The sequence below is a fragment of the Onychomys torridus genome, chromosome 5 (genome assembly GCF_903995425.1).
Source record: "Onychomys torridus chromosome 5, mOncTor1.1, whole genome shotgun sequence".
Classification (NCBI taxonomy): Eukaryota; Metazoa; Chordata; class Mammalia; order Rodentia; family Cricetidae; genus Onychomys; species Onychomys torridus.
Window position 1 is genome coordinate 63898603 of NC_050447.1, and position 144179 is coordinate 64042781.

Here is a 144179-nt window from a genome sequence, read left to right on the forward strand (position 1 = left end):
GCAACATAGCAAGTTAGCGAAGCCTGCACTATGTCTCAAAACAAAACAAAAAATTATGGCCCTCGGGGCACACAATGATTTCACCAAAGGTGATAATTCTGCGGTGATAGACAAAGAAAAGGTGGAGGAAGTCTGGAGCCTGGCTGTGTCTCCTCGAGATCCCTGGCAATTAGGTTCGAGTTTTAAAACAGCGCTGTGATGAGCCAAGATCGCCCCAGGAGCAGTGCAGCCTTCTAATCGATACGCATTAGACAGGGCCTTTGAGCAGTTGTACAGCTGAAAGTTTAGTGAGTAATGATGAAATCACATTTTCTGACTCACATTATATTGTCAAGGCCCGAGGACATTGTCCCAAATAAAAATGGCTTCAAATCCATTCTCGGTGTCTGAAAATCCTCACAGGCTGTGTTCCATACCTCTCTGCTGCTTTCCTCCAGTACTGGCCATGCTAACTTTGTTCTTCAGCTCTGGATGGTTCAACAGACTCACCCCTCCTAGGCCCACCCCATCATTGGGAGTTTACCTTCCCTCCCTCCTTCCCTCCCTCTCTTTTTCTTTTCTCTCCTCCTTCCTTTCTCTGTCTCTTTCTAACTCTGTCTCACATAACTAGGTTGGCCTTGAACTCACTGTGTAGCCAAGAATGACCTTGACTATTGTCCTGTTTCTTTCTGCCTATGGAGTGCTGGGATTACAGGCATTGGACACCCTGCTTGGGTTTTGTTTTGTTGTTGTTGTTGTTGTTGTTGTTATCCTTTATTTGTTTGTTTTTAAAGATTTATTTTTATGTACTCAGTGTTCTGGCTGCATGTATGCCTGCAGGCCAGAAGAGGGCACCAGATCTCATTACAAGTGGTTGTGAGCCACCATGTGGTTGGCAGGAATTGAACCCAGGACCTCTGGAAGAACAGCCAGTGCTCTTAACCGCTGAGCCATCTCTCCAGCCACTGTTTGTTTGTTTTATATGTGCTAGGGATCTAACCCCAGGGTCTGTGTGTACAAGGCAAGCACTTTACCAAGAGAGCTCCATCCCCAGTCGTCACTGGGTGTTTCCCACCAGCCCCTCCCAGCAGGTGTCTTGATGCTTTCTTCAAGAACACTCCAGAAGCACTGAGTTATTTAACACTGCCAACCATCTTTATTGGCCTATTCCAGTTGGTAGCAAAAGAACAAATGTTCCCAGGATTGTTAAACAACTAAAATCAGGGGGTGCTGTCGTTACTTGAACATGGAATGGAACAAAGCCAGCTGTGGTGTTCTTTGTCTTCTGTTCCCAATTAAACAACAAAAGCGAGGTCAGAATATGTCAGTCTGACCTGTTTTCACTCATAACCCTTACCCTTTGCATACTAATTGTGGCGGGGTTCCCCTCCAACAACTCAGTCTCCTATTCTCCGGATGCCAGATGGTCATCCTACGATCCTGTCCCATTCCGACAGAAGCCACAGTTTGAAAGGCTCAGCATAAGACCCAAGAAAATATTACAGAAAGGGGTGGCTGGACAGATGGCTCAGGGGTTAAGAGTACTGGCTACTCTTCCAGAAGACCTGAGTTCAATTCCCAGAATCTACATGGCAGCTCACAACCATTTGCAACTTCAGTCCCAGGGTAACTGATGTCCCTCTTCTGGCCTATGTAGGCACTGTACAAAGATGGTGTACAGACATACATGCAGGCAAAACACCCACATGCATAAAATAATACAATTTAAAGAACTTTAAAGTGTTTGGGGCAGGGGGTAAAGGCACATACTATCTGGCCTGATGACTTACATTTGATGGGCCCAGTACGGTGAAAGGAGAGAGCCAACTCCCACAAGCTGTCCTCTGACCTCCGGATGTCTGTGGCATGTGTGTCCACACACACACACACAAACACAAGTAAAATAAATGTAAGAAGAAAAAAAAGAAGGGTGTTGCGTGCCTAGCCTATCCACACTTCTGTCCAAACTGGCTGTAAAATCAGGATGCCTTGCTCCTCTTAAGCTCCTGCCTTCATTTCCGGGTTCAGTTACTGACTAGAGTAACTCAGAACTGGAGATGGCCACTTACTCAGTATCACAACTCTTTCTTATGAAAGGTTCGAGTCAGGAGTGGCCACTGGGAGATGTATAAAGATAGCTAAGTGTGTGGGGAGGTAAGGAGCTTCACTGCCCTCTGGGCTTACCAACTGAGAAGCAATTGGAATTTCATCCTCAGGCATTTAAATGGAGGCTTTCTTGCACCTCGGTAGTTGACTAAATCATTCATCATGGGTGATCAATTCTGCTCTCCCCACTGGCCCCAGGACTTTGGCTGAGGGTACCAAACCCCTCGTCATATCTTAGGCTTCCCAGCCACCAGCTTCCAGCTTGGAGCCTCAGTTCCCAGCCATCTCATTGGCATAGAAATGACCCTCCTCCGTCTGAAGTTCCAGGATGAGAACTTAGATGAAAGACCAAATACTGTATGTATGCCTTACAGTGTACCCATCATCGACGTAGTCTGTGAATGAATGAGTTCACTGGGGTAGAGGTGCCAATGGGAAGGAATAGTGCATCTCAGCAGACACCTGCTCTGGCTCTACTACAGCAACTGGGGTGACACACCTGATGTATGCATTCTGTGTAACAGGCTGCAGACCTTAGCAAAACTGACTTCATGATGGAAGTACCATTCAGGCTGTAAAACACAGCACATAGACAGCACCACCTGTCAAAACAAAAACGAAGTCCTAATCCATCAAAGTCCATTCTTGAGAACGTCTCTAAATGTACTAGCCTTCCTTTTTTAACTTCTGTAATTCCACCTCTCACTAATTATTCTTGTTAACTGAAGTATGTCAACACAGGACATGTTTTTGTGCTTAAAAACTCACCCTGAGAAAGGCTTGGGGCTACATTAGGATCCTGAACACCCAGTGTTGTTGCTGGGAGGCTAATAAAGATTTTCTATTGGCTTAAACCCTTGTCCAAGTAGCCTTCTCTGGTGTATACCCCACAACAGTCTATCTGTCATACTCTTTTTAAAAACATTTGGTGTGTGTGTGTGTGTGTGCGCGTGCGCGCGTGTGTGCGTGTGTGTGTGTGTGTGTGTGTGTGTGTGTGTGTGTGTGTGTGTGTGTGTGTGTGTGTGTGTGTGTGTGTATAGAGGTCAGAAGAAAACTTGTGGAAGTCAGTTCTCTCTATCAAGTGGCAGAGATCTAACCTAGGTAGTCAGAGCTGGCAGCAGGTGCTTTTATCCCCTGGGCCATCTTTCTGGCTTTTGACATGCTCTTTATCTGGATCAATTGGCCTTAGACAAAGTCTTAAGTGACAACCAAGTGCATGAGGCTAAGTCCACATCCACTTCACATCATAATCACAGCAGGGAAAAGGTCAGAGGGAGTAGACCATCACCCATGGCCTGGAAACTGGATCTCTTCCCATAAACCTCAGCTCCCTACTCCTGAGACAGACTGGAATCCACGTTTCCAACAATAGTGGTCTGAGAGCTCATCACCTGTTCTCAGGCGAGATCCCTTTGCTGTTGGTTGAGAAAGTTCTACAACTGAATGCAATGGGTTAAAGCCAAGCAGGTAGGAACACAAAGGTGAGAGGAGAAAAAGAGTCCCTGCCTGCAGTCGTAAGGCAAGTGCAGGAGTTCTTCCCAGGCAACAGGCTCCTCGAGCAAAGCAAGTGTGGAGGTTTATCCAAGGGGCGCACATGTTCAAGAAAGGACTTCATGAGGGGCTCATTCCTGAGCATGCTCCCAAAGGCCATAGTTCAACCAGGGAAGATCGTGGACACGCATTTTTGGATATTCTTAGTCTAAGGTCTAGCACAGATATTTGAAAAATTATTCTGGCCATCATACTGTAAAGATGGTGGGCGGTGCCCCCACAGGCATGCGCAACTCAAACCAAGACATTCTAGATAGAAACAAGGAAAGGGCACTTTGAAGGTGTGTTTCTGCAAGACTGCCCTTAGAGGTGCCTGTCTCTTGCAGCTGCTAACAAACCTCCATTTGAGACTCGCTCTTGAGGGGTTCAGGATAGACGTCATTCTTCTAAAACTACTTAGTGGAAGGGAGGGCCTTGTACGTTCATAATGAATTGAGTGTAACGTGTTTTCTAAAGTTGCACATATTTATTTGTATATGTGTGGGCAAGTGTGCCAAGGCACATGTGTGGAAGTCAGAGGACAGCTTTTGGGAATTTGCTTTCCCCTTCTGGAATGTGGGTCCTGGGACTGAATTTGGGCCAGTAGGCTTGGCCGCAAGGCCTTGGCCCTGGAAGCCACCTCTGTCCTAAGTTAAGTATGCGCTATCGCTGGCTCGGTTCCCACGTCAGTATGTGCTTTAGAGTGTGTTCCCTGGGGAAGGACCTTCCATACAGCTTTTTAAAGGGCTCGAGCTTGAGTTTCTTTGGGAGCAGCTCTGCTGCGGACTAGAGCAGGAAATAGAAATGTCAATCAATTTTCATGAGCTTTTTGACACAGTTTGGCCATTGTAACCTTACATGTACACTTGGCTCTTTCAGCTTTGCTGGATGACTGAGGTCTCCATGTCGTATGTCACCCCTGTTTTACGCCTGGCACCTGGAAAACTAGTGCACAGTCTTTGAAATAAAAGTGGGTCCATTGTCTTTTAAAGTCCATTTTTAACTCCTCCTGTTTATTCCATATAAGTATCCACAAGGGCTGGGGAGGAAGCTCAGTTGGTAAAGCTTGGCTAGCATGTAGGAAGCCCTGGTCTTGACTCCCAGCACCACATAAACTAGGCATGGTAGAACATAATCCCTACACTTGGGAGGTGGAGGCAAGAAGGTCAGAAGTTCTCAATTATCCTCCATCACATAGGGAGTTGAAGGCTAGCCTGTGCTGGAGATCCTGTCTCAGAAAAGAAAAAGAAAAAAATCCATAAAATCGAAGGGATATTAAATTCTCCTGGGACAGATGGCAGGACTGTAAACACCATGTGTCAAGTTCTTTCCAGGCAGCATGCCTTTGACTTGCATTGTCTCTTCCAACGGGTACAGGTGGCTCACTGATGTGTTCTAGCTTTGCTCTATTCTTCTTTAAATGTGAAATCTTTATTACTCCAAGAAGCTGACTGTACAGGGTGTCTTTTCTGTATGAGTTGAACTATAAGCAGATTTAGCAATTGTTTAGGCCAACCTTTCTAGCTTATCTTCATCTTTTTGCCTTCATTCTGTTGTCTTCTATGTAGGAATGTAACAAACTTACAGAGAGGCTGAGGTGTACACAAAGGCAGCTGGAGGATTTCTCCAGTCCCAGCTGCATGCTTAGTGGCATGGTCTCTCATTATTTACACTTTTCTTTATTCTTGAACAACGACACATGACCATTTCTAGTGTCATTTCCAGCCTCCAACTCCCTTTTTATCCCTACTAGACATCCTCCCCCTCACCCACGCCTTTTCTTTTTTCTGATAACCCACTCAGTCCAGTCAGTGTTGCCGGTGTGTGCACAGGTGTGGTACTATCCCCTGGAGCCTAGGAATCCTACCAGTGACACTCCCCCAGACAGAAAGAGTCTCCCTTCCCAAGCAACGGTCAGCTGCCAGTAACTCCTCATTCAGGAGTGGGGCCTGAGTATGATTTCATCTCCCCAGCTGTGCTGGGATTTTGGCTGGTACTTGGGTTGGTCATATGCAGGTAACTATGAGTTTATGCATGTAACAGCCATGTTGTGTCCTGAAGGCAGTATTTCACAGTGCTCTTCCCCATCCTCTACTCTTACATTCTTTCCACCCCCTCTTCCTCAATGTCCTCCAGATGATGGTTGGGATGGGGGGTCTTCTCATATCGGTTTAAGTCTCTCCTCTGATGCCTTTGCCATGTCCAGCTGGTGTGTTCATGGTTCGTTAGTGCCTGGAGCAGTAAGGACCTCCTTTTCCTTATTCAGTTTCATTCTGATGGCACTAGGAAAATCTGCCTCTTTCCAGAATGAACAGGAACCACAAGAAAGTATATCTACGTCTTTCTATAGAGTTAATGCCCTCTCTTTTCTTAATTCTGGTGCCAAAGTCAGGTCTGTTACTCAGCTGAACAGAAATTCGGTCAGATCAATGTACTTGATATTTACCATTAGCTGTGGAATTGCACCTGTCAACACACCATGAAGGATCCTTTGGCTGGAGTGTGTCTAAGTTATTAGCTCCAAGCAGTCTTATGTTAGAAACTCCGTCATCTAACACATACAAGTTTGGACAATGATTAGGTTAAGTGTCTGGCAATGTGCTTAAAGTCAGATGGTACCTGTACCTGGTCTTGTAACATTTACCTATTAGATGGTTGTCTTTCTTCAGAAGATTGGGAACCTGGCTTGAGGTCTAGATGGTCAGTGACTGCCCTGTAGTACAAGTAGTAGATCCATTTCTTTTGTCCTGGATCTCGCTCTGTAGACCAGGCTGGCCTCGAACTCACAGAGATCCACCTGCCTCTGCCTCCCAAGTGCTGGGATTAAAGGCGTGTGCCACCACTGCTGGCTAGTAGATCCACTTCTAAAACGGGAATAAGATACTTACAATTTTGTTTGGTGTACTGTTGTGAGTTTGAGGCCAGTCTGATCTACAGAATGGGTTCCAGGATAGCCAGGGCTACACAGAGAAACCCTGTCTTGAAAAACAAAAACAAAAACAAAAAGTATTTGGCTCTAATATTCAGTAAAATTCAATATTTCTCTCTAGCTATAACAAAGGTAACCCAAGGCTCTTCAGAAATCTGGACTGTACTAAGGGGAGCCAGACAGGGTATGAAACCCTTTAGGCCACAACACAAATGCAAAAAAAAAAAACAAAAAAAGGCTAAGAAAAAACAAAACAGCCTGAGAGAGTAGAGAAAGACTTTTCTTTCTTTCTTTCTTTCTTTTTCTTTCTTTCTCTCTCTCTCTCCCTCCCTCCCTCCCTCCCCCCCCCTCCCTCCCTCCGTCCCTCCCTCTGTCCCTCCGTCCCTCCCTCCCTTCCTTCCTTCCTTCCTTCCTTTGTTTTGTGTTTTGCTTTTCGAGACAGGGTTTTTCTACGTAGCTCTGGCTGTCCTGGAACTTGACCTGTAGATCAGGCTGGCCTCCAACTCAGAGATCCACATGCCTCTGCTTCCTAAGTGCTGGAACTAAAGGCGTGTGGTGCTGCTGCCGCCACCGCCCCCACCACCCAGTGAGAAAGATTTCTTACTAGCAGCAGATAAAGAACACTTGGGAGTCATTTCCAAAGCAATGCCCTCCTTGAACAAAGGAAGCATGGGGACTTGAGATAGAGGTTCTGACCACCCTCCTTCCTCAACCTCCTCAGGGCCAGGACTGAGTAGTCTATATCCTCATACAGGAAGGCACTTTCAGGACAAGCACACTCCTGAGCATTCTCAGTTATAGGTTACGTCTTGAACATGCTCAGTTTAAGGTCATTGTTCAAGAAGTAAAGATGATGGACACATTTGGGGTGTATGCTTAACTCAAGGTAATGGAGCAGATGTTCAAAAGCATGAAATGACAGCAGGAACACTTTGGGGACATAAATGTGGCAGATGGTAAAGCCTTTGGGCGTGCACAGCTTTCACTGTAAAAGATTTAGTTGGAAAGAAATAGACAGGACACTTTGAAGGTATTTTAGTTTAAGAATTTGACCCTGATTCACTTACCTAGCAGGGCAGTGAGTTTCCACCTCAGGATGGTGACTTCCTTCTGTTGGCTTCTTTCTTCAAAATGAAGGGTGGAGTTTCAATGAGAACCTGTGAAACACTGCAGACTAAGACCCTGATTCTAATTAGAAGAAGAAAGGAAGAAAGGAAGGATACCCCACACTCACTCCACCCACCCACACACACTCAGCCTGTTGGAATTTTCAGCTCACCTGGACAGGTCTGATTATTGCTTGGAGAGTCGGCCTCTTGTCATTGGAATGGATGTTTTAAATACTAGGAGTTCAGGTGACTCTTGCTTTCTTCAGAGTGCGATATAAAATAACATTTTCCAGCAAGGCTTGGTGATGCATTCTGGGAATGCTCTTGGGATTATGAGACAGGAGAAGCTAGAGTTCAAGGCCAAGCCTGGTCTACTAGAGAGTTCAAAGCCAGCCTAGACTCTGGAGAACCTATCTCAAACAAACAACAACAGAAAGAGGGAGGGAGGGAGGAAGGAAGGAAGAGAAGGAAAAGAAAAGGAAAGTAAACCGCTTCTTCCTTTGACAGAAGTTATCTTTCTGAGGTGGAGTGTCTCACAGGCTGGTTTTGAACTACTGGACTCAAGCCAGAGCTTTCTATGTGCTTTGACTACAAACTGAGAATAATTTTTTTTTTAATCTCTTTTTTCCTTGTTTTTCGAGGTGTGTTTGTGTAGGCCAGGTTGGCCTAGAAGAGCCAGTGGTCCTACCTCTGGCCCTCAAGGAATAGGATTAATTACCAGCTTGAAGACACCATACCAGGCTTGATTAGTAATGGAAGCCTTAATTAACCAAAAACAGGATCCTGCTTTGGGACATTTGGATTGACCAACTATCAAGGCATTTGCCTTACTGTTGGCTGCCCAGAGGCAAAATGTACTGAATAAAGCTTCCTCCTCTTCCTGCCTCCTCCTCCCTCTTCTCGTTCCCTAAGCGACACTTTCTCAAGCGGTGGGTGAGAAACTGTTTCAGACTCTGGAGAAACAAACCATTCACCGCTGTGGACCTTAAAGATGAACACTTTCATCAGGTGTTCTGGGTGTAGGTGCTGGGGGCAGGACACTGGGGCAGGAAGGGTGCTAAACTAGCTTAGTACTAATACTGTTAAATCTGAGTTTGTCTGGGCTGCTCCTCTCAGCCTCTATTTAGTGTCTGCACAAATCACCAGCCCTTTGAACGCCTCGACTTTATTAAAGCAAAAAAAGATAAAATTCCTCCAAGTCCCTTCCTTCCTTACACAGCCCGAAGGAGCTGATGGATGAGCTAATTTTCAACCCCTTCCAGGTAGTTTTGCTCCCTGCTTGGCATCCGCACCGGCAGCCGGCACCTCCAGGGCTCTAGGCTCAGGGTGGGACTCGGTCGCCCACCCTGGCCTCCCTCCCGGCCGCCGCCCGCAGGCGCCCAGAGCGCACGGGTGACGCGACTCCCGCGCTTCCTGCTCCGCGGCGGGGCCTCCTCCGCACTGTGACGTGCCAGGCTGTGACCAAATATGTCCCTTTCCCCTCCCTCGCCGGCCCCATCGCCCGCAGGCCGCCTCGAGCCTCGGGGCTGCCACTTGGACGTCAGCCTGCTCAGGTGTCGCGGGCCAGCCCCCCCGCGCAGCGTCCTCGGCGCGATGCCCTTCAGGAAAGGTAGGGGTTCCCGGGTTCTCCCCAGGTGCGGAGACCCTTGTCCCCTCGGGGATTCCGCCTTGCCTCCTCCCATCCTGCACTGGCCATCCTGCCGCGCGTTACGCCCCTTCGCTCTGCGCGGTCCCCTCCAGCCCTGCGCTGTCCCCTTGAGCCTCGTAGTGTCCGCGGCTGCACCACGTGGATGCGGGAACCCCCCGCTGGGCTGGGAGCCGGAGAGCGCGGTGCTAGTGGAGGTACTTCTAGCGAACCCCAGGATCTACGGCGTCCCAGCCCCGGAAAGCAGGCAGAACAGCCAGCCGGGAATTTTAGCGTTCGTTTCTGGGAAACTTGGGTCATTCTGATGGCCGGAGCTCGGAAGCCTGGGGGCGGATCGGAGGGAGACTGCAGAGGGGAAGAGGCCGCGGCGCGTGCAAGGCAGATCCCAGGCTAGCTCTGCCTTCGCCTTGTCACCGTGGGGAAGTCATTTTTACCCCGCACTTTCAGTTTCCTCCGCGGCAAAATGGGCACAGGAAGAGAGCCGGCTGTGGGAGGACCGGCAGACAAGTATAAAGAAGCAAACCGGTGGCCCGCTGAGGTCGGTCTGGCAGCCACACGCAGTGCCCGTCTAGGCTTTGCAGGCTCTGCCCACTGCCACTGCCGCATCTGAGCTCATTCACCTTGGCATTCTGCCCCGGAGGCCGGGAAATTCCCATGGTTCACTGCCAGAGTCGCCAGAGTATTTGGTCCCATTTTACAGGCAGGGCTATGAAGGCCCAGTGACTCTCCAAGCCACTGCTTAGAGCTGAGCTGGATCCGGGGCCACGTTGCTCAAGTCAAGACTTGGAATGGAAGTGGGAGCTGAAGAAGTGTAGAGTGACTGGGAGTTTCAAACCGGGACTCTCTGACCTCTGCAGTTTTGTTTGTGTTGAGAGGAACGTCAGGAAAGGCTCAGCAGGGCTTGATGGCACGTGCCTGTAATCCCGGGGCTTGGGCTGATGGGGGAGGGATGGAGGCAGGAAGATCAGAAGTTTAAGGCCATCCTAAACTACGAAGCTAGTGGGAGGTCCCCTGGGCGACAGGAGACCTTACTGGAGACAAACAAAAACCGCCTAAGGCTCTCCCACTGGGCCTGAGGACTTGTGGGTAGAGACGGAAAGAAAGCCTGGCTCTCCAGGTGCTGGGGCTGTGTGGTGTGGCTCTCTGAACTGCCTCCACCCACCTTTCTCGCCAAGCTTTTCTTCTTTCATAATTCAGGTGAATGGGCAGGTTATTTCTGTGGTTGCTGGGAAGCTATGGTGGCCTTTGTCCCTCATAAGCACAGAGTGCTAAGGTACCATTTCCAGCTCGGGGCTGTGAAGGGGCTGGCTCACACTCCTATGCAAATAAAGAACTCGGTCAAAGAGCAGGAGTGATAAATTCTCTCTGGTCATCTGGTGATGTAAGCCCACAGCCACTGTCCTCAGGGTCTCTGTTGTCCCATGCATAATGTGACCACTTTGTCCCTGGACCGCCCGTCTTGAGGGTGTCAGAGTCCTTATCTCACCTCATTAACTGCAGTGCCGAAGAGTCATTGGTCGCCCACTTACTCACTTCTCATATTTATGACCTTGTGGTCTCCGGTGGGCAAATTAAAAGAAGTCAAAGGTGTCTGTTAGCCATCACAGTGCTTAGGGGATGGCCTTCTGAACTGAAGTAATTAGGCTCTTCAATTTTTTTTTTTTGTGGGGGTGGGGTGGGGGAGTGAGTGAGTAGAGATAGAGTCTCACTGTGTAGTCCTGGCTGGCCAGGAGCTCAGTATGTAGACCAGGCTGGCCTCCCAAGTGCTGGAATTAAAGGTATGAGCTACCACGCCTGGCTCTCAGTGACTTTAAAATAAGATTTTGTTTTATAGCTTGTTGTGATGATACATGCTCATTAGCCTAGCACTTGAGAGGCAGATGCAGGATGACCAGGAGTTCAGATTTTTTAAAGATAGGATAGCATGTAGCTCAGGCTGGCCTCACACTGGATACACATCGGAAGCTGCCCTTTAACTAATTCTTCCACCTCCCAGGTGCTGGGGTTTGCAGGCAATCAATGCCATTCCCAGCAAGCAGCTTTTTTTTTTTTTTTTTTTTTTTTTTTTTTTTTAAGAATTGGCTTATTTAGTTCATTATTAGATTGTAAAGGCAAACTTACTGTCAACTGCCAACCAAATTTGGCTCTACATTTGTTCCTAGTTTTAATCTGAAGAAACATTGCCAAACTGTGAGGAAAGTTAGTGCTTCCCCATTCCATGGTTACTTTCAGAAGGTCCCAGTGTGTGAGAAACTGCTTGGAGGCCATGCTGTCTGGATCTCCCAGATGCTTGGATTTGAGCCAAGGCATAGACTCTGGTGGGCTTTGAGTCTGAGGCAGAACTTCCTTGTATGTTAAATTGTGAGCTTAAAATGTTTAAATTTTACCTATTTATTTTGTGTATCTGAATATACAAATACACAAACACACATGTAGAAGTCATTTCAGGAACCAGTTCTCTGTCTACGATGTGGGTGCTGGGGGTTGAACTCAGGTTGTTAAGTTTGGCTGCAAGCATCGTTACCCACTGAGTAACTGAGTTATAAACCAGTTCTAAGTTATAAATTCTTAGCAATATCCAACATGTAGGAATCTCTGGGAGCTGGGGTGTGGTTTGTGTTGGCATCCAGATTATCCATGCTCTGTGACATGGTCATTTAGGAAAGGGACCACTGATTCCCATCCCAACCCTGGGCAGACATGGGAGAACATATGTGTACACACATACCTATATTTTTAAAATTTTGAGCCATCTGAACATATCAACTATTCAGAGTACAGTTAGAATTAAGATATAAAAAAGTCTGCTGTTTTCCACCCTAAGCCAAATGCAATCAAATAGAGGAGGCTTCTTCTGTGGGCCAGATGGAGGAGACTTCTCAGTGAGCCAGAGGCCAGGAAGCCTATCCTTTGATACAGTTCTGTCCTTAATATCTGTTTATTATTATTATTGTGTGTTTGTGTATGATGTACTTGCATAAGTGTGAATTGCACATGAAGGTCAGAGGACAACTTTGGGAGTCAGTTCTCCTTCTCCTGTGGGTTCCAGGGACTTAGCTCAGGTTTTCAAGCTTGTGTGGTAAAATGCTTTTACTTGCTGAGCTACATCCCTGGCCCTCTTTTTATGATTGACAGTCGTAAGGCCTGGGACCATCACTGTAGGCGGCTGGAGGAAGCATAAATCAGGTAAACTGAGGAGAGTTTGGTAAAAAGCTTTCTCTGAAAGATTGAGTAGGATATAGGAAACCCTCAGAAGTTATCAAGAAGGCTATGTATCCACCTCAGGCCCAAGAAGTTGGGGGCAGTGTGGCTAGCTGACTGAAGTCCTGGCCTCTTATGGAGGATGCAGGCATCTGGTGGGCTGCTGAGAGACCCTGGTTTTCTCTGTCTCTGTTCTCATGGCACTGACAGCTATGAGGCCCAGAGCCTGATGATGGTACTGTCCCTACAGGTCAATCTGCCTGGCTGGAGTGCAGGGTAGATGTGCCCAGTGGTGGATAGTAGATGTGTTGGAACCACACACATCAACCTTAGGTCCTGGTTTTATGCTTCCCCTGCAGGAAGCACACAGTAATATCTCCTGAATTCCATTAGGGCAAAGTTCAGCAGTCCCATGCCAAGTCATCCCTTTATCCTTGACACTGTGTGCCAGCATTTTCCAGGTAGTAAGTAAACAGAGAGACACAGGGCTCCCTCCCTGGAGCGCACCTCCTGTGATATCCAGCAAGTGCCAAGAGGAGAAGGTCAGAGGTTGGCACAGGGCTATGATGCTGACTCTGTCAGTAGAATTTGTGTAGAGCACACACACACACACACACACACACACACACACACACACACACACTAGGCCCCGAGTCCATTCTCCAACACTACAAAAACTGAGTGTGTTAGTACACACCTGTAATCCCAGCACTGGGGAGGTAGAGGATCATACAAGATCATCCTTGCCTAAATAGGAAGTTTAAGGCTAGCCTGAATTGTCTGAGACCCCACAAAAGGGAGAGAAGGAGGAGGAGAAATCCGAACACAGATTAAGGTGTGATGACAAATGTTTGTAATCTCAACACTGTAGCGGCTAAGGCTGACAAATCACTGTAAAATCAAGGCCAGCCTGCATTTCATAGCAAGACCCTGTCTCATAAAATCAAAACCGTGTGCGCGGTGGTGCACAATTCCAACTCTTGGGAAACAGAAGCAGGATTTTAGCAAGTTTGAGGCCAGCCTGGATTACATGAAGCCCTGTCTCTAAACCAACAAACAAATAAAGGAGCAACACTCTCCTGTCTTTCTCTACTCTCTTTAACACTACCTCTAATGTTAAAAAAAAAAAAAAAAAAAATCCAACAAACAAGTAAAATAAAAAGAAGCCCCAGCAGAGGCCAGTTGTGAGTTTCTGTTTTTGAAGGATAAAAGCCCCCCACCCCCACCCCACACCTCCTAAGGAAATGAGACTCTGGACAGAGAGGGCTGTGGCCTGGCCAGCTGCGGTAGATGAGGACATAGCCTCTCATTGGATTTGGTGTTGTGGGGGTAGTGAGGTACTTATACCTGTGCATCCCACCTTTCTGATGTGGACTCCAGTGTATGGCATTTTGTTGTTGTTGTTTTGGCACTTTGTAATACAGGTGGAGTGGTTGGTGAAGGGGAATACCCCCTCATACTCTCTACCGCTCAGGCAATAAATGACCGTCAGGATGCTGGCACCAGCTAGGCATTTTGTCTCTTGCATCATCTCCAGGGTGACTGCAGCTGTGGTGATGGGAGATTTTCAGTCCCAGGACTGACTGAAGGAGCAGGGCTGTAGAAACTGGCTGGAGATTGGCTTGAATAAAGAGAAGTTAGGAAATATGGGTGGGTGCTGCAAGCCACAATAATATGAAGATGAAGTAGGATTTCAGCTGATATGACATACCTGGAAGAAGCCAAGGACCTCCCAGAGGTCAAGCTGAGGCTCAAGGAGACTTGGTGATATTGGCTTTTGATTTTTAGCCATTTCTTGCTATGAATTTCTAGTGTGCTATTGTAGCTTTTCCATCATTTATTGGGCACCATTTCCCTTCTACTAAAAGAATATTTAGGTAACCTCCTGTGCAGTAATGCAGCCAGGATCCCTAATTTCAGGCCTTTCTGTAATTATCATCATTAGCAGCATCCGGCCAGGACCATCCCCGGAAGGAAGGACGAAAGTATCTTATCAGAGACACCTCTGCACTCTCTGAGAACAGACTTAAGCATCCAGACTGTTTGAGAAGGGCTCACAGATGTGCTAATTAAGCTTAACCTTTCCCTTTCCAAAGTCTTATCTCTAGTTTTAGATCTACCTTTAACTATTGACTCAGAACTAAAGGGTTTCACTTACAGGTACATCAAGCTGACTCAGGCTGCCCAGCCACGAGTACCACCCCCCCACCCCGCCCTGCCAGAAATCAGTAGCCAAGACAGCTCAGACAGATAAGGGGCCAAAGGAAAATAAGGCAGTTTGTTCTCACTGATAGACTCCTAACACTTTACCCAATCACTTCTAAGAATAGAGTTGAGCACATAAAATCCCCCTTGCTCAGATATTAACCAAGTTTAGCCCTCAGTTGATTCTATTCCCCATTAGTCACTTCCCTTTGGGGTTGCAGATCACGGCTGGCGATTACTGCTCTTTTGTGTGGCTCTTATTGCCCCTGCTTTTGACCCTGAGGGAATCCAAGCCTGGTGACCTTGCTGTAACCAGAGCATTGTTGTGGCATGAGTATATAATTGTAAACCTCAGAGGCTTGAGAGGATGAGCTGGTAAAGAGAAGAGAATGGATGACTAGATGGGGAAGAACTGGATAAAAAAGGAACCGAGATGGGGAAGAACTAGATTGAAGGGCTAGAAGAGAGTACCGGAGAAATGAGATGGAAGACGAGGAAGAGCCAGATGGGGAAGAACTAGGTGGGTAAGAACGAGATGAGTAAGACTGACTAAGATGGGGCAGAATTAGATAAAGGAATTAAGACAGTCTTAGAGGGAACAGCAGAAAGATGTAGAGAGACTCAGGCAAGAAAGGAGCTAAGTGTGAGAGCAGAGAAGAAACTGTGTAGAGAAGAGAACTGACTCAGAAGAATAAAGTATGTGGACTAAGGAGTTTCCTGTATGAGATTCATTTCTTGTCATCAAAGACTAGATTATCACCTGGTTGTAGATTCTTCCTGGACCCTGGGAGAGAGGACTGTCAAGGGGCTGGACCCCAATACTCCCCATTATGTGAGACTTGAGAAAACAAAAAGGGGGACAGGAAAGATGTCAGCTAGACACAGGGAGGAAGCCATGAAGTTGTGGTTAAGTCAGGGAGCCACTGTGGAGGGAGGGGAGGTGGCACTCACTTCTGCAAGAACTTGACACCTTCCAGGATGGGGAAGTTGGCTATACAGCTCAATAGGAGAGTGCATGTCTCACATGCAAAAATCTCTGGGTTCTGGGATTTCATCCTCAGCTCCACAGAGAAGGAGAAATGGGGCAGGGGAAGGGGAGGAAAGGGGAGAAATATCTGAATCTCATAGATGACGGGGTATGGCTTAGTCTAGAGCAATAGTTCTCAATCCGTGGGTCGAGACCACTTGAGCTTCATATCAGATATTTACATTATAATTCACAGCAGTAGCAAAATTACAGTTTTGAAGTAGCAATGAAATAATTTTATGGTTGGGGTTACCACAACATGAGGAACTGTGTTAAAAGTTTGCAGCATTAGAAAGGTTGAGAACCTGGCCTAGAGCCTGGGTTCTTGACTAAATTCCCTCTCAGGCCTAGTGTCTGTCAAACAAAAGTATTTCAAGTGTTCTTGCCTGGGCTCATCATCAGAAGGGACAACAAATAGCAGTAGTGATGGGCTGGGGACATGGCATGCTGGTAGGACACTTGCCTGTAAGCCTGAGGCTGGGGTTAGATCCACAGTCTCATGAAAACAAAACAGAATGCTAGGCACAGCAGCTCACACCTGGAATCTCCAACGCACAAGACACAGAGGCTGGCGGATTGCTGACAGGTAGTGAGGTTCAAGGTTAGCCTAGGCCACAGTGGGAGACTCTGCCAAAACATAAAAGAAACAACAGCCCTCCTAAATAAAAACATGGAGATGGCTCAGTGAGTAGGGGTCCTTGCCACGCAAGCCTGGTGGCCTGAATTTGATCTCCAGTAACCATGTCCATAAAGGTGGAAAGAGAAAACTGACTTCACAAAGTTGCCCTGTAATCTCCACACTTATGTCACACATATACATATCACACACACACACACACACACACACACACACACACACACACACACACAGAGAGAGAGAGAGAGAGAGAGAGAGAGAGAGAGAGAGAGAGATGTACACACGCACAACTAATTAGAGTTAAGGGCTGGGTCATTCAGAGCATTCACTCCTCTTGCAGGGGATTAGGTTCAGTTCTTAGCGCCCACATTGTAACTTGAGTTCCAGGGGGATCTGACAGCCTCTCCTGGCCACTATGGGCTCCTACACGTAAACTCACACAGACAAGCATGCTAAGTAAATCTTATAAATTAGAACTGTTCCAGACATGGTGGTGCATGCAGGGAGGCAAAGGCAGGCAAATCTCTGAGTTAGAGGCCAGCCTGGTCTACATAGTTCCTGGACAACCGTGGCCCTTGGACACCAGAGAGACCCTGTCTCAAAAGGAAAAGAAGAGAAGGAGGAGGAGGGGGAGGAGGGGGAGGAGGAGGAACAACTATGACCACCTCCCCCCAAACAAAATCAGAGGCTGGACATGTGATTCACACCTTCAGCCCAATGCTCCAGATCAGGACCCAATAAGAGATCAGGACTTCAAGATTGTCCCCAACTGCATATCCAGTTGTAGCCTGGGCCATATAAGACCCTATCTGACCAAGTTCAAAATCAAAACCAAACCAGAAAACAAAAAAAAGCAAATAAGTAGATTTTTAAAAACCACATCAAGTTCGAACTCCTCCAAAAACAAATAAAAACAAAGCAAACAAAAGAAAGGGGAAACAAACATGAACCCCCAAACTCTCCCAGCTTCTTCCCAAGTGCTGGGAACTTTGTGTGAGTCCATGATCCTCATCTCCACCCTCAGAGACCCTGATATTAGCATGACGTTCAAAAGACAAATAAGAAGAGTCTGAGAAGGGTTAGGTAAGTTGCTAAAAGCCTTGCAGCAAATTATGTGAGCAACAGAGCTGGGGCAGAGACCTCTGCATTCTGCCTTTCCACGTGGGCCAGAACTGTCACATGTTGTGTAGTGTGGCTCAGCATGGTCTGATCTGGTATGACATGGTATGGTGTAGTGTGCCATGGCGTGGTGTGATGTACTATGTCAGGCATACCCAAGTGGTGCACCAAGCCTCCATTAACAATCAAGTTCTTTTTTTCTTGTTTGTTTTTTTGTTTTTGGTTTTTCGAGACAGGGTTTCTCTGTGTGGTTTTGGTGCCTGTCCTGGATCTCGATCTGTAGACCAGGCTGGCCTCGAACTCACAGAGATCCACCTGACTTTGCCTTCTGAGTGCTGGGATTAAAGGTGTATGCCACCACCTCCTGGCTCAACAATCAAGTTCTTTATACAGAAAGAAGTAGAGAAACAGCATCAGACACTGGGTCCTTCTGCATCTGTGAGAGATGTGTGCCAGCCCATGAGAGGTGCTTATGGCTCTGCATCCCAATTCAGGACCCCTTCCTTTGTCTTCCCAATATGGTACAAAGAGCAAATCCCTAGACATCCTTAAGGAGGGAACTGTGTTAGCCGTTGAGTCTCTCATCCAATCCTGGACTCCAGTGAAGTGCCGTGTGCTGTCTTCCACTCAGGGCTCCTTAGGAAGATGCATTCAGGGAGCTATCTTCTTTGGTGCCTAAGAGCCTTCTGGGTATGAACTGAGCTCCCTAGATGTGCGTGCGTGCGTGCGTGTGTGAAAGCCAGAGTACATGCTCAGTGTCCTTCCTCAGGTGCTGACCATCTTCATTTTTGAGATGATTTCTCACCAGCCTGTAACTCTCCAAGTATGCTAGTCTGGTTGTCCAGTAAGCCCCACAGCTCTGCTTGTCTCTGCTCCCCCCATGCTGTGTAGCAGCCTTTTGTTGTTATTTAGAAAAAAAAAAGTGGTTTCTGGGGATCAAACTTAGGAATCCATGCTTGGAGCGATCCCCCTAGCCCTTCCTTGGCCATTTTCAGAGACTGTCTTTGACACCAGCTTTGACATGCTTCCCCCAGAGAAGGAGTCAGAGGAATGACATCAGCCATGGAGGAGATGACATGACAATGTCAGCTACAGAGTTCACATCTGAGAACCACATCGTCAAATTAGGAAAAGAAATAAGTGTCACAAGAAATCTCATGATGTTTTAAGTTAGTTTATGATCCTGTGTTCAGCTACATTCCTAGTTCTCCTTGGCTGCATGTGGAGCGTGGGCCATGGGTTGGAACACCTAGTTCTCGGAACTCATTCAGGTAGGTTTTCTTCTTGTAGCTAGTTAAAATACCAACTGCTCATAAATCCTGGGGGGGATTGTGGGCCTTTGAAATTTCCAAGGCACTACGAACTGAGTCTTCCTTGCACTGTCCCAAGCTCCTGAGAATATCCTTCGGGAGAGCCCTTTATTCTCTCCATCCCAGCACGCAGCACAGACACTCAGTCTTGCCGTTGCCTCAATATCTGTGGCAGATGCCCCTCACTCTGTGTCTTCCTCTCCTTATAGGGGGCTGGTGAGATGGCTCAGTGGGTAATAGTACTTGCCACCAAATCTGACAACTTGATTTTGATCCCTAGGGTCCACACAAAGAGAACTGGCTCCTGTAATTTGTCCTCTGACCCCCCACACATGCATGTATCATGGTACTTGGGGTGTAGTTCAGTTGATACAGTGCTCACCTAGCATGTATGAAGCCCTGGGTTTAATTCTAGCACTCAGGAAGGGAAAACAGGAGGATCAGAAGTTCAGTGTTATCCTTGACTACACATCAAGTTCAAGATGAGCCTGGAATAAATGAGACACTTCCCTTAAAATAACAGCAGAGAAAGAAATCACAAATAACCACAGATGTCATACAAGAAGAGCAGGAGCAGGCAGGTGGAGACTCTTCTCCTGCCTGACATTCTGCAGGAGCTGTGTGGTCGGAGGGAATGCAGTAGCTCCATGTCTGTTATACCGTCTACTAATCCAGCCCTCGAGTGACCACCTAGATTATTCCACAGGCCAATGGACATGTTCACAGACCAGTCAGTCTGTAAATATGCTTTCGTCATTTGTGCTCCTGTGAGATGGTTCTGACAGCTGCTTATGCAGGAAGGGGCAGTGGAGTGAGTGGGAGCTAGTAAACTAGACCGACAGGTCACCTCAATCAGGCACTGTTTGAGTGATCTCAGGAAAGCCTCTAAGATCACTGGACTCCACTGACCTAAATGTCAGAGAAGGAGATGTGCGAATGTGCTCCCAGCCCTGATTCTGAGGTCAGTGTTTTCCAGTTCCTTGGATGTTTATCACATACATACATACACCAAGGCCTCGGCCTTCAGAGCTTACTGGCTAAGCTGAACACAAGAAGAGAACGGAGGGACCCAGTGGGTAACGGAGTTCAGTTGGTCCAGTGCTTGTATAGCACGCACAGAGCCCTGGGTTTGCGCCACAGTGCCAAGTGTGTTGGTGCTTATCTGTAATACCGGCACTTGGGAGGCAAAGACAGGAGGATCAGGAGTTCAAGGTCATCCTTGGTTTCAAGAAGAGTTCAACATCTGGCTGAGCTACTTGAGACTGTCTTAAGGGTGGGGGGTGGGGCGATTCCATTTGCACTTTTGTCCTCCAAAGATTTTGTGCTGGATGTCTGCCAGCATCTGTAGGTGAGAAGCTAAGTTTTCAGGCAAATGTCATACGAAAGGTCCTGCTTCTGGTCTCTGGATTCCTTTGGCTTTGACTTGACAACTGAAATGTATGTCGTGAATATACCATCTCCCTTCACTGAGTTTGCCTGCAGCTCTCTGTCTCTCAGAGCAGGCTGCCCTCCCTACAACTCTGTTGTTACTTCAGGTGGCTTCAGGACAAAGCAGTCTTTGATAGGGTTCCCACAGTCTAAAGTCCCTCCTGCTGTCTAGGGAGAAAATGACTATGTTTTTACACTTGGCTAAAAGGATGGAAGCCCTCATGTTTTCTTTATATGCCCAATGGCAGACAACTTGAAATCTACAGAAAATAAGAAAGACGACAAAACTGCTCAGCATTTCTTGTCCTCGGAAGAAATCAGTTGCCAAAGATTTCCTGCTTGGGATTGGGGCTAAGGGTGGGAATGTAGCTCAGATGTTAGAGTGCTTTTTTAGGATGCACTAAATCCTGGGTTCAATCCTCAGCACCTCATAATCTGAGAGTGGTGGTGTATATTTATCCCAGTACTTCAGGGATGGAGGCAGAAGGGTCAGGAGTTCAAGGTCATCCTTGGTTACATACGAGGGTTACTATTATTATTATCATTATCATCATTATCATTATTATTTGAGATAGTCTTTCTGTGTAACCCATGCTGTCCAGAAACTCACTGTGTAGATCAGTCTGGCTTTGAATTCACAGAGATCTGCCTGCCTCTGTCTCCCAAATTCTGGGATTAAAGGGGTGCCACACCATGCCCCCAACCTACATAGAGAAATTGAGACTAGCCTGGGCTACATGAGATCCTTTCTCAAAACCCAAGCAGCTAACTAACACCCTCTTCCCTCCAAACTGGCCTGGGGAGGGGGTAACAGTGAGAAGAGGCAGGAGGGGAACAGCTCAGGTCTGCAGAGCACTGTCTCTCTTCTGTTGCTCTCTAACTGTGTATACAACCCCCGTGGGGGTGGGGTGGGGCCCTGTGTCTCCGCCTAAGCAAGGAGGCTTGGCTCCAGGGTGTCTCATGCCTGACAGTCAAGGTACTTCATAAGAGTAGACAGGCTTAGAGTTATCCTGCTGCCTCCTGGAACTCCTTCTCCAGGTTGCTTCAGAAGTCCTCCTCATGGGCCACTCAGCAGACAACCTCCATCTGTATTTTTGCAGGCACTCTGTCAGAAGGAGGGCTGTTTTGACCCCCTGTCCGGAGGAGGATTTTCCAGAGGCTCCAGTGGCTCTGATGCTCAGAGATGCTGAGATACCAAACGCTTTGAAGTTAGCTGCTCTTTCCCATGGTGGCGTTGGAGACTTTCTGTAACCTCTCTCCCTAAGGCCACTTTGGCCTTGCTAGGGGTTCATCCTGTTGCACTGCACGGATGAGAAAGGGCTAGGCAGTTAGTGGGAGGCAAAGGGGAAGTTGGGAAGATACCTCAAAGGAAGCGTGGACTTTGAAACCGCAAGAGAGAAAGTGAAAGGTCCGCTGTGGGCTTGAGAAAGATACAGACAGGCTCCAGGGAAAGGCTGCCCTTTGTCCTAAGATCTGCGTCTGCTGGGAGCCGGATGCCAACTTAGATCAATGCCCTGAAGCATTGGTAGCTGAAGGACAAAACTGCACCCCTGATGGTTTGTTATAGTTGCACTTTAGAACTAATTCAGGCTGTGTCTTATGTAACCCACGTTGATCACAAGCTTAATATATATTACGGCTGCCCTAAACTCCTACCTCCACCTCCACCTCCCTAGGTGCTGAAGTCACAGGGGTGTGTCACTTTTTGGTGCTGCTGGGGATGGAGCCCAGGCCCTCAAGCATGCTAAGAAAGCATTCTTCTACTGAACACACATCTCCAGTCCTCATTTTTACTCTTACAGTTTTTGAGACAGGGTCTCACTAAGTTGACCAAGCTGTACTTCCACTCACTCTATAGGCTGCACGGGCTTCATTCTCACAATCTTTCTGTTTCCGAAAGATTTTAATCCCATGTACTTGGGAGACAGAGGGAAGTGGATCTCTGTGAGTTACAGACCAGCCAAGGATACATGATGAGACCCTGTCTGAAGGGAAAAAAAGTTTTAAGATTCATTAATTTATATTAAGAAAAAAAATTTTTTGAGACAAGGTCTCTCTATATAGCCCTATCTGTTCTGGAACTCACTATGTAGACCAGGCTGGCATGGAACTAACTGATATCTACCTTCCTTTGCCTTCCAAGACTTTTGCCACCATGCCTGGCAATTTAATAAAAACAATTTGTTGAGATGTTGTTTCTTTTTCTTTTATGGGTGTTTTGTGTATATGTACACCTGTGCATTGTGTACAAGGAATGCCCAAAGAGATCAGAAGAGCATGTCAGATCCCCCTGGACCTGGAGTTACAAACAGGAGTTGCCATGTGAATTCTGGAAACCAAACCTGGGTCCTCTAAAAGAGCAGCCAGTATATTCTTACCCACTAAGCCACCTCTCTGGTCCCTGTAATTTAAATTTTAAAACATTTATCTGGGTGGTGGTGGTGCATGCCTTTAATCCCAGCACTCGGGAGGCAGAGGTAGGAGGATCTCTGAATTTGAGGCCAGCCTGGTCTACAGAGCGAGATCCAGGACAGGCACCAAAACTACACAGAGAAACCCTGTCTCGAAAAACAAAAACAAAAACAAAAAAACCACTTAAACATTTTGTTTTTATGTCTGTATACCACATGTGTGCATTGCCTGCAGAGGTCAGTAGAGGGCATTGGATCCTTTGGAACTGGAGTTACAGGTGGATATTAAGCCCTTGTGGGTAGCTGATGCTCTTCACCAATCAGCTGACTTTCCAGCCTTTAATTAATTAATTACTTATTTTTCGAGACAAGGTCTCACTTTGTCATCCTGGCTGGGCTGGAACTCATTTGCCATGTACACTGTGCTGGCCAGGAACTCAAAGAGCTCCTCCTTCATCCTTCCAAGCGCTGGGATTAAATGAATGTGCCACCATTTATTATGTTGTTCTGTGTGTGGGTATGTGCAGGAGATTGAAGGTATTACCAGGTCAGGAGAGGGCACCAGATCCCTGGAGCTGGAGTTACAGGCAGTGGTGAGCAGCTTGATGTGGGCGCTGGATATTGAACATAGGTCCTCTGGAAGAGCCGAACACACACTCTGTACTCCTGAATTATCTTTCCAGCCCACTGAAAAACTTTTAAAAAAGCATGATGCCCCAGAAATTCCAATGAATAGTTTTGTTTGCTAATTTGGAATGCTGCTTCCTGAAACAACTTATCCTTAGGCTGTAGGTACAGCACATTCTGTTATTTTCTAGTGTATTTGTTTCATTGCAAAAGTCTCCGGTTTTGCTTCAGTAAATTGACTCCAAGGCCAAAATCATCTATAATTCATCATTTTGAGGTTTGTCTTCCTTGTGCCCGATTATCTGCAGAGGTTGGAAGTGTTAGCTCCCCTCCCTAGCTAAAGTTCTGGGTATGGCTTAGATACTGTGGAGAGTTCTATGTAGCCCAAAGTAAATGGTCTCCTAATGCCTGTATTTTGAAGGCTTGGTCCCCACCTTGTGATGCTAGTGATGTGTAGCACAAAGCTATTATTATTATTATTATTATTATTATTATTATTATTATTATTATTTGCCTTAGTGTTTGGCCTGCATGTATGTCTGTGTGAGAGTATCATATCCCCTGGAACTGGAATTATAGACAGTTGTGAACTGTCATGAGGGTGCTGGGAATTGAAGGCAAGTCCTCTGGAAGAACAGCCAGTGCTCTTAACTGCTGAGCCATCTCTCCAGTCGCAAAAGTGTGGATCTTAAGGAAGTTAAGTCACTTAAGTCACTGGTATTGGAACCTTAGCTTCTTCCACCTCCTCTCTTTGCTTTCTGGTCACCATGAGATGAATCATGAGGCTTTGTACCTCACAAGCAAGAAAGCAACAGAAGCAACTAATTATAATCTGAAACCAAAATAAGCCTTTTTTTCCTTGTGGTGTATAATACAGGGGGTGGGGATGAGGCATGGACAGGTGTGTCTGTGGGGAGGTGGGCTAGATAAAAGGCTTATCTAGATAAAAAGGTGGTATTGTATTCCCCGAAATATTGTGTGTTCCCCGAAATTAACTTATCGGGGGTCAGAGAACAGGACAGCCACAATATTAAACATGAGGATAGGCAGTGGTAGCACACGCCTTTAATCCTAGCATTTCAGAGACAGAAATACCTCTGGATCTCTGAGTTCAAGGCCACATTAGAAACAGCCAGGTATGGTGACACTCACCTTTAATCCCAGAAATCCAGCCTTTAATCCCAGGGAGTGATGGCAGAAAGTAGAAAGATATATAAGGCGTAAAGACCAGAAACTAGAAGCATTTGGCTGGTTAAGCATTCAGGCTTTGGAGCAGCACAGTTCAGCTGAGATTCATTCTGGATGAGGACTCAGAAGCTTGCAGTCTGAGGAAACAAGACCAGCTGAAGAACAGGCAAGGTGAGGTAGCTGTGGCTTGTTCTGTGTCTCTGATCTTCCAGCAGTCACCCCAATAACTGGCCTTAGGTTTGTTCTTATTAATAAGATCTGTTAAGATTCATGCTATAGCTTAGTGGTTAAGATCACTTGTTGCGCCGGGCAGTGGTGGTGCACCCCTGTAATCCCAGCACTTGGGAGGCAGAGGCAGGCGAATCTCTGTGAGTTTGAGGCCAGCCTGGTCTCCAAAGCGAGTTCCAGGAAAGGCGCAAAGCTACACAGAGAAACCCTGTCTCAAAAAAACAAATTAATAATAATAATAATAATAATAATAATAAAAGATCACTTGTTGCTCTTCTATTCCCTGCTCCATTTCAGGCAGCTCAAAACTACCTCAAACTCCAGCTCCAAGAGATCCACCACCCTCTTCTGGCCTTCACAGGCGCGCACACACACACACACACACACACACACACACACACACACACACTTTAAAATAAATTATGACACCCTTATAAGTTGACTGGCCCATGCATTTTGTCCCAGAGATGAAATGTTGACCAGCACACTGAATGACTAGTAAACCAGTGTAAACTGAGTGTAAATGTTGAGGATGCAACAGTGACATGTAGCAGACTAAACTCATACCTGTGGAGCTGACATCATGACATTGCTGGAGTGGGAACAAGATCCACAAAAAACAGGTAAGAAAGTGAACACTGAGTGTGTCCAACAGGTATAAGTGCAAGAGAGAAAAACAAAGCAGGAAGAGGAAGGAATGTCAGGAGGGCCACTGGGTGACACATGGACAGAGAAAATGGAGGGAAAGAGAGGTCATGATAAAGTCCAGGGGGTGTTACACGTGGGGAAGCATCAGGCAAAGTCCTCGTGGCTGGAGTGGGCAGCTGAGCACCGAGGGGCTATGTTGCTGCAGAGTGGGTATGGGAGCAGAGCAGGGGTAGCCTCGGAAGGCAGTAGGCAGCTAACATAGGTTCTCCACGACCACAGTAAGCCTTCACCTTTTGGGTACAGGGAGATATGAAGGCCTGGGATGGTTTTAATGAAGGCAGGTGTGGTGGTTTAAATGAAGATGGCCCCCATAGGCTCACACACTTGCATGCTTATTCCCTAGTTGATAAACTGTTTGGGAAGGATTGGTAGGTGTGGCCTTATGTATGGGAAGAGGTGGGTTGCTGGGGGTAGGCTTTGAGGTCTCAAAACTCATCCCAGGCCCAGTGTCTCTCTCTTCTTCTCTCTGCCTATGGTCTGTGGATTAGGATGTAAAGCTCTTAGCTACTGCTCCAGTGCTAGGTCTTTATGCTTCCCACCGTGGTGATAATGGACTAGTCCTGGGCAATTGTAAGCAAGCCCCCAGTAAATGCTTTCTTTTATAAGAGTTGCCTTGGCCATGGTGTTTCTTCACAGCCATAGAAAAGTAACTAAGACGGGAGGACTCACTTGAAGTTGTAAATATACATTCGGTCAGGAACCACTTTCCTGAGTCATAGGGTGAAGCAGTTCAACCAGGTAGGAGTTTCAGGCACAATGCAGGCAAGCAGATGGTGGCTTAGGCTAGAGATGGCGGCACTCGTTGATGGCTCTGAGTGGGAGAGAGAGAGTGAATCACCGATCCCTCCCACAGTTGCCTCCTACCTGAACTTTCGAGGTGTTGGGGCCACTGTTTTCTTTTTAGCAGCTGCGCTGGAGTCGCGGTGGTGGACTGCAGTGTGCTGAGTGAAATCTTCACTACAAGACAGGCGCCTACTGTCCTCAGGCCCTCCCTGGGGGTGCCTTCAGCCACCTGTGTGAGGTCAGCATGACCTCTCTGAGCGGCTATGTCTGATAGATGTTTTGAACAGCCCACACGAGGTCACTATAACCTGCCTGAGCAGCTTCAGCTTGTGGTCCAAGAGGACGGAGACTCAGCAGATAGCCTTCCAGAGAGGACTGTTATGTTCTGAGTCAATTACCACATAGACTTCTTTTTGTTGGTATCGTTTTATTCTTGTCATGTATATATGTGTGGGGTAGGAGTACATGTGTGTTTACATATGTGTTGGTGCACACGAGTGCAGGCATGTGTGCTTGTCCGTCAGCATGCATGTGGGGGACCAAGGGTGATGTCAGGAATCTTCCTCGATCACTCCCCCTTACTCATTGAGGCGGGGTCTCACAGTGAGAGCTCTCTGGTAAGGCTGGTCTCAATAGCCAGTTTGCTTTGGGGATCCTCTGTCTAAGCCTCCCGAGACCGGAATTATAGTCACGCTGTATTTATGTGGGTGCTGCATATCTGGACGTTCATCCTCTTGTGTGTGCAGTAAGCGCTTTCACCACTGATTACCTCACTAAGTCCCTAGCCTTCTTTTAAAGAAGAAACCGGCTCGACATGGGGATGAATGCCTGTAAGCCTAGCACTTGGAAGACAGAGGCACACATAAATAGAAAAATAACAACAAAATCAAAACAAAATTTTTTTTTAGCAACTTGTTGCCTGATAATCGCCTTATAATAGCGGCTGGGTGGGCGTAGTGTCACATATCTTTAAAGACAGATCTCTAGGAGTTCAGGACCAGCCTGGTCTACACAGAGAGTTCCAGGTCTCTACACAGTGAGACTTTTCAAACAACAGTGACAAAATAACCCTCTTAAAGGAAAGTCAGGGGGTTGGGGATTTAGCTCAGTGGTAGAGCGATAAGGCCCTGGGTTCGGTCCTTAGCTCTGACCAAAAAAAAAAAAAGGAAAGTCAGTGTGCACTCACTCCTCCAGGCCTCCAGGAGTCTGAATTTCTGCCATGTCATCTCTGTAGCTTCGATGTCCCTGGAGAGGGCCAGAGGGAGCCTGTTTCTAGCAGAGATCACGATTCTTGTTAGATGCTGGTTTATATGAAAGCTTTCTTACTAACTCCTTAGACTGAGCAAAATGTCATAGTCAGCCAGGCGCTGGTGTCACACTCCTTTAATCCCAGCCCTCGGGAGGCAGAGCCAGGCGGATCTCTGTGAGTTCGAGGCCAGCCTGGGCTATAGCGTGAGATCCAGGACAGCCAGGGATACACAGAAACCTTGTCACAAACAAACAAACAAACAAACAAACAAACAAACCACAGTCACATGGCCTCTACTGCTTTATAGCAAACTGATTTATTCTCTAACCTTATAAAAACTCCCAAACTACCCATTTCAGAATGAATTCCTGTAAATAACAACACAGGCTCATGTCAGGAAACTGAGCAAGGAGACTGTCCTTTTTTTTTAAATTCTGTGGCTGTGTACTTCTTGGCTTCTGTCAGAAACAACTGAATGGCCGATAAGACCTTTAAAAAACCAGGCTGGCCGGGCGGTGGTGGTGGCGGCGGCGGCGCACGCCTGTAATCCCAGCACTTGGGAGGCAGAGGCAGGCAGATCTTTGTGAGTTCGAGGCTAGCATATTCTACAGTGCAAGATCCAGGAAAGGCGCAAAGCTACACAGAGAAACCCTGTCTTGAAAAACCAAAAAAAAAAAAAACCCAAAACCAAAAATCCAACCAACCAACCAACCAAACAAACAAAAAAAAACCAGGCTGTAGGCTGGTGAAGTAGCTCTGTGGGTCAAGGCATTTGCTGCTAAGTCTGATGACCTGAATTGAACCCCTGACACCCACATAGTAGAAGGAGAGAATGTTGTCCTCAGACCTCCTTGTGTCCTTTTGGGCACATTTCTCCTGACCCCAACATAAGTAACAGTTAAAAAACACAAACACTTGCCCAGTTTTGGTGGTGTGTACTGGTAGGCTATGCTGAGGAGGCAGAGGCAGGGCAAAAGTCACAAGTTCTATGCCAGGCTACACCTTTGGAGGAGCTGAGAGTGAATAGGATCAGAATGACCATTATATGAAATGCTCAAAAAATTAAAAATTATGCTGTGAGATCTGGGCAGGGTGGTCCATGCCTGTAATCTCAGCACTCAAGATGAAGCAGGAGGATGTCTGTAAGTTCAAAGCCTGCCTGGGCTACATAGCAAGTTGCAGGCTAATCTGACTTTTGTTCATCAGTGGCACTTATTTCTGTGGAATTGCTACCTTCAGGGTTAGCTGTAGGTTAGAGTCTATGAGATTGCATCAGGCCTCTGATACAGATGGAAGTGCTGTCTTCCAAACAACGATTTAGATGTGCAGTGGTTGAAAGAACATCAAATATTCATGGTGGTACTTCCTTCTAAACTTGCCTATCTCATGGTAGCTAGTACATGTAATCCCAGAATTTAAGGGTCTGAGGCAGGAGGATTACTTGTATGTTCAAGGCCAGCCCAGCCACCATGATCAGATTCTGGCTATTTTAATTAGGAAAATGAGATTCCTAATGATAACATCTGATGATCCCCACCAGCAATGGCATTTTGTAAAGGGCAATCAGTGAGGTCAAATACCAGAGTTCCTGGGGCCTCATAAAGTATCTACACAGGTAGGCAAGTTTAGAAGGAAATACCACCACAAATATTTGATGTTCTTTCAACCATTATCCAGTGAGCATGTACTCCTTTAAAAAACAGAGTAGTGTTTGTATCTGGGCATGGAGGTGCACATCTATAATCTAGCACCAAGTAAGTTAAAGCGGGAAAACCTTGGTTTGGAGACCAGCCTGGGCTATATAGCAAGATCCTGTCCCCCCATAAAGATAATAATAATAGCAAGGCACAATGACATATATTATGAAAATGTTACAATGAAGTCCATTATTTTGCATGTTCACTAAAAATTAAAAACCTCATTTTTTTTTAAATTGGGGGCTAGAGAGACGGCTTAGTGGCTAAGAGCACTGACTGCTCTTCTAGAGGTCCTAAGTTCAATTCCCAGCAACCACATGGTGGCTCACAACTACCCGTAATGAAATCTGGTGCCGTCTTCTGGCCTGCAAGGACCTATGTAGGCAGAACACTGTATACATAATACATAAATCTAAAAAAAAAATTAAATGTTTAAAAAAAATTGGTTTTTTGAGGAGTCTCATATAGCCCAGACTAACTAACTATAATATGGTCCTGAACTTTTGATCTTCCTGTCTCCACCTCCAAGTGCTGGGCTTATAGTTGGGGACCACCATCACATCTGGCTTCCAAAAATTAATTTATTTACTTATTCATTTATTTATTTAGAGACAGAGTCTCACCACCTGACTCTGGCTCATCTGGAGCTCCCTATGTAGACGAGGCTGGCTTCTAACTCCTAGAAACCCATCTACTTCTGCCTCTAGAGTGTTGGGATGAAAAGGGTGGTGTCTCGTTCAAAAGGTAACTCAGACGGCAAAAACAAAACAAATACATTTGTAGACTGAATGTCAGTCAACACATGGAACGTTTTTATTCTGCCTGTGTTCCGAGAGTAGGTATGGGGTGGGGGCAATGAAGAAGGTAGGTTTATGTCCTCAAGTGGTTACCAGGGAAGAGGACCTGGGAGAACCGGACGGACGACCCAGCCTGGGGCAGGTGAGGAACTCCGTCTCAGAGACCCCATACGGGGAGGCAGGGACTCTGTCCTCCACCGTATTCGGCTCCAGAAAAGTGCTGGGTACCACTGCTCAAGCCTAGGTAGAGAGCGTCGCTGGCCCCAGCATCCCAGAGGGGTCAGCCCGGGACTCCCAGAAGCTGGCGGAGAAGGGGCGTGGCCTACAGTCAGGACCGCGTGGATTGGCTGCGGCGCACGGCGCTCGGCCCACGAGCTGGTCAGCGCACGCCCCTCCCCTGCGGGGCCGAGCCGCACGCTGAGTTCACGTGCCCGTCGGTGCTCTCAGCTGTCCCACGCACGTGTCTGTACGCCGCCGGGACCGAGGGCTTGCAGCTCCCGGGCTTCCCGCCGCCGCTCGCAGGCTGGGTCGCTTTCCTAGCAAAGAGTTTTCCGAGAAGCCCAGGGAGCGGCAGTGCTTTGTAAATAACTGGAGGAATCCCGGAGCTGGGTGCGGCCGGGTTGGGCGTGCAAACCCCACAAGAGGAGAACAGTTACCCGGAGAGATCTTTTTTTTTTTTTTTTTTTAAATCAGTTTCCTTTTTGTTTTTTGTTTTTAAATCTTGAACTTGGGCGTTTGCCTAAGAGCACAAGGTGTTTTCAATCTTAGACAGTAGTACAATTGCTTGGCAGCTGGGTGTGCCAACCCCCCTGATCACGGACGCGATGTTCCGCAGAACATTTGTGTAAATAACTCACGGAAACGGCTGTAGGAAGACAGCCTCCGACCATCGATGTTCGTTTTGGACCGGAAACGACAAGGCCAAAGTATCTCTAGGGTAGGGCATCAGCTCTGGGAACCCTGAGAATGCCCCTTACCTTACCCTCTAGGTTCAGAGGACCTAGAATGCATTGTGACTGTGATTACACACAGCACTTAGCTCAGAGGACGGGAAGAGTTGCTGAGCTGGTGAGGGTGGAAATGCCATTTGAGGCTCCCTTATAAGAACTGAGGATGTTCTACTCAGGGCAGGATAGGGGAGGCACATGACTTCTACAGTTTTCATCTTCAATACTGCAAGCCTTTGTGTCTTGATAAAACATCTATCTTTATAGAATAGATGACCTTGCAAAAAGCAATATTGCCTGGAAGGTTTGTCCAGCCCTCTTGAGCTATGCTGCTGATTTTTTTTTTTTTTTTCCTGGACCTGAGGACTGAACCTAGGACCTTGCGTTTGCGTTCTACGGCTGAGCTAAATCCTCAACCCCACAGTCGATCTATTTACAGGTGGAAAAGTACTGCCCAGTGCTAAGAAAGGATACACATCTCCACTTCACCAGTGACAGCCTCTTCTGTGGTGGTTTCTCAGGTCATTGCCCTTACACTTACTGAAAGAATGATCCAGAGTGTGGGTTTAACTAATACAACAGGATCATGATATCCACGGCTGTTCACTGTTCCCACTTCACTGTTCCCACTACCCCCTAACTTTAATTTTCTGCCGCTTCCCTCCACACAGCTGATGAGATCTGGAAGAGCTGGGGCTGAAGGAGGAGCGACTTTGACCTGAGTATATGTTACCTGGAAGGCAACACCAAATCTAGTGCTCTAAAAAGTCAGGAGGGAGGTGCTGGTCTGATTCAGCTCTGTGGTCCCTAGGTTGTCATATTTTAGACTTGAAGGGATATCTAGGCGTGATGGTATGAGTGTATAATTCTGTCAGGTAGTCAGGAGGATCAGGGGTTCAAGGGCAGTCTTCGCGTCATAGCAAGTTAGAGACCAGCCTGGGATACATGAGACCTTGTCTTAAAAAGATGTACACATACATAAACACAAACAGGCCTGGTCCGGCTCCTGTTATCCATGGTCTCAAGAGGCAGAAACAGGAGGATTATGAGTTAAGGCCAGTATGGGCTACAAAGTGTGAATTCCAGGCCAGCCTGGGCTACAGAACGAAGCATGAACCTTTAGAGGTGCCAAATGTTTTAGATAAATTTTTCATTCTTTTTGTTTTTAAGACAGGGACTCATGTATCCTAGACTTTTAAACAATTAAGAACCCATACTGAGGGTTGGGGATTTAGCTCAGTGGTAGAGCATTTGCCTAGCAAGCACAAGGCCCTGGGTTCGATCCTCAGCTCAAAAAAAAAAAAGAACCCATACTGAAAAAACCAAAGGTATATTTAAATTTTTTTGTTTGTTTTGTTGTTGTTTTGTTTTGCTTAGAAGAATTTACCTGAGGCAACATTCACACTTGGTTGCTTCTCTGTACAGAGTACTGTTTTTGTTTTTGTTTTTTCAAGACACTGTATATCCTTGACTGTCCTGGAACTGTAGACCAGGCTGCCTGCCTCTGCTGGGATTAAAGGCCTGGGCCACCATGGCCTGGCTGAGTACTTTTTTTTTTTCTTAAGAGCCCTGGAACTAGTGTTGGCCTGTTGGGCACTAGATGGGCCTTGGGGAGAATATATTTTCCATTCTTACTCTTGGACCTGGAAAAGTTAATGGGTCTCCAGGGTTCCAAGTAGAGCAGGACCTTCGTGAGTGGAGGGGTATATATAGGCAGCTCAACACTAAGCCACCATGAGGTGTAGTTGGAGTTTTCCTGCCTGGCCCACAGTCAGGACAAATCTCTCTCACCCACCAGGCACATAGACACTCAGACCCAACCAAGTAAACACACAGAAACTTATATTGCTTACAAACTGTATGGCTGTGGCAGGCTTCTTGTTATCTACTTCTTCTATCTTAAATTAACCCATTTCTATTAATCTATACTTTGCCATGTGGCTCGTGGCTTACCATTACCTTACATCTTCCTTGTCATGGCGGTGGCTGGCAGTCTCTCCCCAGCCTTCCACCTCCCAGAATTCTCTTCTCTCTTGTCCCGCCTATCCTTCCTGCCTGGCCACTGGCCAATCAGAATTTTATTTACACAGAGCAATATCCACAGCAATGAGGTCATCGGGAATCTAGGAGACTGGTATCATCATTGAACATAGAGTAGACTTTTGCTTGAGAGACTTCACTGTATTGAGAGTGAATGTGTGAAACTTCTCACTGGTGGCTTGGAGTCATGGTGAAATGAGGAGGGAACTGTTGGGATCTGTAGAAAGGCTTACAGATACCATGGTCTCTCACTGGGGATGTAGCTCAGCTGCTAGAGTTCCCGCCTTCATGAAGCCCTGGGCTACATTCCCAGTACTACTACACCTGGGAGTGGTGACACATGTCTATAAAGCAGTACTCTGGAGGATCAGGTGTTCAAGTCACCCTCAACTATCGTGAGAGTTTGAAACCAGCAAGAGGAGAATGAGACCCTGTTTTAGAAACAAACAGCTGGGTGTGGTGACACACACCTTTAATTCTGGCACCAGGGAGGTAGACACATGTGGATCTTCCATGTAGCCGGGGCTGTTCTGGAACTTGCTCTAGAGACCAGGCTAGCCTCAAACTCAGGGATCTGCCTGCCTCTGTCTCCTGAGTGCTGAGATCAAATGTGTGTGCCACCACCCATATGTTTTTGTTGTTTTGTTTATTTTAGACAGGGTCTCATTATGTAGTCCTGGATGTCGTGGAATTAGATGTGTAGCCCAGGCTGTCCTGGGACTCACAATTAATCTGCTGCAGTCTCTGAGTTCTGACAGTATGGGAATGTGCCAGCATTATCCTTAGCTCATCTTTTAAAGTTTGCTCTTTTTAGGCTGTGAGGCTTGTCATGTATACAATCACTCAGTGCAGAAGCACACATCTTAGTGGAGGTAGCAGTTTGTTACCAGCAAAGATCAGATAGGCCTATTCAAAGCAGGGATGAGATAGCAGACAAGCTAGCACTTCCTGAGCCGGAATGTGTGGAAATCACTTGTCTGTCATTTCAACTGCAAGTGTTCCATAGATCTGGCTGGAGCCCAGACTTCCCAAAATTGGAAGGCTGACTCAGAAAGAGTTGGGTACCTTTGCCTCTTCTGCCATGTCTGAGTCATTGAGGGAAACCTAAAAACCACTGGGTGTCAGGGACAGATGCTGTGCTGTGAGCTGGAACACTGTGGTCCTGTATTTGAAGACTGCAAGGAAGTCCCTGCTTGCTCACTTTGTGAGGTCATCAGCACATTTGCTGGGACTGTTCCCATCAAGGATGCATCATGTATTTCCCACTGTTGCTTTGCATCATGGTCCAGATGGTTTCTGTAGCCCACTTCAGCAGAGGGGAAGAGGCTCATGCAGTCAAAGAGAATTGAACTTTGCTACAGGGAGAGGAAGGAGGTGGGCATGGGCTGTCTCTCCTTGGAGTAGAAGCAGAGAAGTCAGGAACAAAATGCTGTTCCCCTTACCAGTCTGTGTGGGGTCACTTGGATGCCTCGTTCTTCTTCTCTGCTGCAGAATCAGCAGTGTGAGAAGACAGTAGAATGCCCACTGCTTCCTATGGCACTGACATTGGGAGTGCATGCAAACACTGTTTCTTCGTTCCTGGTTTTCAGATGATACTGAGATACTGAAAAGCTTAAGTGACTTATCTAACCCCCAAGTGACACAACAGTGTGTGATGTGACTTTCCTGGGGACACAAAACACACTCATCGACTTACTCCAAAAAAGGATCTCATGGAGCCGGGCGGTGGTGGCGCACACCTATAATCCCAACACTTGGGAGGCAGAGGCAGGTGGATCTCTGTGAGTTCGAGGCCAGCCTGGTCTACAAAGTGAGTTCTAGGACAGCCTCCAAAGCTACAAAGAAACCCTGTCTCGAAAAACCAAAAAAAAAAAAAAAAAAAAAAAAAAGAAAAAGAGAAGGAACCCACAACAGACCAAAGTACTGGTACCACCATTGTCCAACTTGGTGAAACCAGAGTTTTAGTGGGGTTACTTACAGGAGTGTGGCTGAGGGGTGACTTACAAGAGCAGAAATGACTCAGGGACAGCTGCATCATCAGAGCCCACCTTCATGGGTCACAGGTCACTGAGGCAGAGACACCTGGAGCTCATTGCACACCCTGCAGGCCGCTCAACAGGTTGGACAGTGTCCTTCCCAGGCCTCCAGGTGCTCTAATGGCCAGGCTGGGCTGCTTTCTGAGGCTTCCAGGCAGCAGGTCTGGTGTGAGAGGCTCCTCTGCAGCTGGGCTCTGCTTACTCTGGCATGGTGGGGCCTAGTGAATCTGGTCAGTTTCAGAGAGTTTTGTAGCTGTTTACAACCTTGCTTAAGGAGTTAGATATTTCCATCTCAGAGGAAACTGTTGTATAACAAATAGGCACAAATCATTTGATCACTGCTTAATCTATTTTAATTGTGAGTGTGCGTGTGTGCGTGTGTGCGTGTGTGTGTGTGTGTGTGTGTGTGTGTGTGTGTGTAGGCATGTACACCAAGGTGCTCATGTGAAAATCAGAGGACAGCTTAGGGGAGCTGGTTCTTTTCTCCCACCCAGTGGAATCTTGAGATGGGATTCTGGTTGTCAGGAGCCCATACCCTCCAGCTCTGTTCCCCCTCCCCTTTTTCTTTTTAAAACAGGGTCTCACTCTTTAGCCATGGCTGATCTAGAACTCTGTATAGACCAGGCTGGACTTGAACTCACTCAGAGATCTGCCTGCCTTTGTCTCTGTGCCAGGTAGCACAAGCTACCACACTTAGCCTAGATGTAATAGGCATCTCTTTGGGAATTCTGTTACAAGGCTTGACGTTTAGAGATTTAAAGTCACAGTTCTCAGTTACATACAACATGCCCAGTACAGTACTGTCTTAAGAGTTCTGATTCAAGCATGGTGGAAGTAGAAGGAGGATTTTCATGAGTTCAAGGCTAGCTTAGGTTATAGGATGGGAACTTGATCCAAAAATAAAAACCCAAAAAGAAAAGAATCAAGGTAGAAGGCAAGGACCAACACTTGAGTGTTGACCTCAACATGTGCACCATGGACAGACAGACAGACAGACACACACACATACACACACACACACACACACACACATATACACACATTAAAAAAAACAAATAAAAATTTAAAATACAAATAAGGAAGAAGCGAATTTTGAGACAAGCATTGACACATTACTCAGAAGGCTGAGGCAAGAGGTTTAAGAATTCAAAGCCAACCTGGATTACATAAATATAAACCCCTGTCAGAAAAAGAAAAAATAATTCACTGATGAATATGACACAGACCTTGGCTGTAAGAAACTCACAATCTATGGAAGGGGAGAGATGAGTAAACTTACTAGACCATGGGGTGCTGTGGTGGGGTAAGCCCGGGGATTCTTAGGATTTCATCACCCTCGAGGGAAGTTTAAGAAGGTTAACTGGTGAGAGAGAGTGTCCATGCTGAGCCCTGTTAGGTGAAATGACAAAGATGGGGGGTGGGTAGGGGGATGCTACTAGTTTGAAGTCAACGTGTAAACATTAGAAATAATAAAAACCAAAGCAAGAATGATACTACATCTGAAATTGAGTAAAGATCATTTCAGTTACTTACACTAGTAAACTGTTAGGTCTTCAGATGACCCAGCCTGGAGTCATCTGAGAAAGAGGTCTCCATTGAGAGACTGATAGAATAGCTTGTGGGGATGTCTGTGGGGGGTTGTCCTGATTGTTATTTGGTAAAGGAGGGTCTAGTCACCATATCTTGTTGAGATTTTTGTGTTTTAATTAAAGTGTTTAGATCATTTATTGATGCATTTATTAACTACCTTTAAATACACAAAACCTCAAAGCTCTGACTGTCCTTATTCTTCTCAGAGTGAAATGTGTCCATCAGTCTGTTCTCAGCCAGTTTAGGCTGGGTTTAGCTATAGCTTGCTCCCTGAGGATTTCCTTGGTGGTAGGTCCCGGAGTGTGGAGCTTGTGAAGGGGAATCTTCAGATTTGGGACACTGGTCATCCCCCCAAAAAATCTGTACTTTTTTTTTCCCCTGAGCTGAGGACTGAACCCAGGGCCTTGCGCTTGCTAGGCAAGTGCTCTATCACTGAGCTGAATCCCCAGCCCCTAAATCTGTACTTTTTAAGGCCCTGGTGGGGCTGGGGAGATGGCTCAGAGGGAACAAGATGTGGACCTGGGTTCAAAGCCCTGGAGTCTGCAGAAGGAGCCGGGTGAGTCTCAAGTGCGCTGTAACTTCAGTGCTGTGGGGAGTGGAGACAGGGTTGTGAGGCCTGCTGGTTGCCAGTCTAGCCCCACTTTCAGCTACAGACCTAGTTCCTAGTAATAAGGTGTGGGGGGATAGAGCAGGACACCCACCGCTCTGGGGCTGGTACTCGAGGCGTGCACTCCCAGCACTTAGGTAGAGACCGGGGAAGTTCAATGACAGGCTTGGTTCCACACTGAAGCCAGTTTGGGCATGACTTTATTCCCAGTACTTGGGAGGTAGAGGCAGATGGAGCTCGGTAAGGCCAGCCTGGTCTACATAGCAAGTTCCAGCCCAACCAGAGCTACATAGTGAGGCCCCATTTCACAAACAAACAAAAATAAAAAAAACTCCAACAAAACCAGGGCTGGGGATGAAGCTCTGTTAGTATAATGTTTGCAAAGCTAGTGTGAAGCTCTGGGTTCCATTCCCAGCACATAAACTGGGCAAAGTGGCTGAGGGCTGTATCTTAGAGTCAGGATGTGGAGGTAGCAGATCAGAAGTTCAAGGTCATCTTCATCTACATAGTGAGTTTGAGGCCAGCCTGGCTATATGAGATACTGTTCACCCATTTAAAAAAAAAGGGGGGGGTGTAGGGAGGGGGTGCTGCTAGCAGTTGGAGTTAGCCTTGAGAAGACCTGCCCTGCATTCATACCCCTGACCTAAGACAGGGCCTCAGGCCTTTCTCCTCTACTCTCTTTCTGGCCTTGATGACCCCTGAAGATAATGAGAAGCTTGTGAAGTTCCAAGGGATTTACTGATAAACTATCTTATCTCAGTGTGGCTTCCGAATGAGGCTGGAAGAATGCTGGCAGACCTGACAAAGCACCAAGAAAATCTCAGCACATCACTTTTCATCCCTCACCCAGCTTATCCTGGATTTGGGAAATGTGGCTCTCCCCTTCTGTGTTTACATCATCCGGATGAAGGCATTCCCCGGGCAAACACCTGAATGCCCTGGTGACATGCCCTGCCACCAGGCAGATTTGACAGTTCCTCTACCAACAGGTTTCTCAGCTCCCTCACGAGACCTAGGAGTCAATGGGAATGGACTCCTTTGTGAACAAGCCCTGAGAAGTCCAATATCCAGCATACTGTATTGCAAACGCAGCAGAAGTACAGGGATCAGGGGCATTATTACGTCATGAGTCACCTGTTCAGATATTAAGCCATAAGCAGTGCTCTTAAAGTCTCCTTGTGGTCTGTTGGAAATGGAATGAGAACATTCATTCATCCAAAAAGCTGAGGTTGGGGCTGGAGATGTAACTCCCTTGATACCTGTCTAGCACATGGCCTTGAGTTCCATCCTCAGCATTGAATAGACTTGAGTATGATCTCAGCACTTGGAAAGTGGAGGCAGGGGGATCAAAGTTTAAGGTCATTGTCTTAGTCACTGTTCTGTTGTGGTGAAGAGACACCATGACCAAGGCAATTCTTTCTTTGTTTCTTCCTTTCTTCCTTCCTTCCTTCCTTCCTCCCTCCCTCCCTCCCTCCCTCCCTTCCTTCCTTTCTGTTTTAAAGCATTTCATCAGGGGCTTGCTTACAGTTTCAGAGGTTTAGTTCATTATTGTGCAGGGAGTGTGCTGATACACATGGAGCTGGAGCAGTGGCTGAAAGTAACATTGTGATCCATAAGCAGATAAAGAGAGAGATAGACAGATGGACAAGACAGACACAGATGACAGACATTGGGCCTGGCATGGGCTTTTGAAACTTTAAAGCCCACCCACAATGAAGCACTTCCTCCAATAGGGCCACACCTCCAGATCCTTCTCAGATAGTGCTGTTCCCTTGTGTCTAAGCATTCAAATATATAAGCCTATGGGGGGGGGGGCTATTCTTATTCAAACCACCACAGTCATCGTAATGAGTTTGAGCCCAGTCTGGGATAGTGAGGCCATGTTGCAGATACATAAACAAAGGTGTTGGGAACGGGAGCAACTGATTGATAGAAGCCCATGGTGTGACGGTGATGTTGGGACACATGTGTCAGGTCTCTCCCTGAAACAAACCTGTGTAACAAACTCCTGTACCTTCCCCACCTGTTCAGTCTCACTGAGACACTTAGCGGGCCACTAGTCACCATGCACTGCAGCTGTCCCCACGACCCTGACACTCCCTTTATGTTTTTGCCGGGAACATTCCCTCAATCCTATCCTTGCCAGGCTTCTGCTCGCTCCATCTTTCCCAACTCACCTCACAGTACATCCCCCAGGAAGCCTTCCTTGATTACTCAGGTAAAGAAGCAACATTGTCAGTTGGGACTACACAGGGAGGCTCTGTCTCAAACATGGAATAAGGAGTGGGGAGAGAGTGTAGGAAGACAGGCTTGAGCACCCCTTGTGGAGGCCATTTGATGAACACTGATTTTCACATTGATGCTGGAGGCAGTAGGCAGTCAGTGTTAGATTCCAGGGCATGAGAAGGAGAAGACAAGGCTTAGGAACTTAGACTGTGTGCACAGAGATGAACTGGAAAGGCCACAGAGAAGGTGATGGGAAACCTGGGGCGAGGGGAGGCTTTCAGAGTTTCAGAGGGAGCCTGAGGTGGAAATGATAGTTCAAGTCCAGCCTGGGCTTCAAAGTGAGACCTTATTTAAAAAGCCAGCAGTGTGCCAGGTGGTGGTAGCACACGCCTTTAATCTCAGCACTCGGGAGGCAGAGGTAGGCTGATCTCTGTGAGTTCAAGGCTAGCCTGGTCTACAGAGGTGATGCCAGGGCTACACAGTAAAACTCGAAACAAAACAAAACACTACAGCATGGAGACAGAGCTAAGATTTGGTGACTTTGAAAATGTTCCAGGGGCTGGAGAGATGGCTCAGAGGTTAAGAGCACCGACTGCTCTTCCAGAGGTCCTGAGTTCAATTCCCAGCACCCACATGGTGGTTTACAACCATCTGTAATGAGATCTGGCACCCTCTTCTGTATGCACAATAAAATAAACCTTTTTTAAAAAAAAAAAAGAAAGAAAGAAAAAGAAAAAAGAAAATGTTCCAGAAAAAGCCCCAGACTTAACCAGGTTGACTTCTCTCCAAAGCACCATTTTTTTCTGGTGATTCTTCTGATCCTAATATTCTTATTTCAAAAGTGAGGGTTGGTGCGGTTAATTCTGGCCTCACACATCTCTAGACAGACTGCTTTACTCTCCGAAGCCTGTTTACAAGAGGGAACTGACACTTGGCTGGCCCGCCCTGTCTCCCCTTAACTGGTTTCTTAATCCAGAATCAGGGTTCTTAAAAAAGCCATCGTCAGTAAACAATAAACAAGTTCCATTTCCCCCGGCCTCACAATGCTGGGTGCATTTGGCTGAGGACATCACACCGGGCGGGCGTCAGGGGACACGCGGCATCCAGCTCAAGTTCTGCCGGGTGAGGGATTCCACATCCTGGGCTCATCTCCCAGGCCCCTTGGCCTGGAGCTATCTGTGGCTTCCAGCCAAGGCCCTGGCCTTGTTGGGCTTGTTTTCCAACCTATGATCTTGGTTTCCCTACAGACATGGGTAAGAGCAGAAGCCTGATGCCGGCCAGATACGGTGGCGCAGGCAGGAGGATTGCTGTGATGTCAAGGCCGGTCTGTGCTACAACGTGAGATACTGTCACACATCCCTCCAAAATAAACAAGCAAGCAGACAAAAAGCAAACCAGTGATAACAGCAAACAACAACAAAGGAAAGAGCAGAAAGAACCCGAGCAGGGCATACATGGTGGTGTAGGCCGGTAATCCCGCACTCCAGAGGTGGAGGCAGAAGGATCAGGGATGTAAGGGTGACCTTGGCTCAGCTTCTCTGAGTGCTGTGCACACCCCAGCTGTGTCTCTGGTTCTCAGGCATAAGGTAAATGTGTCTTTCCAGAGAGTACAAATACAAGCTGCTCTTCCTTTGGTGGTAACTCCTAGGAAACCGAGACACTTCATTCCCCAACCCACCGGACTCTCTCCTTTCTTTCTAGTTGTATAGTAACTTTCTGTTTTCTCATTCTTTATTTGTTCTTTGAGAATTTAAAAAATCCAATGTATTTTGATCATATTCACCCTCTCCTACTCCTCTCAAATCCACCTTTACCTCTCTACTCATCCAACTTTGTATCTTCTTCTTTCTCTCTCTCTCTCTCTCTTGGTTTGTTTTTAAACACATGGAGTCCAGCTGGCACTGCCCATTTCCTCTTGAATGTATAGCCTTCCCCTGGAACATGGTCGATTACCAAGAGCCTTACCCTTAAGGAAAATGGACTTTCCCTCTCCTGGCAGCTACCATTGCCAACAGCTCTTTATGTAGGGTGAGATTTCATGCTCACATTCCTTCCCCATGCTGGGATTTGGTTGGCTTGAGCTTGTGAAGGTCTTGTACATGCCATCTCAACTGCTCTGGATTCCTATGTGCAGTTGCCCTGCTCTGTCCCAGAACACTGCTTCCTTGTAGTCCTCCACTGCCTCTGGCTCACAGAGTCTTTCTGATCCCTCTTTTGCAATGATTCCCAAACCTTGGGAGGAGGAAGGTGATATAGATGTCCTTTAGGGGTGAGCATTCTACAGTCTCTTATTCTCTGCACCTTGACACACTGCGGATCTGTGTTAATCACCGTCTATTACAGAAAGAGTCTTCCCTTATGAGAGTTGAGAAATACACTCATCTGTGAGGATAGGAGTCAGCTTAGTACTATGCCCATTTACCAAAATAATAGTAGGAGGTTCTCCCCCTGGGGCCTATGACCATCTAGCCACAGGTTCTTTGACCTGACAGCAGTGCCAGATATAAGTTTCATATTGTAGATCAGGGTCTTGTTCTATGGCTTTGAACTCATGGCAGACCTTCTGCCTCAGCCTCTCAAGTGCAGGATTACATTTTTGAGCCACCGTGCCTGACTTTATCTCTTGGTCACGCTGCATCTACATGCCGTGTTAACCCCTCTCCATCACAACAATCTCAGCCACTTCTATATGCTATGACAACATCCTGTGTGCCTCAGGGTGCCTGAAATTGTTGCAGTGGAGAAAGGACTAAGTATTTAATACAAGGACTCACTCAAGTATAGGGAATTACAGTGTTGTTGGCATCATCTTATTTTAAGATGTAAAAATACCTAATAATTTAGCAACTGGGAGGTGTTGGTAGCAGGATCTGTAGGAGGTAAAGGCCAGCCTGGTCCCTCCTCCCTTTTTTTTTTTTTTTTTGAAAGAAACAAAACCCACCTTTCTGATGTATATCAGATGTGTTCCCTTCTGTGCTGAAAGACTCATGTCTGTAAGAGAAGGAACAAAGGGCAAGAGAATGCTGGAAAATGCCCTAGTAAGTACCCAGGGAGCAAAGAGGAGCAATGTCACCCTCCACTGAGGACAATTAAGGGGCTGCAGCTAAGTGGCCACAAGAGGGAGAAGAGAAAACCCATGCCCGGACCGCCAGTGTGCACTCAGAAGAGGTCGATGAAAGAGCAAAGGCCACTGAGAGAGAGACAAGCACAGAGGTAGTGTGTCTGAGCACGTAGAAAGCAGGCCCAGCAGGGCTGGTAATGTAGCCCAGTTAGTAGAGGGCTTGCCTAGCACACACGAAGGCTCCAGTTAAATCTCAAGAACTGTGTTAACTGGGCATAATGACACACATTTGTCATTGTAGCCCTCAGGAGGTGTGTGTGGGGGAATCTCTCTTCTCTCTCTCTCTCTCTCTCTCACGCACGTGCGCTGCAGGCTACCCAAACAGGCTCAGAATCCTCTACATAGAAGTCCAAGGCCAATGAAAGGTGCCGGCTTCAAGGGGCAGAGTGCTCAAACCCAGTGTTTGTTCTAGATTTATAAGTCCTGAGATAAATGCTAAGTCACTGGAGTGACAGCTAGGCATGTGACTATCTCGAGAACAGGATATGTAATTCAGCTGTGAGGAATTTTGAAAAGTACCCTGGGTTCTGTGCCTAGAACTGGGGCCAGAACCAACCTCTTGGTGTTCAACCCGTTCTCCTTACTCAGCTTTTCAAAACAGTTGCATAGGCAAGGTGGTGGGTGAATGGTGTGTCTCTGACCATGACTCTTGGGAAGGAGACAGGAGGTCAGACTTGAATAAGTGGGCTTTACCAGCTGCTTTTCTCACTCCTGTGACAAATGACAAAGTGAAAACAAGCAGGGGAAGCTTTATTCAAGGCTTGAAGGCCATGGCTGAAGGTCATGAGATGGTCATGTTTCATCTGTAGTCAGAAAGCAGAGAGGGATGGATGCTGGCTATTGACTTAATTTCCTTTTTAAAACTCAGTTTAGGACCCCAGCCCATGGAGATGGAGCCACTCACACTCAGGATGGTTCTCCCACTCCCCTGCTAGACCTTTGGGGAAACATCCTCACAATGTCTCCATGGTGATTCAAAGCCAGTCAAATTGATAATGAGGCCTACCAATCACAGCAGGGCTGGAAGGGGCGGTGGGGGACGGGGGTTGGGGGGGAGGTAGGGGTGCAGAGTTGGATTGGGCACAGTGTGAGTTGGAAGGAAGAGTTCCAGGGATGGGTGGTGGAGGTGGTTGTTGCAGAAAAATGTGAATATACTCAATACCACTTGGCTGTGTGCTTAAAGATGGTTATAACAATAAATGTTATACCTGTATATTCACCCATAACAAGAATCAGCAAAATGAAGGTGATTTTGGAGTCCTCACTAAGCATGCTGGTGTGCCTATAATATCAGCACTAGGGAAGCAGGATTGCCACAAATTCTAGGCCATCCTGGTCTATATAGTTCATTCCCAGCCAGCCAGGGCTTGATAGAGAGACCCTGTCTTAAAAGAACAAACAAACAAACCAAGCAAATAAGCAAAAGCAGTCTTGGTCCCTAACATCTGGCTTCCTCACATCTTGCTTTTGGCTCTGTCTTCTTCCTTCAAGGGTGTTGTCTCCCTGGCCAGCGATCAGCCAGTCCTTACTCCTTTCTCCCTTGTCCCTGAATTTCTCCGTTCCCAGCACACATACATGTGTCCATGCATACCTCCCCGTATGTGCAGGCTGAGGCCGTGTATAGAAAGGCATAGGCTCCCAGGTCTGCAGCATAGCGCCAGGCAGGACAGGGGCTGAGGCTCGTGGTGAAGAAAGGAAGGGCAGCCATTGGTCAGAAGCAAGCTGCTTTGTATCCAATGCTGGACAGGAGTAGGGTGGATTGCGATGGTGTGGCTGGCAGCCTGCCTATCTTAGTACTACACAGAGATAACTAGGAGTCTCCTAAAGGATAGACCTTCATCTCCCCAGGTTCTCACAGGCTGGGACTCTATACCATGGCTCTGTGTTCCACTTGGAAGCACAGTGGGTAAGTAGGGCAGCAATTGCCAGTCTGGAGCCCAGAAACTCAGCCTTGGTTGTATGATGCAAGATGTAGCCCATCCGGGTCTTTGTTCCTCTTCTGTTTCTGCTTCCACAGGCCAAAAATAAGAGCCGTGGTTTCGGGGAGAGATATCAGTCTGGCTCAATTGGATCATGCCCAAATCGGGGTGAAGTTTGCCGCCAGGTCAGCAGTCTGGGGCCAGGGTAGGAGGACAGAGGGTAGATCTGGTGCCATGCACTCCCTAACTCTCCAGGGACCCCACTTGCTTTGTGGCAGGTGAGGCCAGTGCACTGTGGATTCTCATGGACCCACTCTGTGGTTTCAGGTTCTGAGTGTGGAATTGCAGAGACCCTGTGAGCACACACACATCTATACACCAGACATGCTCAGACAACCCCGTGCTTAGGAGATTATATCCTTCCCAGCCATACCTATTCATCCTCTTGGGGACTTCCAGTAGGTCAAGCAGCGGGGAATTTCTCTGGAAACTCCCAAGGAACTTAGTACCCTAAGAATGTGTCTAGTTTCCTCACAGGTCAACTCAGTTTTAGTTCCCAAAACCAACCAACCAAACAGCCATTTTTCTTTTTCAGACAGGGTCTCTTGTAGCCTAGGGTAGCCTGGAGCTGAGTATAGCTGAGGATGACTTGATTACAGGTCTGGACCACCATGCCTGATTTATTTGGTAGGGATTGAACTCAGGGCTTTGTGCATGCTAGGCAAGCACCCCCCCCACAAACTGATTTATATGCCCTGCCCATCTTGTTTGGATTTTTGAAACAGGGTTTTGTTATGTAGCCCAGGCTGGCCTTCAACTCACAGCAATCTTCCTGCCTCAGCGTACTGGTTACTTGGATAACAATGCCTGGATAGATCTCAACTTATTGAGACTAGAACAACCACAGAAAAATGTGATTAAATAGTCAGGAGGCCAAAGTCTTGCTTCCTAGAAGGTGTCTTGTGAGAACTCAGATGACTGGAGTATAGCCTGTGGCTTTCCTGCTGATCTGTGGACACATCGCTATCAGCAGCCCACAAGGCCTTTCCATTCTTCCTGCACTTCCCTTGAGTCTGCCAGTGTTTGGGCAAGGATTATGGAGACAAGTTCCACCCCCTCAGTAATCTGCTCCGGAAGCTTCCAGGTGGGCTGCTCCCATAGGCAGCTAGCATGTCTATTTTCTTAAGTGTTATGTGGGGCTTTCTCTCAAGATGTTTATCAATTGTAGATGATTTAACAGGAGCAGGGCTCAGATTGTTTTCTGAAAGCATACTTTGACCAAGATTGGAGAACAAAGATATGGCTCAGTGGTAAAGCTCTTTGCCTAGCAGGTATGAGGCCTTGGATTTGAACTCCAACATCGGAAAACTTATAAAATAAGACAACAACAATTAAAAATCCAAGCCAAAATATGTTAAAAATGACCATAATAAGCCAGGCAGTGGTGGCGCATGCCTTTAATCCCAGCACTTGGGAGGCAGAGGCAGGTGGATCTCTGTGAGTTCGAGGCCAGCCTGGTCTACAAAGCGAGTGCCAGGACAGCCTCCAAAAAAGAGAAACCCTGTCTCAAAAAACCAAAAACCAAGACAAAACAAAAAACAAAAACAAACAAAGACCATAATGACATTTAACATGAATCTTAAAAGGTCTTATTAATAAAAACAAACCTAGAGCCAGGTATTGGGGTGAACGATGAAAGATCAGAGAAACAGAACCAGCCACAGCTAATCTCACCTCACCAATTCCTCAGCTGATCTCGTTTCCTCAAACTGGAAGCCTCCGTGTCCTCATCTGAATGGGTCTCAACTGAACTGCTGCTCAGAAGCCTAAAAGCTTAACAGACTCTAATTCCTGGTCCTCATGCCATCACTTCCTGGGATTAAAGACATGTGTCACCATGCCTGGCTATTTCCAATGTGGCTTTGAACTCACAGCGACCCATATGGATCTCTGCCTTTGGAGTGTTAGGACTAAAGGTGTGTGTGCTACCATTTTCTGGCCTCTATATCTAGTGGCTGTTCTATTCTCTGATCCCAGAAAAGTTTATTAGGGTGCACGATATATTGGGGAACACAGTATCACCACAGACATACACTTGTAATTCATTGTGTGTGTGTGTGTGTGTGTGTGTGTGTGTGTGTGTGTATGTGTGTGTGGAGAGAGAGAGAGAGAGAGAGAGAGAGAGGTAGGTGCATGTGATATAGGTATGTGTGTTGTATGTGCAGGTGCACACCACTGTGCATGCATTTAGGGGCTCGAGCACTCAGACTGGCAGGTGGCAGGTCCTTATTTTGGCCACACCCTGCTTTTTATGTGGATGTGGGATTTGAACTCACATCCTCATGCTCACTCAGCAAGTGCTCTTATCCACTGCACCGTCTCCCTAGTCCCCACATTTATAATTTAAATTGAGAGGTTGAGGCAGAAAGAGCAATAGTTTGTGGCCAGCCTGCAGTTCTGATATGTATCACTATGCATCGGGATATGTAGTGAGCTCCAGACCAGCCAGGGACTACATAGCTAAAACCTGCCTGAAAGCAAATAAACAAATGTCAATTCGATAATAGTCTTTTAAATTTTAAAGTCATTTTACATTTTTAAAGTAAACAACATACAAAAATCCCCCACATGCACTCAAAACAACTCAAAGAACTGGGAAGAATGAAATACAGAAGTAGATACCATCCCAAGGGTGAGGTGGTGGCTATTATGCCTTCCGTGGTCTCCCTATTGTCTGTCTGTTGTTCAGAGCTCAGCTGAAAAACTGCATGGTGATGGGCGGTGGTGGTGCATGCCTTTAGTCCAGCACTCGGGAGGAAGAGGTACGCTGATCTCTAGAGTTCAAGGCTGGCCTGGTCTACAAAGCACAGAGAACCCCTGCCTTGAACAAACGAGAGAGAGAGAGAGAGAGAGAGAGAGAGAGAGAGAGAGAGAGAGAGAGAGAGGGAGAGGGAGAGGGAGAGGAGAGGAGAGGGAGAGGGAGAGGGAGAGGGAGAGGGAGAGGGAGGGAGAGGGAGGGAGGGAGGGAGGGAGGGAGGGAGAAAGAGAAAGAAAGAAAGAAAGAAAAGAAAGAAAGAAAGAAAGAAAAACGACAACAGCAAAACTGAAGCTGCATGGTGTGCATTGGTGGTGACCCATGTTTATTATCTCAGTACTTCAGAGGTGGATGGAAGAGGAGCAGGAGTTCAAGGCCAACCTTGGCTGCATAGTGAGTTTGAGGCCACCGTCTAAAAAAAGAAAAGTAACCCCTAAACCAACAAGGTGGGATGATCTGGTAAAGGCTTTTGCCCTCAAGCCTTACAACCCGAGCTCAGTCCCTGGAATCTATCTGGTGAAAGGACACAATGGTTCTAGAAAGTTTCCCTCTGACCTCTGCAATATGGACTGTGGTGGCCACTCCCCACCCCCACCCCCATCCTTCTCACTTCCTTGTACTACATCAACAGTGCCTTCCTTCTTTTCTCCAATTGTTAATTAATTTATTCATTCTTGAATCTCAACACTAGCTCAGGCTCATTCCAGAATCTAGTATGTAGTCAAGGCTAGCTTCAAGGTCACTATGTAGCTGAGGACGACCTTGAACTTCCTGACTCTGCCTCTCCAGTTCTGGGATGACAGGTGTAAACCATCACACCCAGTTTATGCAGTCCTGGAGAGCAAACTGCAGGCTTCAGACATTCTGGGCAAACATTCTACCAGCTGAGTCACATCCCCAACCCTGTCACCTTTGGTTTTTGTGCTGTTTTAATTTTTGAAAATGGTCTCACTCTGTAGCCCAGGCTGAACTAGAATTCATTATGCAGTCCAAGGTGGCCCTGGACTCTTGGCAATCCTCCTGCCTCAGCCTCCAGAGTGCAGAGATTTCAAGCATACGTCACCTGGTATCTGGCTAAAAGACTTTCTTTTTCTTTTCTTTCTTTCTTTCTTTAAATTTTTTTATTTTTTTAATTTTTTTTTTATTTAACCAGAGCTGAGGACCTAACCCAGGGCCTTATACTTGCTAGGCAAGCGCTCTACCACTGAGCTAAATCCCCAACCCTCTTTTCTTTTTTAAACACACACACACACACACACACACACACACACACACACACACACACACAAAATGAAAATAAAATAACAGATCAGTAAGACAAAATATGCCCAAATGAAGCAAAATGAGACAAAAAGTCTACAAACATACCACTGAGTTCATTTTTTTTTCCCTTAGTTTTTCAAGACAGGGTTTTACTTCGTAGTTCCTGGCTGTCCTGGGACTCTGATCTGTAGACCAGGTTGGCCTCAAACTCAGAAATCCACCTGCTTCTGCCTCCCTAGTGCTGGGATTAAAGACGTGCGCTGCCACCACCACCCAGCATCACTGAGTTCATTTTGTGCTGGCCAACTACTCCTAGGCCTGGGGCCTGTCCTGAAGTATGGCTAATATACCCAGCAAGAGTCCATAGGAAGAAACGGATTTTTCCTTTGCTAGTGGGTATCAATTGCATATAGTTTCTTGGTTAGGGGTGGGGATCCATGTCCACTTCCCCCTTTTAGTGCTGGGACCCCATCTGTCTTGAACCTGTGCAGACCTTGTGAAAGTTGCCAGAGTCTCTGGGAGTTCATATGTGCATCCATCCTGTTGTATCTGGGAGTTACTGCTTCTTTGGAGTGGAGTCATCCGTCACCTCTGGCTCCTACAATCTTTCCACATCCTCTTCTATGTAGATCCATGAGCCCTGAGGGGATGGCTCTGATGAAGACATCCCATTTAGGACTGAGTGTTCCAAAATCTCCCAGTCTCTTCACATTTTCCAGTCACTGGGCTCTGTGTTGGTTCCCATCTACTGCAAGAAGAAGCTTCTCTGGTGAGGGCAGAGTGAGGCAGTGATCTATGGGTATAACCATTTGTCATTAGGAGTCCTTATTGCTGTGTTTCTTTAGCAGAGTAATGGTATTAGGTTTCCCCCCTAAGCCCATGACCTATCTAGTCTTAGGTTCTTGGCCACTTTAGCAGGGTTAGGTGTGGGTTCCATTTCATGGCATGGACCTTTCTTTTGGTGTTTGTTAAACACTTTCTTATAGGAAAATGATACTGAAAGAGACTGCGAGCATTTACTCAGCATCCATTCTCCTCCTTTTCCGTAGTGGAAGAATTCTGGGCATTGGGCCAGCTAGGAGGCAACTTTTGTCCCCTGATTTGCAGCTAGGTGTGGGCTGTGACTCAGTCTGGCCTGGGAATTGAATGTGAAAGTGTTGCATGGATTTGGGGAGAACTGTCTTCAAATGAAGAAGCAAGCACCCCCTTGTCTTTTCCTGCTGCCTCTGACCGCCAGAAGCACTGTTATATGGTGCGGTATAATAGTCAGTGAATGGTGAGATGGGACCATGGTGAGAAGTTCCCTGCCACTGTGGTGGAAGTAGACACCACCGGTTTCACTCACTGAAGGTCTTTTATTTATTGCCGTCAGCAAAAGCCAAGTCCAATGAAATGTATTAATGATTATCTGTCACATTTTGTTTTAGTGTTAAGAATTTAATCCCAGGGTCTTGTACATGCCAACCAGCTGCTCCAACATAAAGCTACAGACTCAGTTGTTTTGATTTTTTTTCCTTTTCTTTTCCCCCGAGACAGGGTTTCTCTGTGTAGCTTTGCGCTTGATTAAAAAACAAAAAACAAAAAACAAAAAACAAAAACAAAAATAAAACAAGGTCTCATGTAGCCCAGATTAGCCTTGACCTCCTGATTCTTAGGCCTCAGCTTCTCAGTGCAGGACTTACAGACATGCACCACTATGCAGTGCTGGAAGTGGAACCCTGGGCCTTTGGGTATGCATTCAAGCACCCTACCAGCTGAAATATATCCCTGGCCTTGTTTGCTTTTGGTTTAGACATGGCTAGCTTGGAATTGACTATTTAGCCCAGGATGAACTTAAACGCACATTTCTATTGTTGCTTATGGTTCCAGGTTACCCTTGATTATTGTGGGGAAGTTAAGGCAAGAATTAAAGCATCATGTCCACAGTCAAGAGCAGAGAGAGGATAAAGGAATAGATCCTTGCTTGCTCTCAGCTGGATTGCTCCTTGTTCTGGACTTTCTGTGTAGGGGATTGGTGCCACCCACAAGGGGCTGCATCTTCCTCTATCACATAACAATCAGACAGTCCCCCCAGTCATACCCATGGGCAAACCTGATCTAGATAATGCCTAAAACTTTCTTCCCAGATGGCTCTAGGTTATGTCAACTTGACAGTTTAAACTAACCAGCACAAACGCACAGTAATCCTCCTGTCCCGGCTGTTAAAAGCTAGGCTCACAACCAAAAATATAAGAATTCTGACCAGATCAAAGTTATCCCAAGTGGAGGAAAAGCCTGGGGTGAAGTGTGCGGAGTTTCTGACATTTTATTCTCCACATGAACTTTAACATTTTCAAGTTTTAACTTTCCATTTTGTAATAACTTCAGATTTACTGAAATGTTGCAAAATAGGACGAAGTATTTCTGACAGCCTTTACCCAGATTCTACAAATATTAGTATGCTACTCTTACTTTTTAATGTTGTTTGTCTTTTTGTCTATCCATCTGTCCACCCACCTACCTATCTCTCTATCCGTAAACACTTAACAGCCTATTTCTTCAGAACAAGGAGAGGGTTGAGCATGGGAGCGCACACCTGAAATCTTGTCACTTTGAAGATGGAGAAAGATTACTGAGGGTTAGATGCCAGCCTGATGTATGTACTGAGTTCCAGGGCAGCCAAGGCTACAAAGTAAGAAATAGTCTCATAAAACCAAAACCAAAACCAAAACCAAAAGTGAGACCAAACAAAAACAAAGCATACAGATAGACACCAGGAAAGGAGTCTGCTCCAGAGCCCTTATCTCACAGGCAGACTTTGCTGAAGTTTCCAGTTTCCCACCATTGTTCTGTATTTACAGAAGGCAAACACATTTCAGATATGGGACTTTTAGCCAGGATCACAGTTTTGGGAACTCATGTCTTTTTGTTGAACTGTCTTTCCTCTCGTGTGGGTCTCATACCCTTCTTAATTAAAAAAGTATTACTAGATGTTTTAAAAAGAAATTTTAAAAGTTCTATGTTGTGGTGAAAACGTGATACAGAATTGTCCCCTTTAACATTTTCAAGTGTTCATGTCAGTGGACTTAAGTATATTTACCTCATTGTGCAACAGAGCTCTAGAATGTTCTCATCTTGCAAAACCGAAACTCTCCCCTTATTTTTCTCTCCTCTCTCAGATCCTGGCATTCACCATTCTGTTCTACCTTTTGCCTTAACAAATCAGACTACTTAAGTATCTCAGATAAGTGGAATCACACACACTTGTGATTAGCTTATTTTGTTTAGCTGAATGTTCTGGAGGCTTATTTAAGCTCTATCCTTTTGTGGGCTGAGTAATGTTCTACAATCTCCATATATCACATCTTATTTGTTTATTCATCTTTCAATGAACACTATGTCTCTGCCTCCTTGTTGTTCATATGTAAGAGCTGTGGAATGGTGCTTTGAATATGAATGTGCAAATAGGAAGTACCTTTCTCCCAGTCTCCCTTCTTCCCTCCTTCCTCCCTCCCCTCCCCCTTCTTGAGATCAAACCAAGGGCTGTGTATGTACTGAGGTAAGTGTTCTCCCACTGAGATACATTGAATCTCCACTTTTTGTTGTTGTTGTTGTGTGTGATTAAAAACTTTGTGATGGTTAGTGTTAGCTGTCAACTGGACAGATACAGAATCACCTGGGAGATGAGGTAGGATAACCTGCCACTGTGGTGGTACCATTCTCTGGATGAGATCTTGGACTGTGTAAGTGGAGAAAAGGAGATGAGCAGAGGTATGAGCTCATTGCTCTTTTCTTCCTGGCTGTGGGCATGTGACCAGTTCCATCAAACCCCTGCTGCCTTGACTTCTCTGCCATGATAGACTGTACCTTTGGATGCTCAGCCAGAATAGAACTTTTCTCCCTTAGGGTGCTTTCGGCAACAGGAAAACAGCTTAGTCAGGGACTGTAATCTCAGCAGTTGGAAGGTAGAGGCAAGATGATCTGGAGTTCAAGGCCAACCTAGACTATATGAGATCTTGTCTCAGAAAACTAAAATAAAATTTAACATTTAGAAATGGAAACTACTATTTCTACTTGGGGTATGAGCTCCATGTCTCTTTCTGTTAATTTCCCTACCTGCAAGGATGGCTTCAGAGTCATTGCTTTTCAAAGGACTTGTCAAAGGAAGGTCTCCCCAGTGACTTCGATACCCTTGACTACTGAGGGAATCAACTGTGTTACTGTTGTGTCTGAATCTACACTTTCCCACTAAGGCTCCCATGTTAAAGGTTTTTACCAGATGATTAGATCTGAGGGCTGTGACACTATCAATGGAATAATCCATTAATAGATTCATAATCCATTAATGGGAAATTAGGGAGTGGAGCCTGGTAGGCGGAAGATCACCAGGGAATGTCCTAGAAGGGTGTATCTCTGATCTCTCTATGTCTCTGTTTGTCTGTCTCGTTGTCTCCTGTCTGTCTGTCCTGCTCCACCATATCCTTTCACTCATGGCACTCTGTCCCATTAGGAATAGTGCTCCCTATTAGGCAATGGATCTAGCCGATCAGAGCCTAAAGCCTCTGGAGCTGGGAGCTGAAATATGCCCCCCCCCTTTTATGTTGTTCATTTGTGTCTGGTGTTCTGTCACGGAGATGCAAAGTGATGGGCACAGTCAGTGCATGCTCGGTCAGCAGCTTTAGACCCAGACTCCCTCTGGATTGCACTCATGGACTCAAAGACTAAAGAATTCTTGAGGGCAGAGATTTTTCTTGTTCAGGTCACAAAGTTGATGAGAGGTTGAGGTGGGGAGGGGCCAGCCAAGAAATCCCAGAGTCTCTTATTTTGCAGGGCTGGTTGGAGACCAGTTGCTTTGACTTCCATCTGCTATATGTGTGATCTGGATGCCACAGGAATGGTGATAGGGTAGCCTGCTGCTGCTCTTCCCCCAAATAAAACTCTCTGTACTTTCTAGCTAGCATTTAATGTCTGGTCATGGTATAGCGCAATGGATACAGCTTTCCTGGGGCTGGTGATATGGGTCAGCAGGGAAAAGCATTTGCTACACCTGTCTGATGGCCCCAGATCAATCTCTAATATCTGTGTTGGAAGGAGAGAGCCCAAATCCTAAACGTTGCTCTCTGATCTCCACATTCGAAAGCATCTTTGTAAGTAGCTGCTTTTTTTTAGCTATAGTCTTATTCTTTTTGGGAAGTGATGTGTTAAGATAGGGTCTCACTCTGTAGCCCAGGCTAACCTGGAACTCACTATGTAGCCCATATGGTTTCCAAACTCATGGAGATCCTTCTAAGTGATAGGATTCCAGGCTTGAGTTACCAAGCTTGCTATGTAGCTAAGGACGACATTGAGCTTCAGTCTCTTGCCTCCACTTTCCCAATGCTAGGAGTACAAGCATGTGTCACCATGGCCAGCATCTACAGTGCTGAGGTAGAGCACCAGGGCTTTGTGCATTCCAGGCAAGCACTCTACCAACTGAGCCACATGTTCTGTATTTTACATCTAGTTTTTATCTGCTCCTCTCAGGGAACAATCTGATAGCTCTACTCTGGAGATGTATTGATTTCTTTATACTCTCTTTACAAGTCACCATGCAGAATCGAACAGGCTCTTATCTCTGGCTATTCCAGACGGTCCCATTCTCTAATGTAAACATTACGCATCTAATACAGCCCAGCTGGAGTAAGTTTTCCAACATCTAGTTAGCATTGCTTTCCAAAACCTACATTTTTTTTTTTTTTCGTGATCCAGCTCTATTTTTAGGCTGTTTTCCACTGGGAGAAGTAAGAATTGTACAAGGGGAAGATTAGGGGAAAGATGCCAGCCCTGTTTGTCAGCTGGGAGTTGCTCCACAGCACGTGTTTGCGCCACAGGCACAGGCAGGCTGGCCTTGCGACACGGTGCCCTCCCTCCCCTACTTTCTCAATGCCAATCCCTCTGAGCAGCGCTGGAACTCACTCTTCCCTACTCAGCAGAAGGTAGGATGTTTTTGCAGTTCATGTTTTCCCCAGGCCTGGGTTGGCAACTTCAGTTGACTTGACTTTGACTTCCCCTGCCCCCCAGTCTGTACTCATGCACCAAGAGAGAGTGAGTGAGTGAGAGGGAGGGAGGGAGGGAGGGAGAGAGGGAGGAGAGAGAGAGAGGGAGGAGAGAGAGAGAGGGAGAGAGAGAGAGAGAGAGAGAGAGAATGCATGGGGGTGGAGGTAGGAGGCAACTTCTGGAGCGGGTTCTCTTCTTCCAGCCACAGATTCAGGACCAGGAGTTTAGAGCCAGTGCTTTTCCCTGCTGCAATGAGACACTCTACCAACTGGGAGTACCAAGCACACCCCCAACCTCGGTTCCCACTTTGTGAGCCATGTTCCACATGCATCTCTTAGAGTCCCCTGCAACTGTCTCTTTTTTGAGCTTGCTCTTAGAGGTGAAGACTATAGAGCCACTGACTGTCTTCAAAGATCTACCTCAAACTTGAGAGATGGACTCAACCATCCTCTCTCTGGCTAACACCCACCATCTGCCCTTTCCTGGTGCTGGGTGACAAAACTTTTCCTGGGGAGATGCAATGCACAAATCTACTTACACTACGTAGGGAACTTCTCCATGACAAACCAAAGGACAGATATCACCAAAGTCCAACTTGGTGAACTAATGAGTTATATTGGGGTTACTTACAGGAGTCTGGGAGGAGGGGTAACTTACACACAGAACCAACTCCCAAGACAGCTGTCTCACCCAGGCCCACCCCAGCTTGGGTGACAGCTCACAAAGCTGGGGACCTGGAGCACACTGCCAGCCTGCAGGCAGCTCAGCAGGTTGGAGAGTGTCCTTTTCAGGTGCCTCAGTTGGTCTAAATCTCCTTCAGGAAGTTTGGTTTCTGCTTCTTCCAGGCAGCTAGTCTGGTTTCCAAGTCTTCTTTGCAGATTTTCTCCTTTCAGAGTCTTTTATTTCTGCAAAGCAGCTTGTCTGTCTGAGTTCTGGCCAGCGGGGCCTACATAGTGAGACCCTGTCAAAAAAAACAAAGCAAAGCCCAGGGGTGGTGGCACATGCCTTTAATCCCAGCACTTGGGAGGCAAAGCCAGGTGGATCTCTGTGAGTTCCAGGCCAGCCTGGTCTACAGAGCGAGATCCAGGACAGGCACCAAAACTACACAGAGAAACCCTATCTTGAAAAACCAAGAAAAAAAAAATCAAAACAACAAACAAAAAACAAAAAACAAAACAAAACAAAACAAAAAACCCAAGGGGACGCACCAAACCTTTCTCTGTTTTGGAATAAGTATAGACTCACAAGAGTTTGCAGATAGTACATAGAGTACCATGACCTTTTAGCTCTGCTTCTTCTGATTGAGACATCTTATGTAGCTCCAGTAAAATATCAAAATGAAGTTGACATTGGTCTAGTACTGCTATTTGAACTATACGACAATGTGTTTTGGAAAAGCATGACTATTCTGAAGGTATAACACCTTTTTTTTTCAGGGAGGAGTGGTCAAGACAGCTCTGTGGAGCCCTGGCAGTCCTGGAACTCGCTCTATAGACCAGGATGGCCTCGAACTCAGAGATCCTCTTGTCTCTGCCTCCTGAGTGCCTAAAGGCATCAAAGGTGGTTGGCCTCCACCTCCCAGCCAACCCTTGTTAACACAAACACTCTGTGTCTTGATGGGGTAAAGAGGTTGACAGAGGGTTTAAAAACCTTCGCAGGGTAGAGTGATGTGTGAAGTAGCACACAAAACACCCACGGAAAGCTTTAGGAGCATGGACCTAAGCAGAGTGTCGTTCAAAAAGACAAAGCCCTACCCAGCATGGTGGTGAATGTCTATAATTACAACAACTCAGGGGCCTGAGGCAGGATCTTGAATTAAAGGCCAGTCTGTGCTGCATTTTATGAGCTAATTTCAAAATGTTAAACAATACCTAGGCTCTGGGGATATAGCTCAGTTGGTAGAGGGTTTGTTCATTGTGCATGAAGTCTTGGTTCCCCAGCACCACATAAACTAGATGTGGAGGCCTGTAAGGCAAAACAGCCATACATATAAAACACACACACACACACACACACACACACACACACACACACACACACAGAGAGAGAGAGAGAGAGAGAGAGAGAGAGAGAGAGAGAGAGAGAGAGAGAGAGAGAGAGGAGAGAGAGGAGAGATTTTTAGTCGGAAGTTTCTTCTGTCCTGCCAGGCCCTTGCAGTGTTCGGTGGCCTGCTTATAAAATAATCACTCAGAAGCTTATATTAATTATAACTGCTTGGCCATTAGTTCTGGCTTATTACTGACTAGCTCTTACACTTAATTTAGCTCAAAATTCTTATCTATGTTTAGCTACGTGGCTCCGTACCTTTTTTCAGTTCTGCCTTGACATCTTGCTTCCTCTGTGTCTGGCTGGTGGCTCCTGACTCAGGCTTTCTCTTCCCAGAATTCTCCTTGTCTGTTTATCCCACCTATACTTCCTGCCTGGCTACTGGCCAATCAGCATTTTATTTATCAACTAATCAGAGCAACACATATTTACAGCATACAGAACAATAAGCAGAGATCGTTCACTGTCATCCTCAGGGTATATAGAGAGTTCAAGGCCAACCTGGTCTAAAGGAGCCTTCTCTAAAAACACCAAATAAGTAAATGAATAACAGTGTAGCACAGTGTCATGAGAAAGGCATAGACCTATAAGCCAGCACTCAGGAAGTCAAGGAAGGAGAACAGAGAGACCCATGCTTTCTTGAGCTACACAGGAGGATATAGTCTCACAAAACCAAAAAATTTAGGCTTGAGAGTTGGCTCAATGATAAGTACACTTGTTATTCTCACAGAGGACATGGGTTCAATTTTCAGAACCCAGAGGGTGGCTCAAAATCATCTATAACTCCAGTCACAGGGGATCCAGAGTCCTCTTCTAACCTTCAAGAGCACCAGGAACACACGTGGTGCATATACATGCATGCATACATACATACATACATACAACAAGGAACTCATATATATAAAATAATAAATAAATCTAAAAACTACTAAAGAATAACAAATAAAACAAATATAAACAACAAATTTATAATTCTATATAATTCTAGCACTTGGGAAGCTGAGGCAGGAAGGTCAGCCTGGCCTCGACTACAGACTAAGAACCTGTCACAAATAACAAGAAAACAAAACACACACACACACACACACACACACACAAACCCCACAACACCCCCAAAAAGCAAACAACCCCCCCAAAACCCACCCACCACCACCACAACCACCCCCCAAAAGAATAGCAATAAAAACAAGGAGACATTGACTGGGCAGAGAAACTTGTTGGAGGGTTTGATGAGCCCCGCTTCCTCCACAGGTGAGGCAAGTGCTCAGCCACTGAGCTACATCCCTAACCCTGGTAGGACTATCCACTACACTTGTGTAAGTTGCACAATCTGAGTTGATTCACCCAGAGCCAGGAAGTGACCACAGTGGACCTTCTTCACTCTGTAATAGTGAGACATTTAACTCAGATGGAAGAAAAAAAGTAATGTCATGCACAAAAATAAGGAATTCCTTTTTAAAAATGCATTTCCCTCTCAGTGCAGTTTCCAGTTCATGGCGAGAAAATAGATTCTCATTGCCCACCCACCTCTATCTATGTCTCTGTCTACATTCCTACGCAGCTGTGGTTGAAATCTTAGTGTGTGCTCCCCCACCATCCCATACACTCTTTGAAACAGGGTCTCACACAGCCCATTCTGGCCCTAGACTTCCATATAGCCTCAGGAGACTTTCATTTTCTTTCCTTCTTTTTCTTGGTTTTTTTGAGACAGGGTTTCTCTGTGTAGCTTTGCACCTTTCCTGGATCTAGCTCCGTAGACCAGGTTGGCCTTGAACTCACAAAGATCCGCCTGTCTCTGCCTCCGGAGTGCTGGGATTAAAGGTGTGCACCACCACCACCTGGCTCATTTTCTTTCTTTTCTTCTTTTTTGAGACAGGATCTCTCTATATAGCCCTGGCTTTCCTGGAACTGGCTACATAGACCAGGCTGGCTTTGAACTCACAAAGATCTGCTTTCCACTTCCTCCCAAGTGCTGGGATTACAGGCATGTGCCACCAAGCCTGTAGGGAAACTTGCTGATCTCCACCACCTTGAGGTCTGGGCTGACAGTAGTGGTCTCTCATGCCTGGCAACTTCCAGGTTTTGAAAATGCATAAACACATAATCTATGAAGTGGATTTGGGAAACCCCTGTGTCCTCTGTGCAGGTAGCCTCCAACCTCTATTTCTATTCATATACAAGTCACAAGTATTTCATTAATAAAAGTCACCTGGTAGGGGGAGCTCTGTAAGTTCGAGGCCAGCCTGGTCTACAACGGGAGTTTAGGACAGCCAGCACTGTTAACATAGGAAAAAAACCAAACAAACCTGTCCCACAAAACAAACAAAAGTCACCCTCACTCATCTTTGGATGATGGGTAGCGACATAAAGGTTTGGTTTTGTTGTTTATTTGGTGTTCTGCTTTACTCTGTCATACGTGGGATCTTTCAAGCAAGCAAACAATGACACTCTGGGTCTAATTAGCACCATGAGATTGCTCACAGCCTGCCAGAGCTTGTTACCTCCATCCCTCTTTCCCTGGGGAGGAGGTGTAGACACCAGTGTGGTTTAAACGTTTAACTCTAGCTGGTGCAAGAGCAAGGAAAGGGAGTTGCTTGTGGCTGTTGTTGATAGCCACATCTTGGCAGCACTGGTAAGGCTTAGGTGACTGTGGCCAGAGACTGGGAACAAAAGTCATGGAGGAAAAGTAATTCCATGTCCTTTTGGCTAAGGCTAGACCCGGCTCACCGACTTCACACATAGAGTACTCCATCCAGCAAGTGTTTGGTGGGTTGTGAGTATGAGGGTATCATTTTAGGTAATCGCCATGCTAATATCTCATGTACATGATGAGGCCTTTCTCTGTTCTTTCCTACCAAATAGCTTAACTGGGCCAGGTGAAAGGATTGAAGAATAACTGTCCAGTCTTCCCTTGCTTAGGGTGGTACTCAGCACCTTGGGTTGGGGTAGGTCTATAATGTGACCAACCACCTGGGAGGGGACAGTTATCTGCTGCTGTGCCAAGTATGTGATCACCCTACTCTCTCTCTCTCTCTCTCTCTCTCTCTCTCTCTCTCTCTCTCTCTCTCTCATGCATGCACACATGCACTCACACAGGGCTGGGGATATAGCTCAGTAGGAGTGCTTGCCTAGTATTCCTGAAACCCTGGGTTCGGTTCTCAGGACCAAATAAAGCAAGCATGATGGCTCATACTTGTAATTTCTTGGCTAAATGTGGAGTTCAAGGCCAGCCCAGGTTACATGAGATTCTGTTTCTAAAACAGAACAAACTGGCCACAAACAAACCATCTTCCTAACTGCTTCTTCCTTGGTCTTTGGCTTAATTCCTTGACCTTTCTAATCTCCAATCTCCCCTTTACTCCTTCCCATAAACAAGGGGTGGGGGCTGTGGAATGTGGACTAGATTGTTCAGTAGTTTCTTTTGGCTTTCATGTAACTCGAGTATAAGGGAGATTGTCAATTAGCCCTACCAATTGGAGTCTCCTGGCTATAAGAAAGCCACCTTAAAGAAAGTTCTAATTCTTGGCAGCCTCTTCTAAAGGGCTGCGTTCATAATATCCACTGTGGAGACCTGGGAGTTAGTGAAGCCCTAGGAGGCCACATCTGAGGTAAAGATAAGGGTGTATTAGCTGAACGGAAGGAAGCAGTCAGGAGGATGGTAAACAACAAACCTAAGGAGACAACTTTTGGATGTCGTTGCAGCCAGGTTGTTCCTATGGAGTATCATATTGAAGCAATTTTACCTTCCATGAGCATGCTCATTTACCTAGGGTTGCAAGCTGACCACTTCAAAAGACCCAATAAACAAGTGTGAGTTCAGCTGTGTCCTTCACATCCCATCTAGATCTAGATATCTGGAACCCTATGGGGGTTAAGTCAACTTCCTCTTGCCTATCTGGGAGCAGAGGTGATTGGAGAACAGTCTTTGTTCTGGACACCCACTATCTTGTTGGCACCTGGGCAGGGAAAGTGCCCCAATTGAGAATGCTTGCCTACCTCCTGCCTCGAGGGCTGACCTTAAATGAAGAGATTTGAATGTCCCCTCAGTCACCAATTCCATCTGAGGGGATGGCCAGTTCAGGCTACGTTCACTGCTGCCAAGAGTCTTAGCTCGGGCCATCCTTACAGACACATGGAAGTTTCCCTTCCATCAGGCTTCGACCTGACTCCACAAAGCCCCCCTTTCCAGTCATCTCTCTCAGCACTGTCCCCCTCTGCCCACTTCCCAACCGATCCCGCAAGTTCCCATTCCCCCTGGCTCCCAGTCCAACCTGGAGATCTCTATTTCCTCTTCCCAGGGAAATCTGAGTGTTGGGCCCTCCTTGTTACCTAGCCTCTCTGGGTCTGTGGGTTGTAGCATGGTTATCCTTTACTTTACAGTTACTATCCACTTATAAGTGAGACATACCTACCGTACTTGCCTTTCTGGGGTCTGGGTTACCTCACTCAGGATGATATTTTCTGGTCCTCTCCATTTGCCAGCAAATTTCATGATGTCATTGTTTTAAACAACTGAGTAGTACTCCATTGCATAAATGTACTATTGGTTGAGGGGCATCTAGGTTGTTCCCAGGTTCTGGCTATTAAGAATAAAGCTGCTATGAACATAGTTGAGCAAGTGTCCTTGTGGTATGATTGAGCATCCTTTGGGTATATGCCCAAGAGTATCACTGGGTCTTGAGGTAGATTGATTCCAAATTTTCTTTTTATCTTAGCCATTCTGGCAGGTATAAGATGGAATCTCAGTCGTTTTGATTTGCATTTTCCTGATGGTTAAAGAATGATGAACATTCTTTAAGTGTTTCTCTGCCATTTGAGATTCTTCTGTTGAGAATTCTCTGTTTAGGTCAGTGCCCTCATTTTTTAGTTGGATTAGTTGCTTTTTTGATGTCTAGTTTCTTGAATTCTTTATATATTTTAGAGACCAGCGTTCTGTTTTGGATGTGGTGTTGGTGAAGAGTTCGGTTGTCATTGGAGATCCTTCATCCAGTGACTGATGGAGGTAGATTCAGAGACCCATGGCCAAACTTTGGGCTGTGCTCAGGGAGTCCTGTTGAGGAGACAGGGAAGGGATTGTAGGAAACAGTGGGGTCAGGAACATCTCAGGAAGACCTACAGAAACCAATAGCCTGGCTCATGGGAACTCATAGAGTCTGAACAATCAGGGAGCCTGCATGGGACTGACTTAGGCCCTCTGTGCATACACACACCACACACACACACACACACACACATACGTATATATACATATATAGATGTATGTATATATATGACAGTTGTGTAGCTTGGTCTATATGTGGGACCTCCAGCAATGGGAGCAGGGCTGTCCCAGGTGCATTGACTGGCTCTTGGGAACTTATTCCTCATGCTGGATTGCCTTGCCCAGCCTGAATACAGGGGGTGGTGTCTGGTCTTATAGCAGCTTGCTAAGCTGTGCTTTGTTAAAGCACATGGGAGGCCTGCTCCTTTTTGAGTGATTATGGAGGAGGGGTGAATGGAGGGGGTGAAGGGGAGGAGGAGGAGAGGGAAGAGAGGAGGGAGGGGAGGCTTCGGTTGGGATATAAAATTAATTAATTAATTAATAAAAATAATGAAAAGCAGATTTAAACATATGCTGCAAGCTTATAAATATAAGATATATTATATTATAATATAAATATAAATATAATATATATATAAATATAAATAAAACTTTGAGGTGAAGGGATGCGGCCCTGGCCACTGGATAGGCTTGTAGGTGTCTGCAAAATCTCAAGTGGGCAGCCAAGGGCATAGCACAGGTCTGTAATACCAGGCTGAGAAGGAGCAAGCTCTCGGCCCGTCTGGACTACACAGGAAAACTCCCTCAAACAAAGAAAACAAACAAAACCAGTGGAAACTTTACCATGTGTCCAGGTGCACTATGGGTGCTGGAGAGCAGGAAAGGGGGGTGTCTCCTGGCAGGGATGTACCTTCATCCCCGCCCCCAGTTTCCTGTTCTGCACCCTGCAAACCCAGTCAGGGGGACCCTTCCTGGAGACACGTACACCTGATATTTTCCTTGTCGAGTCGGTCTACTCTTATTTCAGGAGTGGAGACTCTCCCTTGGGCATTCTAGGGTGTCACCTCTGGCATTTGCTCTCACTGCAGAAAAACAAGTTCAAATGCAATGCACCGGGTTTCTGAACAGCTGCCTGAGCACAGATACCAGACGGTCAGCAAAGCTGGCTTGGGAGTGGGGGCAGGCTCTGAGGAGGGTGGCGGGGGAGAGTGCGGTGCGGGAATGGGGGTCAGAGTCCGGAGGTCCGCAGGGTCTACTAGCCAGGTGGGCGACTCTCTGCGCTCCAGGTCTCCTGGGCGCTCCAGGCTGCTGGAGAAGGCGGAGGTCCCGGGCGGGGCAGGCTGGGTTGGGAGCAGAGCAGCTGCGCCCGCCGCCTGGGAGCCGGCGCCCTCCCAGCAAAGCATGCAGGACGTGCGCGACGTGTGGCAGCCTCTGCGCAGACTTTTCCACTGCAGTGTGGGGTTCCGCGAGCGCCTCCAATCACAGCCTAGCTTCATCGCGACGTGTGCAGCTCGCCGCTAGGCAGGGCAGGGCAAAGCTTCTGTGCAGAGGCTTCACTCGCTAAAGGCACATTTAAAGTGTCGTGCTTCCTCGCCAAAAGATCCCCACATTGTCGCCGAATGAATGGCGTCTGGCAGTTCACTGCATGCCTGTCATGTACCGCCAGCCTATGCAAAGTGCGAATATCGGAAAAGGAAGCGAGGGCATGTTTACATCAAACTAAAAAGTGGCAGGGTGTGCGGGAGGAAGTGACATGAATTCAGGATCTGGCTACCCCTCGACTATAAGGCTTATGGTCCAGTAACGAAGATGGGAACGGAATCTACTTTTTATTCACTACTCACGGAGAGAAAGGTCTATGGAATACGGCCCACCCACGTTGAAAGGGAAAATAAAGATACCAACTCCTCCCCTCTACCCCAAAGTTTATTTTCTTTACTTTTTCGTCCCCTCCAAGCGCCTAGCAACGGGGGATTGGATGAGGGGTGGCAACACTACCTAAGCATAGGTTTCTAAGGGACAAATATTTCAGGGAAAAAAATACGTGCCCGTGCCCGGAGGTGGCAGTGACAGCAGCGGCAGGGGACATGGTGGCTGAAGACACACAGGTGTTAACAGGAGGCAGTTCTGACCTGGGTCTTCTCTTGGACTGCGCCGGCCCCTAAAGCTTGTAACTGTGATGTTCGGTGTTGGGGCCCCACTGCTCGAAAGGCCGAATTGGGAAGATACTGTTTTAAACATAGCGTCTGGAGATGCTTTTACCTCGCACTGGCTGTGTGTGTGAGGGGGTGGGGCTGTCGACGGACTACATCAGACATTACTAGGTCCCCGGTCCCTTCTAAACACAGCTTAAGAAAGTGGCTCAAATTAATTGGGCACTCCGTGCCTGGTGCCCTTAGGGACTATATCGGCTTGGGAAAGCTAAAGAGGACGAAAGAGTCAGAGGGTTGCAGGAGCAGAGCGTGCTGCCCTCGCCCGCCCGCAGGGGGCGGCAGCAGGCCGTTTCTTGGCCTTGCCCACCCTCCTCTCCACGTGAAAGGGGGCTGGGACGCAAAGAATGCGGCCCGCCCCGAGGCTGACGTGCCGCGCTACCGGTCAGATCTTAAAAGGCCGGGCAGTGCGTGTGGCATCCCGATAGAGCAGGAGAGGAGCAAGTGGCAGTGCTGGGTGGCGGGAGCGTGGCTGTCACCGCGCTGGAGCATCCCTGAGCTTCTGAGCAGAGCCGATCAGCCAGCCAGCCAGCAGTGCGCGCAGCCGCAAGCCCGCGCGGATCTCCTCACCCGTCTCGTGTCTCCGCTCAGGCGATCCTCCGAGACTTCGCACAAAGCACGTTTCCAAAGCCGCGCAAGGGAGCGCCCAGCCGCGTGCAGGCGGACGCACCCTTCCTGTCCTTTGTTCCGGGGGGAATCTGCAACTGCTCTTCTCCCCAAGTCGGAGCCTCCTGGGGTGGCGGGTCGCCGAGTGCAGCTACGAAAATGCCTTTGGAACTGACCCAGAGCCGGGTGCAGAAGATCTGGGTGCCTGTCGATCATCGACCCTCGTTGCCCAGAAGTGAGTGCAGCTGCGCGGGGGGCTAGGCTGCAGACTGCGCCGCGTGTAGAGCCCGGCCATTGTGTGTGCAGCGGCTTTGTGCCGGTTCCCCTCTGCGGGAAGCGCACTCGTGCCGGCCGGCGGGGCGAGGCGGGGGTGGCGGCGGGCTGCGTCTCTGGGACTGGGCTGCAGGGGCGCTGTGGCTCCGGAAACCTCCTGTGTGCCCGGCCTGGCCCGAGATCTCCGAGCCAGCGCCTCCCAGAGGCTGAAGAGACCCGGAGACCGACTGCAACTGGGGCGCGGCCGCCGTCGCCACCGCTCGCCCCTTTTCTTTGGGTCTCCTCAGGTTCACTCTCTCCCTCTCCTTCGTATCTCTCTGCACCTCTGTCTCTTTCCACGTTCACCCTCGCTCCCGCGATTGCAGGCTCTTGGTTTTAGGGAGGGTCTTTGGGTTTGGTGACTGCACACTGGTGGGTGGTGGTTCACGGGCGCACTCACTTACCCTGAGCACGGAATTTGCTGGCAGTTTGCCTTCGTGCCCCACCTGTTGCGATCGGTAAACGATTTGGGAAGGTTTCGTTCAGTTCCATCCCTCGCTGGGGAAAGGTGCATCTAGAAAGGGCGGATGGGATTGCTCTAAGGCGATGTCTCCCTTCTAGGCAGCGTGCCCAGGAGCGCATGGGGGGGTGGGTAGACAGAAGTGAGCTGCCTAGTGGGCGTGTTGCTCAGGCCACGTTTGTAGCTTAAGATGTAACCATGGAATCTACTGGCAAAGCCGGGAGGTGTTTTCCTGTCACCTTGGGGACACTTGAGCACCAGGCTGCAGGGTGGGTTTCTCCACTGCCAGGTTTCACAGGATGGCCATCACAGGACATGACAGCTCTTTTGTGTGCCCGAGTCACTGGCTTCCCTGCTGACCTGACTCCAGCTTCCCTGTGGTGCAGTATAAGTAAGACTCCTCCAGTAGGTCCTCTCTGCTGGACCTGTTGGTGGGACCGGTCCCCAAGACACTGTCTCCTTTTCTTTTTTGGACAAGGAAGTCAGGGACAAGGACTTGGCAGGTCTTCTTTCCCCAAGCCTGTCAGACACCTTTATACACACACACACACACACACACACACACACACACACACTATAAGTATTCTGGGACTGTCTTTATAAAAATGCTCCAACGGGGAGCCAAACCTGATGCCTCACCTATAATCTCATTGTGCTGTAACCAGGTAACTGAGAAGACCTGAGGTTAAGGGAATCTGGACTACAGAATGAGACTTCCACCCAACAAATAAATAATAACAACCAAAACAGGGAAAGTTGGTCAAGACCAGATTTAGACACCACCACCCCCCCCCCCCCACCCCCGTCCCTTCCGCACCTTAAAAATATAGCATATTTTTCAGACTGAAATTGGCTACACAAAATAAGGGCTGGTTTTATATGTACGTGTAAAGCCGGGTGGTTTCATGTATATGATCTTGTTTGGGTCTTCAGGAACCATGGCAACTTTTGCAAGGACCCTAAGTTCAGTGGGGCTGGCTCAGCAGTAATATTGAGGGACACCGTGGTGCATCTGAGTGTCCCCCCTCCAGACTCCAGAACCTGATCATTAGCCTCCATGAGCTAGCTAGCACGTCCATCACAGAGCTGAGAGATTTGCAAAGAACTGCTGTCAGAACTATTCAGAGCTTGAGGTGTGTATCTAAAGCTGACGGATTAAGGTGACCAGCTCACCCGCTTCTGGAATTCTTGTGTGTGATACTGGGGTGTAGCCTTCACATACAAATATCTACAGCCAGGGCATTTAGTGCATATCCATATTTTAAGTGCTATTTTTCCTATACTCAATTGACTGCAATAGAGAAATTATTTCTTTTGTGCTGACATTGGGAATCTTGTGGATTTTCACTCATCTAACCTTTTTTTGGGGGGGGGGGATAGGATTTCTTTGTTAGCTTTGCGCCTTTCCTGGAACTCACTCTGAAGACCAGGCTGGCCTTAAAATCACAGAGATCTGCCTGCCTCTGCCTCCCGAGTGCTGGGATCAAAGGCTTGCGCCACCACCGCCCGGCTCCCTAAACCTTTTCTTATTTTTCAGACATGATCTAACTGAACTCACTATGGTGTGGAGATGACCTGGAGCCTCTGATCCTCCTGCCTTCTCTTCCCACATGCTGGGTTTATAAATGTGCACCACCATGCCTGGGTTCCTTGGTGCTAGGGATTGAACCCAGGGCTTTGTGAATGTCGGGCAAGAACCCTTCTAACAGCTCCAGCCCTGTTACCATCTTTCCATTCAGTCTCCATCCATGTCAGAGGTTGGCGGCCAACTCCTGAGGCTTACTGCTGGAGGGCATGAAGAAAATTAATTGTCCAGATAAAACTAAAAGAATACTCATAAAGAGCAGACAAATCCCAGAGGCCTGGCACAGTGGTGCATACTTTTAAACCTAGCAGTCAAGAGGGAGGGGCAGGCAAATAGACCTCTGAGTTCAAGGTTAGCCTGGTCTTGAAATTAAAGAAAAAAAGGACTGGATGCTATGTTTGCCTGTGAGGCACAGTAGTTCAGTGCCAAGTTATTTACCAACATTGTGGTAAAGGCTTCTTGCAAAACTGGAAGCTTCTGTCAGTTTAAGCCACAATCCAGGGAGACTTTGCTGCATTTTGCAAATTAGCTTCAGTTTTCCACTAACTAGAGTTGCACTGGTTGTGGTGGCGCACACCTTTAATTCCAGCACTTGGGAGGCAACAAACAGAGTTGCCTTTTCTATTTCCTGCACTGAAAATTTACAGCCTGCTACATACATAGTTGGGTGCCGTTACCTGCTTGGAACTCCAGTTTCCTCATTTTCAAAAAGATTATGTTTTTATATATTCAATGTATCTGGGCTGTGAGCTATCCCAGCCTCAGGAAGTATGATGGGTGGTTTGGGATACAGTAGATGTAGGTAAACAGCAGCTACAAAAAGGTCTTCTTTAAAAGTGTTTGTTTACTCCGGGCGGTGGTGGCGCATGCCTGTAATCCCAGCACACGGGAGGCAGAGGCAGGTGGATCTCTGTGAGTTAGAGGCCAGCCTGGGCTATAGCGCTAGTCCAGGACAGGCTCCAAAGCTACAGAGAAACCCTGTCTCAGAAAAAAAAAAAAAGTGTTTATTTACTTACTATGAGGAAGAGGGTGACTGACGCATGCCATGGAGAGAATGGAGGTCAGAGGATAGCTCTGTAGAGTTGGTTCTTTTATCCTAAGTGGGTTCTAGAGATTGAATTTAAGTCCTCAGGCCTGAGAGGCAAGCACTTCTACCCACAAAGCCATCTTGCCCATCCTCAATGTTTTATTTTTCCTAAATACATGGGAGTAAGGTACCGATTTACCTTTGATTAAGATTTGACTACATGTGAAGGAAGGTGGGTATGATACTCAAAATTTTATGGAATTCTATCTTGTTGGTGCACAGCCAGGCATATTTATAGCGGTCATTTCAGGCGAGTTATGTGGCAGCTCATTGTCACAATCAATTTCTGAAGCATCGCACTATTGTACAGAAAAGGAAAGGAAGACACCAAGAGATCAACGTGTCTAAGATCCAAGGTGGTGATGAGGCTTGGCTTTTAACTCAGTTGACTGGACTTTTGGTGCTGCATACTTATTAGCACTGCTATTTTATATTGTATTACCTCCCAAAGTTATCACTGTGGTACCCCATTGCAGTGTGTGGCAGAGATATAGGGTTGTGAATTCAAGGCCATTCGTTGGTCATCAGATTATTTAGTTATTAGGAGACAAGGGGTCCATGGTAAGCATGTACACTATAACCATGAAGGAGAGCTTTTTGTGTGTTTCTTTTGTTTTTTTGAGGCCGGGTTTCTCTGTGTAGTTTTGGTGCCTGTCCTGGATCTCACTCTGTAGACCAGGCTAGCCTCGAACTCACAGAGATCCCCCTGCCTCTGCCTCCCAAGTGCTGGGATTAAAGATGTGTGCCACCACTGCCCAGCGAAGGAGAGTTTTTAAAAGAGATATCTATTCCAGCTCGTCCCTTGTGGGTGGGAGAGCAAGGAAGGAGATACCATGATAAATGAAGATGTCATGGGAATAGGGAGAAGCAGAGTGTTAGGGAGGTTCTCAGGAATCCACAAGGATGAATCCACCATAGATTATTATTGGCAATAGTTGAGAGGGTGCCTGAGCTGGCTTACTCTGGTGACCCGAATAGCTGAATGCCCTAACTGTCATCATAGAACCCTCATCCAGTGACTGAAAGAAGCAGATGCAGAGATCCACGGGCGGGTCCCAGGCAGAGCTCCAGGAGTCCAATCAATGAGAGAGAGGAGGGGTTCTATGAGCAAGAGATATCGAGACTATGATTGGAAAAAGTACAGAGACAACTAGCCAAACTAGTGGAAACACATGAACTGTGGACCAATAGCTGAGGAGCCCCCATGGTACTGGACTAGACCCTCTGGATAAGTGAGGCAGTTGTTTAGCTTGAACTGTTTAGGGGCCCGCAGGCAGTGGGATCGGGACCTGTCCCTCGCTTGTGAGCTGGCTTTTTGGAACCTAGTGCCTATAGTGAGACACTGCGCAGCTTTGGTGCAGGGAGGAAGGGCTTGGACCTGCCTCAACTGAATGTACCAGGCTCTGCTGACTTCCCATGGAGACTTTGCCTTGGAGGAAGTGGGAATGGGCAGTGGGTTGGCGGGGGGGAGGGGGGCTGGGAGGCAGAAGGAGGGAGGACAGGGGAATAAGAGACATCTATTAACTGTATTTTCCTTGCTCCCCATTGCCAAGTATGCTCTGCTAAGGCACGCTCTCTTCATATTATCCCATCAGACTTGGAGGGTGCTACAGGCCGATCTGATGATGCCAGGAGAGATGCTTTCATCTAGTGAACAACCATGTGGCGTGCCTTGCCTTCTGTTGCTGGTATTTATTATGTTCCGAGGGCCAGGCAAGTTGAGCCCATTTTCAGAGAGATCTTAGTGTGGTAGTGTACCTATACAATCTAAGTCTTTTTCCCTTTTTTCCCTCACTTGATGGAAGTAGACTAAGGTGGTTCCTGAGGTAAGGCCTCAGTTCTCTTAGGCAGCTGGGGAGATGGTCCCTTCGGGGTTCACAGTTGTCTGTCTGTCCTAAACAGATCCTTTTGTGTTTTTCCCCTGAGCTTGTAGTTGAAGCATAATGCACATGCTTACACAAAAGGATAGAGAGGATGTATCATCCTTTTCTAATGACAACATTTTGCAAATTGTCTGGGTAGAACCAAGCATGGATGAGGTATGGGGGCCACAGCTAAGGATCTTCCCAAGTATATTTTTGGAAAATAAGTTGTGGGCATCAGATGGTGGGATGGTTGAAGTCGGCTGTCTCAATGCCTCCCCTTGGTCACATGTTATCGAAGATATTAATCACTTAGGAAGAAGTGTTGAGGTTAGGACTTGGGTGTGCCTCTCAGTTGAGCTAGAGAAGCACTGTTCAAGTTGGGGGTTTAACTACCTGTCAGGTTTTTTCTTCCCACAATTTATCCCTCAGCCACCCTATCCTGTAGCTCCCCAGCTGGTCTGGTTTTCCTTTAGGTGCATTTGCCTGCAGGAAGCTGGCATAAGTTGCAAGGCTGTGTTAGGAACTAACAATGGTGGACCTAGTCTGTGGGTAGGCAGGTCTGAGCTCAAAGGGACTCCTCAGGACTGCCTGCCTCAGTTTGTCCACATGTCATCCCCCCCCCCCCCCAATCCCCCAGGCATCCAGATCACTGGTCTCATGAGTATGTAAGCACATAAGCCTAATGACATTGTAGAGTGCTGGCTCAGCTCTTGGGACGTGGTGGCTTTCTGTGAATCTTACTTAAGGAACCATGGCCTTAACTATGGGCAATACTTTTAGAATGAATCTTCCCAAACTGCCACCAGGGCCTGACTCTCTTTAGACAATGGCTTTTCTCCCCACATATTGGTTATTTTCCTAATTGCTGTGACAAAAGCAACTTCTAGAAGGAAGTGTTTATTTTGACTAGTTTGAGGGTCTAGTCCAGTGTGGCTGGAAAGTAGTGGTAATAGGGCCGTGAGGCAGTCAAGTCTCTGCAGCTCTGCCCAGAAGCAGAGGGATTTGAATGTTGGTGTTCAGCTCGCTTCCTCTTTCTTCAGGCCTACCCACACTCATGGAATGGTGCCACCCACAGTTAGAGTGGTTCTTCCCACCTCAGGTAACCCAGTGGGAGAAATTCTCATAGATAGCCCAGGGGGGTGTTTCCATGGTGATTCTAAATCTAGTCAAGTTGACAAATGGAGATCAGCCATCACACTTTAATGGAACATCTGTGTATTCTTCATCCTTATTTAAGTTAATACCTAGATTTATTGCTAAAAACCCTGGTTGAAAAAAAAAAAAAACATTGAACATTTCTATAAGAGGAAAGGAGGCATTATGTTTGTCTTAGGAAATCCTATGTTGAAGTCAATATATTGAGTTGATTGGGGGAAGAAATATCCAAGTTAAGGATTGGATCCAGGGGATGTTGTGAGATGGAGGGTGAGGGGTCATGGTTGGTGTCTCTTCTCCGGTGGTAAAAATGTCTACGAAGGAAAGAACCTGGGGCCAGGGGCAGAACATTATTTGTTCAGTGAGACCCTTGAACTAGGTTATGAGCTAAAAAGAAGCTAGATTCTAGAATCTAGGGGGACACTAGATTCATCTGAAAGGATTTGGACATCTTCCCATGCTCGGATGTCTGGGTGATGAAGCTAGAGTGGCTTTGGCGGTTCTTTAAGCTCCTCAGCTTTGAGCAGGTGGAAAGAGTGGCTTCTGCCTTGTCAAGCTAAGAGAGTGGTCTAGGTTTATTTGCCCTTGAAATCCAGCAGCACTCTCCTGAGTCTATGGTATGTTTTTTCCCCCTCCAAAGTGTCTACTGCCAGAGGAGATTTGTTCCTGTGATTAGTAGATAGACTTAATCCCTGATCTGATAACTCAGCCGGCTTCTGCCTCGGCATCCTTGACACAGTTCCAACAGACACTGCCCGTGGACACATGCACGTATGGGTGCCTGTCTCCAGGCATCTCTGGATGCTTTCAGTAGCAATGGCTCAGTGGGGTCATAAGGGCAGGAGAAGCCACCATTAGCTGGAGGGAAAGCACTTCTTCTGTCTTCTAGGTGTTTGTTCTTTCCAGGGCCTCTGGAATGCATTCCTGGGGAATGTTCCGAAGGGCTGTCTTTGGCTTCTGAATTCTCTTGTCTAGATAGCCTCACCCCCCTCACCCAGGCCCTCGTTATCAAGGAGATCATTCACCCCTTGCCATGCTTTCTTCTAATCAGACCTTAGTCTGCAGCAAAAGATCCACACTGGTGTCCCACTTAATGCTTAGACTTCCCATGAGCCTCTATCTAAATCTGACATCTGTCTAGGGTGGTGGCATGACTCTCATCTATTTGCCTGCCGGCTGTGCAGCCTGTGTCTGGGATGGGAGAAGGCCAGCTGGCCTAGAGTTGGCAGGCAGCCTCTTTGGCTTGTAAGCTCGCTTGTCGCCAGGATGCAGGAGTCGCCCAAGAGACTAAGGAGCGAAGAGACAGCCAAGGAAATACTGGAACTTCAGTTTCTCTAGCAGGATTCTTTTGGCTCCTTTCTGGAAACTCTGTCCCTGGTGTCCTGTCTTATTGAGAGTCTAAAGACATACGGGGCACTCATTTATCACAAGCAAGAGTGTCTCTGGGGAGCCTGCCCAGGACTTAGTGATTAGCTTACTTAGGACCCTCTGCCTGGCTCTTACCTTGGCAGATTCAGGCATTCCTCTGAACCTGGCATCCATCAGATCCTGGCAGCGGAATGGAGGCATGGAGGAGGGTGGTCAGGGAGGATGTGAGGTGCACAGGCATGGTGCCCAGCCAGGGGGCCCGGCATTCTGGGTCCCTGACCTACTTTTACTTGATAAACTCTTACTGTTTAATTTTAAGCCTTTGGAGTTTAGCAAATGGGTTGTATTCTCTCTCGGTTTCTGGGGCTCACTTCTGTCTACTTCCCACCTGTTTGCTCAGTTTACATATTGAATTAGGAAATCATCTCTCCCTACCACTAATTTTACCCTCCCTGGCCGGGTGTGGCGGCATACACCTTTAATCCTAGCACTCAGGAGGCAGAGGCAGGTCGATGTCTGTGAGTTCGAGGCCAGCCTGGTCTACAAAATTGAGTTCCAGGACAGCCAGGGCTGCTACACAGAGAAACCCTGTCTTGAAAAACAAAAAAACAAAACAAAAAATATTTTACCCTACCTGGCATTAGGGTTCCATCCTTGCACCCCCAGAAATGTTCTTATACTATTTTGCTAGGAACTGGAATCACCATCTGGGGCTCAGTTCCTCCATGTCTGATTGTATATTTATGTTTGGAACTGCCATTGCCAAATATTGCCTGAAAAGTGAGACTAAACTACAAGGAGGTCCAGGGGTGTGGTCACTAGGTGGGGATGGGGTGAAGTGTGTAGTCCCATTGGGTCATCAGATGGCAGGGGCTTTGGGATGTGGAATGACATCATAACTTTAGTGTTATTCTTTTTTGTTGCTTTGAAATTGTTCACATTTTTGCCTACGCCGGCCTGGAACTAACTCTCTGTGTAACCCAGGCTGGCTTAGAACTCAACTATTTTTGGGGTCACCTTGAACACTCAATTCTTTCTGCCTCTGTCTCCCAATGACTGGGACCACCATACCCAACTTTGGTCCCATTCTTCACAATCTGTCTTTGGGCATAGGACTCTGGCCATTAACTTTTACTCTTTGATTGATGACTTCTTGCTTGGTCTTTGCAGCATGTGGGCCGAAGCTGACCAACTCCCCAACAGTGATTGTAATGGTGGGCCTCCCGGCCCGGGGTAAGACTTACATCTCCAAGAAGCTGACTCGCTACCTCAACTGGATAGGTGTTCCAACGAAAGGTAAGCCAGGACTGAAGGCTAATGGCTGGTACCCTCACGGTGGCAGCTCACAGGCTTAAGTGTACTGGGTTATGGAATCTGATCCTGTTTCCCAGTCCGGTTGTCTCAACTTACCTTCACCTTCATCCAGCTCCCTTGGTGACCTTGTTCTCTGCAGGTCTTTTTAAAAAAGTCCCATCATGTATCACTGTAGCCTTCCTTCAGTGACTATCCTCAGTGGCTTCGTGCTGCATACTATTGGTGACGTTTTACTACACCTCTGCCCTGTCTGCTCAACTAAATGGGAAGTATCTTGAGGATAAAGATTAGCATCCCTCACTGTGATGAGATTTTTTTTTTTTTTTTTTTTTTTTTTAAATACTGGTGCCTGACTCTAGGTCTGCATATGCCAAGCAGTAACTATTAAATGTGATCTCATCACCATAGGTGTGCCAACAGGAACATAGCTAATTTAGACATGGCAGGGGTAATTTAGAATTAATAGCTCAACAAGTAGGCTAGGCTGGCTGGCCTACATTATTTTATATGTATGGGTGTTTTTGCCTGCATATATGTATGTGTACTATAGGTATGCCTCGTGGGCTCCAGACAGCCAGAAGAGGGAGTCAGATCCCTTAGGATTGGAGTTAAAGATGGCTGTGAACCTCCATGTGGGTGCTGGGAATTGATTGAACCCTGGTCCTTTATAAGAGCAGCATGTGCTCTTAACTGCTGAGCTAACTCACAAGCCTGTCTTGTCTTTGTCTGTCTGTCTGTCTGTCTGTCTGTCTGTCTAGCTATGGTTTTGAGACAATGGTTCATAGCTCGGTGGTCTCCAATACAGCCACTGAACTTCTTATCCCCTGTCTACATCTCTGTGCTAGGATTACAGGCATGTACCACCATGCCCAGTGTTTTTGGTTGGTGCTGGGATCCAGCCCAGAGTTTCATCTATGCTAGACAGGCACTCTAACAACTGAGTGACATCCTTACTCCTACAGTTTAACTTCTTTTTCTGGGATTTTGGCTGTTCTCAGAGTCTGTTTCTGGTTGGTCACACTGGGAGGCTGGGATTGGGATCTGGTCCCTAGGAGACAACTTCAGGTACAGCAGGAGTGATGGGTGCTGTCCTTTGGTCTGGACCCTGTTTCCCAGACTGTCAACTGGGGATGAGAAGCGGGAAGTCCACACTGTTTGCATATTAGATTCTTTATTCAGATAGGGATCGGTTGGCTTTCCCTTTGGTTCCTGATGGCGCATCCAGGACTGTCCTTGTCTTTCCTGTCTAGTGTTCAATGTGGGAGAGTACCGCCGTGAAGCCGTGAAGCAGTACAGCTCTTACAATTTCTTCCGCCCTGACAATGAGGAAGCCATGAGAGTCCGAAAGTAAGCCAGAGTTGCCGTGTTTCCTGTGAGTGTGTGTGTGTGTGTGTGCGTGTACGTACATTGTGTGGAGGCCTGAGGGGGACTTTGCATGTTCCTTGGACACTGTCCACTTTACAATAAAATGTATATATATATACATACAGGTGAGTGTGAAGTAGGTATGTATATCCATGTGTGTGGAAGCCTGAGGACATCAGCTATATTCCTCTTGCTTCTCTATCTTTTGAGACAGGGTCTCTTTACAATTTTTTTTTTTTTTTTTGAGCTGAGGATCGAACCCAGGACCTTGTGCTTCCCAGTCAAGCGCTCTACCACTGAGCTAAATCCCCAACCTCAAAATTATATTTATGTATATGGGATTGTGCCTGGTGCCTGGGGAGGCCAGAAGAGGGCATTGGATCCCCTGGCACTGGAGTTATAGGAGGATGTGGTCTTCCAGGTGGGTGCTGGGAATCAGACCTAGGTTCTAGAAGAGCAACACATACTCTTAACTGCTCAGTCATTCCTCCAGCCCTTAGACAGGGTCTGCCCATGAATCTGGAACTAGCTTGGCTGGCCAGTGAGCTCTGCCTGTCTCTACATCCCCAGTTCTAGGGTTACAGAAAGTGGCACCATGCCTGGCATTTAGGTGAGTGCTAGAGATGCAAACTCAAGCCCTGGTGCGTGTGTGGCTGGCAGTGCTTTAGCAAAACTGAACCAATTCTGCAGGCCTCTTTTTAGAGGAAGGGTCCGTCACAATAGAACTTAACAAGACTGGCTTGCTGCCAGTGAACCCCCAGGGTTCTCCATCTCCCTGGCACTGGGATTACAAGTGCACACCACCAAAACTAGCAGCTGCTGTTTCTTTCTTCTCCTCCTCCTCCTCCTCTTCCTCTTCCTTCATGTCGGTTCTGAGAATCCAACTCAGGTTGTTGTGCTCACAAGGCCAACACTTTACTATGAGCTAAGCTCTCTGCCCACCCTGTGGCTTCCTTTGTTTTGAAGCCAGGTTCTATAAGAGGAAGAAAAGGTCAGTCTGCACCCTGGTTCTTTGTTGATGGCCATCAGACCTAGGAGTAGGACAAGTCTCTTGGCCTCTCTGTGACTGGCTGCTTTGATCTGCTCCCAGAAGTACGAACTGAGCCATGCTGAGACAGTTCAACAGCAGCCACATGCCAGGAGTGAACAAAGTCCCTTTCATTGGAAATCATCAGTTTCCATTTGCAAAAGAGTTCTTAAGCTACAGGTGACATGGTGGTGCCTTTCAGTTCTGCATGGTGCTGGAATCAGCTGACTCTCTGTGTGCTCTGGCATCCATTTTTATTTTATTAGTACTATTTTTTTAAGTTAGGGTCTTGTTATATAACCCTGGCTGGCTTGGCACTAACTGATATAGCTCAGATCGGCCTTACGCTCAAATCAGTCTTCCCGCCTTAGCCTCTGGAGTACAGCTGTTCTATGAGTATGTGCTACCCTGTCTGCTTAGCACTGGCTTTTATTTTTATTTTTAAGTTTTGAGTTAGGGTCTTACGTAGCTGAGGCTGGTCTTGAGCTCTCTAAATAGCTGAAGTCAAACCTCTGATCCTCCGGCTTCCACTCTCTAGTATGAAAATTATAGACTGGGCCACCAAACCTGGTTTTAGGCAGTACCGAGGATTGAACCCATGGCTTTATGCATATTAGGCAAGCACTCTAGCAAGGTAGCTCCGTCCCTTGCCCTTGGCACCAGTTCTTTTTTTTTTAAACCGGAGCTGAGGACCGAACCCAGGGCCTTGCACTTGCTAGGCAAGCGCTCTACCACTGAGCTAAATCCCCAACCCTGGCACCAGTTCCTAAAATGCTCCCCAGGTTTAGTTTTTAAGCTGAGCATTGTGCACCGTTTCTCTAATCCCAGCATTCAGGAGGTTAAGGCAGGAAGACTGCAAGTTCTAGGCCAGCCTAAGCTACAGAGTAGGTTCAAAGCCAGACTAAATAACTTGGTGAGACCCTATCTCAAACTAAAATGAAAAAAAGGGCTGGAGTTGTCTCATCATAGAACACTTGCTTAGCATGTTCAAGGCTTCGAGTTCAGTTTGCAGTACCTCAAAAGGAAGACAAAGAACAAAAGATTAAAAAATTAAAAAAGAAGGCCATGCATGGTAACTGGTGCCTGCAGTCTCCATATTGGAGAGGCTAAGGTAAGGCTTGCTGGGAGTTTAAGGCCAGCTTGGACCTGCAGAGTTGAATGCCAGCCTGGGCACCATAGCTAGACCCTGTCTGAAAAACAAAGCAACACACAACAATCCACAAAACAAATACAAATGTTTCTCGGGCACATTGATCCCATCGTGTCACTGGGCATGCTGGCTGCCTCCCTCAGCTGTGTGGAGGTGGGTGTCAGTGCTGGTCTGCAGGTCGGAGGCCTCTGGACCTAAAGAGACCTGGCTAGCCCTGAGCAGCTTGGAACTAGAGCTCCAGTGTGTGTCCTAGGGATGCGGCTGCTTGGCTGAGCCGGCTCTGACCGATGCTTTTCTTCCTGTATGTTTGCAGACAGTGTGCCTTAGCTGCCCTGAGAGACGTTAAGAGTTACCTGACAAAGGAAGGAGGACAGATTGCCGTAAGTCTGGGGAAGCAGTGTGGAGAGCCACTGTCGAGTAAGAACAGGGACATATGGCTTTCAGGGTGGAGGGCATGTATCTTGGGGTGGATGTTGGCACACAGCTCTGTACCCACCTGTGCAGTGGGCATCTGGGCACCGCCTCTACTGTGTGTGTTGCTGCCGGCCACAGCAACCAGGCGTCATTCTTTGGTCCCTCATTGTATGTTACTGCTTGCTAGATCCCTGGGTCTACACCCACTCCCACCCACCCCTCCTTCCCTACTGTGCCAGAGAGAGCTGTGGGCCGAGGATGAGGAGGGAGTCTGGGAGCACTGTGGAGAGGTTAGGGGACAGGACACACTCTGTCTATAGAGAAGGAGGAATTTTGGGCTTATTTCTTTCAACAACAGATTGAATTCCTTGTGGTTTGGGTAAGTATTATTACCAGGTTTTCTGAGTCTTCTTCTCTATCAGGTTTTTGATGCCACCAACACTACTAGAGAGAGGAGACACATGATCCTTCATTTCGCCAAAGAAAATGACTTCAAGGTGAGCCAAACATGCCTCCTCTAGCAAGTTCAGAGTGGAAAACACCTTGGGAGCAGCTGATTGCCTGACTCTGGCTTTAGTCTCTTCCTGTCTTGGGTTGTTGAGGCAGGACTCACTCTGTAGCCCAGGTTCATTGGAACTCTAGGCTGGCTTCAGACTTGCAGCAATCCCTCTGCCTCCGTCTGCTAAGTGTTGGGATTGCAGGTGTGAGCCCCTGCTCATGGCTAGTTGTCCATGTTTTGCTGCTTTGAAACAAGGTCTTCCTTGTGGCAAGGTTCTGCCTGGGGACGGTGGAGCCTCCCCCCACCCCCTGACACAAGGTGAAGGCCATGGCCGTGCAAAGTTGATGTTTTATGGAGTAATGCTTTCCCAGTTCTTATCCTCCCCCTTATTAATAGTTTGGTTCACAAAGCAAGGCAAGTGCTTCTGGTGCTAAAGTACAGAAAATGGGGTTGACTGAGTCATTTTTGCACATGTGCATCATTACACTTTGTTCCTATTTGCTCTCCCATCTTCTCTTGGCCCCTCCTTTCTCTGACGTATTGGCCTTTCTGTTCCCCAAATAGTCCCTTGGATTCTGCTTTCATGGTACATGTATTCCATTAACCTGCTGTTCCCCACTCCTCCCTTTAGTCTTCCTCCTCTGTTGTGATACACACACACACACACACACACACACACACACACACACACACAAGCACACATTTAAATCTAGATTTTGCATGTAAGAGGAAGCACGCAGTGTCTGAGTCTGGCTTACTTTGCATCTCCCTAGCCCCATCCTTTTCCTGCTGGTTTCCTTTCTTGTATCACAGTGACATCAAAGTTGGCCTTTTGTGGGTTGTTTTCACATTTCTGTCTTGCTTCCTTCCTCCAGGCATTTTTCATTGAGTCTATATGTGATGACCCTACTGTTGTGGCCTCCAACATCATGGTAAGACAAGTAGGAAGCCCTGTTTGTATATGGCCACTTAATACTGTGAGGTTATTTGCAGTCCTGGTGGGAACCCATGTCAAGGACTGGATAGTAACTACACCCTGAGAAGCAGACACCCTGCTCCATGTGTGGTTGAGTGTCTAGGTGGATACTGGGACGGTAGAAGTACATGCATAGCATAGGCTGTGACCTGGACATGCTCTTAAGTGACGTCCAGGCCATTTCCAAGGACTTTGAGGACAAGCAACAGGTATACAATCTTGGTTGGGACATGGTAGATAAAGGGGATAGACAGGGAGTAGGCAGAAGGTGAGTGATGATGGAGTAGCCAGGCATGAAGGGCAGCTCATCCCATCATACAGGGGAGGCCATTCAGTTGTTCACTTTTGCTTTCCAGTCCCTGGTAGGGAATAATGCTTTCATATTAACCAAAGTCTCCAAGGCCCACTATACCAAAGATCTCACTGTGTAACCCAGGCTGGCCTTGAACTCAAGACATCCTGCAGCCTATTCCCTGAGTGCTGGAATTACAAGTGTGTACCACTATACCTTGCCCAATATACACCTTACTTTTAAAGGGATACTAAACATTTTTGCTTTTGTTCATTGGTCTTTTTCTTCGAGACAGTGGGAGTATCTGCAAACATTTCTAAGAAAAAAGCTCACGCTTCAGGAAGAGTGGGTCTGGGGGAAGAGGCTCCAAGTTTGAGGAATAGAAGTGCTGTGCTCAGAGAGGGCTTTGCTGTTTTACTTTGGGTTTATTTTCCCTGTTCCCCTTGATAGGAAGCATGGTGTAGCTGTGAAATCCTTTCCACATTGTGTGGTCACTCCCGTGCTTAGGTAGGAGTTGTCTTCATAGTAGCTTTCTAGTCATTCACATAGTTAGCTTGGCCCCGATCCTCTGTGTTCAGAAATCTTTCTCTGATTAAACCTAAAAGCAGTTCTGCAGATTAGGTCCAGGGGTTTGTGGCCTATATTTATGTTTTTATTGTACAAGCCAAATATGCAAATGACCTTTATAGCTATTTTTAGTGTGCAGTTCGGCAGCATTAAGTATACATTCAGATTCTTGGGCAATTGTGTATGTGATGTGGCTCTGTTGGCGTAGAGTGCTTGTCTGCCACCTACAAAGCTGTGAGTTCAGTTCCCTGCACTGCATAAATTGAGTGTGGTAGTGAATACTTGGAATGCCAGCATTTGGGAGGGAAAAGCAGGAGGATCAGAAGTTCAAGGTCATCCTTGGCTATATAGTGGGTTTAAGGGAAATCTGGGGTACATGGGAGCTTGTCTCAAAGCAAGCAAACAAAAGAAAACCAAAAGCAAAAAAGTTGGGAACCCCTTAATGTCCATCTCCAGGCCTGTCCATCTTCTTGTCTGCCTTATAACATAAGATTAAAACAATTCTGAGGGCAGGCATGATGGTGTGTTCCTTATGGGATCTCTGTGGGTTTCCTGTGTCTGTCCTTCCTGGACATCCTCCTTGTGTAACCATAAGGCCATCACATCAGTCAAACCTCCTGACCCCTCCCCACCACCCCGTTCTTTTTCTTCCTCTTAGATGCTGGGTAAGATAGTCTTTATTCTGAGAATTCCTGGGCTTTCCCCATTTGAAAGCCCAAATCCTGCTTAATCTCAGCAAAAAGCCTTCCAGTGTGATTCATCAGCTGCTCTTTGTGATGTTACAGGAAGTTAAAATCTCCAGCCCGGATTACAAAGACTGCAACTCGGCAGAAGCCATGGACGACTTCATGAAGAGAATCAGTTGCTATGAAGCCAGCTACCAGCCTCTTGACCCTGATAAATGTGACAGGTGCTTCCCAGAGCTCACCCTCTCAGTTATCCATACGAGGGCTTGAGATGATTTCTTGATGGTCCCATAAACAGCTCCCAAATATGTCTGCAAACTCTAGAAATGGCTTTGGGAGGGTCCCCGAGGCCCTGTCCTTTGCCGGAGGAGCTATTGGCAATTGTTAGCAGCTGAGGGAGGGAGGGTCCCTCGCCTTTGGGGACATGACAGGTTGCCCATGCCTCAGTGGGTGGTCTCACCTCTGTGTGTAAAGGGCTGTACTAAAAATAAAACACACGAGATGGGGGCATTTAGAGGAAGATAGTCGCGGATGGGGAGGTTCAAAATGAGGGAGCGCTCAGCAGTTAAGAGCACACACTGCTTTTCTGCATGACAGGAGTTGGTTCCCAGTAGCCACATCAGGCAGCTCACTACCAATTGTAATTCCAGCTGCAGGGGAATCAGATGCCTCTGGCCTCCACAAGTTCCTGCACTTAATGTGCATAGACCCACACAGATGCATGCACATATACATATGCATGTAAAAATAAGTCTAAATAAAACGTATAAATATACAGGCCAGGTAGTGGTGGAGCACACCTTTCATCCTAGCACTTGGGAAGCAGAGGCAGGTAGATCTCTGTGAGTTTGAGGCCAGCCTGGTTTACAGAGTGAGTTTCAGGATAGCCAGGAACTCTATCAGGAAAACCTGGAAACCCTGTCTCAATCTACCCATCTCCAAAAAGTATAAGTGTATGAAAATATCTTCTTCTCTCTGCCTTGAAAAGATAACTTACTAGGTTTTTGCTTGTTCATTTGTTTGTTTTGACTGGGTCTCACTCTAGCTGGTGGGACTGGAACTAGTTAGGTAGATTCACAGATCTGCCTGCCTCTGCTTGCCCAGTGCTGGGATTAAAGGTGTGTGCCATCATGTCCAGCTAGGTTTGCTTTGTTTTTCCCTGGACATCTGTACTTTTATTTATTCGCTTGTGTTGGTGCTTTGTGCCTGTATGTGTGCATGCCTGCATGCATGTGCTCTGGAATACACATGTGAAGGCCAGGGAGGCTTTTTCTCTCTTCCTGCCTTGTGAGCCCAGGGGATCAAAAACCCAGGTCATCAGGTTTGGTGGCAAAGCAACTTCATGCTAAGCCATGTCACTGGTCTCTCCACCTTACTTTTGAACAGTCTCTCACTGAATCTGGAGCTCACTGATTTGGCTAGGCTGACTGGCCAGTGAGTTCCAGGGAACAGCCTGTCTCTGCCTCCCCCGCTCTGGGATTACAGACTGTGCTGTACCTTGCTTTTTAAGATTCATCTGCACTTGACGTACAAATCTTGTGCTGAGGGAGCCATCTCCAGCTCTCATACCTCTTGAATAGCCTGGCTGTGGGAATTGTTGCTTTCATTTACTCTCTGACTCTAGAGAAGACTCACAACTGTCACTGTTACAGGCTGCCAGGAGCAAATATTCTAGAAGCTGGCTAGGCCTAGGGTGAGGTCTGCTGTCCTCCGGGCCTAGGGAGGCCTGAATGGTGGTCCTCAATGATGTTTCTTTGCAGGGACTTGTCGTTCATCAAAGTGATTGATGTGGGCCGGAGGTTTTTGGTGAACAGAGTGCAGGACCACATCCAGAGCCGAATTGTGTACTACCTGATGAATATCCACGTGCAGCCCCGGACCATCTACCTGTGTCGGCATGGCGAGAATGAGTTCAACCTGCAGGGCAAGATTGGGGGCGACTCGGGCCTGTCCAGCAGAGGCAAGAAGGTAGAGGAGAGAAAACAAACAATGGGCTAGGGACTGACTGGAGGCCGGAGGGTGGTTGGCTCCCACCATGTGGTAGAGTAGAGGGGTCGGTCCTTAGGAGGGTAGGGATGCTGTGTATTTTTTGCTGTTTTGGCTGTGCTCTACTGTGTGTATTTGCATGTGTCTGTATGTGTACATGTGAGTGTGGACTAGAAACAGGAAAGTAGAGTCAGGCCTCTCGGTCTCTGATAAGGTTTGAGTGGCACTGGAAGTTTGGAATATACCATAACCTATGGAAGGAGCTGGAGTTGGGGTGACCTCTGTCTCCTCTGTTCCCTCAGTTCGCCAATGCCCTGAGCAAGTTCGTGGAGGAACAGAATCTGAAGGACCTCCGTGTGTGGACAAGCCAGCTGAAAAGTACTATCCAGACCGCGGAGGCGCTGAGGCTCCCCTATGAGCAGTGGAAAGCACTCAACGAAATCGATGCTGTGAGTCACAGGCCCGCATGGCTGTGGGGAGGCCTGGCAGGGGGTGGAGATGGCTTCCTGAGACCCCCCCTTTATTTGAGGTGGCGCTATGGGGGAGTTCCCTGGCATGAATGTTGGTCTCCCTGACAGGGTGTATGTGAGGAACTAACCTATGAGGAGATCAGAGACACCTACCCTGAGGAGTACGCACTGCGTGAACAGGACAAATACTACTACCGATATCCCACGGGCGAGGTGAGCAAGAGAAGGTCCATTCTTTTGTCTATTGGCTTTTCTTTATAATGGTCAGGAGCTGCCACATGTGTTGTGTATGGAGGTGTCTGAGAGAAGACTTTGGGGGCCTCAGCAGGATCAGGTGAGTCCCCACAAGGTCTCTACAACCCACCCCATCTCTCACCAGTTCTGCAAGCTCATCTCTGCTACTACTTTGGTCTTAAATCTCACTGAAGAGAACCCTGTAAAAAGCCCCAAGGGAAATGTGATGTATGTCCCACATGGAATGAGAACTCTTGTATCTGTCTAATGATGTGTGTGATGACATGGGAGAGAGCAAAGAGGATAGCTGGTGATTCACTCCAGACCAAAGCTTTTTCCTGGATGCCAGGAGACGTGGTAGATAGGCTGGCTGTGCGGATGTCAAGTTAGATGGCTTGTCCCGGGTCTGGGCCGATGTTGGTAGAGAGAATGGCTGAGCAGGCGGCTACTCTTGAATTTGGAATGAAGTGTGCTGAACCATGTGGTACTCTGGAAGTTCAGCCAGGTGGCTGTGTTGACACCTAGTGGGTGTCCTTCTGAGCCCTTGTCACGTTCCCATGCCTGGTGGGCCACCATGCTGTTTTCTGGTCTCATTCTGGTCTTCACTCACTGTAACTCTGGTTAGAAGGAGAAGAAGCTCGGACAGTTCAGTGTGAGGAGGACTTGGGCTGCTTTTTTATGTTGCAGCTTGGCGCTCCTTGTTTGTGTAGCTCAGAAGTGCCTTGCTTACAGTCCTCCCCAGTGCTGGCGTCACAGAGGTGCACCACTGTACCTGGCTACGTGTTTGTTGTTTGAAACAGGATCATCAGTGTGTGGTCCAGGCTGCCTTGGGTTCATGGCAGTCCTCTTGCTTCAGCCTTCTGAGTGCTGAGGATTACGGACATGCACCACCCATATTCCAAAAAGAAATTGCAGACATGTTAGCAGTCTGTCTAACATCTGCAAGCTCCTAGCTCTGGTGACCACAAATTCCTTGTATCTAGAGTTGCCTGTTCCGGACGGTGCACAGAAGACATCCTTCTGTGTATGTGGATGGTGATGCTTGATGTCTTCCATCCACTTGACTGACAGACAGATTTTTGAGATTCTTTCAGGTTATGGCATGTGCCAGGACTTCATTTCTTTCAATGGCTGCCTGAGTCATCGCCCATGATAGAGTCTGATCTTTCTCCTGCGCTCAAGAGGAAGGAGTTCAGACAGACAGGACTGTAGGCTTCCCTTATGTGTCCTAGAAGTATTTCATTAATTCAGAGCTGAACACTTAGGAAGGATGGGTGTCTGCATGTGTGGAGGGATGGGCTGTGAGCTGGTCTAAGATCGAAGACTCCAAGGGATTTTAGGACTCTTCCCTGCCTACCCTCTCCTAATGTGCTATCCCATCCCTTTGTTCTCAGTCCTACCAGGACCTTGTCCAGCGCCTGGAGCCTGTGATCATGGAATTAGAACGCCAAGAGAATGTGTTGGTCATCTGTCATCAGGCTGTCCTACGCTGCCTACTAGCCTACTTCCTCGACAAGAGTGCAGGTATTGAGGGCAAGCCATGCCCAGGAATGAAGGAGGAGGAAATGGGCCCTTGAGAGCAAGTGGGAGGGGACCCATCTTTTCTTACTTTGTATCTGAGTATGGATCTGCCTCACAGCCTGCTGAGGGGTCTGTACCTGCTCCCTACCACACAGTGTGGCATGCTCACTGGGCATCATCATGTCATAAATCAGCCTGAGAACCCTCAAGCCTCCATGTGACCCAGGGCCTTTGGGTTAGGCCTGAGGCTCTCACAGTGAGCCTACAGATGCCCCTGAGTGTCGCCCTTTGCTTCAAGGCCCTTATTTAACTGCAATGACATATGTCTCATTTCAGAGGAGATGCCATACCTGAAGTGTCCCCTTCACACCGTCCTGAAACTGACACCTGTGGCCTATGGTGAGTACCAGCCCCTGCTGGGCCTCCACCCTGGGGTCTCCTGGGGACTGTGGGGGGCTGCCTGCCGATGAGGACCATCTCTCTAACAGAAGCCATCTTCCCCATCTTTCACCTTCAGGGTGCCGTGTGGAGTCCATCTACTTGAATGTGGAATCAGTGAGCACACACCGGGAGAAATCAGAGGTGAGCTAGGCTCCAATGCATGGGACCCCTGGGAAACTCTGGCCAGCTACCATGCTCCTTACCTCTGTTCCTAGCCTGTCTTTCCTGTGACTCCATGGGTTCTGTCCTGTTCCTTCTGCCCCCCACCCCCCTTTCTGCTTGACTGGGAAGAGTGGGTTCAACAGGGAGTTACTTCCTTCTCTCCAGTATCACCCGAGGGCCGTAGCTATTGCCACTCCTGGCAGCAAAAGCGATGCCTTCTCAGGTACCAGGAGCTTGGCTCAGACAGGACTAGGCAGTCAACAGCGCCGTCTGCATGCATCAAGTTCATAGTTAGCAAAGGTTGATAGTAAACAGAGGAGGGAATCTTATAGACCGCTGAGGAATGGTCTTCAGGAGACTGAGTACCTAGCTGTCATTGTATTCCATATCAGGGAGGTCTGAGATTTTTTGCGGGGAGGGTGTGTGTGGTTGTATTGGATTCCTTGCTGGGCAGATGGCATATCTGTCCAGGTCTGTGTTGTGAACGTGGGTTTAAATTTGCTTTATGCAGGCGGTCAAAACACACCACTATGCCAGTGTAGTCAGACCTTCCTCTTACATCGAACTTGACTTTCTGTCTGTGGAGTGCGCAAAACAGGTGACTTCCCCATTCCCAAGGAGCTTGGCCGTCAGACTTTGGTAGGAAGGGTACATGGGTGCCAGCCAGTGTACTGCCCAGCTTGCACTGTGGACTACACCGGAAGAGGACTGTGTCCCTGGGCTGCCTCGCCCTGTCTCTTGGCCCCAACCCTCTGAAGCAGGGCACTTGGAAGATGTGCTCATTTAGCTGAATGAGGTGATGGGCTCCAGCACTGGGTGATGGGCTCCAAGGGCCTCAGAATACTTCCTGGCTGAGTGCTGGGGCCAAAGCTGCCCTGGGCTTTGAGATGCTGGGCCATGTAATGGACCCCAGAAGCCCACTCTTCTGTCTCATCATCCTCTACTGGAAGGTTGACAGCTCGTCCTGGCTGACAGACTGCTGTCTGTTTCCTGCACCTTTGGTCTCCTGCCCTACCTCCTACGCTGAGGCTGGGTACTGTTTCAGGGAGCACAGTGTATTCCATGTGCTTGTGTGTGCTGCCGACCCGGATGGAAGGGAATAGGCCCTGACACCTTTCCCCTCCCACACCGGTGATCTCGGAGCCAACCATCTCTCCTGGGCCCTGTGTGGATGGGGTGGCTGGGAGTAAGGATCTGTTTTCTGACCCCTTCTCTGCTGTGGTTGTAGTGATTTGTTTCCTCTCCCGCTTTGCACATAGCGAGAAGTTCTGTGGCAGCATCAGCTCAGGGTCAAGGCTGGGTGTCCCTCTGGTGGTACTCATACAGATCACCAGAGGACTCTGTGTGTGTGTGTGTGTGTGTGTGTGTGTGTGTGTGTGTGTGTGTGTGTGTGGTGTGTGTCTGTGTGTGTGTGTGGCTTTTGCCCTCCTTGTAACTGCCTCCTTCTCTCTTTTGTCTTTGTCTGCTTAGGATGCAAAGAAGGGACCTAACCCGCTCATGAGACGCAATAGTGTCACCCCACTAGCCAGCCCCGAGCCCACCAAAAAGCCTCGCATCAACAGCTTTGAGGAGCATGTGGCTTCCACTTCTGCTGCCCTGCCCAGCTGCCTGCCCCCGGAAGTGCCCACGCAGATGCCCGGACAAGTCAGTGATTCTGCTTTTACTTACTCCCTACAGGGAAGAGTGAACAGGGGAGAGACGATGTGAGGAAGTGTGCCTGTGTTTGGGGTGGGCTGTATGTGTGATGTGCAGTAGACAGTGTTTGTGGGTGTATAGTGTATGTACGTGCATTGGGCAGGCCATGAGATGCCCTCTCTGAAGATCTTTCCTGGTCAACAGTGACTCTGTCTATCCTTTCTGAGGTTATGGCTCTTATTCTTCTTCATTGAGCAGAATCAGACAGAGCAAAAGAAACTGTAAAATGTTCCAGTCCTGTGCACATTGGTGAATAGCAATTCCCAGTCAGGAGCCTGTACGTACCATGGGAACGATGTCTTCTTACCCCAGAACTAACTCCTTTGCTGTCACCTTTCTGATGGCAAAAAGCTGAGATTCCCACAGAAGAGCCTCTTCCTTCTCCACAACCAGCATACCTCCCCCCTTAGACATGGTCCAGAGCTGGAGAGGCAGCTGGGTTGATAAAGCTCTTTCCATGCAACTGTGGCGACCCGAGTTCATATCTCCAGAACCCAGGCAAAAAGCTGAGAGCAGAGGGACATGCCTGTAAAAGGTTAGAGGAGAGGCAGGAACAGGGGGATGCGCATAGGCCGCTAGCCTGGCCCACCTGCTGAAATCCCAGGACTGCTGTAGGAGAGCTCCTTTAAACAAAAGGTGGAAGGCTGCTGAGGATTGACGTCCAAGGTTGTCCTTTCACGTCCATTCATGTGATGCTTGTGTCCATCTGCATCCCTATACATGGATGCATGTGTGCACAGTACGTGTATACACATACACAGGACCAGGCAGCCAGCATAGCCCCCTTTTCCAACAGCAGCTAGATTATCAGAGTGAAGATAAACAGAACCCAGCAAGATTCACTATTTCACTAGCTTGAAAGATCAAAGGCTGGAAGAGTTTGGCTATTGAGCATTAAAATTTGTTTTCAGAAAACCAGTCCTTCAAAGATAGCCAAGAACCTTTGCAAGCATGCAATGATAGACCTTACTCTTATCCCTTGCTGAATGTCATCTCCATGCTAGATCAACTCTGGCTGTGTCTGTGCCTCCCAGCACTTCTGCTGACCCCTGAACTTCCTTTTAACTTCCTGAGGTCTGGAATGTGATATGGAGAACCACCGAGGCCTCCAAAGCTCATTTAACTGCCCCAGGCCTCAGGTTGCTAATTTGTGGAATTGGGGAGCGATGTACCCTGCAAAAAAAGGGCTGGAGAGATGGCTCAGGGGTTAAGAGCACTTGCTGCTCTGCCAGAGGACCTGGATTCAATTCCTAGCAACCACATGGCAGCTAACAACTGTCTGTAACTTCAGTGATCTGACACCCTCACACAGACATATATGCAATGTGCATGAAATAAAAATAAAAAGTGATTTTTTAAGAAAGTGGCTCGAATAAGGTGATATGTGCAGTACATGTAACTTGGTCTGGCACAAAGTAAGGGTTGGGTCCAGTAAGATGACAGATGGGAGCTAGGAGACCTGACTTTGATTGTAGCTCTGCCATTAACATGAGTGTAGATTTCTTTTCCCCCTTTGGCCACAAGTTCTTGGTATATAGTTCAGGCTGTCTTTTGTGAACTTATGGTCGACCTATCTGTACCTGCTGAATGTAGGATTTTGTTTTTTTGTGGAGGACAGGGTCTCATGATGCTTAGAGATTGGCCTCAAACTTATTATGTAGTTGAGGATGACTTCGAACTCCTGGTCCTCCTCCTTTCTTCCCCCAAGTGCACTGCTGTGCCTGGCAAGTATAAGATTTTAATGGCCAGGCTCAGTCTCTTCAGCTTTGCAAATGGGCACAGGACTGGGTGGGAAGACTCCAGTGGATATTCCTTTAGGTCTGAGAGTTTTCTATTACAGCCAGGCAGAACTGACATTGATTGCATCACCATGCCCTCTATCCTGGTGCATTGTGGGAGTCTTCTGTTGCAGAGGCCTGAGGAGATTAACCTGGGCCTGGGCCAGGAACATCCAGAGTTACCCTGATCTGGTCATGGAGGATTCTGTCAAGAGCCCAGCCTTATCTCCCACTTCACAGATGCTTCTGAATTTATTAGGACAGCCCTTCAGGATTGCCAGATCCTCAGGAACAGATGTCTGGGATCTATTGGCCGGGTCAGACATGGGAGGTGTTGAGGGGCTCATCTCACCAGCTGCCATCTGGCCTCCTGACTGATTTTTTTTCTCTCTCCTTACCTTGTCTCCCTGCAGCCTTTGCTAGGGAAAGCCTGTCTGTAAGTATTTCCTGCTCAATAATTCTATCACTTGTATTCACTCTTGCTTGTTACCAGTTTGTCTCCTATCTGCTGAAGTATTTAGGAAGAGGAGAGTTTGGGTAGATCCTGAGGTTGTCCATGGAAGAGAAGGAGAAGGGAGGAGAGAATTCCCAAAGTTTATAGAGAAGGGGTGCAGAAAGGGATGTGTTGTGGCCAAGCTAACAAGCAATGTTCAGCTCACTCCAGTGCCATCAGCCATAGGGTGCTTCTCCCCAGTCCCTCTCGAACGGTCCTAGGCTGGGGCTTCACGTGATGTTATTTCCCTGTTGGGGTCAGATTTTGATGGTGAATGAAACTTGTGCTTGCTGTCTCCCCTTTTCACTCCCTTTTCCAGAGGAGCATCCTTTTATTCTGAAAGCAATATTTATCCAGAGCCTAATTAAAAAAAAAAAAACAAAAAACAAAGCAAACAAACATGGGAATCTATTTTGATGGCCTGGAGTGCCTGTCGGTCCTGCCAAGAGACAGTCTCTGGAGACATCCGTATAGAAACTGTACTTGGGGATCCCACTCCACTGAATCCACAGCCCTGACTGCTGCCATGTCAAGCTTGAGAAACAGGTGTGGTCGGGCATTTAGGAGAGCTGTGTAACTCATAGAGAATGGGCCGGCCCATCCTTTGTATCTCTGGCCTTTAAATAAGAGGTGGGCAGGGCTCATCCTGTTTAACAAGTAAGGTCAAGTGACCCGCACACCCACCAGCTGGTAGGCATGGAGCCAGGCCTCAAACAGACAGTGTGCCCTAGAAGGCTACTGTCTTCCTCCCTGCAAGCTTCTTGGAAAAGCCCCGGTGCTGTTTTTCTGTCTCTGATTCCTGAAGCCTGAGGGGTACCATGAGCAGCCGCTGGCCTGTGGGTTAACTAACCCCCATAAGCTTTCCTTGCAGCCACTTCCCAAGGGAGAGGGCAGGCCTGGCTATTAACTTCCCTCTCAGAAAGGAACGACGTGATCACCATCCAGTGTCTATTGTGGACTGCTTGAGGACCAAGGGTTCTCCTTGCAGAAGCTTTGGGTTGGAACCTGTGGTTCAGCTTGTTCGTTTCTAATGTGAATCTAATAGTGCTTTTGGCTGGAATCTCTTTAGTTAAGCAAAAAACGTAGTCTATAGACTCATCACCCCTGTTATGATCAGATTCTATTCTGGAGACCCAGAATCTAGCCCAGCCCAATCCTGTGACCAAAATTAATCAATTATTGTTCTACTGAAATAGTGTCATCTTAGTTGTCTTATCTAGCCTGGAACCTACTGTGTACCCCAGGCCTCAAACTCAAAGCAATCCTCCTGTCTCACTCTCTGAGTGTCTGAAGTACAGGTAAGCATGTACCGACTTACCTGGCTTCCAGAATTTATTTTAAAAGCCAGATCAAACCAACTTTGCCACAGTCTTTGGAACATTAGGGAAGTTAAACCAGTTTTATGACTTGAACTTCCTCATGCATATAACTCATGGCAAATATCTGGCACCTAGGAGGGGCCTGATGGGTGAAAGCTATAGCGTATCACCACTCTTGGCCTCTAGCTTTAAGTGTGCATTTAGGTGGTCCTGTGTGCCCTCTGCCCTGTACCATTGGATTTTTACTTCAGAGCAGCCAGAGCACTTAGACTTGAGCTGAGAAGCCCCAAAGGCCTGATGCCTATCGTCTTGGTCTCCTGATAAAACTGAATGATACCCAGACACTGCTCTCTGTCCTTAGTATCTTCCTGGGAGCTGTTGCTATGCTTGGGATCAAGGGACCCCCTGGCATTTTCAGTGCCTCTTCCACTTTAAAATCACACATGCACACTAAAATGAAGAGACCACTAAGGCTGGCAAGTGGTAGCTTGGTTGGTAGAGGGTTTGTCTAGCCTGCAAGAGGCTCCGAGTTTGATCTCCCCCAGCACTGCACAAAGCAGGTGTGGTGGAGTGCATCTATAATCCCAGCCCTCAGGAGGAGGCAGGAGAATCAGAAAATCAAAGTCATCTACACTAACTACATAGAGTGTTTGAGGCCAGCCTGGGCCAAATGAGACCTTATCTCAAAACCAAACAGAAAATACTAAAATCAGTTTTGTTTTCTCCTTTTCCAACCTGTTTTGTTTTTCTCTTCCCCACTATGCTTGAAAGACGAACTGTCTGTCACATTTTTTCAAAGTTTTCTCCTTACTAACCTGGGAAAGGTAATTGAGCTGGTGCATGTCCCTCTGTTTCCTCCTGCATCTGAGTCATGGCTTTCAGCCGAAGGGCACTGTGGCTTGTGTACAGATTGGCCATTGTGGAGTATGTGGCTCATGTGTCAGTGCTCAGTGGTCTTTCAAGCAGTGCCATTGATGGGGGTGTCCTTGCCCATCCATCTCTGCCTCTTGTGTGTTCTGAGTCAGGGGCCCCTGAGGGAACGATGGGGACATGACTCACCCTGTAGCTCCTCATTGTGACTGTTACATTGTCATCATGTGTGAATGCTGGAGGCCTTGGGCCTGTGGTGTGGCAGGAGAAATGGTAACCTTTCCCTCTTTGATCCCACTATGTGGCTGGGTCTCTCTTTACACACACACACACACACACACACACACACACACACACACACACACACACACATACACACGATCCAGGGCACTACCAGAAGAACCCCTATTTTACACAGGGCACTGCTGCCTGGATTCCCGAGTCTCAGTCAGCTCAGAACTTAGTATCCCTTCTCTAGACCCACAGTTAGGCTCCTTTTTCTGTGGCCTGAGAGAAGTTCCTTGCACCCGTGCCTGCCTGAAATCCGTCTCTCCATGATTCTGCCCCTGGAGTTTTGAGGGCCCAGATGGCATACTTTTATTGAACATTTCTTTTTTGAAGGGTTAGATATGGAGGTTTTAGGGGAGAGATGGCTGCTGGCCACTGGTAGTATTCAAGGCAGGTGACTTAGGACCATTTTAGAAGGGAACTTGATACCAGCTAATGCTTTGTGAGACTAATGACAGTCTCCGCTGGGCCTGCATGGTATGGCCAGGTATCCCACTGTCTCTTGTGTTCTGTGGAGCTCTGTGCCCAGACTTGGGACCCCCATGTAGCTGAGTACAAGGTTCTGTTAGCTGATGCCAGAGAGGAGCTCCCTGCTTTTCCAGACAGTCCCAGCTGATCTTGACCTGGCTGTGACCAATGTGAGAAGGCTATGTGGCATGGAGAGTGGCCCTCAGTTCCCAAAGGGGAGGGTGCATGACTTTCCTATATTGTCCTCTCTAAGCAGCCTTGTCTGACCCCTGGAGCTGCAGGCTCCCAAGTCACATGCCTGACTTCCCCATGCCCTTCTGGCTGGAATCTAGCCCAATGCTGAGCAGAATCCTGGCCCGTGTCTCTAGTTTCTTCTGTAACCTGGGGTATTTTCTGTCATGTTCTGAGATCTACTTGGGCTCCTACATGTTTTGTGATCATCCTCTCCCAGGGGTGTGTTCTTTTGGGGAATGGAGGGAGGAGGGTGTCTTGTGGCATGGCTTTGAGCCTTCTGCTCAAGAAGCACAGTCAGAACCAGGTCTTGACTCTCCTTCCTCTCTCTCCTGAAAACAGAACATGAAGAGCCCCCAGAGTGGCGCTGACCTTTCCCAGAGGCAATGAAGCTGAAGTATGGGTTCCATTCCGTTTCTACAGCCTCCTTGGGCCCGCTCATCTACCTGAGTCCAAGTGATCCCAAGGACTTCTGGACTGCGGGAGAATGGTGGTCTGCTGGTTAAAAAGTAGGAGCACCCCCTGAGATGCTGGGGTGCCAAAGACAACTAGGAAGTTGTACAGATCCCAGCTTCCCATGGCAAAGCTGCAGACCTCCCCACACTTTGTTCTCCTGGGACTTCCAGGGTGTCTGACCTCACAGACTCTTCTGAAGCATGAGGAGGACCACAGTTCTAGAAGAGATAACATCAGGCCCCTAAGTGGGGGTACCGAATGGCACCATGCTGTTTTGTTTTGTTTCTCTGGATCCTGGCCTGGCATGCTGATAGCTGGGAGACGAGACTGGCAGAGAATCCTGAAATCCAGAGTGAGTTAGACCCCCGTTGCCAGAGGCTCAGGGATGTTCAAACACTCACGTGGCTTTTATACATCTTGGCCTGGGAAGAGGCCTCAAAGATAAGGGACTTGGACACATGCTGCCCTGGGTCTGGCAGTTCTCCTTCTGAGGAGTTCCTGAGCTGAGGCTCACTGGTCAGCTGAGCAATGACATGCCCTGGCTCCTCCACATGTCCACATGCCTTCTAGGTCTCGGGATTGCATCAGTGGAAGGAAGCATTTTGCCGGAGGGGGAAAAAAAAAAATCAGCAGGGCCCCCTCTTCCCAGGGCTCTTAGCCTTCTGTTCTTCACCCTGGGCCTGGAGTTACCTGAGCAAACCCTGTGGCTGGCTCTTTGTTTTGCACTTTCCTTCATTTCTTCCTCCCTCCCTCGCTTCCTTCACTTTTATCTTTTTGGGCAGAAGTATGGCCTGAAAGTCACATTTCCCTTCAGGAACTTAGATGGCAGGGTGTTGGCCCTTGGAGGCTTGGAGCTGCTGGATGGGAGGAGCTGGAGTGTCTGTGAGATGGGGAGGCTCAGAGCCTTCGACTTCAACTTCACTCAGATTTCCCAAGAAGGGACGGTGGCCCTAGAGAGGCTCATTCCAGGTGCTTGCTTCTTGAGCTGCCTCCATGTTGTTTTAGCCTAGTATCCGTTGTAGGCCTGATACCACCCTGCTGGACATCTCCAGGGGTTCCCAAGAGTAGACAGTCGTCCTGGTTGGCTTCATGATGTCCGAGACATTTTTGCATGGGCTGAAAGCAGTGCTGATGTGTAACTACCTATTGTTTTTTATCTGCCTGTTTCTCCCCCTTTATCCACCCAAGTTCTGGGAGTGGGGAGGGGAAGACAGCCTGAGCCTGGAAGAAACCTTTTGGAAATTCAGTGGTTTTTGCCCAAAGGAGCTTTTCTAAGGATGCCCCACAGCTGGTGCCGAAGGTCCCTTTCCTCTCTGCCGTCTGCCTGTGAGTCCTGGGGAATCCTATCGTCCCCAGCTCAGGGGACAGGTCCTAGGGTGGCACAAGGACTTGCTTCAGACGCTTTAAAGTCACTTTGTGTTTTTCACAGCTAACCACTCAAGTTCTCGGTCCCATCCCACTACCCTTTAAATCTGTGGTCACCAGAGAGGACTATGTACGTAAGACTTGGACTGTTTCCTCTTAGTGACTTGAGTCTTGATAAGGATATATGCAGTGCCCAGGGGTGCACAGGCTGGTAATACGTTTAGACCCGGGGGCCTGCGGCATTGCATTTGGGGCGTGAACAGGATCTTAACTGTGTAACTCAAACTAGCCTCAAACTTACGGCGGTCCCCCTGTCTCAGCGTCCCACTCCAGCATTGGGGTGTTATAAGCATGAGCCACCATGCCTGGTAGTGTGGCTTTGCACTTGAAGGTAGTTTTAGGTGTTCCCCTCCCTTCTGAGCTTATCTGCTCTCTAGTTACAGAAGCAACTCTTAGAACATAGAGACACTTAAGGCTGAGACAGGTAGGGGTGGTCACCTGTGACTAAAGTCCGTACATCAAGCGAAAGCTTTGCCCGATGTGACTTCACACTCTGTGAAGGTCTGTGGATAAGATCAGGCTCAGGGGACCTTGAAGGGGTGGAACACAGCTTGATTTGAAATGCAGTGACTGGATGAATGGGGCGCCATCACTCACAGAACTTCCACACTCCCACCCAAAACAACAAAATAAAATGGGGACCAATGTTTTTAACTTTGCATATTTGTTTTTGGGGTAAATTTCTCCTATTCTCTTCAACCATGGACAACACCCTTCATTTGTGGGGAGAAGAAAAACTGTTGGAACCACACCAATGATATTTTCATTTGTAATACTTGAAATTTATTTTTTTATTATTTTGATAGCAGATGTGCTATTTATTTATTTAATAAGTATAAGGGAGCCTAAAAATAGAAAGCTGTATAGATTGGGTTTAATTGTTCATTGGTTTGGGGCCTTTCAATGTGTGATTGACTTCGTGTTCTGTGGAATTGTCTCTCTCAATTGACCTGGGAAGAAGCTATGCAAGCTTTTAAACAGGATATGCCTTTCAGAAATTTGTATATTTTGCAGTTGCTAGAACAATAAAACCTGGTTGAGATACACTGACAAAATTCATTTCTGGGCCTTTTCCAGGCACAAATGTCAGTTTTCTTGAGCAGTGTGTGTGTGTGTGTGTGTGTGTGTGTGTGTATGCATGCGCGCGTGCAGGAGTGCACACGTGTAGAGGGTAAAGGAAAACTTGGCAGGAGCCAGTCTCTTCCAGCCTCCGGAGGTTGAACTCAGGTCGTTAGGCAGGTCAGTGCCTTGCTTGGTGAGCTAGTCATCTGGCCAGGCCACCAAGTGTCTTTAGCTGAGATCTGTGGCTGGTGCACCTGTCAGCACACCCCGCCCCCCAGGACCCTGTATTTTCAACAGGACACAACAGATTGTCGAGTTTATACATTTGGGAAATGATAAAATGTGTTAATTTTAAATTAATAGACTTTGTTGTTGGTTTAGTTTTCTCTCTTTTGACAGATTAATGTAATATATACATAGCTTAGGCTGGCATCAAATTTCTGATCTTCCTGTCTCCCAAGTGTTGGGATTATAGGCATACAGTACCACACCTAAGACTCCATTAAAAAAAAAAAAATCCTTCTGGGGTTCCCCCATTGTGCTGTAAGTCTATATTTAAGACCTCCTCCCTCCTTCAATAAATGACATTCGACATTCAAAAAAAAAAAAAAAAAGAAGAAGAAGAAGAAGAAGAGGGGGTCAAGAACATGATGGGGAAACCCACAGAGACAGCTGACCTGACCGCTGCTAGTTGGAGTTCACTGACTCTGGACTGACAGCTCGGGAACCTACATGGGACCGAACTAGGCCCGCTGAATGTGGGCTATGTGACTCGATCTGTTTGTGGGGTCCCTGGCAGCAGGACCAGGACTTATCCCAGGTGCATGAACTGGCTTTTTGGAACCCATTCCCTGTGGTGGGATACCTTGCTCAGCCTTGATACAATGGGGAGGGGCTAGGCTCTCCCTTCAACTTGGTATGCCAGACTTTGTTGACTACCATGGGAGTCTGAGGAGTGGATGGGGGTAGAGTGGGAGGGAGGTGAGGAGGTGGAAGGAATGGAGGGAGGGGGAACTGGGGTTGGTATAGAAAATGGAAAAAAGTTTTGATAAATAAACATTTAATTAAAAAAAAATCCTGTGTTCATGTGTGTGTGTGCAAGTGTGAGCGTGTCCACCTGGAGAGGTCAGCTGACCACTCCAGGTGCTGATGATCCTTGCCTTCCACCTTGCTGGAGATGAAGTCTCTTGATTGCTGCTGAACATGCTAAACTAGCTAGCCCACAACCCAAGGATTCCCCACTTTCCCGCCATCTCAGGAGCACTGAGACTCAGCTTTATGGGGTTCTAGGAATCTGAACTCAGGTTGCTCTTGGGGCACAACTTTGCACACTGAGCTATCTCAGTCCCTCCACTCTCTGTCCTAGAAAGAACTGGAGGTGAAAATTAGGGATCCACGAATGCTAGATAAAAGCTGGCCCACCTCCCACTGGGCTTGACCAGCTCCTACCAACCAAGTTCTCCTCTGGCAGCATGCCTGTGCCCCTGTTCCCCCAAAATAAATGACTTTTCAAACTTCAGCAACTTCTTTGTCCTTGTTGATAGCCAAAAGTTAAGGGCTTGTTGCTGTTGTTTAACTCCCAAGAGAAAAGGTCTTCATCTTTACAGATTGAGGAAAGGTGAAGACTGGATGAGGATGAGTATGCAGTTTGAACCTTACATACCCCAGAGGTTGCCCTGATGTCCAAATCCTTTCCACTCTTCTAACTAGCAAAGAGAACAGCCTTGGGGCATCTCCGTGCTGGAGTGACTCCTGGGGTTGTCGTCTGGAAGTGGGACATTTCAGCTGGAGACTTCCATGCTCTCTGGCTCCCAAGCTGCTCATTGGGTGTTGGATATGGCGGGTAGCTGGAGCTTTGCAGTCTGGTCCCATCGTGTAGGGTCTCTTCCAAGAGGATGAAAGCCCTGCTAGGGCTGTGGGTAGAGTACTTGCTTTGCTTCTGCAAGGCCCAAAGTTGGACTCTAGTGTGCCACTTTCCCAGATTCAATGAATTTTATCATAAATTCAAAAGAGCAAAGTGTGATGGAATATACCAGTAATCACAGCACTTGGGAGTCTGAGGCAGGAAAATTACGAATTTGAGGCCAGCCTGCGCTATAAAGTGAGAGTCTGGAAAAACAAAACAAAACAAAACAACCAAAAACCAAAAACCAAACCCTGAGAGGTATGGATAAAGAAAATATGGCTTACAGACAAAATGAGTTTTTTTTTTGAGCCATAAAGACCAATGTTATATTGTTTGCAGGAAAACAGATGCAGCTAAATAAAATCACATTAATGGAATTAAGTCAGCCCCTGACATTGAATGTTTTCTCCAGCTTATGGATCTTAGACAGGCAAGTCTGTGGCACATTTGCTTAATTAACCATCGATGTGGGAAGGCCCAGCCTACTGGTGGTAGTGCCACCTCTAGGCAGCTGATCCTGGATTATATAAAAACACAAGCTGAAGGAGCTATGAGGAACAAACCAGTAAGCAACATTCCTCCATGGTCTCTGCATCAGTTCCTACCCAATTCCTGTTTTGAGTTCTGCCCTGAATTCCCTTTGTGATGAATGGACTGTAACTGTAACCTGGAATAAGCCCTTTCTTCCCTAAATTGCTTTTGATCGTGATGTTTTCTCATAACAATAGAAAACAGACCAGGATATAGTACATTATGGCAGCGTGTCACACAGGTCAGAGCTTGAGAGAGCTGGATACATTCATTGCCTCTGTAGTCAAGAGGGAGAGTCAGATCCTTGCTCAGTTTGCTTTCTCCATTTTATTTAATCTAGGATCCCTTGTCCAGGAATTGGTCCCTCCCACAGCTAAAATGAATCTTCCCACATAACAATGATAATCTCTGACAGACATGTCCATTCCATCAATTTGACAACGCTAACCATGACACTAAGGAAACAGAAAACTAAATAGGAAGGTAAGGGAGAAATATACTCAAAGTATATTATATATTTAGATGAGAATGTCCTTATGCAACCCAGGACCATGTACTATGAATACATGCCTAATAAAATATTAAAGAACAATAGTCTGATATGATTAAAATAAAAACCCATAGGCACACCTTGATGTGTGTTATAAGATACTATGGTCTAGTCAGTGCTCCCTGCTACCCTGAATAGTTGACCAAGTTTTCCAGTATGGTTTGTTAAATAATTCCAAGTAAAGAGAGTCTCAACTGTGCTTGGTGAAGAAATGAAAGAGAGGCTGAAAGCCCAATAAGGGACCTATCTTGCCTGAGGTTCCTCCCGAGCTTGGGGCAGGAAGCACTTGGTCTGAGCGGTCTAGACTTAGTTCCCAGTAAAGACTGACACTCACGTCATTCCCCCGCAATGAGCATTTCTAGGCAGCTGCATGCTTACTCCACACTCCTGCTCCGTCTGACTCACTGAAGCCTTCACATCTTATTCTGTCAGCCAGAGCTACTGGCCATGGACACCAGCTTCTGCCTTTGGGAGTGAGAGTGTTCATTGTTCATTTGGCCCTGGTGATGTGTGCCTTGTCCTTTGAACAATGTGCTTTACCCCATAGCTAATGGGGCCTTGCTTGGGGACAGCCCTGACTAGGCCAATCCCCACTGATCAGCCTTTTTGACCTCTCTGCTAGGATCCCAGCCAACCTGGATTATGTCTGAGTGGTTAGATGCCACAACTTGTCAGTTTGAATTCAGTCGTTTTTAATCAGAGTTGCACAACACAGTTGCCTAGCAAGATCTCACCCTGGGTGATTTATGTATTTATTTATTTACGTGTGTGGGTTTGTGTGGTGGTGTGTACATGTGCACAAAGGTCAGAAGATCACATTAGGTGTCCTACTGTATCACTCTGCTTTATTTCCTTGAGCCAGGGTCTCTCATTGAACCTGGAGGCAGGGAGAGTGGCAGCCACCAAGCCCCAGTGAGCCTCCTGTCTTTGCCCTGTACAGTGTTGGGATTACAGGGTGCATGTGGCCATGCTCTGCTTTTTTTTTTTTTTTTTCATGTGGGGCTGGGGATTTGAACTCAGGTCCCCAGACTTGTATAGCAAGTACACTTATTCACTGAGTCACCTCCCCAATCCCTGTTGAGATTTATAATGTGAAGATCCGAAGTGTTCTGTGTTGCAGGAGGGCTTGCAGTGTCCTGTGTGATTCTGAGAGAGATTGGTAGAAAATCACTGGTCCAGAATGAGCATTTAGGTCAGGGAGAGTTGAGTGTATTCACCTATCTAAGATATCTGGAATGATTCATAGGACATTGGTTCATGTAACAGAATGGTGATAGCCAGGAAGTAGGAGGAGGGAGCTATGGCAGTCGAATGAAGTTTCTATTGTAGAAGATAAACAGTTCTAGAGCCCTGCTATCTAAGATGTCTCTGAAGCCAATGGTACAGTACTGTATTTTTTAAACTGTATTTATTTACTTTTGTGTGTGTGTGTGTGTGTGTGTGTGTGTGTGTGTGTACACCATGTGTTCATGGGAGCCTGAGAAGATCAGAAGAGATTTTGGCTCCCCAGGAACCAGGGTTGGAATTAGTTGTTAATCACCATGTGAATGTTAGGAATCGAACCTGGGTCCTCTGGAAGAGCAGCCAGTGCTCTTAACCACTGAGCCATCTCTCCAGCCCCACATTGCACACTTTTTCTTTTTCTTTTTTTTCCTGGAGCTGAGGACTGAACCCAGGGCCTTGCACTTGCTAGGCAAGCGCTCTACCACTGAGCTAAATCCCCAACCCCATGGCTTGAGCACTTTAAAATATGTTAAGAAGATGGATTTCAAGTGAACTTCTTAGCATGCATATGAAAATCCTAACACAGAGAACATTCTGCAAAGTTCCCCACAAGAGCTCAAGGAAACTTGAGAGGAGATGGGTGTGCTGAGCACCTCAGACAGGGTGATGGTACCAGGAATCTATGCAAACCTTTTGGCAGGTGGATAATTTCCTTCTCTGACCCCAGCTGGCTTCAAACTTCCGATCCCTCCTACCTCAGCCTAAGTGTTGAGATTGTAGGCATACACACTCACACCTAGATAAAATTTTTGGTATAGATCAATTATCCGGTTTAAAAAAAATGCTGAGACATACACAAAGTTAAAAAACAAAACAAAACAACAATAACAACAACGAAAACGGACTCTGGGCTAGAAAAATAACTTACTTGATAATGTGCTGGTTGTGCAAGCATGAGAACTGGAATTTGGTCCCCCAGTGTCCGTAGAAGAGCCTGGACCAGCAGTACCAGTCTATATCCCCAGCACCTGCAGACAGAAACAGATCCCCAGAACCCACCAGCCAGTCAACCTAGCTGAACCAGTGAACTTCAGGTTCAAGGACAGATCCCATACCAAAAAATAATGTAGAGACTGAGGAGGACACCTGATGCCAACCTCTGTTCCCTCCCCCACAACACAAGCATATACACTCCTATATCACAGACATACACACACACACACAAATTTGTTAAACACCCACCAGATTCTCTTGCAAATGAGCACTCAGGGTAGAGGTAGGTTCTAATGTGAAAGATAACCTTCTTGCCCACAGGGCACAGCCTTCCATGAGAGGAGCTCATCACAGTGTAGACATGTTTCTTGAGAGGCTAGTGTGCCTCTTTCCACACAGCTCAACCTCACCCTTCTCCAGTGTCTGTTTCCTTTTCACACACATCTTGAAGTCAGGTAGTGAGAGATGCTTTTAAGCTGTAACAACCCAAAGCATAAAACCATCTTCTAGCCCCTCAGGACACTAGAGATAGTGTCTTAAGTTCTTCCCAAACTCTTGAGTTCTAGTAATCCCCCTGCCTCGACATTCTGAGTATATGAAACTACAGGCACATGTTAACTATTCAGCTTTCTTCTGGCCTTTTTCTTTTCTTAAAATTTTTTTTATTAATTAATCAATTAAATTTTTCCTAGACCCATCACAGTTTTCCCTCCCTCCCTCCTCTCTTCCCAGTCCTTCCCTCATCCTCCCCCTCCCTCCATCACTGCCCTCTCCCTTCCCTTCAGGAAAGTACAGGCCTTCCTTGTATATCAGCCAGCCATGGGATATCAAGTGAGAGCAAGACTAGGCACTTTCTCTGCTATTAATGCTGGATGAGGCAGCCCAGCAGGAGGAAAGGGTCCCAAGAGCAGACAACAGAGTCAGAGACACCCCCACTCCCTCTGCCAGGAGTCCCACAAGAAGACCAAGCCACACAACTGCAACACATGTGCAGAGAGCCCAGGTGAGTCCTATGCAAGTTCTCTGGTTGGCCGTTCAGGGTCTGTGTGCTCCCATGAACCTAAGCTAGTTGATGCTGTGTGTTTTCCTGTGGTGTCCTTGGCCCCTCTTGCTCCCATAATCCTTCCTCCTCATCTTCCATAGGATTTCCCAAGGTCCACCTAAAGTTTGGCTGTGGGTCTTTGCATCTGTTTCCATCAGTTGCTGGGTGAAGCCTCTCTGATGACAATTGGGGTAGTCAATGATTGATTAATATAGCAGAATATCATTAGGAATCATTTCATTGACTTTTTCTTCTTTTTTGCTGGTCATGTTTGGTTCTATCCTAGGTTTCTGGGCTGTCCAGCCTCTGGCATTGTTAGGGATGGGCTCCCTCTCATCGTTTGGGTCTCAAGCTAGATTGGTTATTGGTTGGCCACTCCCATAATTTCTGCACCACTTTTATCCCAGCATATCTTGTAGGTAGGGCAAATTATAGGTCAGAGTTTATATGGCTGTGATGGAGTCCCAATCCCTACACTGAAAGTCTTGTCTGGTTATAGGAGATGGCTGGTTCAGGCTCTGTATCCCCCATTGCTAGGAGTCTTAGCTAGGATCACCCTCATAGATTCTTGGGAGTTTTCATTGCACTAACTCATCCCAGAGATGCCCCCAATTCCAGTCATCTTTCCCAGTACTCTGTTCCTCCATCCTCCCCAACCTGATCCATTCTGTTCCCATGCCCCCCTCACTCAGACCTCTCCCAGAGTCCAACTGTGATGTCTACTCTATTTCCTCTTCATAGTGAGATTCATGTGCCCCACCCCACCCCCTTGAGCCTTCCTTGTTACTTAGCTTCTTTGGGTATGTGGATTGCTGTTGTGGAATATTATTTTAACCATGTAAAGGCATATTACATTTGGTTTTTTGTTTGTTTGTTTGTTTGTTTGTTTTGTTTTGTTTTTTTTTTTTTGGTTTTTTGAGACATGGTTTCTCTGTAGCTTTGGAGCTTGTCCTGGACTAGGTCTGTAGACCAGGCTGGCCTCAAACTCAGAGATCCATATGCCTCTGCCTCCCAAGTGCTGGGATTACAGGTGTGTGCCACCACCGCCTGGCCTACATTTGTTTGTGCTGCATTTGTTTAATGATTCAAGGATATGTGTTTAATTATGTAAAGATTTGCTGCATCTGTTTCATCTTACCTACCTAAGGTGTCTGACAGGTCTAATAAAGAGCTGAACAGCCAATAGCTAGGTAGAAGAGGGGCAGGTAAGGCTAGCAGGCAGAGAGAATAAATAGGAGGAGAAATTTAGGCAAAAGACAGAGGAATGAGAGAAGGAGAGGAGAGAATGAGGGAGATGCCCAGGGCCAGGCAGCCACCAGCCAGCAGAATGGACAAGCAGTGAAAGTAAGATACACAGAAAGAAGGTCAAAGCCCTGAGGCAAAAAGTAGATAAAGAGAAACAAGTTAATTTAAGTTAGTAGAGCTAGCAAAAACAAAAACAAAAAACGGAGCATTCATAACTAAAGAGAAGTCTCCATGTCATGATTTGGGAGCTGGTTGGTAGCCCAAAAGAAAAAGCCTGGTATAGATTGTGGCATGGTTATCCTTTACTTTAAACCTAATATTCACTTATGAGGATTTGTTTGTCTTTCTGGGTGGGTCTGGGTTACCTCATTCAGGATGATTCTTTTCTAGTCCCATCCATTTGCTGCCTGCAAATTTCACGGGTCATTGTTTTTTAACAAATGAGTAATACTCCATTGTGTATATGTACCACAATTTCTTTACCCATTCTTCAGTTGATGGACATCTAGGTTGTTTCCAGTTTTTGGCTATAATTAATAATGAACAGAGTTAAGCAAGTGTCCTTGTCGTATGATTGAATATCCTTTGGGTATATGCCCAAGAGTATCACTGGGTCTTGAGGTAGATTGATCTCCAGTTTTCTGAGAAACAGCTGTATTGATTTCCAAAGTGGCTGTATAAGTTTGCACTCCCACCAGTAATGGAGGAGAGTTCTCCTTGCTCCACATCCTCTCCCACATGAGGCGTCACCTGTGTTTTTGATCTTAGCTATTCTGACAGGTGTAAGATGGAACCTTAGTTCTAGTCTTTTTCCTTGAAAATTATCTTTTGAAGCCCGACAGTGGTGGTGCACACCTTTAATCCCAGCACTCGGGAGGCAGAACCAGGCAGATCTCTGTGAGTTCGAGGCCAGCTTGGTCTACAGAGTGAGCTCCAGGACAGACACCAAAACTACACAGAGAAATTCAAAAAAACAAACAAAAATAATTTTTTGAGCAGTTTTGAATTTCCTGGGCAGGAACTCCCTGTGTTTCACAAAAGCATAATCATTGTTGAAAAGGCTCAGAATTCAGGGGACTTGAGGAAAATAATACTAGACATTTCATTCTATCATATCATATTATATTATTATACTAATATAATAATATAGGCACCCTTTTTGGCTGAAATTTGAGTCTTGTACATAAATAATCAATCTCCACTGAGAAGCCATCAACTCTACTTTAGTCAGTGGCTGGGAATTTGGGATTATTCCTCAATGTCTCAGTTTTCAGTTCTACTCCAAGTTCATGGAGGCTGTTGTCTTAGTTGCTTTTCTGTGGCTGTGATAAAATGCCCTGACAGAAGCAACTTAAGGGAAAAAGGTTTATTCCAGCTCATTGCTCAAGGCTCATGGCAGGAAACCAAAGGGCCCCGGGAGCCTGAAACAAACTGATCACATCATATCAACATTCAGAAAGCAGAGACGGGAGAAGTGAATACATGCTCACAGCTCCATTCATGGATTCTTTTCTAAACAGTCCAGGATCTCCTATTCAAGTAATGGGCCTGCCCACAACCAAGAAAATCTTCCCAGAGCAGTTAATGTGGTCAACATAACCCCTATAGGCATGCCCTGGAGGCTCAGCTCTCAGGTTATGCTAGATTCTGTCTTGTTGACAACTAACCTTTACAGTTGCTTAAGTTAAGTCAGGCATGGTGATGCAGGCCTGGAGTCCCAGCAATTAGGGTGTAGAGGTAGGAGGATTAGAAATTCAAGATCATCTTAAGTTACACATGAAATCTGAGACCAGCCTGGACTGCAAGAAATCTCTTCAAAGAATCAAAATGAACAAACAAGCATGTAGCCTATATGTAAGCACTTCCCTGCTTCTAAGGTTACTGCCTTCATCCATGACAGAGGTTCTCAGCCTCCCTAATGTTGCCATCCTTTAATCATGTTGTGGTAGACACCAACCATAAAATTATTTTCATTATTACTTTATAACTGTAATTGTGCTACTGTTATGAATTGTAATGTAAATATCTGCATTTTCCAATGGTCTAAGTGACCTCTGTGAAAGGGTCATTTGATCCCCACAAAGGGGTCACAACCCACAGGCTGAAAACCATCCATCTAAGACCTCACCACATGCTCCCTGGACCTTTGCTTATTCAGTCTTTTATTTTATTTTTATGTATGTATGTATGTATGTATGTATGTATGTATGTATGTATGTATGTATTTTCCAGACAGGGTTTCTCTGTGTAGCTTTGTGCCTTTCCTGGATCTTGCTCTGTAGACCAGGCTGGCCTCCTTGAACTCACAGAGATCCACCTGCCTCTGCCTCCTGAGTGCTGGGATTAAAGGCATGCGCCACCACTGCCCAGCTTAATTTTATTTTTAGGCAGGATCTCACATTGTAACCTAGGCTGGCCTAAAACTGACTATGTAACTGAGGCTAAAGTCAAACTCATGACAATCCTCTTGAGTGCTGGGATTCTAGCTTATGAGTCACCACACCTTAATCTTCTGTTCACTCCTCCCTCTGTATCAACTGGTCCTCAGACCCTAGCAGGCCCTCAGACCTCAGCACAACTAGCCCCATGATGGAAGTACCATTTAGGCCGTAAAACTCAGCATGTAGGCAGCACCACCTGTCAAAACAGAAACAAAGACCTGATCCATCAAAGTCCATAGTTCTCGAAAGTTCCACTTCTCGCTAACTTTTCTTGTTAACTGAAATATGTCAACCCAGAATATGGTTTTTGTGCTTAAAAGCTCACACTGAGAAAAGCCCAGGGCCACACTGGGATTCTGAATGCCCAATGTAGCTGCTGGCTAGCTAATAAAGATTTTCTATCGTGTCCAAGTAGTCTTCTCTTGTGGATACCTCACAACAATGTCTGTGATTAACATAATAGCCAGGATGATCTAGAACATGACATTGCTGGCTGAAGAGCCTTCCTCAGTTTCTTGCTCAGGATAGAGGCCGCAGGCTAATTTAGGCTGGCCGTTCCGAGTCCCTCCACAGGATTTGTTTCTATGTGCTGTCTCTCTCAGTTCCTCTCACCCACCTTGACTGCTCTGCTCGTACCAACCTTGCCTTAACCCAAGCTCAGGGCCGCTGTACTCCAGGTCCTTCTGCCCTGAGCTTCTCCCCGGATATCCAAGGCCTTCCTTCAACACTTCATTTTAATCTCCACTTCAATGTCACTCAATCAGAGACACCTTCAAAAACCAAGTCAGGCTGGGCGGTGGTGGAGCACGCCTTTAATAGCAACATTCAAGATGCAGAGGCAGGTGGATTTCTGTGAGTTCGAGGCCAGCCTGGTCTACAGAGTGAGATCTAGGACAGGCACCAAAACTACACAGAGAAACCCTGTCTGGGAAAACAAAACAAAACAAAACAACAACAAAACCCCACCAAAATCCAGGTCAGACCCCCCCCCCCCGCCCCACACACAGTGTGTGTGTGTGTGTGTGTGTGTGTGTGAGAGAGAGAGAGAGGGGGGGGGGAGATCAAAGTGATTTTTCAGACTTATAAAGAGGACTGAGTCTTATGAATGACAGGCTCTTGGGCATTTTCCTGCAGAGGCTGGCACTGAAATAATAATTAAGAACCTAATCATATGTGCCAAGCACTTTCAGCCTAAGGTAGACAATCATCCCTTGAAAGACGGCAGTTGAAACTAGGTGGAATTTGTGATCCTGCTTTCTTTGGCTTACCCATATCTGGTGATAAATCCCAGGTCTGACTGGCTGATGTGTTTCCAGGCAAATCACAGCCAGCTAGGCAGCACTCGGTGAGTCACCAGACCACAGGAATGGGAGCTGAGCTGCATATTCATTAGCAACAAGCTTCTCATGGTGGTAGTGGTGCTGTGGAGAGGCAGTCAGCAGCAAGTGGCCGAGACATTTTCATAAAGGAGGTATAATTCAGCACCCTTATGGAATCTCAGGGGCCAGGTACCTGTTCTCAGTATTCCTGTGTGTTACAGAATGTTCTGTCTGTTCTGCCCCTCACAGAATGCCAGCCATCAACATGATGAGCTTGCAAAGGAGAGAGAATCTATTCTTGAGGTTTGGGAAAGAATGTGGAGGTGGATAACTGCCCTAACTGCCGGAGGAGCATTGATGAGGTGAAGAAATAGTGTTCTGAGGCATGAGGAGAGGTGATTGCAGGCAGAGAAGTCAGGTAGTTCGTGGCCCATGCAATCAAGCTTCATGGGATGCCTGTCCAGAAACTGTCAGCATTAGCGTCCTATGTGGATGCAGTTTTGGTTTTCTATCAGGAGAAGCTCACCCATGGAACACCTTTACAGGCTGGATGTTTCAAAGGACAGATGTTTTCAGCAGTTTGAGATAGACAGAAATAGCCTCTATGTTCCAGAAAAACACCTGAAGCAATTGTGGTCTGACTGGTTCACCAGAGTACTATCTGCGGGAACAGGTTGGTGTGAGCAGAGGAATCAGTCACTTGACTGCTTAACCTGGTGATAGAGCAAGTGAAGGTAAAGGGTTTGCACAGATTTGCCCTCAATTTCCTGAGCTTTCTCCTCTCTAACACCTCCGAGCAGAGCTTGGGTTTTCTAGGATGTTTTTCAGGGGTTCATCTGTAGAAGAGTATCCTCACCTTTTGAAGTCACCCCTTCCAAAGTCAGGCTGGGAACTTTACCCCTCATTTGAAAAGTCTTCCTCGGCTTTGCAAAAATAAAAAATAAAAAAGGCTCAGCAGGTAAAGGAGCTTGCCACCAAACCTGATAACTTGAGTTCCATCCCAGGGACACACATGGTGTAAGGAAAGACCGGATTCTCCAAGTTCTCTGGTTTCCACACATGGCTCTTTTTCTCCTCTTCTCTCTCTCTCTCTCTCTCTCACTCACACACACACACACACACACACACACACACACACACACACACACACACAAATACACACAAAAGTATAATAAACATTTGAGTTTTATAAAGGCAAACCTTACATTCACCCCAAAGGTACTATCTATAATGAACTGTTCCCAACATGGGAGTCCTTTTGAGACAAACCTTTCATTATTAATTCCAGCATTATTATAAATCCCAGGAATTTCTGTTTTCTCTTGTCTTCTTTATTAAAGACAAAGCTCGGATGGTTTAAGTGGTAACAACTGAAACAATAAAGCTTGTAGATGAATTGCTAAACGGTCTTATGAATAAAAAACTCGGATCCAGATATTGGGGTTAAGGCCTGAGAAGGATCAGAGGAATAGGAAAATCCACAAGCTAACCTCACTTCACCTATACCTCAGTCTCCAAAGTGAGCTACTTCCTGTCTACCCACAACCATATGCCTTTCTGTTCTGTTCTCTCATTGGCTCTCTCAGCCCAGCTACCTCACTTCCTCTTTCTGCCCAGCTCTGTCACTTCCTGTCTGTCTGTACCGACCTCCAGACCTCTAGGCTTGATGCTGGGATTAAAGGTATGTGTCACCATGCCTGGCTCTGTTTCCCCAGTGTGGCCTTGAAATCACAGAGATCCAGACAGATCCTTGCCTGTCAAGTGATAGGATTAAAGGCATGTGCTACCATTGCCTGACTTCTATATCTAATATAGTGGTTGGCTTTTTCATCTGATCTCCAGGAAAGTTTTATTGGGAGACACAATACATCATTATAAAAGCTAGTGCCTCAATTCTTAGAACTTTTGGTGTGTAGATTCCTTACACTGTGTGTGTTGTTCAAATGGATGTTGCATGTGTGGGTCAGATGTTGTCCTTAAAAACTTTTTCATTCTTTTTTCCTTTCCTCTCCTCCTCCTTTTTCCTTTTTTGCTTTTTTTTTTTTTTTTTTTTCTGAGACAGGGTTTCTCTGTAGCTTTGGAGCCTGTCCTGGACTATCTCTGTAGACCAGACTGGCCTCGAACTCACAGAGATCCACCTGCCTCTGCCTCCTGAGTGCTGGGATTACAGGCATGCGCCACCACTGCCCGGCTGCTTGTTTATTCTTTTCAGACAGGAACTCACTATGTAGCCAGGGCTTCTCTGAAAATCACAGAGATCCACTTGCCTTTGTCTCCAAGAGCTGGGATTAAAGGCATGCACCACCATACCCAACTTTCTATCTTATGTTATGAGACAGAGTCTGTCACTGAATCTGGAGCACATAGGTTTGGCTAGACTGGCTAGTCAGTGAGCTCCAGAAATCCTCCTGTCTCTGCTCCCAGCACTGAGATTACTGAAATATGTGTCTCTGCACCTACCTTTTATCTGGAGCCCAGGGTCAGATCTCAGGTCCTAATGCTTACGGAGAAGACACTTTACCGAGCTTCTCTCCCAGCCCCTTCTTGCACTCTTAAGGGTTATTAAAGACCTTGAAGAACTAAATACAAGTGAACTACCGCTATCTACATTTAGTGCATATGAAATTAAAATGACAAAATTTAAAAATCTACTTATTATTTGAAATTAGTGATAAGCTCATGTGTATTAAATGCAACATTTATGCAGATAACCATGATTTTCTAAACAGAAACAAGTGAGAAAAATACCATGAACACGTTTAAATCTTTCCCTGGTGGATTTTCACACTGATTTCGCGTTCACTGTATTGTGATAAATGCTGGGGCTGAAATCGAAGATCCTGCAGGCAGCTGGAAGAGGAGGAGGAGGAGGTTAAGAGCCTTTCTGAATGTGACATTTCTCAGTCAATCTTTCATGACCTCGACACTCTGAAGAACAGTCAGCTGTTTTGTGTATTCTTTCTCAATTCAAGTTTTCTTCTCATGGTCTCTTCATGTCAGGACATAATGATGTTGTGTGAATTTTGGTGAGGAGAACATCCACAGAGGGGAAGTGCCATCTTAGGGTATCATATTTGGGGAAAAAACTCCTCACAGTTCATGTGAACTTTGATTATTTTTACCCATTTTCCCTCTTTTTTTGCTATTGTCAAGAACGTATTTTTCCTTCCAATCTTCAGTTCTTTAGAAATGAAGCATGTAGTTCAGCTTATTGTCAAAAAGAAAACAATAAATTCCACTTATGTGCATGTATTGTGTTCACTTCTTTTGAGACTGGGTTTTATGTAGCTCAGGCTAGCCTCAAACTTACTGTGTAGTTAAGGCTGGCCCTGAAACTCCTGATCCTGCTGCCTATGCTTCCCAAGTGCTGGGATTAAGATGTCCACCAGCTTGTCTCTGTGGACGTATTTTAAAACCACTATTGTTACGCATAAGGTTTTGTAGAGGAGACTTCTTTGAGGATATCCAAGTGTCCTGCCCTCCATGAAGTCGTCGTCGTCCCCCCCCCCCCCGCCCCCTCCGCGCGCGCGCGCGCACAAGCGCACGCGCTCTAACTGAGGTGTCTGTTAGCTATGCTCCTGCAACAGGAAGGAGGGACCTTCTTAGTGTGGCATTCCGAGTGATTTCTGTTTCCTTTTCCTCTTTTCCATTTAGGGCTTGCAATTCTTCTTAAGGGAAGTCATCTCATCCTTCTATTTGTTAGAGGAAATGAATTAGCCACGGCACTGTGGACTTGTGACTGTTCCTTGCTGATGAGCTCTGGGACACCTGAATCAGCTCTGTGGCTCTCTGACTTCTAAGATCTCAGCTTCCACCGTCGGAGTATTTAAGGTGTATTCCTGACTATGACAGGCCTGGCCAGGGCACGTGGTCATCTCTCCGTGGGAAAGCAGCTACCTCCATTTTGTTTTGATCCACAGACCAACAAAGGCCGGTCTCACTCTTATTTTCCTTCTATGCCTAACTGTTATGACACTCTTGAACGATGAGGTGGCCTGGTGGTATAAAAATAGTCTCACTAAAACGCCCTTAAAACAGTTGTTTAAGACAACAACAGCAATAAGCTGGAGAAATGGCTCCGCTGTGAAGAACTTGCTGCTCTTCCAAAGGACCCAGGGTTTAATTCCAGTTCTCACATGGTAACTCCCGTGCCAGAGGATCTGACGCCCTCTTCTGACCTCCATGGGCACTGCATGCACATGGTGCACGTGTACACATGTAGACAACACACACACACACATAAAATAAACAAATCTTAAAAAGAACAACAACAAATCATCAAAGTATGGTGAAAACCTCTGACATCTCATCACAAGAGAAGCAGGTTAGTCGGACAGAGCTAGTCAGATAGAGGGTAGTCTGGGTCACATAGTGACATTGTCTCAAACAAAAACAAGAACCCCCCACCCACCTACACACACAGCAAATTCAGTTACTGCCCATCCTAGACGAGTGAATTTTAGTTATTCTAGTGAGACTTGGGAGGCTATCCCCCACGAGCAAGTATCTCTGGAATGCAAGTCATTGTGCTAAGAATTAGAGGCAGAAAATATGAAGAGACTTGGCAATTCCTTGTCAGAGCAGGCATCTAGCCGATTCACTGCAAATGTTCAAGTCAACAACCAAAATAGTTGTGCGAAGAAAACAAGAACTTCCATCTCATTAAGGGAAAACAAAAAGCAAGTCACTTTAAAAAGGCATGTTATAAAGGGTGGGGGAATATAGTTCAGAGCTTGCCTAGCCTGTGGAAGGCCTTGGGTTCACTGCCTAGCTCTACGAAGAGAAAACAGAAACATACATACATACATACATACATACATACATACATACATACATAAAATAAAAATAAAAACAAATCCCAAAGACTTTTTGTCTGACACAAGCTAATACTTAGTACAAAACTTCCCAATGATTAGAGATGGAGCTGCCTTGGTTGGTCACTTTGCTGTGGATATCGCTCTGTGTTAATAAAGTTCTGATTGGCCAGTGGCCAGGCAGGAAGTATAGGCGGGACAAGAGAGAAGAGAATTCTGGGAAGTAGAAGGTTGGAGGGAGACACCACCAGCCGCCTCCATGAGAAGCAACATGTAAAGACACTGGTAAGCCACAAGCCATGTGGCAAAGTATAGACTAACAGAAATGGGTTAATTTAAGATAGAAGAAGTTGATAACAAGAAGCCTGCCACAGCCATACAGTTTGTAAACAATGTAAGTTTCTGTGTGCTTTCTTGGTTGGGTCTGAGCGACTGTGGGACTGGCGGGTAAGAGAGATTTGTCCTGACTGGGCCAGGCAGGAAAACTCTAACTACATCAGTTCTTTGCAGCTAGTCTTGATACAACAAATTTAGCATCTTTGGTATACCTTCAAGATTTGGGATAATGGAATCCAAGACTTTCTTCACTTTGTTATTAAATCCCATAATGCATCACTGGATGAAATTACTCAGGATTAAGAGAAACAGAGCGGTAAAACCAGGTGGTAACAGCCTCAGGAACACAGTCACTCTGAGCAAGCTCATCTGTGGGTGCTGTCACATGAATTCCATCAACCAGAGACGGTTGCGTCCTTTGAGGTTTCCCCTGAGGGCTGAGGTTTCTGCTGGGGTCCACTCTCTGGCTCTTCCTCCTCCCCCTCCTCCCCCTCCTCCCCCTGCCCCTCCCCCTCTTCCTCTATGGTTCATTTTGCAGGTTTCAAATGGACGAGGGAAGATGTGGGGAGAGAAATCACTGTTATGTCATTTTATAACTCTGGGGGCTTATTGTCTATTTTTTTTGTTCTCAGCCGTGAAGGGAACAGGGGAGTCTCTTTCAGCTGTTTGTGCCATTCCAGGCCCCAGGTGTGGAACACAGAGCAGACAGTAATTCACACGGGAGGACTGGGGGTGCATTCTGTATGGCAAACACAAGGGGAAGAAACTTCAGTGGAGACCAAGGTGTCTTTCCATCACAGGCCGCAGAACTATGCATTTGGTCAAAAAGTGGATGGGAATGTTTGTAGACATTCTGGTCTTTCTGAACCAATTTCATGGCTTACTCATTAAAATATATCTATCTATCTATCTATCTATCTATCTATCTATCTATATAGATCGATAGATATAGATATTTCAAGACAGGGTTTCTCTGTGTAGTTTTGGTACCTGTCCTGGATCTCACTCTGTAGACCAGGCTGGCCTCTCAACTCACAGAGATCCGTCTGGCTCTGCCTCCTGAGTGCTGGGATTAAAGGTGTGCACCACTGTCACCCAGCTATTTTTTTTTTTTTTTTTGAGATTTTATGTTTGTGAGTGTTTTGCCTGCATATATGTGTGTAAACCATGTGTATGTATGTGTGCATGTAGTGAGGCCAGAAGAGGGCATTGGGTCCCTTGGAACTAGAGTTACAGACAGTTAGCTGTGGATGCTAGGAATCAAACTGGGTATTCTGGAAGAGAAGTCAGTGCTCTCAATGACGAAGCCATTTCTCTAGTCCCACGGTTCACTCATTTTCAGAGAGATTTTAACCCTGCTCCAATTCTGACCAGGCCTGCGACTGTGGGCACAGAACAAGGAAAGGTTGAATGAAAACAGATATTCTGAGTCAGGTTAGATGCTAAAGCATACTTCAGTCCAGTCATGAACCCCGACTTTCTCACGTAGGAATAAGTTAATTCTATTGCAGATGTATCATACATATCTGGACAAATGATTCTTGGCCCTTTAAATCAGAAGCTCACAAAGGACTAGGCTCAAACAAGAAGATGCAGAGGGCAGCTCAATCAAAGGCATGTGAGTCTAGGAGAGATGCCTTCATCACTCAAAAGTAGTGCTGTCAAGAAGTCAGAACTGGGTTACCTTGGGTCCACTTATTCACACAGTCAGGATTTATGGAGATCCTGCTATTGTCCACAATTGTGCTAAGAAATAGGAACTTTTGCAAGAGACGAGAGAGGGCTTGGAGATGTGGGTCATTTGGTAGAGTGCTTGCTTGCCTGGCATGGATTTGATCCCCAGAACCTCATAAAAGCAGATATGGGGGCATATGTTTATAATTCCTGCACTTAGAACATGGAAGCCGGAGTATCAGAAATTCAAGGTCATCCTGGGCTACATGACAAACCCCCTCCCATGCATGAGAGTAGAAACAAAGTATCCATTCTTTTTTTTTGTGATACCTGATACATTTATTTGGCTTGTATATTACAATTAAAACAAGCCTTTAAACTGATTAAGAAAGCCAAGATGGTGAACTTCTATCAAATATTATGCATATGAGATTTAACTACTTAAGGCAATTTAGCATGCAGAAGTTACTTATTTTAAAATCTCTTAATTTTACACACAAAGGGACTGTACTTTTTCGGTGTGACTTTGAAGAACAGAATTAGAGCCATCACAGGGGTTTTGTGTTAGGCTTAATATCCGAAGGGGTGCTTGAAGAAAAGTATCAACTCTTAGCAAGGTGTGCATACTCATGATAGGCGCTCCTTAGTCCTTGGAAGTCCAGATGGTTGGAAAAGAGAGCGTCAAGATCTGTTAATGCAGCTCTCCCACTTGGCTGATGAGAAACTAGGGTTCCCAAGAAAGCTGTCAGATGTATGCACCTGTCACTGAACGACAACTCTGGATTTCCCCGTTCTTGTTGAGCAGCTTTCCTGGAAACAGTATTTCATCCCACCATGGGTCAGAAGCTGTCACCAACAGCAACTGCTATTGGCCAATGAAGAGACAGCTCCTGATTCCTGGACTGCTTCTCACAGACTCTCCATGCAATCCCTCCAGCCTCCTCTTTCTCCCCTTTGGTTCAAGGGGTTGCTTTTCCATGCTGTCTGTCCACCTGGCTAGACCCAAAGTTGCTCAAAATCTCTCTTTTAAAGAGTAAATATGCAATTGCTTCCTGGCCTTTGGCTAGGGTCAGCTCTAATACCTGTGCTGTCTGGTTTTTCTGTCAACTTGACACAAGCTAGAATCATCTGAAAGGAGGGAACCACAATTGAGAAAATGCCTCCATATGATCCGGGTGTAGGGCATCTTCATAATTAATGATTGATGGGGAGGGTCCAGCCCATTTTGGGTGCTACCACCTCTGGGCTGGTAGTCCTGAGTTCTATAAGAAAGAAGGTTAAACAAGCCATGTGAAGAGACCCATTCCATAGTCTCTGCTCAGCTCCTGCCCCCAAGTTCCTGCTCTTTTGAGTTCCTGTCCTGACTTCCTTCAGTGGTGAACAGCAATGTGGAAGTGTAAGTAAAACAAACTCCTTTCTCCCCAAGTTGCTTTGGTTATGGTATTTCAGCAACAGTAACTCTAAGTCAATACCTATTCTCATTAGTTTAATATCAGTCAGATCTGCCTGTTGTCCCAGGATTATATATTATTGTTCTTCAGACTGTGTCTAAGGTAGCACAGGCTGGCCTCCAATTCACGAATTGAAGATGATTTTGAGCTTCCGAGCCTCCTGTTTGCACCTCCAATTGCAAGCATTGGAGACATGAGCTACCCATCACACTAGCCTCATGTTGTGCTGAGAGTTGAGCTCAGAGCTTTGTGGATGCCAATCAAAGGCTCTACTTACTGAGCTACATCCTCAGTCCATACTAAATGATTTTGGACAGGGAAGGGGACAAAGAGCTTGCTGTATCCATTCCACACATTGACCTGGTGGTACTGGAGTTCTTCCCAGAACATTGCCCCATCTCAGGGGACTTAAAAAATAGTTTGCCATGGTACTTTAATGAAGAATCCTTGGCAGTTTTTCCTCAAAGAAAAGTCTGAAGCAGTTTGTGTTCAAATGAAAACCATGGAACATAATCCTTTAATCCCAGAACTATCAGTTTTGACAGCAGCTCATCAGAGAAACATGTCAGTTTTGTGAGCTGGGTGCCAACTCCTAGGAAGGCAACAATTGGCAGATGAAACCCAAAGGCTGATGCCCATCTGGTTGTACAGACATGGAAACATCATAGGTCCCACAGTTGATAGGGAACTGAGGCAATTATAGAGCCAAACCATGGGAAACATTGGCTTTACTCATTTAATGGAAGATGTCAAAAACAGCTGTTAGGGCATGGTGCTACCTGTCTACCTGTGGCATCAATGATCTTAATGAAGCTCTCTCCTGAAGGACATTCTATCTTTCAGAACAACCCCCTATACTCCTCTCTCTGTCTCCTTTCTCTTCCTCCCTTCTCTACCCCAAGATCTACCAAGTCTTCCTCCTGTGCTTTTCTAGAAAAGACCTTATCTTATGTCCTGGTGTTTGGTTGCTGGCACAGGTCATGGTGGCCAACGTCTGTGTTGGGTGCACAACTTTAGTTCAGCTCTCAGGGGAGGAAATATTATCCTTGAACTTAAAAAGAAGTAACATTTCGTTTCCTTTCAGGGCTGGATCATGACCCCAGAGGAGAAGACTTCATCTCTCAGGCAGGCTGATTTTAACTACATAACAAAGCCTTCTTCTTGTCAGGAAGAGAGACGAGGAATCCAACAATTAGCCCTCTAAAATGTTGCTCTATAAAAACAATAGGGAAGAAATAGGCAGGGGCATCCATCCGCCCACAGCTTTTTGGCTAGCTCAGGCCAAGGCAAAACAAAAGCAAACACATCTAGTTGGTTCAAGAGTTCAGCTCTCCCTGCAGTAAGAGAGAAGACTGGCTTCGGGTAGCTTCCCTCTCTGCCTGGTCCAGGCCCCTCCATCTCCCACTGTGATGTTTCACTTTCTAGACTGAATCCCAAGGCCCCCTTCTTACTTGGGGTATCTCACATGACCTTGCCTTGCCTTTCCTATGACTTGGAAGAAGTGGTTCTAAAGAATGAAAAAGAATAATAATAAATACTTGGCTGCCCACTAGATATTTTAGTCTCAGAACACCACGTTCCTCCCTCCCTGTAACCTTATGGGCTAATCATCTCGCTTGGTCGAGCCTGATGTATTTAGGATATGACAAAAGTTAGGCTCAGGGGTTTAAAAAGTGTTGCTTCTGATCACACAGGTTATCACAGGCACATCAGTTAACAAACCATGACACCATAGCTACCAGGGAAGCATGAAGCCAATGTCTTTCTTGTTTTGCTAGATCTGATTTGATTACTCAGGAAGTTTTCAGAAATGTAATCCTTGGGAAGCAGAGTCTACTGAGATGAGGAAACTGTCCTTTTCTTTTGGCTTAGTTATTGATTATTGTTATTGTAGAGGAGGGGTCCCATGTACCCTAGGCTGCCTTCCAACTCACTATGTTGGATGACCTTGAACATCGGATTCTCTTGCCTCCACCTCCTCAATGCTTGGATTAGAGGCATGTACCCATGGTTTATATAGTGTTGATGATGGCACCCAGAACTTGTGTATGTTAGGCAAATACTTCACTAATGAGCTGTACCCTCAGGCTTATTCATTTATTTTAAAAAATTAGATCAGCATACAAAATAACGGATTTCATTGTGACAGTTTTGTACATCTGTGTTTTAACTTGTCTGTGTCCTCTACTGCCTTCCCTGGATCCCTGCCCCACTCAGGCTGTGTCTTCCTTTTCTCACTATTTCTCTGGGAATCATTCATTTCTAGTTTACATTCCAGGACCATGTAAAGGTGTATGGCTTGGAAATGTTATTCTCCCCTTTTATTTTACATACTTACTTATTATTTATTAGTTACTTTTTTGAGTCAATCTTACTCTGTAGCCTGGCCTGGAACTCCTGGCAATCCTCCTGCCTCCTTCTGAGTGCTGAGATTTTAAGCATGGGCAGCTACACTGGGTTTCTTTTCTTTTCTTGATGTGTGGACTTGTAGTTTTGTTGTTGTTGTTTTTTAATATTTCAGCAGGATGTGGTGGTATGCATCTTTAATCCCAGCACTTGAGAGGCAGAAGCAGGCAGATCTTTATGAGTTCAAGGCCAGCCTGTTCTACATAGTGAGTTTAAGGACAGCCAGAGCTACCTAGAGACTCTGCCTCAAAAACAAAACCACCGCCGCCGCCACCGCCACCACCACCACCACCACCACCACCACCACCACCACCACCAAATGACTTCATGTCTGTTACTGAGTACTTAAACACTGACTCTGGGGATGTCTTAACACCATTGATTGGATACCAGCTACTTGGAAAGCATTGTGCCTCATGCTGTGGAGGTGACAGAGGGAATCTAGAGGTGTCCTGAGGGATGGCCTGAGTGAGCTGACCTGAGTTAGTTCTCAATTTTGGTCACACCTCAGAGTCAACTGTGATCTTTCCAGAGTTTGACCTTACCCAAGAGTCTGTCTGACCCTTTGCTCAGGCTTTGTGGGTATTTTTAGAAGTTCCTTAGGTGATGTTAGTATGCAACAAAGGTTAACAACCATTGCCCTGAAATGACCTAAAATACCTTCCAGTGCTAATATTTTGTAATTTGAAGTCAGTCTGAGAAGACTTCAGATATTCAGGGGGCAGGGAGAAGGTTCTCCTTGAGTCTGTGAAAGGCCTAGTCTTCTACACATATCCCACTGGGCATTGCCTCTGGGAACAGTACCTGACTCCCCTCACTTGGGAAGAGTACCCCCCCCTGGAGTTATCTGAATCCACAACTCCTAAATGACTTAATTTTTAAAAATAAAAAATTTAATTTATTCCATGTGTGTTGCCTCCATGCATGTCTGTGTACCACAGGTGTGCCTGGTGCCCATCAGCATGGGGTCCCTTGGAAATGGAAGTACAAATGGTTGTGAGCCATCATGTGGGTGACTGGAAATGAACCCCGAACTCTTTTTTTTTGTTTTTTTTTTTGTTTTGTTTTTTTGAGACAGGGTTTCTCTGTAGTCTTGGTGCCTGTCCTGGATCTTGCTCTGTAGACCAGGCTGGCCTTGAACTCATAGAGATCTGCCTGGCTCTGCCTCCTGAGTGCTGGGATGAAAGGTGTGCGTCACCACTGCCCACTGAACCCTGTGCTCTTAACTGCTGAGGTCATCCCTCTAGCCACTCTTGCTTTGGATTTTTTTATGGAGACAGAACCTTGCTATGTAATCAAGACTGGCCTCAAACTTCTAGGGTTCCTCCCAAGGGCTGGGTTTACACATATAGTATAGATATATTTGAAACAACTCAAATGGTGCTTGATGTGGACTGGGTAAAAAAAAAAAAAAAAAAAAAAAAAAAAAAAAAAAAAAGGTCTACAAGGCCAGATATGGTGACACATGCCTTTAAACCCAGCACCCAGGAGGCAGAGGCAGGCAGATCAATGTGAATTCAAGGCCAGCCTTGTCTATGTAGTAAGTTCTAGGACAACTAGAACCACATAGTAAGACTCTGCCTCAAAAAACAAACAAGCAACAACAAAAGCCCCAAACAGCAATAAAATACAGCTAGATATGGTGGTCCATCTTTGTAATTCCAGACCTTGGGAGGCAGGGAGCAGAAGGACTTCAATTTTTTGGGTAGCCTGTGCTATAAGGAACAACAACAACAACAACAAAAACCAAACCCCTTACCTGAAAAAAATTATGATTATAGTATGGAAAATTATATTATAGTTACAAATAGTGAAATAGACACACATGTTCAAATCTGAACATATCTGAAGTATATACTATTGTATAGGAGGATGCCATCTTTCTATCTTCTTTACAATGCACAGCAAAAAAGACCAGAAAGGTACATAGTATACTATCAGCAGAGGTTAGTTTTGCAGAAGTTGGCCATTGTAACATCAGCCTTTTAGTATTTTAAAATAATTTTGTGTATTATTTTCATATACGTCTGTAATATATTTTGATGACATTCACAATTCCTCTTATATCTCCGTCCCTTAGGGATCTGAATCTTCTTCTACCCAGAAGGTTTCCCCTCTTCCTAGTTTTATATCTGTTTTCTTCCTTTTATAATTCACTGAGTTCAGTTAGGCTTGTTTGCATGTGCAGGGTGCGGGGTTATTTACTAAATCATGGACAACTGAGCCCTGAAGAAAATCTTCAGCCCCAGCAGCCATTAACTACCAAAGCTCCTTAGCGAGAGGTCCTTCTTGTTTTCTGTGAATTTCTCAGGATCTTTTACGCTATGAACATGTACATCTGTTGTGTACTTAAGAACCATAGACTCTTTCATCTTTTGAAAGAGACTCGAACTGCAGGTTTCCTTCTATATATCTGCTCTTGAAGCTGGCCCCCCTATTGAAAGCCAGAAAAGAAATTCGCTGTCTTTTTTTTAGAAGACCAAGATGGTCTTAGAAAGCAATACTAGTTAGGCAGTTGCTCTCGGAGGTGCTAGTTATCCAGTGAGGTACACATTTGTTAAGGTCAATAGTCTTGCCATCATGCACAGCAGGATATGGTACCCTAAGGAGTCTGGATTGGATCCAAGCCAACTGGTAACACCATCCAACAACCAGCTGGTGAGGGATGTTCTATGCTGTGAACTGCGAGTTCTCTATATTCTCTGTCTTGGCTGCTGGTGTAGAGAAGAGAAAGGAAAAGAAATGTGGTCCAGCCCGGTGAGGGAACTGGAGGGTAGCGAAGGCAGTTTGTGGTATAGCTAGGCTGTCCAGGCATGTACCCCTTCCCAGCTTTATAGGTGTGTGGTGGGCTTGAACTCAGCCCCTCATGCTTGTTCAGTGAATACTTTACCTACTAATTCACTCCCCCGCCCCCAAAGAGTCATTCTTTAGTTGTTTAGCATCCAGAACTTGGCCAAGTCAAACCTATGATAGCTACCAGAACTGTTAGTGTCTGACAATTGTTAGGCCTGACAGCCTAGACTCAGCCACTCATTCTCAAGAGATAAATATTATCAAAAAGCAGAGAAAACAGACTTATTCACTGTGATGACACTGGGAAGAAGAGCAAATAAAATGACCCTTGAAGTCCATATCTGAGTTCCTGACATGAGAGTTAGGTCTCAAAAGAGGACTAGAGGTATATATAACAGTCCTGGTCAAGTGTAGTTCCGTCCTATGGACCCATGAGGACCGTGGTTCCTAGTCTTTCCCACAAGGTGTTCTGACAAGTTAGCAGGACTGTGAAATCTCTTTCTGGGTGGCACTCTCCCTCTCACACCAGGTCCTGGGTTCTTCCTTGTGGTCTCATGAGACTCATGGAGAAAAGTAAAGTTCTTGGAGTCCATTGTTTCAGCAGTGTGATACTGGAAGGGAGAGGCACATGTGTGTCCTAGCTCCTACCAAGACTGTTTTGGTGGTGATTGATGGACAGGCCTTGCCCTGAGCCAGTTGGGACATACATTTGGGAGTGAAGAACACCGTGTTCTTTTTTTTTTTTTTTTTTTAGCTCTACCACTGAGCTAAATCCCCAACCCCAACACCACGTTCTTTACATCAGCCATCAGCCATGCTAATGATGCTCCTGATGCTAACACGATGTCCCTGCTTCTTTGTCAGGGTCTCAGGTTTAAAAAATTGACCACAGTAGTCCAGCAGCAGCAGAATCATAATTTAAAGAAGGTGTTGTCAAGGAGGGCAGGGCGGCCTTGACATTTAGTCTGTTGTCTTCCTGTGCTCTCTGTGTTTCTAATAACACTGGCTGCAGTGTTTTAGTGGAAAGAGCCCCAGGCCAGGAGTAAGGGAAGCAGGCCACAGCCTCTGACTTGCTAGTAATGAGCTGGTTTGGAGTGAGCCATGTAAACTTAGAAAAATTACTGGTCTTTCACTACCCCTCATCATGGCTCAGTCTCTGGCTCACTTCTGAATTCAAGAACCCAAGGTCTATGTATGACCCTTGAACTCAGTTTGTTTCCTAGTCTCAGTATCGAGGCTGCACTGCTGGAGGCTGGGGCTGAGGAGGAAGGCTCAGTCTGCAAAGTGCTTCTCTTGTAAGCACAAAGGCCTGAGTGTGACCTCTGGAACCAATGGGAAAGTGCTGGGCATGGATAGTAGGTGCTTATAATTCAGTTCTAAGGAGGCAGAGACAAGAGGATTTGGGGATTACTGTCATCCAATCCAGCCCAATAGGTGAGCTTTATGTCAAAGGAGGTGGAGGCCTTCCTATAGAGATGATACTGGGGAGTGTCCTCTGGCCTCTGTGTGCACACACGTGAACACACACAAACACACACACACACACACACACACACACACACACACACACACCTGTAATACTTTTCTGGAGAGAATTTAATTCTTTTCCTGGATGGCATGACCCAATTTCTCTTAAACAAGAGGATATGAAGTCCCAGGGACTAATTGAACCTTTTTTTTTTTTTTTGTCTGATAGGAAGGGATGAACCCTAGGAGACCATGAGACATGTAGGTCAGTCAACCTGTTTCAGTCTTCGTCCTCCCTGATTGGAAAAGAAAACTGTTGTGCATAATACACAGAGGGAATTCTGTCTCCTCCACCTGTGCCAGCCGGGCCCAGGACTATAGCATTGCCATTGGATTTGTAATGCCTTCTCATAGTCTCTCTCTCAGGTACGCTGCCACATGAGTCAGGGATGGCGATAGCCACACCTCTTCTCTCATGCGATGCCCCGTGTTGTAAGTGGGTGGATGCAATCATTGCCCTGGTAAGGAAAACTCCAACAATGAGGTGGTGTTCCTCCCAGGTATATTTAATGCAAGCAAAGCTGTTGCAATCCTGAAACTTCATTTAGAAACTATTCAGTCCGTGCAAATCTGTAGCCAGAGAAGGCTGCTCACACTTAGCTACCCATAAGGCGTGAAGTACAAAGTCAATTTATTGCATTAGATTCTGGGCCAGGACACCCATGTGCAGGAAGCCTGGTGGCAAGACAAAAGTAGACAGAGAGACAAAGAGAAACCATAGTTTTCATATCTCCACTCCTCACTCAAAAATAAACACTGAACCTTTTTAGGGGCTGGGGGATGGCTAAATTGGTGAGTTCTTGCCCTGCAAGCATGAGGCCAGCCTGAGTTCTTTTTCTAGAACCCCCACCCCATTTTAAAACTAGGTATAGTGATATGTGCTCATAATCCTAGTATTGAGGAGGAGACCACAGATCTCTGGAGCTCACTGGCTAGCCAGCCTAGTTTAGTTGGTGAACCCTATGTCAGAGAGAAATCCTGTCATAGATTATAAAAAAGTTACACAATGGACAGTGCCCTAGGAAAGACACCTGGAGCTGTCCTCTGACTTCCACACGTTCCTACACACGTGCACATGTGTACCAGCAAATATATTCCAACTCACTCCAGTGGGATCTGGTCTGTTGAGTCTAGAGTGTGTGATAACCACTGATTACCTAGGAATCCGAGACCAGGGTGGTTTGGGAAGTTGTGTGGGTTGGACTTTTTGATCTTAACTCCAGGAAAAATAAACCAAGCACACTGAGTCATTCATCTTCACTGTAGCTAATAAAGGTAGTGGGTTCCTGGCAGCAGTGTTTACATTCTTATTTTGAAACTATGAAAGCAGAAAGCCAGATATGACTTGGCCATACAACTCATTAGAGTGGCCAGGATGGGGTTGCAATTAAGGACTCTTTTATAGAGGACTGTGTGCAAATGTGTGCCCAGCATGATCTAGGGTGGGAAGAGTCAAAAACAAGCAAACAAACTGTTCACAGGATACCAGTTCTGGAAATCACGGCAGGTCCTGTACATTCTGTACCATGGAATATCGCACAGCTTGGGTCATCTCCCAGACACACCTGCTATGAGAATTTCTGTGTACGTGGTTGTTATGGAAGATTTCCCAGGGCAACCTAGTAAAGGTGAAGGGACGCAGAGCATGAAGGCAGAAGAAGCAAGACAGCTTTGACATTGACCCGATCCTTTTGGGGGCTGGAGTACAAACTGCATCCACTGGAGACCAGAAACTGTGTTTTCTAATCCTTCTGGTATGCCTTGGTCTTGGTGCTTTCTGAAAAACACTTCCAGAGGCCCAAGAGCAGGTCTTGAAAGAGCTGGGGGTAGACAGAACTAAAAACAACATCCATGAGTCTGAGAGAGACACGTTGAAATGATGGAAGGGTGGAGGGGATAGGGCAGAGTCTCTTACTATATAACCAAGGAGAAGTATGAACTGGGGCGCTGAGAATAACCATAGAAAGTGTGTGTGTGTGTGTGTGTGTGTGTGTGTGTGTGTGTGTGTATACATGTGCTCTCCCATGAGCACACACGCATGCATGCACAATCATGTGGACACCAGAGGTTGATGTCAGGATGTCTTTTATCCCTTTTCTTTAGACAGGGTCTCTCAGTGAACCTGAAGCTTGCCATTTCAGCTGGACTGAATGGCCAGTGATCTCAATGGATCCATTTGCCATTTCAGCTGGACTGGCTGGCCAGTGATCTCAATGGATCCACTTGTCTCTACCCCACCCAACTGAGGTTACAGCCTGTACTGCCTTTTTATATAGTTTCTGTCCTTCTGTGTAGTTACCAGGGCTCCAAACTGAGGTCCTCATGCTTACACAGCAAACACGTGACCCACTGAGCCATTCCCTAGCCCAGGGGAAAGCTCTTTATGAGCACTGATCAAAAACAAAGACTCACTGAGCTTGATCTTGTTTTGTTTTTTAAAATGAGAGATGTGTTACGTGATTGTGTGCAGATAAAAAAAAAAAAAAAGCCTGAAAGGAAATTAACCCCAATATCAATTCTGTTGTCACAGAAGGGGTTAAGGTTGGGGAATAAGAGAAAGTGCTGAGACATTTAGATACATTTTATAAGTAGAATGATAAGTGAAGCCATGTACATAGGCCCTGCCTCAGGATGGGACAGTCACCCAGGCAGCTGGTGGGCTTCTCTGCCACTGGTCCTAAAAACCAGACAGGCCATACTGAGTGAACTTACTGATGTTTCCCTTGAACGAACAAGATGCTGAAGTCTGCAATTAGATATAATACTGGACTGGAAATTGTGGCTTCACCCGTCTCCATTCCGGCTGGCTGGCTGTCATTGTAGCCTGCTTTGGGAAAACATTCTTCTGCCTGGTGCCTCCTCTTCCTGCTTGAGTAACTGTTAGGTGTTTGTTAGTCTGTCCCTCTGTTCTCCTCAGGGGACCGTCTGAGCGGAAAAGGACTCCTGTGTTTTGTCTAAAGTCAGAATCGGCAAACATGGCAGAACATGACGTTTTTAGGTAAAATAAAGTCTCTCCTTACTTCTACTTGGGACTATCTATATATGGGAGACAAAATCTTTTTTTCCTAGTCTATAATCAGCTAGAAAAGAATGTGAGAAAGTCTGCAAAAAATGATCTCCAACTTCCTTGCTAATATGAGGCTGAAAATGAAGCCGTGTTAAGTTCTAGGCAAAGAAAATCAAATGGCAGGTATGTCTAGGATCATACAACTGAAAGATTTACATTACAGAAACTCTTATTTCACTCCATTTATCCATCTTATATTATCCTTTTACCTACCTACCTTATATCATCCACCCATCCATGTATTTTATAACCATCTATTTATCTCATATCAATCCACACATTCACCCACTCACCGTATCTGGTGTATGCTGTGTGTGTAAGGGTATGTATGATCCATGTAAAGGCTAAAGGTCAAGATCTACTTCTTTATTGTTGTCCACCTTATTTTTTTGAACAGAGTTTCTCACTGAAACTTGTGCTGACTAGTTGGATAGACTGGCCAGCCACTGAGCCCCTACTATGTGCTTGTCCTTGTTTCTCAGTGTTGGGATTGCAGGTATGTGCCTTTACACACAGTGTTTTGCATGGGTGCTGGAGATCTGAACTCAGGCCATCATTCTCTGGCAGCTATTCCTTTTCCTACTGCTCCATGTCCTCCAGCTTCTCTGAAGCTCCTGTCTTTGCAGGGAGACTCTCCTTGCTTATTTACGACATTGACATATTGTCTCTGATATGTGTTTTCTGGAACATGTATAAAAACAAAAATGCAGAACCATTTACTCTTTACAGGGAAAAGTGTCATAAGTTTTACTAAATTGTAGCTGGGCGTGGTGGTCCAGGCCTGTAATTTCAGCTCTTCAGAACTAGAGGCAGGAGGATTTTGTTTTCAAAGCCAGCTTGATCTATTATGTATTGAGGCTGTGTCTGAAAACAAAAATAAAAACAAAGGCAAAAGACAAACCTCCCAAACCCCAAATCAGCCAAACAAACAAACAAACAACCCCCCCCCCCCAACAGTACAGTGACTATGCCCTTTGCCACAAAAGCCATTGCATGTAGAAGCTGGAAAGGGTTTGAGTATTGAGAAATGAGAGGATAAATGTGTGGAGAGAGGAGGAGGGAGGACTCACCAACCCTAGGGACAGATGTTAAGGGAGCTGTGTGTCTAGCCACTGGCTGAGGTATTATACCTGGACATTAGGATGCAAGTCAGAATGTGTAAGAGTCAGACCCATCTGCTATGACTTTTACATTCATGTGTGTGTGTGTGTGCACTTCTGTGTGTGCACAGGTTTGTGTTCACATGTATATGGAAACCAGAGGACAACCTTGGTTGTTGTTTCTCAGGAGCTGTTTACATTTATTTGTTTGTTTGTTTGTTTATTTATTTATTTATTTATTTGAGACAGGGTCTCTCATTTCCTGGAGTTTATGTAGTAGGCATGTTAGTTGGGTAGGGGGCACCAGAGATTTTCCTGTTTCTGCCTCCCCAGTGCAAGGATTATAAGCATGTGCCATCTTGCCTGGCTTTTTAAAAGTGGGTGCTAGGGCTTGAACTCAGGTCCTTGTGCTTGCAGAGCAAGCTCTCTGCTGACTGGGACATCTCTGATGCCTTGACAATTATTTTAATTTTTTTTTTTTTCTTTTTGGTTTTTCGAGACAGGGTTTCTCTGTAGCTTTGGAGCCTATCCTGGACTAACTCTGTAGACCAAGTTGGCCTCGAACTCACAGAGATCTACCTGCTTCTGCCCTCCGAGTGCTGAGATTACAGGTGTGAGCCACCACCGCCCGGCTGTTTTTACTTTTATTTATGTACTTATTTTTAATTCTTTGAGACAAGGTTTCTCCCTGTAGCCCTGTCTGTTCTGGAACTCTCTCTAGAGACCAATCTGGCCTTGAACTCAAAGATCTGTTTGCTTCTGCCTCCTGAGTGCTGGGACTAAAGGTGTGTGCCCCTGCCACCACTATCTGGCCATTGTTTTTATCTCTAAAAATCATTTTAAATCTAGTTTGAATGAATTAAAAATGAATTATTTTTAATGAGCAGAAGAGCATTTACATAACAAGCTAGCTCTCATAGTCACTGTTGGGATAACCCTTCCAATAGGAGCTAGGTGTCTTTCTACTCCCATCTGCATCTTAGAAAACAGAGAGCGGTCCCACTAACTGGCAGAGTACTGCCGTCTTTGTCATGAGAATATGGTGAGTGCTTCGTGGGTTCTCTTTTGTCATAGCTTGCTGAATGCTTGGAATCTTGAGACTGTTACGTGCACATCTGGCTAAGGGAAACATCAGGAAGGTGTGATGAGATCACAATGGATGTAGTGATAGGTCTACTTCCGGAAGCCTAGGTTATGGTTTCCAATAAGAAGGAAACCCGGAAGTCCTGAAATACAGAGTGATAAGCTCCTCAGTGTTCAAGATTTTAGTTCTCTGCTTCACATCCTTCCTTTTTGGTCTTTGGGGGAAAAAATTCTTAAAAATATATAGATGTAAAGAGATTTCAAAATATGGAACAAGAATCCTGTATTGTCTCTCTGATGCTATGACCTGTGACAAGTATCTTCTGAGTAGGTGGAGAGAATGCTGCCTACTTCCTATTTTACATGAAAAGTGCAGTTGGCTACTTAAATACTTGTATGGAAACTGGAGTAAGGGTTTTGAGACAGCTGATTGTGACATCTCAAAGTTTAAAGCCCTTGGTGGCTTTCTATTTTTCTTGGGGTTCTTGATAAAACCCCTGCACTCAGCTCTCTGTGTCCTGGGAGGAGGGAGTCTGGCCCTCACCTGACTCCTAACCACAACTCACAGTTCACTGCTCTAGGCATAGGGCTCTGCACTCTTTCTTTTTCTCCCTCTCTCCTTACCTCCGTCCTGTTTCTCCTCCTCCTCCCTCTTTCCCTCTTTCTTTTTTTCTTCTTGAAAGAGAGTCTAACTATGTAGACCAGGCTGGCTTTGAATTTATGTCTCTGCTCCTGCCTTTGCTTCCCCAGTCCTGGGATCACAGGCATATGTTGCCATTTCTGGCCTGCGTGGATGTTCCTGTTTCGGACATCACTTGTAACATCTTTGTATTCGGTGTTACCCATGTCTGACAAGCATCCCTATTTCCTCTTTACCCAGGTGGTTCCTGATACATTCCCTGTCATGGCACCAGGAAGGTCTTCCCATCCTGCATCTGCATTTCCAACCCACATCTTCTTTAGACCCTCTGGATGCATTCACTGGACCCTTCGCTCCCATATCTTACAGGAGTCTCAGGGTTTTGGTGCATCATAAAGATCATTTGATTCTTTTCCATTCTCTCCCTAGGCTTGAACACCTCGAGGGAGATCCATTGCTCTCTTCAGCATCTAGCCTGAGGTAATAAACGTCAGTAAACAATTGTCAAACAACTAAATGGAGAAAAAAGTCTCATCAGTTCTCTCTAACTATCTTTTGCTCCTCTATTAGCTATTTTGTAGGCTCAGAGAAAGTTGAATTCAGAAACAGATGACTGAGATTGTGGGGAAAGAAAAGATGACCTTCAAATGTCCTTGACTAAAAGTAATTAGTATTCATCCACTTCTACCATCTGGAACCCAGTTTCAAGTGCCAAGAGAAAATGCGTTTGGGTTCTTCTGGAAACAACAGTGCCAGTGAAATTTCTGAACCACCAAACTAAGGGTTAGTTTTATTTCTCACATCTCAAACAAAGCCAGGTGGAGGCTGAAAAAGCATTTGCATGTTAATTTATTTCCCGGTGCTTTGGGTGATCGATAGTTGGCAGAACTCGGACCCGGTTCCTTCAGCCACTGAACAACTCTGAAGGCAGCTATCTGCGAGCATCGGAGCCAAGAGGCAGGAAGTCAGGCTTCAGATGCCGCTACTGAATAGCAGGGTGAACAGCATGGGAACGGCCCTCGGAGCAGGGCTGGGAAGCCAAGATTCTCTCAAAGCCTCTTCTAAGCAGGTAGCACAAAGAGCTGTTTAAACACAATATTTCATTCAGATACATTTGAACTCCACTCCTGGTTCAGTTCCCTCTAAATGCGTGACCTTGAACAAGATGTTCAATGTCCTAAGCCCAGAGTCTCTAAAGAAGGTTATTGTTCGCACTAAATGAGTCGGTGAATATAAAACCTTTAATTAAAAAAAAATGAATGTTCGGTAAAGGTCGCTGGAATACTATTACTTCAAATAGCCCAGGGCCTTCTCCAGTGAATGAGGAGTGGGCGTGGCTTGTTGGTGTCACCTATGGGAGTTTATAAGGCAGTTGTTATGTACTCTGCTCCTACACTTAAGGGGAAGAAGAATTATAAAAGAAGAGATCACAGAGGTGGGTGTGGAAGTGGGAGAGGAATTCATTCACTTATTTATTCAGAATTTATGGAGACTTAGGTACTAGTCTCTATAACAGGCATGTATCTGTAGAACTGAGAACGAAGCATAGATAAGAGCTGCTGCCCTCATGTAGGTGTGAACAGCAGAGAAGACACACGTGAAGCCATGAGTACCGCAGGTGAGCGTGTTGTGAAGAGGCACAAAGAGCCCTCCATTTGTGGAATGGGCAGCTACAGCTGACCTGATCTGGCAACTGGCCAGTGGAGGCAGGTGCTGAGATGATAAATGTTCTTCATGTCACCTTGAAACCTGCAGAAATTAGTCTCCCCTGCCCCTCCCTTTGGTTCCTCCCCTGCCCCTCCCTTTGGCTCCTCCCCTGTCCCGCCCATTGGCTCCTCCCCTGCCCCTCCCTTTGGCTCCTCCCCTGCCCCCACTTTGGCTCTCTGGTGGAGGTTGTCATTCTGATCCGCCTGTAATTGTATTGAAACGCAGAGGTTAATTGAGCCCCGAAGAGTACGTCAGATTTATGGATTGCTGCCAGTACTGAAATACGTCTGCTTGGGCTCCAGAGATCTATGCTTGGGCTCATTTCCACCTGACTCGTCTCTTACCACATGCATGCTGGTGGCTGTGTGGAAAGATTTCATATCAGCTCTCGAGTGAGCAGGAGGTCATATGGAGCAGACAGGATTTCAGATCTGGAGACTAGGCCTGAGGTCAAGTGTGATCAGACAGATTCTCGGTAAAATACAGAATAAGAAAATTCCTCATCTTCTTAATGTGTTAATATGTCTTCAATGTATAAGGGAAGAAAAGCTTGCAAGGCATTTTTCTTGATAACCACTGTTGGATTTACGATGTCCCTGTAACTTCCACCTTATATGGAAGATATAGATGAGTGTAATTGCTATAAAAATGAGGGCTAGGAAGGTACCTCGGTTGGTAAAGTGCTTGTAGCACAAGCCTGGGAACCTGAGCTTTATCTCCAGCGCTCATTTACAGAGGTGGCATGTACTTGTGATTTCAATGTGAGGAAGGTGGACACAGGAAGATTTCTGAGTCTCTCTGGCTAGCCAGCCTTGCCAATGGGTGAGCTCCAGGCCAGTGAGACACCCCATGTCAAGAAACAAGTTGGACAGTTCCTGAGGAATGACACTGCTTTAGTGTTCTACTATTGTGAGGAGACACTATGACCATGGCAACACTTATAAAAGAAAGTATTTAATTGGGGCTGGATCACAGTTCAGAGGCTTAGTTCATTATCATCATGGCGGGAAGTATAGAGGCATGGTGGCAGACACAGTACCTGAGAAGTAACTGAGAGTTCTACATCTGGATCCACAGGAAGTAGGAAGAGAGAGACATTGGGCCTGGTTTGGGCTTTTGAAACCCCAAAGCCCACCCCCTGTGACATACTTCCTCCAACAAGACTACACCTCCTAATCTCTCTTAAGTAGCATACTCTCTGACTCAAATATATGAGCCTATGGGGGGCATTCTTATTCAATCAACTTGGACACTCAAGTTGTCCTCTGGCCTCCACAGACATATGCACACAGAAGCAAGTGCCCTAGCACATATACATGTATGACCCCAACACACACAATGAAAAGACTGATCAAAGCTAATTTTTAAAAAGGGGACCAGATGCTTTCCCTGATACTCTTCTGGGGCCAAGGTCTTGTTGCCCATGATGAAAAACTCTCAATTTCCATCTGGCCTCACAGGCTTCTGAGAATGACTGCACATGGGAACTCAGTCTCTGTTTCCTAAAGAACCCCAGTCACCATGTATCTGATAAGTACGAAGCCTTTTGCAGTTTATAAAGCACTTCCAACCCTGAACCAGGATACAGGCAATTCTATCGGCCATTTCCAGTTTGAGGCTATTTGTGAAAAAATTATAGAGAAGAGATTAGAGTACATTATAGGATGAATTGGAATCCAAATTGCCAGAACTTTGAGAAGTGATTATCTGAGTCATGTTTTTGTTTTTTGTTTTTTGTTTGTTTGTTTTTCAAGACAGGGTTTCTCTGTATTGCCTTGGCTATCCCAGAACTCACTCTGTAGACCAGGCTGGCCTCAAACTCACAGAGATCTGCCTACCTCTGTCTCCTGAGTCTGGGTTTAAAGATGTGTGTCACCACCACCTGGATGTATGGGTAACTCTCACACCATTGTGGCTACAGTACCTAACAGGAACAATAGTGAGAAGGTTTCTTTCACACTTTTAGAGGGATTTCAGAGGATCATGGAAGAAGGCAAGGCATGCAGGTTCCATCTCTGGTGGTGAGAGCAGGGGGTAGAGGTTCGTTCACACAGTGGTAGACAGACAAGCAGAGGGAGAGCTAAGTCAGAATTAGGGCATTATAAGCCTCAAAGACCTGCTCTTGGGATTTACATCCACCAGCCAGTATTCCCCTACTAAAGGTTGCACGGCAAAACACTGCAGCCCACTGGAGAACAAGGGTTCAAAAGATGAGCCTGGGGTGGGGGGATGTTTTGGAATCAAACCCAAAGGTGACCTTATTTGGAGATAGGGTCTTTGCAAAGGCAATTAAATTAAAATGAGCTTATTAAGTTGGGCCTTAATCCAATATGGCTTATGTCTTTAAAACAGCATGAAATTAAAAATGAGCATAGACACATGCATGTATGAGTATAACCCCAGCATGGGGGATGGAGGAGAGACAGAAAGATGGCTGGGATTTGTCGGCCACTCACTCTACTTCCAGGTTAAGTGAGAGACAGGGTGTAAGGGAGTAAGGTAGAGAGAGATAGAACAGGACACCGGTGTTCCCCAATCACTTTTCAGCTATACATGGGTGTGTGCACCCAAATACACATGTGCACATACATGTACAACACATACAAAATAATAAATATTTTCAGCAGATTAAAGCACCCACCCACCTGCCCCAAGCCTGACAATCTGAGTTCAATCCCCAAACTCACGGTAGAAGTAGAGAACTACCTGTTGTCTGCTGACCCTTCCCACAGAGTAAAATTAAAATCAAATCATTGGAAGGAAAGCAAAACGAACCAAGACATTTTATGATAATGAGAAGAGGCATAAATAGGGTAATACCTACCAGCCAGGGGAGATGTAGGGACTAGGTCCTTCCTCAGAGGTGTAAAAAGAACCAGCACTGCAAACTTCTGATCTTGGACTTTAGCTATATAACATAGGAAAGGGGAGAAACCATATCCAGGAGTATGCTTACTCTGCAAGCATGAGGACCTGCGTTTGGTCCCTACAATCCGTATTTTTAAAGAGCTGGAATTTGTGGTGGGCACACACGTGAACACACACACACATGCAAATACACACACAACAGAGAAAGGGAAAATCTATAAAGTATGATGGATTAGATGCTAGATTAAGAGGGAAAGGACGTTTACTAAAAGAATGACCCCAAGCACCACACATAGACATTTGTAGATTAGAAGATGCTGCTACTTTAGTAACACATCACACAAGAAGATGCAGCAGGTCTAACAATAACCATAACGTCACAGCAAAGCAGAAGGTTGAGTGACATTTTAAGGTACCTACCCCAACATGACTTGAGCATATTAGGATCTGGTTGGTGACAGGCATAGATGCTGCTAATGTGTGCTGCCTATGTTCATAATTAGAATTGTAGTAGTTTGAAAGAAAATGGCCCTCAAAGGGGGTGGCATTATTAGGAGGTGTGGCCTTGTTGGAGGAAGTGTGTCACTGTGGGGGCGGGCTTTGAGGTCTCTTTTGCTCAAGCTTCCCTTAGTGTGACAGCCAGTAGACTTCTTGTTGCCTGCAAAATGTAGCACTCTCAGCTCCAGCACCACATCTCCCTACACGCTGCCATGCTCCCCGCCATGATGATAATGGATTGAACCTCTGAAACTGTAAGCTACCATTTCAATTAAATGTTTTCTTTGTAAGAGTTGCTGTGGTCATGGTGTGTTGTCACAGCAATAGAAACCCTAAGTCAAGAATGCAAAGAATAAGTCAAAAGTTCATGAAAGCAGACAGACTTCTATCCCATTCTGGACTGCATGTTGTTTAGGAGCTTTTTGAGATCTGTCATTAGTTTTGCTGGGTTGACTCCCCCATGAGGCTGATTACTGTTTTTTCTTGCCTGTCCCTCTCTACCTACCCCCAACTCCCTTAGCCCTTCATCTGGGGCTTTAGGGACTTCATGCTAGGGCTGGGACTCACTGTCAACCACTCTCTTCTCTGCATGCTCTGTCGTCGCAGCAACAGGACCTATCTGGATTCCGGAAGTTCCACCTTTCAGTATCCTATGGACCGGAGTGTCCTGCTGCTCCTGATTTCTCTGCATAACTTGCCGGTGAGTCAGCGAAGGATTGAAAGGGTGGCGAGAAGCAGTGGATTCCACCAGCTGCATGACTCAGCCAAGCCTTCCTGGATGGGCTACAGACAGGAAGTAGCAATGATCCCTCACAGGAACCCCATCCTATGCCTTGTGATGGATCATCCACCAGTGACTCAGATCAGCTGGGCTCTGCCTGCCAGGGTCACCCAAGGGCTAGTCTCTGGGAATTTTCCCATGAGCTCATCTTTGCATGCAGCAGCCACACAGTCTCCTCATTCCCCAGGCAGCCCTTACAGTGCCTTTGCATGGGAGAGAAGCTTTTGTTTGGATCTTGTGTTTTGAATAGAGGGATTATATCAGCATACAGGGAAATATTTTCTTTATGGCACATGGGAGGAGTCTGTCCTTTTAAGAAATGAAGTTACAGTTTCTCAACCCAGAGAGTCTAGAGCACTCATCCACTCCCCCCGGCCCTGCCCCCATGCCTCAGAATCTCTGAAATAAAGTTGCGTTTTGAAATTCGTGGCATCTTGTATTTCATAAAATAAGGTACAGGAAGAGGGAGGCTGTGGGGCTGGGGCTGCTCAGGGCTAGAGTGCTTCCTGACATGTGTGGGGGCTTGGGTTCTATCCCTGAACTGTCCCCAAACCCCCTCCCCCCCAAAAAAAACTCAGAAAATAAAACCAGAGAGAACAAGGCAATCAGAAAATTTAGTAAGAACAGGACCAAAGCAAGAGAAATCTTTGGTTACTTAATGAACCTCACCAGCCAAATTCTACCTTTGTTTTCTACAGGTTTGGCCTTTGAATCAGGATTGTGGGTGGCATGTTATTTAAATAACCTAGCCAATATTGTGATGCAAGTTTATAATCCCAGCACTTGGGAGGCAGAGGTAGGCAGATCTCTGTGAGTTCAAGGCCAGCCTGTTCCACCTAACAAGTTCCAGGCCAGGCAGTCTGCATAGTGAGACAAACAAATAAAAAGGAACAAATGAATGATTCTTCAAAAGGAAAGAGCACAGGAATGGAAGGGGCTGCCATTTGTTTGTATGCATGGGCCAGAAGTATAGGGAAGGTATAATTTAGAAAAGATGTAATTAATAAAAGTGCTACATTTTAACCAGTAAATGGACAAATGAAAGACAAACTCTCTCGGAACATAATGATGCACACCTGTAATCCAACATTCCTGAGGCAGAGATAAGTAGATCAAGCTTTTGAGACCAGTCTGGGCTACATGTCAAGTTCAAACCCAGCCTGAGACAAGGTAATGAGACTTGTCTCAAAAAAACAAGGGCTGGCCAGTTGTGGTGGTATATGCCTTTAGTCCTAGCTCTCCAGAGGCAGAGGCAGGGTATTTGAGTTCAAGGCCAGCCTGGTCTACAAAGAGTTTAAGCTAACCTGTACTATACAACTAAAACCCCCAAACTGGACCAAAACAAACAACTAAAACCCCCAAGGGCTGGAGATGTAGCTGAGTGATAGAACAGTTGCTTAGCATGTATGCAGGATCTAGATTTCATTAGCCTTTATTGGGGGGGAAACAATCTATGTTTAAGGACTGCTATTTGACAGTCTGGTAGGACAGTAACCAGTTAACTCAGACATTAGCTATGATAATCTCAATCAACTTCTGCCAAATGCTGATGAAATCTTGGCTTTTTCAGAACAGCCTTAGCTGAGAAGCTGCAGCTATTATTGGCAGGGCTGAAAGGTCTCTCATAAATAAGAATACTAGTATAATTATCATTAACTTTAAATACAATTTTAGTTCGCTTAATTTTAATTGTCTGTATGTATGTGTGCCTGCTTGTCTGTATGTGCACTACTTACATGCCAGAGGCCAGAAAAAGGTGACAGATCCCTTACAACTAGGACACTGACTTTACTTGATGGCACTTACCCTGACTTCTTGTTTTATAAGTACTTTGTACGTGTGCTGTGTGTATGCATGTGTAGTTCTGTGCAGCTTTACCATGTATAGACTGTCACAGCAACTTTCAGATTAAAGCCCAGAGCTTCCATGTCCCTGTTAGACTCACTCAGGAGTCCTCCCAGTCACTGTCCCTCCTTTCCATAGTTCCTGGCAGCCGACACTTTGCTCCCCAGCTCGACAGTGTTGTCCCAATGGCATCGCAGAGTACGGCACTGTAAGAGGAAGGACAAAGGGCGAGCATCCTTCTTTTTGAGATCCATCCAAGTGGCTGCATGTATTTGTAGTTTGTTTTTTAGGCTAGTGAGTCGGAGGTATTCCCTAAGTATGTGCCAGTTTGTTTTCAATCACATCCTTTGAGGGACATCTGGGTGGACTCCAGTTTGAGGATAATTATGAATAAAATTGTGTGGCAATTTAAAAGATAATGTTGTTATTAGCCTGTAGACCAAAGGTTTGCTGAGGGCAGAGAGCATTTTGTCCCCTAGGTGGACAGCATAGAGTTTTCATAAAGACACTGTGGAGAGGTTTGAATGAGTGGACCCATAGGCACCATTCCAGGAGATGGTCCGATGCTATGGCTAAAATTAGTTTCATAACTCAGACAAACTAGCCTGACTTTATCTGCACCTCCCTGGGAGAGCCAAGACAGGCCTGTTCTGGAAAGTTCTTTATCTGTCAAATGAAGTGAGTATCAAAACCCCTGTTCCCTGTTAATTAATTGTTGGAATTAAAGGGGGCAGTATGCAAAGCTCTCAGTGTAGTCTGTCATTAGCAATTGGTAATTAATTCTGTTGCTATTGCTATTAGTAGATCTCACTAATCCACCCAGTATGATAATAACAGGGTAGCTAATAACTTTTTTTTTTAAAATCTACTTATTTTTATTTGTGTGTTGTGTGCATGTGGGTGCACATGGATGTGTGGGTATGCGTATTTGTGTGTGCCTGAGGTTGACATCAGGTATCTACCTCAGCTGCTCTCCATCTGACTTTTTTTTGCAGCAGGGCCTCTCACTGAACCTGGAGCTAGACTGGCTTCCCAGAGAGCCCCAAGGGATGTACCTCCCCTCCCCTCCAAAGTTGGGGTTGCAGAAGTGCACTGCCACACCAGGTTTTGATGTGGGTGTGGGGAACCAGAACTCAGGTGCTCATTCTGTGTGCCATCGCTCTTCCACTGAGCCGTCTCCCCAGCCCTATACCATTAAAAGGCCTATGTAAACATGGATTTACATTTTGTATTTGTCTAAGTGAACCATTTCTTTTTAATCTTCTCCTTTTTTAAGACAGGTTTTATATAACCTAGGCTGGCCTCAGGCTCCCTGTGTAGCAAGGATGACCTTGAACTTCCGGGGACCCCCCCCCATGCTGAGATCGCAGGCACACCCCATTTAACCAGTGTTCTGCAGTGTTGGGGACCAAACCCAGGATCAGTGTGCAGAAGACAGGGATAGAGCCAGCTGAGCCACATCCCCAGGCTACTTTTAACATTCCGAACTGCCTCCTTTTAAAAATAATAACTCTAGCTTAATGTTATACTGTTGTGAATGCATGCATGTGCATGATGATATTTGCAATTCAAAATATTAAAAATTTATTAGAACGGCAATATCTTTTGCTGTACAGCCATTGGGTGTTTCTGTCAGTTTTGGAAAATGGCATCTGTTTTGAAACAATGAATTTAGCAGAGTTTTTCTTTTTTTCCTAGTCCTCTATTTTGGCAATAGGACACTGGTTCATTTCCCCCAAAAGATTGATTGGCAGGCAGGGAGGCTCTCTTTCCCCTTGCTTGCTGGCCTGCATGCCTCGGGTCACGTTAGGGTGCAGTCAATGTCTCTCTGTGACCTCCTGGAATGTCATTAGCGCTCTGAGTCATAAAGAACCAACCTCCCACCAGGCATCATGAGGCGGGGCAGTTAGAAACTAACCATTAATCGACTCCTGGGGTAGCAGGAGGTGAGCAAAGTTTCCAGTTGTTTGACAGGACAGGTGATATTTGCCAGGATGTAAATGAAGCCAGAGTCATCAGCTGTGACATCTTAGGGCCCTTCTTCAAGGGAGGTGCTGTACTGTGCTCTGTTGGGTTTCTTAAGGTTAGCGAGACATTTTGCCTGACTCTGGAGGATGAGTGTGTGCAGAAAAGGTTGATAAAGAGTGCTTCTTGGAGGAAGCTGAGCTTTGCAGATGGATGCAAAAGCAACCAGTAACCAGATATGGTAGGCAAAGGGTTCCAGAGCCTTTGGCTGACTATCACACAGTGGCTCACACAGTGGCTGCCTCTGACTAATTTACTTCACGCTGTGATTTCTTTGCTCAGCTGCCTCTGGTATCTAAAAGGCCCTGCTCTGGAGACATCCCATTCATCCACTGAGATCCACTCTGCTGTCCCTCCTCCACAGTAACGTTCTTACTCTACCAGACAGCAAGGCTTGGTTTTCTTTGCCCGTGGTAAATCTTGAACACCGTATGCAGTAGTTGCTACATCATTTTATTTTTATTTGTTCTCCATCCTTCTGTCCCTCATAACTGATACCAAATTGGATGGCAAAGCTGACTCATGTTCTGTCTCTGGAAAGTGTGTGTGCTCCCCAATCCATGGAAGATGTCCAACAGCTGTTTACCAACTCCACTTGCCTGAAGGTAGGGGAGGCAGGCCTCCTGGAGGAGTTGAGTGGGCCAACTGGATGGTATACTGGTTATTTATCTTATCTTATTTTTTTGTTACTATGACACAATCCCTGGCAAAAGGCAAGTTAAGGATGGGCGGGGTTATCTTAACTTGTGGGGCTGTAGTCTACCGTGGTGGGGAAGGCACGGGAGTGCGACCTTAGGGCAGCTGGTTACTTTGGGTGCACACAGTCAGGAAGCAGAGAGCCATGAATGCACGTGGCCAGCTAACTTTCTTCTTTTTATTTAGTCTGAGACTGCAGCTCTTTGGTTGATGTGACCTATATTTAGGGTGGCTCTTCTCACCTCAGATAACCCAGTCCAGAAATCACCTCACCTACATGCCCACACATGGTGATTCAAAATCCTGTTGAGATGACAATTAGCACTAACCAGCACTGATGAGGACATTGTAGCCATCTTGAGGGCTCACCAGTGTCTAAAAGTCTCTCTTCTGGACGTACAGTCGGAGTGTTTTCTCACATCCGCTGTGTTAATTGTGACTGTAGTGTCAGTCATTGGCAAATCGAATGTCTGTATCACTCCCAGTCACTTTAGAACAACTTCCTATGAATAAGTCCCATCCCCCCTTCCACTGGTTCTCAGAAAGAAAAGACCACAGGCTCTCAGGAGGAGACAGAGCCACAGATAGGAGAGGTCAGAATCTCTGCCTGGAAAGCAAAGTCGGCCAGCTGGATGGCGGTCTGAGGTGATTCTAGACCCTGGTTGCCTACCATCGAAGTTTCCTATCAGAGGCATGCACCCATCATCAGGTGGGATAGACTACAGGGAATGCCAGCAAAGACCCAAGGCAATTCTAGAGTAGGTGTCTTTTTTTCTCACATAACATAATCAGGCCGTTATAACTTCCAAGAACATAAAAAAAAGAAATGAGAAGTGAACCCTAAACAACCTGGGCATTTATGCAAACGGGAAGAAATCAAAAGTTGCAAAGTAAGCGAGTGACTGGCAAATCATTGTTGTTTAACAAACTTAGAGGCTCCGTTCAATTATATGAGTGTGAAGTATCCCATTTTTCTTTGTCTGAGTGTGTGTGTGTGTGTGTGTGTGTGTGTGTGTGTGTGTGTGTGTGATGTCTTCAGATGTCATTCTTCTTAAGAGCTTCCCACAACTTTGCTTAAGATAGGGTCTCTCACTGGCCCAGAACTTCACTAAGTAGGCCAGGTTAGCTGTCCTTCCTCCAAGGGATCGATCACCCATCTCTGCCTCCCTAGTCTTGGGACTACAAGTGGACCACCACTCCTGGTTTTCATGTGGGTTCTGGGGGCTAGAACTCAGATCCTTAAGTGCTTTGCCAGCTGAACCATCTTTCCAGCCTCTCAAATCTGAGTTCTCTAACGTTCACCTTAAAATAAATGACAGAGACAACAGCTTTCCCAGAAGAACTTGTTAGGTTATAGCAGACAGCTGGCAGTCAGGGAGATGGGTGCTGTAGCAAACCGAAGGTGCATCTCTTGCCGGGGCAAGAGATGTGTTTAAATACAGAAGAGAGATGGAGTTTTGCAACTAAGAAAACATTGATTACAGAGGCTTATCACAGGAGCTGACATCAGTCCCTGAAAGAGACAGGAGTCAGGCAAGTATCCTTGTGTAAGTGGCTACTTACCCTTGTGGGCTAGCTGCCTTTGTGTGACCCATGCAGTGGGCGGTGTATTTAGGAAATATTCCCTTTGCTTTTGGTATATGGATAGTGTAAAAATGCATGTTCTCTTGACTGTGTGTATGTGTGTGTACATATGTATGTATGAGGGTGCAGCCCAGTAGACAACCTTGGGTATCATTCCTCAGGTGCTATCTCCACTTTAGAAAAATATTTATTTTTATTTCATATGTATTAATGTTTTGCCTACATGTATGTATGTGTATCACATGTGTGTAGTACCCACAGATACCAGAAGAGGAAGTGGAATCTCCTGGAAATGGAATTACAGACAATTGTGAGCTGCCATGTGGGTGCTGGGATTGGCACATGGGTCCTCTGCAAGAACATCAAGTGCTCTTAACTGTTGAGTCATCTCTCTAGCACCCCATTTTCTCAGGGGTGGGGAGATAGTATCTCCTACTGGCCTGGAACCCATCAAGTAGGCTAGGCTGTGTGGCCAGTGAGCCCAGGGGCTCATATATCTCTAGTTTTCATGCACTCTGGCTTTCTTTTTTAACATAGATTCTGGGGACCAATCTCAGATCTCACAGTTGTGAGACAAGCATTCTGTGGTTTGAGATTGCCCCTCAGTCCTGGATCCATTTGATTAGGGTCAGACTTGGGTGTCTTGATGCGGGAGTTGTGTATGTGTGTGAGGGTGATATAGCATGACATAAAACAGAATAACAGTTTCTTTAGCCAGGCGGCAGTGGTGCACGCCTTTAATCTCAGCACTCGGGAGGCAGAGCCAGGTGGATCTCTGTGAGTTTGAGGCTAGCCTGGTCTACAGAGCAAGATCCAGGACAGGCACCAAAACTACACAGAGAAACCCTGTCTTGAAAAAACAAACAAACAAAAGAGTTTCTTTAGCTTCTCTTTCTCAAAGCCCATGTCTGTATGGGAACATCAGGGAGGCAGGTCTTCTAGAAGGTTGCTGCTTACCTTTACTTAATGCCTACTAATTAAAAAAGCAATCTCTGGGCTGGAGAGTAAAAAGAGAGATAAGGATAAGTCGGGAACAAAATAAGGTAAAGTTAACATTCCGGAAAGAAACTGTGTACAATTCCCAGGCTAGAATCTTGCCGTACTTCAAGAAAGGTCTTACAGTTTGAATCTAAACATTTCCCAGGAGCTCATGTGTTATAGGCTTAGTTGTCAGCTGGTGGGATTTTGAGAGGTGATTGAGTCACAAGGGTACCAACTTTATCAGCAGATTAACGGAGTATACATACATCCATAGCTGAGTGGACTGTCAGGTGGTGTGGCCTGGATGGAGGAAGTGGGTTTCTGGCCGAGTGCCTTTAGAGGCAGATTCTATCTTTGGGATCCCCTTTCTGTCTCTCTGCTTCCTGGTCAGCTGCCATGACGTGATCTGCTTTCCCCCACCATGCTTGTCTGCTATGATGCTCTCTGTCCTATGTTGGAGCCAAATGGCCATGGGTTGAAACTTCTGCAGCACTGCATGTTAGGTGCTTTTCTCATTGGTGTGGAAAGATACACCATGAGAGGCCTCTTATGGCAGGAAGGATTTATCTCAATTCATGTTTTCAGAGGCAGGAATCTATCATGGTGGGGAGGACATGGTGGAGCTCATGGCAGCAGAAGTGTGTGAGTGGCACTACTCACATCTTGGAGGATCAGGAAGCAGAGACGGGGGGGGCGGCGATTTCTCATTTCATCTTTTTATTCTGTCAGGGACTCCAGCCCATGGTTTGGGTGCTACTTACTTATATTCAGGATGGGTTTTCTCTCCTCAGTTAAACTTCTCTGGAAACTCCCTTTAAGATATTCTCAGACGTGTATTTTCTAGATGATTCCAAATCTGATCAAGCTGAGGAGGAAGAGTAACCATCACACAGTAAGTCAAAACAAATCCTCCCTGAAGCCATTGTCTTGGGTAATCCATCACACTGATGAAAACTGAGTAGCCCAGAAGAACTTCCAGGACCCCAGGGATTGTAACCATCTCTGGAAGACTCTTGTGGTCCTTTTAGTCAGAAGTAGCAGCATGACCCCTGAATATTTGGAAATGGCTTGGATGCTGGGAGGTTTCTGAAGGGGCCTCCAGGAGAGGGATGCCTCAGAGGCAGAGTGTCAGTAGGAGAGTGGACACTTGGTGAATACCAGTATGACTGGAACACTGTCTTCCACTCCAGCTGCCATGTCTTATCATCCCTCTCCAGAACATGAACCTCAAAGTAGAGAATGCTAGACATGACATCACCCTTTACTTCTCATTTTTATTATGATAAATGACATGCAAACTAAAATGTATAAATATAGCCATTTATTTTAAACATTTATTTGTCTTATTTTATGTGCATGAGTGCTTTGCCTCATGAATGTATATGCACCATATGTGTGCCTGGTACCTACAGAAATTAGAAGACGGTATTGGCTCTCCTGCAAATGGATGGTTGTGAGCCACTGTGTGGGTGATGGGAACTGAGCCCAGGTCCTCTAAAAGAACTGCAAGTGATCTTGCCACGGAGACATCTCTCCTGTGCCACCTCATTATGACAATTTCTAATGTATAAAATTAAGGGACACTAAATACATTCTGGGTGTTTGGCCGCTATCACCAGCACCTCTTTTCAGAACTTGGAAATGGAATCTGCATAATTTAATGATAGCTTTTCATAGGCTCATGAGTTTGAATCCTCAGTTGTTGGAACTGTTAGGAAAACAGTAGGAGGTGTGTCCTTGTTGGAGGAGGCATGCCCCTGAGGATGGGCTTTGAGGCTTCCAGTGTGCTCTCTGCCTTGTGGTTTTTGAACTGTGAGCTCCCAGATCTCTTGCCACCATGCTCTACTCCACCAGCTTGTACTCCAACCCTCTGAAACCAGAAGCCCGATGATTTATTTTACAAGTTGCCTTGCTCGTGGTATCTTATCACAGTAGAAGTAGCTCTAGATAATACAGCACAAATCTTGTTTTACATTTAAGTTTAAATAATGTCTTATTGTACATATATGCGACATTTTGTTTATCCCCTCTCCCCCACATCCATTAGAAAACATTATGGCTGTTTCTACCTTAGCGATATTGTGAACAATGCTATGAATGTAGAGAAATATTAGTTTGAATTCCTGACTTCCTTCTTCAGTTTTGGGTAATAAACCTAGAAGTGGAATCACTGGATCATGTGATCATTTGATGTTTTGGTTTTGAGAAACTGACAAACTATATCTTGTATACAGACATCATGTTTTAAATGGCTGCTGATCATCCCTGTAATTGTTTTTTAAAAGTTCTTTTAAATTTATTTATTTATTTTTGTGTGTATGGGTGTTGTGCATGCATGTCTGTCTGCACATCGTGTGTGGTGCAGTGCTCACAGCTGCCAGAAGGGGATGTCAGATCCCCGGAACAGGAGTTGTGTGTGAGTTGCCATGTGGGTGCTGGGATTTGAATCTGAGTTCTCTGGGAAGTGCTCTTAACCACTGAGCTCTTTCTAGCCCTCGTTCCTTTACTTTTAACCTACCAAAACGTGTGTGTGTGTGTGTGTGTGTGTGTGTGTGTGTGTGTGTGTGTGTGGTGTAGACACAGTCTCACTATGTAGCTTCTACTGGCCTGGAACTCACTATGTAGATCAGGCTGGTCCTAAACACAGACACCCACCTGCCACTACCTCCCAAGTGCTGGAATTAAAAAGTAGCATGTGCCATCACTCTGATCCATCTTTTCATTATTTTCACTGATATTGGTACACAGATGTTTCCCCAGGTGTGGTTGGAGATCTTCTCTCCAGGTGTAACCAAGCCCCCCCATCCCCCGCCCACAGTCCCACAACCCACATATAAAATAAACACACAGACACTTATATTATTTAAACTGCTTGGCCATTAGCTCAGGCCTACCATTGTCTAGCCCTTACTCTTATATTTAGCCCATTTCTATTAATCTATACCTTGCCACGTGGCTCGTGCCTTACCAGTACCTTACATCTTTCTTGTCATGGTGGCAGCTGGCAGTGTCTCCCTCCCAGCCTTTACTTCCCAGAATTTTCCTCCTTGTCCTGCCTACCCTATCCTTTCTGCCTGGCAACTGGCAAATCAGCACTTTATTTATTTTACCCAATCAGAGCAACACATTTGACATACAGAACATCCCACAGCAATAGTGCCTTATAATTTTTATTGAAAATCATATGTGAGAGCTGGAGAGATGCTCAATGATTAATTAGGGTGCTGAGGATCTGAGTCTGATTCTTAGGACCTGTGCTAGGTAGCTCACATACCTATAACTTCAGTTCTTTAGGATCCATCACCCTCTTCTGGCCTCCTGAGGCACCTGTACTCATGCACATATCCTCCTCCTCCACAGGCATGTGCATGAATGTGTACACAAATGTGCGTGCGTGTGCGCGCGCACACACACACACACACACACACACACACACACACACACGAGGCACTTTTTTTTTTTTTTTTGCCAGAGCTGAGGACCAAACCCAGCTAGGCAAGCGCTCTGCCACTGAGCTAAGTCCCAATCCCCTCCACGAACACATTTTAAAAAGATAAAATAAAGCCAGGCACACCACCCACCCATGTACCCACCCACACCCACACATCATAAGTAAGCAACTTATGATAAAAGGTA

The 144179-nt window shown here is 46.4% G+C and overlaps 1 protein-coding gene across 10 annotated transcripts; it reads left to right on the plus strand.

Annotated features, from left to right (window-relative positions):
* Positions 1-9089: 9089 nt before the first annotated feature.
* On the plus strand, positions 9090-93539 carry Pfkfb3 (6-phosphofructo-2-kinase/fructose-2,6-biphosphatase 3). 10 transcript variants are annotated; one of them, XM_036187067.1, is made up of 18 exons: positions 9090-9262; positions 73398-73523; positions 74792-74888; positions 77397-77463; positions 77920-77994; positions 78872-78928; positions 80617-80741; positions 82278-82485; positions 82806-82952; positions 83082-83186; positions 84602-84731; positions 85065-85127; positions 85246-85310; positions 85843-85929; positions 86802-86975; positions 89218-89240; positions 91388-91440; positions 92816-92877. In XM_036187067.1, the coding sequence occupies exons 1-17, from the start codon at positions 9121-9123 to the stop codon at positions 91428-91430; spliced, it is 1734 nt and encodes a 577-aa protein (XP_036042960.1). In that variant the 5' UTR covers positions 9090-9120; the 3' UTR covers positions 91431-91440; positions 92816-92877. The 10 variants fall into 10 exon arrangements, with proteins under 10 accessions (XP_036042960.1, XP_036042962.1, XP_036042965.1 ...); XM_036187070.1 differs by lacking the exon at positions 9090-9262 and adding an exon at positions 64130-64630; XM_036187069.1 differs by lacking the exon at positions 91388-91440 and having other exon boundaries at positions 92816-92878.
* The last annotated feature ends 50640 nt before the right edge of the window (positions 93540-144179 follow it).

Excerpts from the sequence above, each read along its gene's own strand:
- Pfkfb3 (XM_036187067.1), top strand. The coding sequence starts at position 9,121 with ATGTCCCTTTCCCCTCCCTCGCCGGCCCCATCGCCCGCAGGCCGCCTC. Across the intron at positions 77,464-77,919 it reads AGGAAGGAGGACAGATTGCC|GTTTTTGATGCCACCAACAC; the intron begins GTAAGTCTGGGG and ends CTTCTCTATCAG. Across the intron at positions 85,128-85,245 it reads ACTGACACCTGTGGCCTATG|GGTGCCGTGTGGAGTCCATC; the intron begins GTGAGTACCAGC and ends TTTCACCTTCAG.